Source organism: Caloenas nicobarica, chromosome 1, assembly GCF_036013445.1.
Source record: "Caloenas nicobarica isolate bCalNic1 chromosome 1, bCalNic1.hap1, whole genome shotgun sequence".
NCBI classification, from domain to species: Eukaryota; Metazoa; Chordata; class Aves; order Columbiformes; family Columbidae; genus Caloenas; species Caloenas nicobarica.
In genome coordinates this window covers 215,508,515-215,646,870 of record NC_088245.1, presented here as the reverse complement: position 1 = coordinate 215,646,870, position 138,356 = coordinate 215,508,515, and the positions used below count along the sequence as shown (strand labels likewise).

Sequence of the window (138,356 nt, the reverse complement as noted above, 5' to 3'; positions counted from 1 at the left end):
AAAAAACTCCCATTTTCAGGGACTGCTGAGAATAAGGAAAATTTAAATTGCCCCATCACACTTTCCATTACCCCCCAGAAAGCTGCCGGCAGCACAAACAGGTCACGCAGGGAGGAAAACCCAGAGAGGAAGGACGGCCCGGCCGCCGCCTTCACCACTGGGGACGTGGGGCCACCGCCGCCTCTGCCCCCAGGCCAGTCCCTTCCCGCTGGGGCTGCCGAGGGCCCCGTCCCTGTCCTTGTCACTGTCCCTCCTGGACCCTCTGGTTCAGGGTTGGCGCAGGCAGGAGCAGGGAGGGCGCGGGGCGGTGGGGCGGGTGGGGCGAGCGGCGGTGCCAACCATGAGCGAAACGACAACGCGCCGGGGCCGAGGCGGACTGTGGGGTTTCACAGCGGAAACACGGGTCACAAACAGCCTTGTTTTCATCCCGCGGCAGCGGCGGAAACGGCGGCGCTGAGAAGCGGCAGCACGACCCCGCTGCTCACAGCGAGGAGAGCGGCAGCTGCCCTGCACTGCACCCTGTCAGACAGCACTGCACCCTGTCAGACAGCACTGCACCACACTGTGCTGCACTGCACAGCACTGCACCGTCAGACAGCACTGCACCCTGTCAGACAGCACTGCACCACACTGTGCTGCACTGCACGGCACTGCATTGTCTCATACAGCACTGCACCACACTGTGCTGCACTGCACAGCACTGCACCGTCAGACAGCACTGCACCCTGTCAGACAGCACTGCACCACACTGTGCTGCACTGCACGGCACTGCATTGTCTCATACAGCACTGCACCACACTGTGCTGCACTGCACAGCACTGCACCGTCAGACAGCACTGCACCCTGTCAGACAGCACTGCACCACACTGTGCTGCACTGCACGGCACTGCATTGCCTCATACAGCACTGCACCACACTGTGCTGCACTGCACAGCACTGCATTGTGTCAGACAGCACTGCACCACACTGTGCTGCACTGCACGGCACTGCATTGTGTCATACGGCACTGCACCGTGCTGCACTGTGAGGTACTTAAAAGAGACCCATAAGAAAGATGGGGACAGACTTTTGAGCAGGGCCTGTTGTGACAGGACAAGGGATGATGGTTTAAACTAAAGGAGATTGAGGCTGGACATGAGGAGGAAATTGTTGCCCTGAGGGTGGTGAGAGCCTGTCCCAGGTTGGCCAGAGAGGTGGTGGCTGAACCATCCCTGGAGACATCCCAGGCCAGGCTGGATGGGGCTCTGAGCAACCTGAGCTGGTGCAGATGTCCCTGCTCATGGCAGGGGGGCACTGGGTCCCTTCAACCCAAACTATTCTGTGATTCTGTGATGGGACAGAAGGGACCAGCTGCCCCAGCCCATCCCGGCAGGGACACTCCTGCAGCCCCAGCCCAGGACGCTGCCCACGCAGCTCCCAGCCTGTGGAATGTACCTGGTGTCACCTTCACCTCTCCCAGGGGAGCCCCCAGCCCCACAAAGCCAGCGCCAAGGGCGGGAGGATGCTGCTGAGCGGCACAGAGCTCCTGCTGCCTCCCGCCCCGGAGAGGAAGAAGAGGGACCCTGCGGGGCTCACACCCCAGTTCCTGATGGGGACAGGGACTGGGATAGCAAAGTGACATTAATTGCAAATGCAACAGCTACAGTCCCCTGGGACCTTCCCAGCACCGGCCCTGCTCACGGAGCCGTCCCTTCCTTGGGGACAGTGCACCCTCCGTGCTGCACGCCGCTCCCAGCTGCCCCTCAAGTGCTTCTGGCTCCCCTATGCTGAACCCAAATACAAACTCTCCCAGCACCAACAGCTTACGCTGGGATATTCATAGGGGGTTGTGTGAGCGACTGCCACTGCCCCATGGGCTGCCAGCGCCTGGCTGCCGGTTCAGCGACGGTGCTGCCGAGGGGTCGGGCTGAAACCACGTGCGTTCACTGGCCGCGTTCGTGGTTCTTCCAGCAGCAGTTGAAGCCCAGCTCAGCGGTGCCGCCGCGGCAGCGCGGGCAGGACGGGGCGGGCAGCAGCGGCGGCACAGCCAGACCCGGCTCCACCGACGGGTCTGAAGCAGCCGGGCTGGCAGCCGAAACGGAGCCACTGGTGACGCCAGTGGCTGGGACAGGGGGAAATGTGTTTGCAAACAAGAAGTGAAACTGCTCCGCTCGGCTGCACCACGCGGCACCCTTGCCATGGCCAGGCCAGCTGCGGCAGGAGGGTCTGGCAGGGCGAGCAGTGGCCTGGGGCAGGGGTGGCCGTGGGGACAGCAGTGCCACGCTGCCATGGCCACGCAGCAGGGACCGGCCGCCAGCACAGAGCTGGATGCTCTTTGGCCCCAGTTCCCTTCTCCCTGAGCTCTCTCTGCTTCACCCCTTCCCCTCCTCCTCTCGGCCTGCTTGCTTTTTTCTTCCCTCCTGCAGAGCTTTATTTTCCTTTTTCTCACTATTTGCCGCCTCGCAACTGGAAACCGCCCATACTTCCCCATTACGAAGAAGTTCCCCAGCACCTTCCTGCCCTTGTAGAGAGGCCCTTGCAACACCAGCCCCGACCAGCGAGGCTTCTTTTGCAAGACCAATTCCCGTCACTCACACGCTGAAACTCTGGTAAACCCGGGGAGCTTTGCCCCCTCCGGCGCTGCTACAAAGCAGTTCCAGACACGGGGCCTGGGGAGGGCTCTGCTGGCCCTGGCCCCCAGTTCAAACTCGGCTGCGCAGAGCCCCTGGCCCCAGGTCCAGCCTTCCAGCCCCTCACATCTGTCCTGGAAATGGTCCCAGGTTTGGAGCCAAAGAACCTGAACCCCCCTGGGGGCCCTTGGTGGTTTCCTCAGACAAAGACAAGGGAAAGACAAGGCACCATGGGACCCGATTCATCCCCCTTGCCTATCTCCTCCCGCCACTGTCCGCTCCAGGGCTGGGAGTAGCAAAAGTGAACAAAAACCCCCTGAAACTGATAAGAACGGAGCCAGAACCCGGCCCCAAGATGCCATCACCCACAAGAGGAGATAATTTGCGTCCTCGCCTAAAATAGCCCTGCAGCCCCCCCAGGCAGCAGCCGCGGGTGCCGCAGGAGCAGGGCCGAGCCCAGCACCCCCGGGAAGCCCGAGTGCAGCCCCAGGAGCCTCAACAGCACCACGAGCCCCGGGAGACCCGGCCCGGAGGAGCCGTGTCCCCGTGGGAGCGATTCACAGCCACGTCGCACATCACGGGACGGAGCGACAAGGCAGACCTGCAGAAAGATGATAAGGGGGATGCAGAGCTTATCAAAGGATGCGGCGGGTGCCGCACGCCCCGCGGCGTGTCCAGCCCTCGGCCGCTTCGCTCAGACCCCCCCAGTGTGACAGCCACCCCGCAGCTGCCTTTGCGGAGGAGCTCGCCCGTCGGCCTCGCTCCCTGGGCGACAGCTCCATCTGCCGACACGCGGCCCCGCAGGAGCTGGGGTGAGGACACAGGAGCCCCGGTGGCACGGCTGGCCCAGAGGGGTCCCCTCCCCGCGGGGGGACATCAGCTTGGGGGGCAGGCAGCGCCCTCCATCTGCAGGGGCTGCCCACGAGGGCAGGGGGAGCTGTGCTGGGTGGTGGCACCGTGACAGGTGGTGGCACATTCAGCCAGGACATCAGAGCAGTGACCGTCCCTGCGCTGGGCACTGGGGAGGCCAAACCTTGAATCCTGGGGGCAGTTTTGGGCCCCTCACACCAAGAAAGGCCTTGAGGTGCTGGAGCGAGTTGAGAGAAGGGAACGGAGCTGGGGAAGGGGCTGGAGCACAAGTGTGATGGGAGCGGCTGAGGGAGCTGGGGGTTCAGCTGGAGAACAGGAGGCTGAAGGCAGACAGGGACACAAAGAAACGGCCTCAAGTTGCGCCAGGGGAGGCTGAGGTTGGATCTGGGGAACAATTTCTTCCCCAAAGGGCTGTGGGGCATTGGAACAGGCTGCCCAGGGCAGTGCTGGAGTCACCATCCCTGGAGGGGTTGGACAGACGGACATGAGGTTCTCAGGACATGGGGCAGTGCCAGGGCTGGGTTATGGTTGGACTCCATGAGCTTGAGGGGCTTTTCCAACCAAAATGACTCTGTGATTCTACCCCTGTGCCTCCCTGCCCCTCCAAGGACGTGCCATGGTTGACACACGCTCAGAGGGGACAGAGGTTCCTTTGCTGGGGGTTTGGGCACATGTGCCCCAGCGTGAGCCCTGCAGCACCGGGCAGAGGGTGACGAGGACAAGCTGCCACCTCGCCCACTGTGGCACACGGCCAGAGACATTGTGGCTTAACCACAGCCCCCAGCCCAGCACGGTGGCCTCACCAGGTCAGCTGGGGACCAGCCTGCACCCACGAAGCCCACGGGCTTGGTGTCACTGCTGCTGTCACCTAGGCGCTCCTGCATCTGCAGCATGGGTGGGCAGGTTTGCTGTGCCCCTTGTCCCACGCCCAAACAAGCCACCCCATCCCAGCAGAGCAGGAGGAGGCTGGAGGCAGGACAGCCCAGGGGACAGCACCAGCAACGCCGAACCCGTAGGCTTTGTGGGTACAGGCTGCTCCCCAGCAGAGCCCCAGCGAGGCCGCCATCCCACAGACATGTCACCGATGGGCTGTGGATGTGCAGACACATGGGATTCTGCTGGGAGGACAGGCTGAGAGAGTTGGGGTGTCCAGCGGGAGAAGAGAAGCTCTGGGGACACCTTAGTGCAGCCTTTCCAGACTGAAAAGGGGCCGAGAAGAAAGACGGGGACAGACTTTTGAGCAGGGCCTGTTGTGATAGGACAAGGGGTGATGGTTTTAAACTAAAGGAGGGAGATTCAGGCTGGACATGAGGAAGAAATTGTTGCCCTGAGGGTGGTGAGAGCCTGGCCCAGGCTGCCCAGAGAGGTGGTGGCTGAACCATCCCTGGAGACATCCCAGGCCAGGCTGGACGGGGCTCTGAGCAACCTGAGCTGGTGCAGATGTCCCTGCTCGTGGCAGGGGGGCACTGGGGGGGCTGGGAAGGGCCCTCCAACCCAAACCTTGGTGACTGTGACAGGCTCTGCCAGCCCTGCCAGCACCTCCCGTTTGCATCCCGCAGCTCCTTGGCAGCGGGTGACGCCCCAGCCCTGGGTGACGTGGCAGAGGAGGGTGACCTGCAGGTACAAGTGCTGCCAGGCGGCAGCGGGACACACCGGGTCACAACACCGCCTGCGGGACTTTGCTCACGGTGTTTCCTAATGTGATCTCGGGTGAAACCCCATGAGTTCCCAGCAGAGACACGGCTGCTCCGCTCCCTGACCCCATCCCCTGCTCCGCCGGATCGGGGACGTGTCACACCAGAGCTCTCTGCCCATCGCCATCGGGGCACGAGGCTCGGAGCTCAGCCCAGGGACCGGCCACTGAGCCCAGGGACCGGCCACTGGGCCCAGCTCAAAACTGCTGTCCAGATTAACGCTGCTGCTGACATGTCGCAATTAAAGTCCCAGGCAAATTAAACTCCCTGCAAAGGTGGAGGAACGCCCACGGACAGGCGCTCCCTGCGGAGATTGCTGCTTGGGAGTCGTCGTGTGAGCTGCAGCACCCAGGGGACGAGATGCAGGGGGTTGGAGGTCTCACGAAAGAACAAGACAAGCCAAAAAAATTGAAATAAATATGTGAAGCTGCAGAAGAGCTGCCAAGGAGGAACTGCTGAGCTCCTGTTATCCCTGTATCACCAGAGAGAACAGAGCGTGAGAGGAGGGGAACCCCAGGATCCCCAAAAGTCCCTTTCACAGGGCAGCTTGCAGCCAAACAACTGCGGGAAGCTTCTCTTGCAGGTCCCTGCAACCGGCCAGCGAGGGGACAGGCTGGGTGAATGGCAGGAAGGGGACAATAAACAGCCACGATGAGCAGTGAGCAGAGCCCAGCACTGCAGCCCCTGCCCTGTACACAGTGCCTTGGGGAGCTTGTTCCCGGCCTTAGCCATGTCCCGACCCTGGGACAGGTCACACACCTGGCACAGCTTCCCCCAAACATCTCTGCTGTGCACAGCGATCACAGTGATCCAGGGGAATATGGCCAGAGAGCCCTGGGGACCCTTCCCTGTTTAAAATGGTACTGGGGATTGTGAGGGCTGGCGATCAGTGAGATGCACAGAATCAGAGAATCGCTGGTGGTTTGGGTTGCAGGGCCCTCCCCAGCTCCCCCAGTGCCCCCCCTGCCATGAGCAGGGACATCTGCACCAGCTCAGGTTGCTCAGAGCCCCGTCCAGCCTGGCCTGGGATGTCTCCAGGGATGGTTCAGCCACCACCTCTCTGGGAACCTGGGCCAGGCTCTCACCACCCGCAGGGCAACAATTCCTTCCTCATGTCCGGCCTGAATCTCCCTCCTTTAGTTTAAAACCATCACCCCTTGTCCTGTCACAACAGGCCCTGCTCAAAAGTCTGTCCCCGTCTTTCTTCTCGGCCCCTTTTCAGTCCGGAAAGGCCGCACTAAGGTCTCCCCGGAGCTTCTCTTCTCCAGCTGAACAGCCCAGCTCTCCCAGCCTGTCCCACAGCAGAGCTGTTCCAGCCTCGGGTCATTTCTGGGGCTCCTCTGGCCCCTCTCCAGCAGCTCCATGTCCTCCCTGAGGAAAAAAGGGCAAAGAGGTCCCGGGAGCCCCGTGACCCAGGCACAGCCGAGTGCTCAGGGACTGACATGCCCCACAAGCAGATTTCACGTATGGAATTTCAAAGCCAAGCGTCTTGCCCTGCCCGCGGCTGTGCCGCTGCCCACGGCCCGGCACTCGCCACAAACCAGGACGGCACCAAAGCTGCAGCACCAGCACGGAAAAACCAATTTCAGCTCAGACACGGGCATCCCAGGGCATGGAGAAGGGATCGGGAGCCTGCCCGCTCATTTGGGGTATGTCAAACATCAGCTCTAAGTGAAAACCAGAAAGTAGGAAATTAAAAGATTCCTCCCCACTTTGTTTTGGTAAATCACGGATTTTGGTGATGATGTTTCCCAGTTTCCCCGGTGGTATTAACTCCTTTACCACCCGGTGACGGTTATTTCGTGAGCCAGCGACAGCCGAAGCCCCTCAGCACCCACCGAGCCCCCTCCCCAGCCCCAGCGCAGAGAAGAAAGGAAAGTGTCTGTACCTCGGGACTTACTGTGTGTTTCTTAGTCATTCTCCAGAGGATGCACGTCAGGAGCATGTGGCCCAGCGCCGACGTGATAAACACGATGAAGGCATTCTCGTGGATTGCTGAATCAACGAGACAACAGGTTTCCTGTTAAAACCGAGCACGAGGGGGACGCGGGGCAGGGAGGGCGCAAGGCTGAGGGCCCCAGCACCCAGGAGATTTTAATCTTAATTCGATGCTGTGCCTCTCGCATGAGCAGCAGTCTGGGGACCCAGGGTCTTCGCAGGGGACAGGTGCAGGGAAGGGGGTTTAATGACAAAGCTGCTCGTGCCAGTTGCCGGGAGATTTATCCCAGGGGTGCCAGAGGGTGTTCGTGTGCCCTGGCACCCGGTGTGGAGTCCCCATCGCCCCCACAGCCGTGAACCTCGGGCACCCGCCAGAGCAGCTCAGCGTCACCACTGTCACTCCAGGGACAGGGAAACTGAGGCACAGAGTGGGGCTTGCAGAGGGAGCCAGCCCAGGACCCAGGAAGGACCATCTTCTGGCCTCCTGCACTATCCACCTGCCAATTAGCCGTTGTCATTGGCCTCGTCACCAGCACCGAGCAACGCTAAGCCAGAGCAGCTCACAGAGCCCAACCGCACAAACCCCATGCAGCTCCAGGTGAGTTATTAATATTTTCAAAGAAATGCTTCTGTTTAGAAGAGTTTTCCAGCCTCTTCTCCAGGAACTGAACCACAGCTGAATTCCCAAGCAGCTGAATGTCAGAAATTGTCTTCCCCGCCTCCCCTCTCGATTCTGGGGGAAGGGAAACCAACATAATTCAAGTGAATTATCAAGGCTTTTTTGTATTTTTCTTCTGCACTTGGGATAAGCTTCATTCAGATCCCTTTGCAGCCTGTACATATACAGAAAGAGCCTGTCTGTATAGAGAGATGTTAAAGGCTACTGAATTATTGAATGTAAATAACTCCTGTTTTCCTTTGTGGTTTTTTTTCTCTTCATGACCTTCCCAAGATGTATTCCTATTTCCTCACCCTGCGGAACGGGCAGTTTGTGTGTAGGAGCAGTGGTTTAGTTTTGTAGGAGAGCTTGTGTTTTGCGAGTAGCCCCGGCGAAGGCAGCTGAGGAGGAGAAGCCGGGAGCAGTGCCCTGTGAGACGATTAACCCCAGCCCGTCCTCACCTCAGCCGCCAGCTGAGGGCTGGAACTTTCCCCACGGAGCCAGGATTAGTCTGTAATAAGGAGCTGAGGAAAGCGGGTGAGGCTCAGCTCCCGTGCGGCTCTCGCCCCGCCGCACCTCGGCCTGCCCCTTGCAGAGGTCCACGCGAGCCGGGCAGAGCCGTTCGTGTGACCATGACCCTCGGGGTATCCACACCCCAAACGAGCATCGGGATGTCTAAGGGCACGCTCCCACTTCGATGTCCCACGAGCAGGCTGCTCTGCGGTCCCCTGCTATGGCGGGGACAGCTGGGGACACCGGCAGAGGCAGGCAGGGTGGTGATGGGATGTGAAGGACAAGTGCCAGGAGGAGATGAGGAAGCTGAGCTGGACAGGAGCGTCCCCTGGACCACAGACCGTTGTCAGAGGGAGGTTCATGTGTGGCCAGCAGGCCCAGGGCAGTGACCGTCCTGTGCTGGGCACTGGGGAGGCCAAACCGCGAACCCTGGGGGCGGTTCTGGGCCCCTCACACCAAGAAAGGCCTTGAGGTGCTGGAGCGAGTTGAGAGAAGGGAACGGAGCTGGTGAGGGGCTGGAGCACAAGTGTGATGGGAGCGGCTGAGGGAGCTGGGGGTTCAGCTGAGAACAGGAGCTGAGGGGAGACCTTCTGATCTCTGACCTGCCTGAAAGGAGCTTGGAGCCAGGGGGGGTCGGGCTCTGCTCCCCAGGAACAAGCGCCAGGAGAAGAGGAAACGGCCTCGAGTTGCGCCAGGGGAGGCTGAGGTTGGATGTGGGGAACAATTTCTTCCCCAAAGGGCTGTGGGGCATTGGAACAGGCTGCCCAGGGCAGTGCTGGAGTCACCATCCCTGGAGGGGCTGGACAGACGGACATGAGGTTCTCAGGACATGGGGCAGTGCCAGGGGTGGGGAACGGTTGGATTCGATGGTCTGGAGGGTCTCTTCCAACCGAAACGATTCTGTGATTCTGTGTCCAGCCATCCCAGCTCACTGGGCTCCACTATGGACCAGCACAGGTCCCTGGACTCTGCTCATGACACCGCAGCTATGAAGCCACCAGCTGAAGCCCCGTGGAAGCCCGTGAGCACCGAATGCTCGTGTTCCAGCGACAGCCCCGGCCTGCACTGCCGCAGGCACGGCTCCTGAGCGAGGAGGAGGCAACGACCGCTGCACAGCGAGAGACAGAAGCATCTGGGAGTGGGACAACAAGCAGCGCGCACAGAGCCATCAGCTGTCTGACCACCCCGAAGGGCGCTGCGCTCATGCGCCTGTCGGCCGGTTTTCCCGAATATAAGCTGTTTTGGTGTGCGAGATGCAACGTCTCCAAACACCCATCACGGCAGGAGTCAGGACAGCGCCTGCTCTGCCCTGTGAATAGGAAACCCTGCCCTGATGGCAGCGGGGGCTGGAGGAGCCTCAGAGACCACCCGCCTGCTCATCTGCACTGGGGCTGGACCCCCAGCCCCACAGGCAGATCTGGGGGTCCCTGTGGCCATAACCCGCTTCCAGGCTGCTGCTCTAAGCAGCTACAGGGCTTCCTGACCCCCACCACATCTGCCTTCCGAGAGCTTGTTCTCCTCACCCATTGCAAGTAGAACGATACTCGCAGTATAAAGTCATAGAATCAGAGAATTTAGGTTGGAAAAGTCCCTCAAGCTCATGGAATCCAACCGTTCCTCCAGCCCCAGCACTGTCCCATGTCCTGAGAACCTCATGTCCGTCTGTCCAACCCCTCCAGGGATGGTGACTCCAGCACTGCCCTGGGCAGCCTGTTCCAATGCCCCACAGCCCTTTGGGGAAGAAATTGTTCCCCACATCCAACCTCAACCTCCCCTGGTGCAACTTGAGGCCGTTTCCTCTGGTCCTGGTGCTTGTTCCTGGGGAGCAGAGCCCGACCCCCCCTGGCTCCCAGCTCCTTTCAGGCAGTTCAGAGATCAGCTCCTGCTCTCCAGGCTGGACCCAGCTGCATCCCCACCTCCCACCTCACCTCCCTTGCTGCGAAGAGACAAACCCTCTCCTGCCACCCTGGCCTGTCTTTGCAAGACTGTACAACTACATCCTCGAGCGTGGTCCCACAACCAGACACAATGTCCATCATCTCCCTCCAGCTGAGTGCAGGGACAGGTGACACAAGAATTTCCTCTTGACGAGTTGCAGAATGGGGCTTTTTCCCTCTGCAACAGCACCACCTTGCTGGCTCCTGGATCTGAGTCCTCCCAAGACAGTCCCCAGAGCTTCCTCCAGATCTCAGGATTAAACCACGGCTGGATATCACCACCAGCACTTTTAATTCATCTCCGACGAGACCATGAGGGCAAAGGGCATGTCCCAGCCTACTCTGTGTCTGTATTTTGCACACGTTGATTTAACCTGAAAAATTTTCATTTTGTTTTCAGGCCAACACAGGAAATTCTACCCAGACAATTTTGTAGGAGGGTATGTAAATGCTACTGGAACAGAGCGCGGGCTGGAAGCCAGTGTGGAGCTAAAGCCAAAGCTCAGCAGTGGAGACAGAGCGGACGGTGGGGATGAGCGTACCTGCTTTTGCTGAGCTGCGGCGGGACACGTTAAACGTGGCCTTGGCATGCAAGTGGGAACCAAGCGCTAAAGCCTGATCTGAGGCTGGATATAAAAACTCAGCCTACAGCTTCAACCAGTTATCAGCAACCAAGAATTTTGTGAAAAACATGGGTAGTTGCACAATTTCTTCCCCAAAGGGCTGTGGGGCATTGGAACAGGCTGCCCAGGGCAGTGCTGGAGTCACCATCCCTGGAGGGGTTGGACAGACGGACATGAGGTTCTGAGGACATGGGGCAGTGCCGGGGTGGGGAACGGTTGGACTTGATCTTGAAGGGCTTTTCTAACCAAAATGATTCTATGATTCTAAGATTCTATGATTACAGACATAACTTCGCTACATAAATACTAATTTTAATAGAACTTCTTTAGTTTTGCTGGTTTTTTTCTCTCCAAACTGACTAATTCCAAAACACCACAGCAAGGCAGGGCTCTGCAAAGCCTCAACAGCCACCAGCAAGACCAAGGGCATGACAGCAAGCACAAAGCGTGAGAGGAGACACCTACCATAGTTTTCAGAAGAGGAGACGTAGGTGAGGACGAGGAGGGCGAAGTTCTCGAGCAGGCTGAGCAGCAGGTTGCAGTGGCAGAGGCGCAGGTAGCGCGGGTGGGAGCAGTGGCAGCTCTGGTAGTGGTTCCAGTAGGCGATGGCCACCAGGAAGCGGGGGGCGGAGTGGAGGCCGATGCAGAGACGCCAGACGTAGCGCTGGGGTGTCTCGCCCCCGATGGCCGCGCTGATGGAGGGGAGGTAGTTCGGGACCTGGAAGAGAGACAGCGGCTGGTGGGGGAGGAGTAGGGAGCATGTTGAGTTTCACAGCATCCCAGGCTGGATGGGTTTCAGGGACCCCTGTAGATCCCCAGCCCAGCCCTGCTCACGCAGGGTCACAGAGCAGGTCACACAGGGTGACCAGAGCAGATCACACAGGTCGGTCCAGGCGGGTTTGAATGTCTCAGAGAAGGAGACTCCACAGCCGCTCTGGGCAGCCTGGGCCAGGCTCTGGCACCTCCCAGCAAAGAAGTTTCTCCTCATGTTCACATGGACCCTCCTGTGTTCCAGTCTGTGCCCGTTGCCCCTCACCCTGGCGCTGGGCACCACTGAACAGAGTCTGCTCCATCCTCTGACACCCACCCTGAGATATTGATCCCATTGATCAGATCCCTCTCAGCTTCTCTCCTCCAGCTCAACAGCCCCAGCTCTCTCAGCCTTTCCTCGGCACAAAGATGCTCCAGACCCCTCAGCATCTTTGTGTCCCTCCCTGGACTCTCTCCAGTGATTCCTGGTCCTTCTTGAACTGGGGAGCCCAGAACTGGCCCCGGTTCTGCAGATGAGGCCTCACCAAGGCAGAGTGTTTATAGCCCTCTCAGATGCTAAAACTGATTTTTTTTCTGAATAAGTTTACTCCCATTTCAAAAGCCACAACAGGGCAGCAACCCTGGTTCATCCCTCAGGACCAGCCGGCCCCCCACGCTGTCCCCAGCCCTGAGGGGACAGTCCCCATGAACCGGGGTGCCCCGCTCAGGGTCCCCCTCAGGTTTCTTAGCTGTACATTTTTGACCTTTATTCCTTCCCTTTGCTCAGCCGTGGTCCCTCGCGTCTCCTCCGCCCCCCAGTTTGAGGACAGAGGAGGGAAGGCCGCAGGGGTTTGTTAGCCCAGCTCTAATGGAGAGAACCGCCAGCAACAGCAGGAAAACAACGTTCAGTGGAGAACATAAAAGCAGGAAAACCATCAATACAGCCCAGAATAAACTCCCATCCTCCAGAGTGTCACAGCTTGGGGACATCCTGAGCCAGCCACAATCACTACACAGCAGGTGATCCACTCTTTCCTGATCCCACTTGTTCTCCCCAGGGCCCACACAAAACCGTCCATCCCCAGATCGGCCGCTCTCTGCCAGAGGAACCAGCTCCTTTGTGGGCGCCTTGAACCCGCCACCTCCACACAACGTTCCATACGTCACAAGTCACACCAACCCCACGAACGCTGCAGGCTGGGGAAGAGCAGCTGGAAAAGGAGCTGGGGGTGCTGGTGCCAGCGACTGAACACGAGCCAGCGTGTGCCCAGGTGGCCAAGAGGCCACAGGATCCTGGCTGGGACCAGCACTGGTGTGGCCAGCAGGCCCAGGGCAGTGACCGGCCTGTGCTGGGAATGGGGAGGCCAAACCGCGAACCCTGGGGGCGGTTCTGGGCCCCTCACGCCAAGAAAGGCCTTGAGGTGCTGGAGCGAGTTGAGAGAAGGGAACGGAGCTGGTGAGGGGCTGGAGCACAAGTGTGATGGGAGCGGCTGAGGGAGCTGGGGGTTCAGCTGGAGAACAGGAGCTGAGGGGAGACCTTCTGATCTCTGACCTGCCTGAAAGGAGCTTGGAGCCAGGGGGGGTCGGGCTCTGCTCCCCAGGAACAAGCGCCAGGACCAGAGGAAACGGCCTCAAGTTGCGCCAGGGGAGGTTGAGGTTGGATCTGGGGAACAATTTCTTCCCCAAAGGGCTGTGGGGCATTGGAACAGGCTGCCCAGGGCAGTGCTGGAGTCACCATCCCTGAAGGGGTTGGACAGACGGACATGAGGTTCTCAGGACATGGGGCACTGCCAGGGGTGGGGGAACGGTTGGACTTGGTGATCTTGAGGGTCTCCTCCAACCCAAATGATTCTGTGATTCTACTTCTCACACAGGCAGAGGGTGCAGTAGGTCCCTCGCTGCCCTCCCCAGTCTGAACACAACCTCAGAGGTCCCTGTCTCACCTCTCCCCGCTCTCAGCCCATCGTCTCTTCCCGTGTGCAGCTGAAGACCCCTCATTTCTGCACCCCAGCAACAGGGGCTGTGTGACATCCCCGAGCACCCTTTCCGCCTGCCCCATACACCTGCGTCTCAACGAGGGGACAGAACTGCACGGTGGCTGTGCACATCACTTATCTCTCCAGAACAATCTGCCCCAGCACTTTATTGCTCTGTCACCCTGGCTCGTGCTCCCCGCTGCGGGATCCTGCCTTCAGCCCGTGTCACCCCACGGCGTACAGGCACGAGGAACAACATGGACCCCCCAAGCCCCTGGGGTCACCTCCTGCTGCGGGAGGACGCCCATCTGCTCCTGACCCCTCTTCCCAGCTTGTCCCCAGCGGCTTCTCCACACTCGTGCCCTGGGGAGGAACCCAATGTCAGCCCTTTTGGAAATCCGGGGGGTCCCTCTTAACCTGCACTCCCCGGGCACATGTTTGTGCCTCCTCTGAAGAACTCCAGCAGACACGAGGGGCAAAAATTCCTTTTCTAAAAGTTGGCTAACTCTTCCACAAGATAGTACATTTATCCACAGCCTCACCAGTTTTATTCCTTATCATGATTACAGACATCGGCCTGACCCGCCTGTACTTTCCTAGGTCCTTTTTAAAAAGCTGAAACCTCCATCCCCAGTCCCAAGACATCACAAGTACAATAAAATGAAGCAGCTTGTTCAAGATCCTGTAACAGCTCTGGTGGGAAAGCCCAAAAGAAGAGAGGAGCCCTGCCACCCCGCCGGCCGCCCCAGCCCCGCAGCCACAGCTTTGGGGAAGTTTTGCTGATGACAGTTGCTTACCCTGCAGTGCGTCGCCGTCGTCTCCTGGAAATGGAACAGCAGAGACCAGATCACGCAGAAGAGGAAACCAAAGAGCGGGCAGAACACAGTCCCGAGGGCCAGCGTGGTGAAACGGAGCCTGAACAGGATCCCGTCTCGGTCCAGGGGCAGCGGCACCTGTAACATCTTGGTGGACCTGAAAACAAACAAACAGTTTGACGGGGATTCTGTCGTCCTGCGAGGTCCAGCCCTGGGCAGGGATGCACATTCCAGCAGTGAGCAGGGGCAGAGCAGTGGCCTGCGGGCAGCGGGGCCGATCTGGCTGGAAAGGCACGTGAGCTCTTTTGAGTGGGACTCATCTATCCAGATCTTTCCCGAGCCGCGCTCAGAGCTGCTGCACAGGACACGCTGACAAACCCCGCAGGTGCTGGGGACTGTTCTGGGGCCATCACGCCAAGAAAGGCCTTGAGGGGCTGGAGCGAGTTGAGAGAAGGGAACGGAGCTGGGGAAGGGGCTGGAGCACAAGTGTGATGGGAGCGGCTGAGGGAGCTGGGGGTTCAGCTGGAGAACAGGAGCTGAGGGGAGACCTTCTGATCTCTGACCTGCCTGAAAGGAGCTTGGAGCCAGGGGGGGTCGGGCTCTGCTCCCCAGGAACAAGCGCCAGGACCAGAGGAAACGGCCTCAAGTTGCGCCAGGGGAGGTTGAGGTTGGATCTGGGGAACAATTTCTTCCCCAAAGGGCTGTGGGGCATTGGAACAGGCTGCCCAGGGAAGTGCTGGAGTCACCATCCCTGGAGGGGTTGGACAGACGGACATGAGGTTCTCAGGACATGGGGCAGTGCCAGGGGTGGGTTATGGTTGGACTCGATCCGGAGGGTCTTTTCCAACCAAAGTGATTCCATGCTGCCCGCTGGTGCTGTGACCTGTCCATGCATCCCCCGCCACCCAGGGCACTGTCCCCTCTCCGCTGGCCCCACCTCGATGACACCGCCGCCCCGCATCCAGCACCGCCCCTCTGCGCACTCAGCACCTTTACAAACAGGATTTTTTTACAGCACCTGGCTGCAGGATCAGGACCCTGCACACCCTTCACCCTGCACCACGATAACACCGTGACTCACCGGGTCGGCAAGTCAGGACAAGTGGTTTATCAAGCCCGGCAGCCGCCTCTGGGCTCCGCACCAGCTCAGCCCCAGCTCCCCGGCCGCACTCTCACCCTCTGCCCTGGCTGCTAATCCTTCACTTCCCTCCCCTCTCCCTTGGTCCCGACCCTTCCTGTCCCAGCAGGTGCCCCCGGCCTGGGGACTGGGGCCACCGAGCCACCCAAACGAGGGGCTGCGACGTTCTGCTCAGCTGGATGGGACCCACAGGGATCATCGGGTCCAGCTCCTGTCCCTGCTCTGAGCAAGCGTCCCGAGATCTCACCTCACACGCCACTTGGGCTGCCGGACAAATCCAATTTACAGACAATCCCTGGGAAGCCAGTGAGCTGTTTGGGCAGGTGTGTCCCCCCCCCACCACAGCGATGGGAGCCCCCCCGGGGCAGGGACCGTCTCCTCCCCAGCACCCAGGGGCTACAGAAAACACAGCTCAGCCCCCCTGGCTGTGCCGCTGCTTTTGGGGGTTTATTGGCAGGATGAGCACAAAGCCAAAGGGCAGATCCACGGTGGAGCGGGGGCAGCGGGACCCCCGGGCTGCCGTCCCCTGGGTGTCCCCAAGCCCGAGGAGACACCTGAGCGGCCGGACGGGGCTGGGGGTCCCTGGCACCCACACCTGCCTGGGGGCTCAGCTGGGGGCACACGCAGTGTCACGGGGCCATCCAGGGCATGGCCATCCCGTGGGGGACAGCCTCACGGTGCGGGGGACACGGTGTCCCCGCTGTCCCCAAAGAGGAGCCCCCAATTGGCCCCCGGCCCCCTCTCATGGGGGTCTTGCCCAAAGGGGGCAAATAAAAAATAAAATCTTTTATATCACGGGCTGAGCAGCCCCGAGTCCGCCCTGCCCCACAGACACCCCCAGGGATCCCACACAGCCCAGAGACCCTCCCCGGGGACCCCAAATCCCCCTGAGGCCCCCCGGGGACCACGAATCCCCCAGAGACACCCCCAGGGACCTCACAGTGCTGTGGCCCCCGGGTACCCCCCATCCCCTGGAGAGCCCCCACCTGCCCCGCTTTCCCCCCAGAGACATCACCCCCCCCGGGCACCCCACACTCCCCCGAGACACCCCCTCGGTGTGAGCACCCCCTTCCAGAGACCTCACAGCGCTGTGACCCCCCTCCCGGAGACGCCCCGGCCCTCCCAGCGCCCTGACCCGCCCAACCCGCGCCCCCGGCCCCGCACCGCTCAGCCCCCGCCGCGCTGCTCCATGGCCCGACCCGGCAGCGCCGCCGCGGCCCCGCCCCCGCCCGCCCCCTCCGGCCTCCGCGACACAGCGACGCGACGGGGACGCGACGGGGACGCGACGGGGACGCGACGGGGACGCGACGGGGACGCGACGGGGACGCGACGGGGCTCTGCCCGCCCCCCCGGGGGCGCCCCCTACCGGCCAAGCCCCCTCAGCGCCCGCGTCTGCTCGCGGTCCCTTTAAGACTCTCCGCCCCGCCCTCTGCGCCTCTCCACGCGAGCGCCTCGGATTGGACCGCTCTGGACAAGTCCCGCCCCCCCAACGCCCCGGATGTTGGGCGGTGCTGAGGCGCGGCGTTCTGGACCCTTCCGCAGCATTAGCTCCACCCCGACGCGCGTCGAACCAATCGTCGCTCAAGGCGCGGCGGACGTCAGGAAGCACTTCACCCAATCAGCGAGAAGCCCTCTCAGTCCCCTTAGGGGAAGGGGGGGGAGCTGCCTCGCTTTCAAAGCGCGGCAGCCAATGGGTGGCGGGCGCTGGGGCGGGGCCGGCCAATGGGGCGGGCGGCGGCGGGGCGCGGGGGCGGCTGGGAGGCGCGCGGAGCGGGCTGTGACGCAGCTTCCCGGCCCGTGAGGCGGCGGCACCGCGGGAGCGGCCTGGAGCGGCCCGGCCGCGCTGCCTGCCCCGGTGAGCACCGCGGGTGGCCCCGGCGCCGCCCCCCTGCCCCGCCGGGCCGGGCGCAACGCCCGCCTGCGCGGCCTTTGTTCCGTAGCGCGGCTCCGGGCGACCGGGCCGGCCTGAGGCAGCGGGCCCGGAGCGGGGGGGTGGGCGGGGGCGGGAGCGCTCGGAGGGGCCCGGAGCGGGAGGGAGGGCGGCGGGGAGGTGCGCGGGGCCCGCCTGTCCCTTGCGGGGTCCCCGCGGCTGCGGGAGGTGGCGGCTCCGGGGCCTCTGGGCTCTTTGGGTTTCCGGCTGTGGCGGCGGTGCCGGCGTGTGCGCGGGAGGCCGGCGAGGAGAGCCCGGAGAGCCGGTAACGCGGGGACAGCTGGGGGCTGCGGGTGCTTCCCCGGCACTGCGGCGAGTGGGGCTCGGGGGGGCGGTCCCTGGGGCCGGTGCTCCGGGGGGACCCTGGGGCTGGTCTCTCGGGGTTCCCTGGGGCAGGGGCTCCGGGAGGGTCCCTGGGATCGGGACTCTTGGGGGGACCCTGGAGCCAGGTCTCTTGAGGGGGTCCCTGGGATCAGGGCTTTTGGGAGGGTCCCTGGGATCAGGACTCTTGGGGAGGGTCCCCTGGGGCCAGGGCACTTGGGGGGTCCCTGGGGCCTGGCTCTGCGCCACGGTGGGTAGTCGAAAGGTCCACTTGCTCTTGGGGTGGTGATTTAAAGCTCTGTTAATGGGTTAGTCATGTTTGGATGTGGCTGGAGCTTTATGCGGTGTTGCTGTAAAACTGCAATTAAAACCCTTTCCTTCAGCAGCGAGGGGATGGGTCCCCATCCGCGGGAGCTGGTGGCCGGCAAGTAGCGGAGGGTCGTTGTATAAAAATCCCGACTTCTATTAATCTTGCTCCAGCTCTTCCAAAGTTCTTCGCTGCCTCTGCAGTCAGGCGCTCTGAGCGTGTTTTCCTGGGACAGCTCAGAGCACGTTTGATTAACACAGCACAGCCCTGTGCGAGCCCCTTGTCTGCATGCACTGTCCCCCCTCCCTGCCCCGGGTTCAAGGTGCTCGGATGTGTCGGTGGCATCAGCGACCGCATAAAGTCCCGGTTCTTCTGGTGAGGGTTCGCCCAACCTGCGCTGCTGAGGGGTGGTGGGTGTCACAGGAAAACAAGGAAGCTCCAAACCCCACGGGAGCGTGAAGCCTTTTAATAACCTGCTTGAGTTTTAGAAAATTCCACTCCAGGTTTCTTCTGAAATAGAATTTGGAATTTAACAATTCTTGGTGTCCTGACTGTGAAGAAGCATCAGCATAAATCGGGGGATGGTGGAAGAAGGGGGGCTTTGTGAACTGGAAATAGGGCTGAGAGGAACAAATAAGATTGAACAACCGAAAACTGTGTAGACACTTTATATCTGGTCTTCAGTGAGACTTGATTAGGGACCCAGTGAGATGATCGAAAATAACCTGTAGAAATAGAGAAATAATGAACATAGCTGAGGTGGGTGTGCAGAGGTCAAGGAGCGCACTCACATCAGGGTAAAATTTGTCTTAAAAGCATAGAACAAAGAGGTAGGATTTTTTTTAAGGCATCCTGGCAGGTGGTGGAGCGTAAGGGGGAGTGAATGGTGAAGTTTGCTGCATTGGGCGGTGGATGCTCTGGGAAGCCATGTAGGGTGGTGCCAGAGCACAGCAGGGGATTTTGGAGAAGAGGAGTTGGCTCTGCAGCTCATCCTGCTCTGCAAAGCCGGGCTCTGCAAAGCTGGGCTCTGCTGGGGCACAGTGGGTGATTTTGGGGAAGAGGAGTTGGCTCTGCGGCTCATCCCGCTCTGCAAAGCTGGGCTCTGCTGGGGCACAGCAGGTGATTTTGGGGAAAAGGAGTTGGCTCTGCGGCTCATCCCACTCTGCAAAGCTGAGCTCTGCAAAGCTGGGCTCTGCTGGGGCACAGCAGGTGATTTTGGGGAAGGGGGTGGCTCAGCAGCTCTTAATGTGCACAGGGGAGTCTGTCAGTGCTCGCAGGTGCAAACAAGTGGCTCTTAACACCACTAAACTGGGACTTGCTGCTTGTTTGAGTTGTTGAAGATTCCCGAAAACCTCTTTTTAGTTACTCTTCAATATGAAAGCGTCAGATGCTGGTTTGCATTTGGCCGTTGTGTTCCGGGGTGGCTGCAGAGGTGTGGGGGGTCACTGCGGCTGCTCAAAACCCAGATGAGGTTTGGGGAGATGGACATAAATTGTCGGAGAATGCTGCAAGTGGAGAATACTGGGTAGGAGTTTGTTGTTATCCTGGATGTTGAGCCTCCTGGAAAACCTAAACTGGGTTTAAAAAATGCTGAAATGCTGAAAGCGAGCGTGTCATTACACAGAACAGTGCTATCCGGACGCGATAGTGAGTAGTGCTTTGTAAATACAGTTTTCTAAATGTAGGAGTTCTGTGCTGCTGTGGATTAGCCAACAAGGATTTTTTTCCCCCCAATGATATTGGTGTTTTCACTGGTGGAGCTAACACGTGTTAGGCCCGATACAGAAAAATACTCCAAATTTCTCAGGCTGGAGTGTGGCTGAGGGTCTGTTTTGGTTTAGCTTGGGTGGTTTTGTTGAAAAGAAAAAAAAGCTCTAACATTGTGTTTGTACCTGGAGGAGGGATTGGAGTGAGGTTGTGTTGCTAAATGTATCTGTGAATAAAACAAAGGATGTTGTAAAGGTAAATTGGGCCCCTGCCTACATGGGGTAAATCTCCCTTGAACAAGTATTTTAAACCAAAAGCTTTGAGAAAGTCGGGAAAATCCCAGTGCAGCACATGAGTGATAAATGGGAAGCAGATGGGCAGCGTATTCTGGTAATTCTTGTGAGCGCGTTTCCACTTTGGGTCTTGTTTGAAGTGGTTGGCAAATAGTGTTTAACACAAAATCACAGAAAATCCTGCGGATCCCTGCACGTGTTCTCGGGGCATTCGGGGTCTGCCCCTTCTTGCCTTGAGGTGGCTGAGCAAAAATCAGTTTGTTGTTTGATGTGGATCAAAGGGAGTGGAAACACATGGGAAGTGCTGTCGGCGTTAGGTGTTCTCGAGGATTTTGTTGGGAACACGCGATCAGGGGAGCAGTTTGGTTTATTTGTTCGTTTCAGTCTGTAAGACATACGGAAAATCCAGCTGTAAAATTGGGGTGGAAGGAGCTCACTCGTGGCACTAAAGTGTTAGTGTTGTGGCTGTTCTCAGTTGTTCAGTGTCACCTAAACATGCTGTCATGCGCTTTGTGCCATGAGTACTCACATTAGATCACTTACATCAACAACAAGGAAGATGAAAATTTAGTTTTCAAGATAAACTTTTCTTTAAAGCTGATTTCTCTTTTTTCTTTTTTTCCCCAGGTTTAAGGGAGAAACCTACTAGAGCCTGAAGATGTTTAACAAATCCTTTGGCACTCCATTTGGAGGCAGCACCGGCTTTGGGACAACCTCGACTTTTGGACAAAGTGAGTGAACTGACCTTTCAGTCCTTCTGGATGTTTTATCCCAGTGTTGGACCGGAGGGTCAGGGGAACTGGGATGGAACTGGGCACCGCGAGGCTGTGGATTGGGTTCGGGAGCCCTGAGCTTCTCTCCTAACACAGGCGTTAATTTGGGGAGATACCAAAATTCCACGTACAGTTGTTGAAACACCCTTTTTTAAAAGGAAACTCCAGTGCTCAGGTGAAGCTCATCTTGCCAGGGCAGAGGGGGGTTCTTTCAGTTGGGACTGGATCTGTTGGGAAGACTTGGAAGGAAAAAGCAAAGCGTGGAATCTGAAGAGTGTCTTCTGGAGATGCACGTCATAAATACCACATTGAGGGGGGTTTTAGCCATTAAATCAGACTATAAGATGGTGTATATTCTGTTTATATTGCTCCTAAACCAAGGTATGAGAAGAGCAACTTCCAGGTGCCACAGGGGCCTTGCAGAGCTGTGTCTTTACACTCTGTAGAAATATGACTCAATTATCGTAGCCTGTTGCTTCAAGAGCTCTGGGCAACCATTAATTACATCTCTTTGCTTATCCCAGACACTGACATATAGGTAGTCCTGCACAAATGTCTTCTGGTTAGTTAAAAAGGTGGTGACGGTGTTTAGTTTCCAGTGCATGTGTTTAGAATGTGGTTTTGTCTAAGCGGTAATGCTGATTTTCAGATGCTGGCTTTGGCACGACGAGCGGAGGAGCGTTTGGGACGTCGGCCTTCGGGTCGAACAACAACACTGGAGGCCTCTTCGGGAGCACGCAGACAAAACCGGGTACATGCTGGGGTTGTGGTGCAGACCGTGATCCTGAAGGAAGGATGTTATTAAAAAAGAGGGGGGACAGGGCAGGGAAAAAGACCCCAAGCATCAACAAAAGCAACAAGAAAAAGCCAGCCAACCAACAAAAACAAACCCCAAACAACAAAAAACCCCCATCAACTGATGATTGCAAATAACGAGTAGTCTTTCTGTCTCCAGGAGGATTGTTTGGTTCCACCACGTTCAACCAGCCAGCCACCTCCTCCACCAGCACCAGCTTTGGGTTTGGCACGTCCACCGGCACGTCCAACAGCCTGTTTGGCACCACCAGCACGGGTGGCGGGCTCTTCTCGTCCCAGAGCAATGCCTTTGCGCAGAACAAGCCAGCCGGCTTTGGAAGTGAGTCCTGCTGCCCCAGCTCTCCTCAGCTTTGCTCATTTGCTTTGGTTGGGGAGCACAGGTCGCAGGATGGACCTGTGGGTCCGGTACAAGCGTCAATGTGGGGATTTGGTGGCTTTTGGGTTTGTTTTTCTCTCCTGAAGGATATCAAGACACTATTGTGGTTTGCAGTAGGCATGGGTGAGCCTGACACGCTACCAACTCTGTAGCTGTGATTCTAGTCATAAGTTTTAAAATAAGTTTAAAAAGGCGGTCAATTGGCATTTTCTATTCTTAAACGTCTTTTGGTGCTGCTTGATTTTAGCTTTTTATTCTGCTGTCGTAGGACAGTTATGGTTGGTTTTGCTTCTGGCACCAGAATGCTTGAAATGCCTTTTAAACTCTGCTGTAACTCTCCGAAGCAGAAGCAGCTGCTCGCAGACCTTTCTGAGAAATAAAAGGAACCTCATTGGTTCCCTTTCTATACGTGATTTCTTAGCACTGTCAGGAGCAGAATGAAACTGGTTATTCTGGTGCTTCCTGGGTGAGGAGTTGGGGGCTCCTGCAGCACAATATTGCGTTGACAGACTATTGGTTCCCATCTCTGCTGGAAATTTTTTTTCTAGTGGTGTTTTTTTTTCCATTTCCAAACTTTTTTGTAATTTGAATAAAATATTTGTGTTTGAGTGTTAACATTCAGGTTTGGTTTAGTGCTGATCTGTTTGTTTTGTTTTTTTTTTTTCCAGACTTTGGAACCAGTACCAGCAGCGGAGGTCTCTTTGGAACCACCAACACGACTTCCAATCCTTTCGGGAGCACGTCGGGCTCACTCTTTGGCCCAACCAGTTTTACCGCTGCTCCAACTGGCACCACTATCAAGTTTAACGTAAGTTCTAGTTTTCTTTCTTAAGCCTGGTTATTGTCGGAAGCTTTATGTTTTGCTGTTATTCGTGCAAAGTACTGTGGTGGTCACTGGGGTGAAAAAAAAATGGGTAGTTCATCTGTGAGTGCACAGTGTTCTGAAATGACCTGAAAACATCCGTCATGGGACTGTTTTAGTGGAAATAGGATGTTTAACTCCGAAGAAATAGACTTTTTAATTGTGAATTTGAGGCACTTCTCAAACGCTGGGGAGTCGTGCGCTCTCTAGACTGGGTTTGCAGCGGTGTTAAAGCTGGACAGGTAAACCAGCTCTTAAAACTGAGCCTTCTTGGGAAGGGGGAAGCACCGCAGAACTGGGGTGCTCAGCGCTAAATGCTGAGGGCAATAAGGGCTAAAGGCGCCTGGGAGTGGGTCAGAATAAACGGAGTTCTCTGGGAAGGCAGCGTGGCCGTGGAAACGCGAGCTGAGGGGTGGAGGCCGGTCCTGCGTGTTTCCTGGCCGAGTTCCCTTTAAGAACGGAGTGAGTAACGACGGGGGTTCCGCGGCAGTTGAGGATGGAGGGCGGCCTGGCCAGGAGGCCACCGCGGCCGTGGGGCAACTGCGGCGTCCCCAAACCCTTGCTCCGGCAAGTCTCAGCCCTCCGCGTTCCTAGACTGAGCCAATTTGACCAACCGAGACTCTCTGTTGGTTATTCCGGGGCACGGGCAGAGCTGTGATGAGCAGCTTGGGCAGTCCGAGCGCCATTGGTGTTTGCTTTCACAGTACAATTAAGAAAAAGGGGGATAATGAAATCCGTGCGTAGCTAGAGGACTTCTATCGCAAATTCAGGTAAACTGCCTTTAAAATGAAGCTGGGAAATGAATTGTGCTGCGTTGCTTTGAGTGTTCGTGGGGTAAATAGCACTGATTGCTGCTGAGCGTGCCTGGTCGTGCGGTGAGGCCACGGCTGTGCAGACAACAGGGCTCTGCCTCCAGTCCTGGGCTTGATTTGGGTTTAACAACATTGCCGCGAGAGCACTAACTGTCAACGGAAGCCTGTCTGGATTTTCAATTTGATACCGTCGCCTCTTCTCTTGCAGCCGCCAACTGGTACCGATACGATGGTGAAATCCGGAGTCAGCACCAGCATCAACACCAAGCACCAGTGTATTACTGCCATGAAGGAGTACGAAAGCAAATCTCTCGAGGTCAGTCCATGAGTGTTCAAACACGCTGGTCTTGTCTGGCTGCTTGTTAGCGTGTGTGCAGTAGAGCTTTTGGTGACTGGAATAAGTATCTTCTGTGCTCATTAAGATGAGCGCACCCTTGAATATCTACGTTCCTCACAGAAAAGAGAGCTGTCGTCTAGTAAAACGCTTAGTGCATCGCCATATTAATTGCGGTTGTTTTTAAATGCTTAACGCTGCAGTTTTTGAGCTGAAATTCCATCTTGCCGTATACCAGAAGGGCGAGAGGTGCTGTTGGGAGCAGCCCAACGTTGCAGAGATAACGGCAGAGCCTTAGACACAACTCAGCTGTTTGATATAAACTGCTGTTCCCAAACATTTAATCTGAAGCCTTTCCATTGGTGTTGACTTGTCTGATCCTTGAAGCAAATCTTTGAAAAGATCTGAAAAAGCCCCAAGGAGTAAAACCGAAGCCCAGACATAGCGTAGGTCCTATTTTTGGTGTCCTCCTGTTTACAAACGTAGGTGTTAGAGCTTTTCTTGCTCTCTTCATCCTGGAGCAGGCTGGAACGCTGTGTAAACGTGCTGGTGACACTGTCGGGACCTTATTGTGTGTAAAACATGTGAAGGGAACTGGGTTTTGCTTTCCCAGGAGCTCCGTTTAGAAGACTACCAGGCAAACAGAAAAGGGCCCTCGAATCCCGTGGGAGCAGGAGCAGCCACTGGCCTGTTTGGCTCTTCGACTGCCACGTCCAGCACGGCCACGGGACTCTTCGGCTCCTCTACCACTAACACGGGCTTTTCCTATGGACAGAATAAAACTGCTTTTGGAACCAGTAAGTACTGCCTGGCCCCTGCCGTCGTTGTGACCAGATAGGTGATGTTCCCTTAAGCTGTTTAAAATTCTGTGATTTAAAAAAGGTGAGCAAGTGCTGGGGTGAGCTCAGGATTTTACTAGTTGTGTTATCAACATTCCATAATGGGGTTCTTTGCCATAGAAACCTCTGAGTGACTCAACAGAGCGAGTAACAGAATTGGGAGTAAAAGCACCAGGATGTTGCTGATGGTTGGTAGGGTGATGGTGTCACTTGGTTCATGGTCAAGTCAAGGTTCTGCTTCCACTAATGAGCGAACATAAACCCCCTGGAAATGAGAGAGTTAATTGAGAGTAGCCCAACGAGGCTTTGCCAGGGGCTTTTCCCCACAGTAGATCAAGGGTAGGATGTGGATCCACTGTATGTTGTGCCATCCCGATTTTATACTGTCCATTTTGGTCAAAAACTAAAAGCCAGGTATGAAATAACTCGTTTACTGTCTGGTAGTTGCAGGTCAGTTGTGCTGAGCACTCTGTGTACCTTTCTGAACTCAGTGTAAAACAAATAATGCTGAAAAGTTCAAACACAAATTCTATTTTTATTAGTTTCTGCTGCAAACCTCAAAGTAGGTATTAGTGTTTGTGGCATTAGACTGTAAACAAGATCCAGATCCCAGGGTCTGTGGAAAGGGCAGCGGTGCTGTGCTGTGGGAAAGGCTGTGGTGCCTGGGGTTAGGACTGGCTCTGTCCGCAGGGACAGGCGCCGCTGGGCTCAGTCTCCGGCCTTGGTTTAGGCCTGTGTGGGCTGAGCCGAGCTGCGGTGCTGGAGATCAGCGTCTGGGGGCCAAGTTCCTCTGCACCCCAGGAACGTGTGGGTCACCAAACCCATGCGCTGCCCAGCCTGGGAGCTGCGGGGGCTTCTCGTGCGGTGAGTTCTGCAGAAAGCGCCTCGTTCTGCTGAGATAGCGACGGCAGCTGGGAGAAGGGGCGCAAGCTATTGTAGATATGTTACAATTTTACCACATGTAAACAGCTCTTTTCCTTGGAGGACGAAGAGGGAGAAGGTGTTTGAGGTTCTGAGGGCTGTGAGTTAGCAGTGGACTTGGCGGGGCTGGGTTAACAGTTGGACTCCATGATCTTGGGGGATTGGACTCCATGATCTTGGGGGATTGGACTAGATGATCTTTCGAGGTCCCTTCCAATCCCTAACATTCTGTGATTCTGTGATCTTACAGGTCTTTTCCAACCCAAACCATTTGATGATTCTGTGTTTCTGTAGCTGTGTGGGTTGTAGCACAAACCGGTGTGTAGGGCCTTGGCTCCCTCTTGCCCAGGGAGCTCTTCTCACATACTTGTGGTAGGAGGGTTGGAGAACAAACCGGCCATGGCAGAGCTGGTAAAACACAGGCCAGACACGAGGAGAAATTGTTGCCCCTGAGGGCGGTGAGAGCCTGGCCCAGGTTCCCAGAGAGGTGGTGGATGAACCATCCCTGGAGACATCCCAGGCTGCTCCGTTGAATTCAAACATCTTTGTTCCTGTTCGAATGTGCTGAGTGTGGGCACGTGGTGGGTCTGGATACGCGCTTGAGGGTTTTTAACCGATGTGTTGATGTTGTAGGTACGACTGGCTTCGGGACAGGAACGACGGGGGGGCTCTTCGGTCAGCAGTCTCAAACTACAAGTCTGTTCAACAAACCATTTGGTCAGGCCACGACGACGCAGAACACGGGCTTTTCTTTTGTCAATACCAGCACTCTGGGGCAGCCCAACACCAACACCATGGTAAGATGTGTTGTTTGAACCCCGAAAGGTTTGAACTGTGGTGCAGCTGCTCCAGGGAGAGGGAGGAGGCTGTGATGTAGGGCCTGAGATCTTCCTGAAATTATAGTATGGCTTTGGAAAACCAGGATGCGAAGCTCTGATCGCTGCTGTCTGTGCTTGCAACTTCACGCCAATCAAAGCGTTTCATTCCTGATAACTGGACAGCAAACCAACTTTGAACAAATAACGTTTCCCCTTCCCTCCTTTAGCAGTCTGCTCTCTCTATCGGTTCAAGCATTTCTGACCGTGGTCACACAGATAATTCCGTTGTTAACGTTCTCTGGGAATCCATTAACCATTCTGTGCTTTCCGGTGGCGCCTGCGCAGTGTTCCTGGGCTCTCTCTGTACAAAGATGCTGCAAAGCTGTGACCTGGTGCATAACTAGTGGCTTTGGTTCCGAATATTCTATATTCTGTTGAAGCATGTTGTGACTTCTCCCAGAAAACATGGTGAAATGTTTCCATCTCCCTCACTCAAAGTCATGACAAAATTCCAATATCCTTTTAAGCCTGGAGCGTAAATTCTTTGCTGTTTGTTGTTGTTTTGTTTGGTTTTCTATTTCCTTTTTGTAACTTATTTCTCAGAGAATGACTAAAGCTTCTGAAACGCTTTTTGCCCGTCGTCTTCTCCCAGCAAGGGGGTGATATTGTAGCATCATTTGATGACCTCTGTGCGTTAGCTCTGTTCTCAGCAGTGTTGGGAACACCGCATGGCAGCGATTTCTGACCACGGTTCCCGTTCGCAGGGTCTGTTCGGGGTCACCCAGCCCTCGCAGCCCGGAGGCCTGTTCGGAACAGCCGCCAATACCAACGCTGGCACTGGATTTGGCACCGGAACTGGGCTTTTTGGCCAGGCTAACACAGGATTTGGTGTTGGCGGTTCGGTACGTCTGTATCTTCATCATAAAAAAAAATAAAAGGAGTTTTTAAAAAAGGAAAACAAAAACCCACAAATGGCGTAGTCTTGTTCTTGAGTATTGACCTCCATGGAAATAGCGTTCTCTTAAGAGTGAAGATGCCAAAGATGCAGAATAGTGTGGGTTTGTGTGGGCTGAAGGATGCAATGTAAGCCTGTGGAATACAGCCAGTGCTGCAGAAATATGGTTTTTAACAAGTAGCGTCCTGACTGATAAAAAGAGAGACTGAACACCTCGCTGTTTGCGTAGTGCTAGGGATGCCTGGGCATAGTGTTGCAAATACTGACTTTTAAATTGTGATGATGACTTAACCGAAAATGAATTTTATTCTTGATATTCAGTCATTTTGCTTCTAAAGGGGCGCAAATACTTGTTTCCAGGAGGTGTTTGTCACGTGCGAGTGTGTGTCTCTCACAAATAAGCCCCAATCGCGGGCGTCCAGGCTGTGTGGTCTGTGCTCAGCCTCTGCTCTGCGTCCTTGCCTGCAGTCAGACACTAATGGGATTCTTCTAATATCGGTCCTGTCAGGTTTCCACATTTGTGTTTTCTCCCTTTCAGACCCTGTTTGGGAACAAACCGGCTGGATTTGGAACCACCACGACCAGCGCTCCCTCGTTTGGCACCACCACGGGCGGTGGGCTCTTCGGTAACGAACCCACCCTGACTTAGGGACCCATACAAACAAAAAAAGGGGGATTTTGGTCACTTAAAACTATACTGCGTATACCACACACCAGAGCATCGCATCCTAGCTGTTCTGAGTGTTAAAATTTCTGGGTGAGCAGCATTTCTGGTGCACGTTGCTGCAGGGAAACGCCTCGGGTGCTGTTTCGTACCTTTGCTCCCTGGCTCAAGCAGGTAGATAGTTTAGTGCTTGAGAGACGGTGGAACCTGTACTGGAAGAGTGTTGAAATCAAAGAATTCGTTCAACGTAGAGGCTTGTTGAGGCTGTAAATGTGCTGTGGTTGCAAGGAGTGCTGAGGGAAATGGGGTAAAAACCAGCGATATCTGTAGCTTGGTGGGATAAGGATACCTTGCACCGTAGCGAGGGTAACATGAAACAGTCCCGGTTTAACGGGGGGTTGACTCTGAGAGCAGCAAAACTACTGCGAAAAGTGAGTAGGAGCAGGTTTAGTTACTGATTTTTTTAAAAAAATCGTATTGGCAATTAAGTCTAAAATGCAATTAGCCTGCCAGAGTGAGATGGGAGCAGCTTGTCGGGCTCAGGCTGCTGGGGCAGCACAGCAAGTACAGGTTTGCTGGGCCCAGCCTCGGGCAAACTCTGATCACGCTGTTTGTGAAGCTGCTTCCGAGTCCCTTGTTGCGCTGTTCTTTCAGATCTTCACAGCTGATGTATTTATGGTGGTGATCAAGACTGATTTTAGGAAGTGTTTTCAGTTTGCCTGCATTACTTGCAGTGGTACAATTTACAGGAAACACCGAGTTTGGTTCTAAGGTGTCACTGATGTTGGTCTGTGACTGCAGCTCTCTAGTTTAATTCCATCTTCGTATATTAAGCAGCCAGAGGATGGTTTCACAGCCTTCAGTTTAAGAACTAATTTAATGTTAGATTTGGATTGGACTTAGTTACAATGAGAGATGTGTCTTTGAGCTGTGTGCTTGTACGAATCTGGGTTGTTACCTGCTTTGTCGGTAAGAATCAGAAGCATGTGTGTGGTATAAACAGTATAAAATGGGATTTGTTGCTTCCAGGCAGCTGAAGAAAGTGAATACATTTTATGTTGTTGCCAGATACAGCATCATCATGTCAGTTCTGGCTTTCAGTAAAACGCTGAAGTTTGTAACAAACTGAAAGGCTCAGGAAGACAAAACACTATTTTGCTGTACTGATGGTTTCAGTATTGTGTCTGCAACTCAAATATGTTTTTTACCATTGAAATCCCTTCTTGCCCCTTGTCAGTTTAACTCGCATTATTGGAAAGTGGAAATTTGGCCCTAACTGTGGCAGGGCTGTCTTTGAGCTGATGTTTTTAACTTCATGTCTAACAGTGTTAGATTAACGAGCTCCTGCTTCTGTCCTTGAAGGTTTTGGCGCCAACACTGCTGGAAACAGTTTGTTTGGAAACAAGCCTGCGACGGGGACGCTGGGAACCGGCCTTGGGACGGGCTTTGGAACAGGTAAAAGCTGAGCAGCATGTTTGTGTCAGGCCAAGCACAGGCCTCAACCTCAGCGGCAGCGGAGCCTTGGGCTTGCTTGCTGCCTCTGCAGTGAAGGCTGCAGGTGGTGGAGCCTGAGGCCATGAATCTCAGTCTCCGAACCAAGCAGAGCTCGTTAACATCATGCTAAATAACCTTTTAGAAACCGTAGGCAGCATTGCTTACAGTGGTGGTTAATGGCTCAGAAAACCGGTGGCATCCTCTGCGTTCGAAAGTTCTGGTCTGATCACACGAGTCCTGAGCATCTTTAGCATTCGTGGGCACGTTGAATGTTTCCTGCAGTTTAATAATTGATCTTTTAGTTGCCGTTGTGGGATAAATTGGCTTTAAGTTTGTCCCAGTGCTGTAGTAAATGGGGCATCTCTTGTGCCACAGCTCTGGGAGCAGGACAGACCTCACTGTTTGGGAACACCCAGTCTAAGCTCGGCGGGACGCTGGGAACAGGGGCGTTTGGAGCACCGGGCTTCAACACATCGACAGCTACGCTGGGCTTCGGAGCCCCTCAGCCTGCTGTGGGTGAGTGTGCGCTAGACCCGGTGTCGTCGCTGCTGCCTCCCCTGTGTCACGTGGGCCTGGACGTGGGAGCACGTCCCACCCAAGTGCTTCGGAGGGAAAAAAATACGTCAGTGTCTATTTGAGGCCAGTTCTGTTTGCAGTAGCAGTGCAGACCGTGTTAATGACTTTTAGTGCTAACTATATGTGTGCGGTTTTTTTAAGTAATTTGGAGTTGCTTAACATCACTAATAATTGCAGCTACATTAGAACTTTGTCTTCAATATTACTAATGTGTTTCCCATCACTGAATTCGGGGCAGCAACAGTAGGTGCTTACAGAAAAAACATAAGGGAAATATGGTGTTTGCTGTTCAGTAACTCCAGGCAGGAGAGCTGGAGGGGCTTAATTAGCAGGTGTGCTGGGCCACCAGTGAAATAAATGGTCTTTAGATTCAGGCACATTAAAATGTCCATTGCTTCCAGCAGCGTTCAATGTGTTTGGAGGATCTGAGCACTTGAAAGGAATGACAAACATAAGTGATGCTCAGGCTCCCCGAGACAGTGATTTCAGGAAAATGATGACACAAACGGCACATGATGCTGTGTGGGACGACGGGCCCGAGAAAGCTGGTGGATGTTCAGGGATCGGCTCGTCTAAGCCCAGCACAGTTCCAAAGTCACCTGTGGGGATGAGTGAGGAGCTCCTGGCAAAGCTGCCACACAAAAAGCACTGTGAGGAGGTGGAGACAGGCAGGGAGTCTGGGAAGGAGACAGGGACATTGTCCAGGCTTGCAGGGCTGGGTTTAGGAAAGCCAAAGCCCAACTGGAACTGAATCTGGGGGGCTCCTGTAAGTGTACAGGTGGCAGAGGAAAGAGTGGGGGCTCTGGCTCAGGTGAGGGTTGTGCTGCCATCCAGGTGGACCTGGGTGGGCTGGAGAAATGGGATGACGTCATTTGGTGTAGCTGAACTCTGCAGATAACTCAAATGTTCACCTCTGTGGGCAGTGCAGGGAAGGGTCTCGCTGGTTAACGTCTGCCCAGTTAAACCAGCTGGTGATTTGGGGAAGAACCAGTTGGCTCAGACTCTGCTCGTGGCTTCCTCGCTGGCTCTGGCAGTAGCTGTTGTTTCTCGGAGCGGTGTTGTTCTGCTATGGGAATGCATGGATTCAGTCTGGTCTCCCTGGGATTAGAGCTAAGCTGCTTTAGGTTGCTAAAACACTTCATTATGTGAACAGGTAGTATTTTATTGGGAATTAAAATTAGGTGATAAAAGACAGAAAGACAAAATTAAGAGGCCTTTGTTGTTGGGAGGACTTGACCTGTAAGTTTGATTGTAGTAGCAAGAATATAAAAACTTCACATCATAGATGTTTGGTGGTTTGGGTTGGTTTTTTGTTTGCTTATTCTCCTTGAAAGATGTTTCAGAAGCCAAATGTATTAGTTAAATACAGGTTTTGACAGGCCAGGCTTATTCTACGAATGTGTAGCTCTCTGTGCCCTCAGCTTTTCACAGATAAACTTATTGAACATGGTTGCAAATTCTAATGAAGGAAGAGAAGGTGATTTTTTTTTTTCCTTCAGAGTGGTGCAGAAATGATGACTGAAGAGCAGGGGAAAGAAATGCTGAAGTTGGTGTAGAAATGTGAATTCCTGTAAAGATAACCTCTGTTTGGAAGGATGTCTTTTCTACCTGCCTTGGTTCTATTAGTAAAACTGTTAAAACTACAAAATGATATTGTTTTTGTAGCGCTGACAGACCCGAACGCGTCAGCTGCCCAGCAAGCTGTGCTCCAGCAGCATCTCAACAGCTTGACGTACTCGCCCTTCGGAGACTCTCCGCTCTTCAGAAACCCCATGTCAGACCCAAAGAAGAAAGAAGAGGTAAGTGCACGTACAACTAGACTCATTTTGTGGGTAGAGTTTCAAATGACTTTGTCTTGTGCTCACTCCCTTCACTTAAGCACGCAGTGGGCAGCCGAGCAGGCTGCTGTCTGTGTACTCGTCCTGGTGCAGCGGCTTCTCATGCTCTCCAGGACACAAACTGCTTGTCCTCGGGATTCGTTCACTGCTCTTGGCTGCGGAGTTCTTGTGCACACGGCTGCTAACTGAGAATAAGGACGAGTAATTGCTTGTGCTTGGACTATTTTTAGTGCTTAGCTTGAGCTTTGCTTATGACATCTCTTATGACAGTCTCTGACAAACCAGCCCCGGTGGTTTATTTTAAAAGACAAATGAATGCTTTTCAGACTGTGTGTGCAGGGAGGTTCCAAACAGCTGCTGCCTCTGGGCGGATTCCAGGGGCTGAGGTGACTCCTGCCCAGCGCTGGGTCCCAGCATGTTACCACAGACATGGGCTCTGTCACAGGCTCATGGACCTGGTCCAGGCTCTGGCACCTCCCAGCAAAGAAGTTTCTCCTCATGTTCACATGGACCCTCCTGTGTTCCGGTCTGTGCCCGTTGCCCCTCACCCTGGCGTTGGGCACCACTGAACAGAGTCTGCTCCATCCTCTGACACCCACCCTGAGATACTGATCCCATTGATCAATCCCTCTCAGCTTCTCTCCTCCAGCTCAACAGCCCCAGCTCTCTCAGTCTCTCTCCATAAGGGAGGTGCTCTAGGCCCCTCAAGCTCATCGAGTCCAACCATTCCCCCAGCCCTGGCACTGCCCCATGTCCTGAGAACCTCATCTCCATCTGTCCAACCCCTCCAGGGATGGTGACTCCAGCACTGCCCTGGGCAGCCTGTTCCAATGCCCCACAGCCCTTTGGGGAAGAAATTGTTCCCCACATCCAACCTCAACCTCCCCTGGCGCAACTTGAGGCCGTTTCCTCTGGTCCTGGCGCTTGTTCCTGGGGAGCAGAGCCCGACCCCCCTGGCTCCAAGCTCCTTTCAGGCAGGTCAGAGATCAGAAGGTCTCCCCTCAGCTCCTGTTCTCCAGCTGAACCCCCAGCTCCCTCAGCCGCTCCCATCACACTGTGCTCTGTGGCTGATGAGGGTTGCAGTTCCCTGGTGAAAGCACGTGTGCTCACACTCTCTGGACTCAGCTGCACGTTTGTGCATCCCCAGAGTGTTAACGTGGCCCCTCTGCCCATCCGATAGCCCTGCCCAGGCCTTCCGCATCATGCTGCCCCACAGAGCAGGCGAGTCCAGCGTGCAGCTTGCATCAGACAGATGCAGCGCTCAGACATGCATTTTGTGGGTACCCTGTGCTCATGGATCCCTCAGCACCAGCACGAGCCCTCTGACAGCACCCAGGGCCGCCTGCACGTAGGCCAGGCCAGCCTGGAGCTTGCTGGCCTACCGTACACATGAGGTTTGGGGACTCTGCCTGTCCCTCACTGCCAGCAGCTGTCACCCGAGCGCATGGGCTGGAGAGCTGTGCTTGAGTGCCAGGGAATGTTGCGGAGACCTCGTGCTGGTTGAGCCAACAGTGTCTCTAGCAGCCAAGAGGGACCCGTGTCCTGTTGCATCCAGCACAGCACAGCCAGTCAGGCAAGGAGGGGATTGTCCCGCTCTGCTCTGCACTAGGGCGGCCTCACCTGGAGCATTCACTGTGTGCAGGGCTGGGGACACAGGAGAAAAAGGGTGTAAAGCTACTGGAGAGGGTGCAGAGGAGGGCCATGAAGTTGGTGAAGGGTTTGGAGGGGAAGCCGGATGAGGAGCGGCTGAAGTCCCTGGGTTTGTTCAGCTGGAGCAGAGGAGACTGAGGGCAGAGCTCATGGGGCTGCAGCTTCAGCAGGGGAGCAGGAGGGGCAGGGCTGAGCTCTTCTCTCTGTGACAGGGACAGAACCTGGGGAACGGCAGGAAGATGTGCCAGGGAGGGTCAGTTGGGCATGAGGAAAAGGTTCTTCACCCAGAGGTGCTGGACACTGGAACAGGCTCCCCAGGGAGGTGTCCCGGCCCCAACCTGACAGTGTTCAAGAAGAGACTGGACAACGTCCTCAGACACACGGGGTGACCTGTGGGGTGTCCTGTGCAGGGACAGGGGTTGGGCTCCATGATCCTGTGGGTCCTTCCAGCTCAGGACATTCTGTGGTTCTGGTGTCCCCAGTAGCCCCTGGGGCACACGCTGGTCCCGTCCAAGCCTGGAGCACAGACCATTGTTTCCATTACCTGTTGTCAACCAGCTTTTTGTCTCTCTTTTTGTTTATTACTTCCCCTGTTACTTATTCATTTGCTCACAATCCTCGAGTGGATATCCGAACAGCAGCATGTCCTCTCCCTGTCCACAAACCCTTACCGTAAATGGTATGAAAACACCGATTCTCCATCTTTTTGTTTCAGAGGCTGAAGCCAACCAACCCAGCGGCTCAGAAGGCCCTAACAACACCCACCCACTACAAATTGACTCCGCGCCCAGCAACCAGAGTGCGGCCAAAAGCTCTGCAGTCGGCTGGATCCGCTAAATCTCAGCTCTTCGATGGCCTCGATGACGATGAGCCATCCCTGTCCAACGGCGCCTTCATGCCAAAGTGAGTTCTTCTTTTTCCTCTTGGAGGGAGGAGGCAGCGCAAGAATCTTTTGATCGGGTTCAGTAAAGTGCCGCGTAGTGTCCTGAATTCTGTGACTGTTTTGTGACCCGCCTCAAATATTAGTAGCAATGACAGATTTTATGTGACATTTGAATGGAAATGTTTTCTGTAGAGGAGATTAAAATGTTCAGGTTAAACTGTGAAGGCCAAATAAGATGCAAAATGAGGTCATCCCAAGGTTGGGGCAAAGCTTCTCTGAAGTTAATTAGGAATTATTACAAGGAGAGCTTGTGTGGTGTGGTACGTCCTGCCTCTGGAGTGGAAGCGTCAGTAGGTTTGCTAACTCGCCCGTTCTGAAGGCGGATTTCGGACATTTTCACAGCGCAGTGCTGGCTCCATTTCAGATAGGCAGGTGTTTCTGTGAGAAATGAATAATGATGCTGTGGATCTGCCCTCATGAAGACTTTGGTTTCAACCTTCAAGAGCATCAGGGGCAGTCAAACTGAAAAGGAGGTTGGGAGGCTGTGGAGTTTAGTTAAAAAATTTGGAGGAAGATGCATCAGTCATTGAGAGTCTGTCTAAACGCAGGCTTTTTAAAAGCAGTTTGTAACTTTGGTGAACTTGGTTTGTCTTTAACGTAGCCTGAACCACCTGTTCACTTTCCAGGGAGAGAGCAGGGTGTGGAATTACCCAGTGTTTTAGTGAAAAACACCAAATGACCAGATGAAAAAAAAACACCAGATAATATCATGGGTGCTGAACTTGGGGTTTGAAGCTTTCAATTATTTGTGCTTTTTACGCTTACAGACCGAAGCCAGGAATGGAATTTCAAAACATAGCTCAGCTACTGCAGGGTATTACAGAAGGTTTCACATGTTTTGAGTGTGGGAACCGGTCTTATACAGCTGGTTCCTGGATCACAGGAATTAAGCATAAAATACGTATTTATGCAGTGAATATATCCACGTTTCTCTGTGTGGTGTTGTTTTTGTTTTGTTTTGTTTTTTCTTTCTAGGAAGAGCATCAAGAAATTGGTTCTGAAGAATCTCAACAGCAGCAATCTCTTCTCGCCTGTCAATCGTGACAATGAAGACCTGGCTTCTCCCTCGGAGTATCCGGAGAACGGCGACCGGTATGTTGACTCAGCAGGAAGGTGTTTATACTGAGAGAAACACAAACTGGTTCTGCTTGTCTCTACATTGTTGTTATTATTCAGAGATGTCTTTTTAGCTGTTTGTTGGAAGCGAGTTGACCTGTTGGGAGGTTAATTTCCTCTTAAATTAGCCCTGTGTGCTTCCCGTGCGGTCACACACAGATTCATTCCGTCAGGAATCGGGAGTTGGAGGGAATGACGTACCTTATGGGGGTGTCTCTCCTCATTCCTGAGGGTGAGAAGCTTGGGTGGCGATGGGCCCGAGGGGAGCAGCTTTCCTTCTGCCTGGGCCTCAGGAACGAGGATTGCAGGAAGCTCCACTGACCCAAATGTCTCTTAATAGTCATGTGTTTTCAACATGGTAAAATGAGGAATTTCCAAGGCTCTCTTTTCCCCACAAAAACCTGAACATCTACTTCCTCTCAAAATCTGCGACCATATTTCAGATATTTCAGGTGAACTTTGGAGTTTTCTTTTTTTTTTTTTGAGGCTGGAAAAATTCCTGACCAGCTCAACACTCTTTTATTTAAAGCTACTTGACATAAGAACTGCAGGTGGGAGCGGGAACCGTGCTTGTCTCAACCCCAAATTCACAGCTGTTGTGGGCTCTGTCCAGTTGACTCCCAGACCCCCATGGACAGGGATCCCCAGCCCCTCTGGGTCCCTGCTCCAGCGCTCAATGTCCTCAGCCATTCCTCTGGGTTAATGTGACTGTTTCTCCTCCTTCTGCTTGTCTATCTGTGGAGAGCCTGAATTTTGTCCTCAGTGCTGTGATTTGCAGCCCCTGCAAACCTTTTCTTCCAACCGGGCAACCCATTTCTCTCCAGCTCTGCTCACAGGGCACGTGCTTTAGTCCTCTGACCATCGTGTTACCCTCTGCTGGTCTGACCACCAGCTTTTTGGCAGTGGGAGCCCCAGGTTAGACGGAAAATGGCAGAGCCGGTGTGACAAAGGCAGAGTGAAGGGAATAACTGCTGATTCTGCAGTTTGCCGTGGTCCAGTTTGCTTTTTATATGGAAAAACACCAGAATTTTCGTGTTGACCCAAGTCCCTTAGGACTCAATTCCATGTTATTCTTCATTTCTTCAGGTTCTTTCTGTCGGTGCCTCCCGACGAAAACCACAGACAAGACGGCGAGCGAGAGGAGGAGGAGGATCACCACGAGGTGACGAGGTTTTACACCAACCCCATCGCCAAGCCCATCCCGCAGACCCCCGAGAACGCTGCGCACAAGCACCAGAACAGCGTGGACGACACCATCGTGGCTCTGAACATGCGGGCGGCCCTGCGCAATGGGCTGGAGGGCAGCAGCGAAGACGCCTCGTTCCACGACGATTCCCTCCAGGACGAGCGCGAAGAGGAGCCCGAGACCGTGCATCACCCGCATCCCGCAGGTCAGGCCGGGCAGGACACGCGCAGCTCCCGACAGCGCTTCGTGCACGCTCAAGAGTTCTCTTGGGCTGTTTTACACCCTCAGCTTTTTCTCTTTTCCTCCTTTTTTCCCTTCAGAATCCAAATCTTGCTTTTCAGTCTCTTATCTAGTGCAGATATTTCTTTTGCTGAGCTGATGAGCGGTTAAATTTCCTCACTCAATTTTGAATTAGATTGAGGTAGTGGGATGTGCGAGAGGGAGAAGGACCCGGTCTGTAATGGTTCTGCAGCAGCAGGCTGAGTTATCTCCTTCAGGAGTGATATCTCGGAGGTAGAAGTGTAACACTCGGTAGTTATCAGCGCCCAAACTGTGTTGTAGTTTGCCAGGAAGGGGGTGGACCACAGGGCATGGTTGTGTCTCTACAGACCCATTGTGCACCTGTTTCCAGTGCTCCCAATTCCAGTCTCAAGGTTTAGTGAAACTGAAAAAGATCTAGAAGTGTGAAAATATCGGAAGAGCTCTTGAGTAACTTTCCCTTAAGTGAGACTCTGTAGCTGGTGAAGAGATGGGGCTGTGGTAGGTTGGTTGTTTTTGACTCAAGTCATCTGGAGAAGGTGAAGAGGAAAAGATCAGTTCAGCCTTTCAGGGAATATCTGGCATCTAATGAAACGAGCAAGTGACATGTTCAAGAGAAACATGTTCAGGAGCCCCAGCGGCAAGAAGTTGTAGATGCAGAAAGCTTTTGTGGATTTTAAATATCACTGGACAAATTAAGAGATGAAAAAGCACTGGAGGCTGTTACATGTAAAAGATGCTGTGTCTTGGTGAGCAGGTGCCCAAGCCCCCAGGTTATTACAGCAGGAGAGTGTTTCTGGCAGGTGTTGCTGGATGTGTTTGCGTTTCCCTTTCACCTCCTCATCTGCTGCTCTGGGACAGGCCTCTGGAGAGCCTGGCATAACCATTGTCCTGAGCGTGTGATGATGGCTGTGGAAATCAGGTGTTTCAATTTCTCTGCTTGCACTGTCGCGCTGATTCTCAGTTTGTTTGGGCCGTCTGGTTTTAGGCTCGCAAAAGAATTGGAATGAAACTTGTGAAATGCTGAAGTTGGGAACTTGCTGTCAGCCCTGTTCTCAATGGTGTTTGTGTTGCAGGGATCGTTCTGACGAGAGCTGGTTATTACACCATCCCGTCCATGGAGGAGCTGGCTCGATTCACCAACGACAGAAACGAATGTATCGTGACAGACTTCACCATCGGCCGCAAAGGTGAGCACAGGCAGCTTTTCCACTTGCTTACAGTTGAACCAGCCACTTCAAATCACAGAATCGCAGGGGGGTTTGTGTTGAAGAGCCCTTCCCAGCCCCCTCAGTGCCCCCCCTGCCATGAGCAGGGACATCTGCACCAGCTCACGTTGCTCAGAGCCCCATCCAGCCTGGCCTGGGATGTCTCCAGGGATGGGGCATCTCCTTTTAAACTGGAACGTCGTCTGCGTCCCGTGCCCTCAGCAGGGTTATAAACAGAGCCCTGCTGTTGTGAGCGACTTGAATCAAAGGCTCGGGATCTTCACGCTGGCAGCACCAACCAGCTGTATTGTGGGATGACTTGAGAAGCTCGAATATGAAAAGAACAAAAGCACCTATAGCTTTTAAGACACTTGCTGTCCCTAAATGTAACAGCTGTAAAATCCAGACTTGCTGGAGCATTGGTGCCAAACTTATTGTCACTTCTATCCCAGTTGCTACCTGCACTGGAGCTGACTGAGCTATAGTGAGTCTTTAGCCCAAACTCTATTCTTTACTGCTTTTATTTTTTAAAAAATTAAATGTCACGGCGTATACCATTTTTTTAAAATGCTTTTCCTAAACATGCTGTAAAGCCGAGGGTACACTACATATTTGTGTTGGCAATATGAATAGCCTAGCGATAACGAAAAGCTTCCTGTGCAAAAGAACAGGCTATTAAAAAAATTGCTAACACATTGTCAGTGTTTTCACACGAGGAAGGAGTTGTCACTTGTCCCTTGTTCTGGAGACGGGACAAAGCTTGTGGTAAGGTGGGGAAAGCAGGAGTGTAGCAGGAACGTGAGTTCTCTGGCATGTGATTTCTTTCATGGACGAACTGTGATGTTTTGGTTTGTGTTGCAGGTTACGGATCAATTTACTTTGAAGGAGAAGTAAATCTGACTAACTTAAATCTGGACGAGATCGTTCATATCCGTAGAAAAGAAGTTATTGTTTACCCTGATGATGAAAGAAAACCGCCTATTGGTGAAGGTTTAAACAGGTAATTTTGCAATCTGCGGGGACAGTGGCTGGTAAGGATGGGTTTTATAAAAGGGGCAGTGTGCTGGGTTTGCAGGCAGCTACCAAGAAACGTAAATGTGAGGTGTGCACTCAGGTTGCAGTGTTGTACAGTTACTAGATACGTGCAAGTTCCTGAGCAAGAAAATGCGGTTTAAAAGCTGGTTTGAGCCCCCACGTTCAATTCGCAGCTCTGTGTGCATCCTGAGTAGCCTTGCCTCAGACCCCGTGGTCTCTTACGCTTCTGTGTTTAACAGGCGAGCTGAAGTGACCTTAGACGGAGTGTGGCCTACAGATAAAACCTCTCGCTGCCTGATCAAGAGCCCTGACCGGCTGGCAGAGATGAACTACGAGGGCAGGCTGGAGTCTGTCTCTCGCAAGCAGGGTGCTCGATTCAAGGAATACCGCCCCGAGACCGGCTCCTGGGTGTTTAAGGTAAAGGTTTTGTTCTGGTCGTGAACTGACTTACAAGAGTATTGGGAGTAAAATCTGAGAGCTTGTAATTCAAAAACTTGGCTAAACTTCTGTCTCAGGCTAAACTGTCCTCACCAAATTGATGAAACCTTCTTTGAAAGGCTGGAGACATGCATACAGCAGGTGGTTTTGCTCTGGAAAAAGCTGCGTGTTTTCCAGGTGTCACCACTGCTGGTGGACAGCGCTGGCAGCTCCTTGTCCAGGCCTTTCCGAAATGGATGCCTGCAATCTCTGCCTGCAATCTCTGCCCGGTTCTAACGGGTTTTCCCTTCTTGTGGTGCAGGTGGCACACTTCTCCAAGTATGGCTTGCAGGATTCAGACGAGGAGGAGGAAGAGCATCCTTTAAAAGTGGACGCCAAGAAGTTAAAAACTGCGCCCGTGGCTCCCCCAGGGCTCATGCCGCCCCAGCAGATGGCCCTGGACGGCAAACCAACGCCGCCGGCTCAGGTAGAAGGAGGACAGTGACTAAGAGGGGATTTAAACCCAAATGTGAAGAGTAGCTGGTGCCTGGGTGGGGGCTGGTGAAGTAACCGGTGGCCTGGAAAAGACCAAAACCCATGGCGAGCTTGCAGAAGCTGCCTGGCTCCTGTGACTCTTGAGGAGAGCTTGCATGTTCTTTAAGGCACTTGACACTTGGTACTGAAGGGGTGTGGGGGTGGGAAGGCTTCAAACCCTTGTTTCTTTTGCAAATTTGAGTTTGGCGTGTTTGCACCACTTAAGAAAACTTGGTTTCGTGAATATTGAACATACGTTATATAACTATAATTACAACGCCGTGTGCTGCCTGCCTTGAGAACATTGTGTGTTAATTTGACTTGACCATCGTTTAGTATGTGAGCCTGTAAGCTTTATATTTGAAGAATGTACTCTATTTTTATTAAAAATCCTTTTTTGAGGCTTGTTACATGCTGGATCTGTAAGTGTGTTTGAGCAGGATGTGACTGATTTCAAAGCATCGTTAGAACATCCTCAGCAGTACCTGTCTTGCACAGGGAGGGGAGCAGTTTATCCAGCTTATTGGTAACCCCTTCATGTCTAATGGCAATTTCCTTTAAAAATCTGGGTTTGTGGGTTTAAAAGTTTAGTCCACTTGTATTTTCAAGATGTAATTAGTGTGGATATTGTCCAGCTAAATGAGAAGCTGCTGCAGCCTGTTTGGAAGGCGTCCGGCCTCTGCTGGGGTAGAATATCCTCTGTGCCAGCTGCTCACAGTAAATGTTTGTGAAGTACCAACATCTTCTCGAAGTGACTTATCGTAAGTCAGAAAGCAAGTGCAGAACAGACTTTATTTTTTTCCAGTTTTATTTCTGCATCTCTGAAGGCAAAGCAGGAAAAGCAGTATAAGAGGCAGGACTGTCAAATAGGTCCAACGCTTTTTTCTTTTGGTGTATTTTTGTTTGGGGTTTGGTAGGGTTTGCTTGTTTTTATTTTTGTACGAGTTCTAGTCCTTCAAAAACTGGGAGACATTCCAGCAGCACTTCTTCATTGGCTGTTGGCTTTGGGTGACAGAGCCCTTCCAGACATGGGTCTGTCCGTAGTGTCAGGAGGCGTGACAAATCACACTTGGCGCTTGTGCAAAAGAACAATTTACTTTTGTGGTAGGAAAACATGAAGTCAACTGGGAATTGCTTTTAATAGTCTGTGATTTAGTTATAACTTCTAGAAACACGAGTCACCATCCCTGGAGGGGTTGAACAGACGTGGAGATGAGGTTCTCAGGGACGTGGCTTAGAGCTGGGCTTGTCAGTGTTGGGGTAATGGTTGGACTCCATGATTTTAAAGGTCTTTTCCAACCAAAGTGATTCTCAAATTCCGTGATCTCTGCTGTCCTGGGTCTCAACACAGGTTGCAGCAGCCCCGACCAAAGCTCTGGTGCATCCGTTCCCCTCGGTGCCTTTCAGTTTTCCTTCATTTTCCTTCTTGTTCGGATTAACGGGACCAAAGCTGATGTTTTGGGCAGCCACCTTGGGAATACGTGTGATTTATTCAGGCCTGTCTTACAGATTCTAATGTATTTAGCAAAAACTTGTCTGGGTTCATTAACCTCCTTGACTTGCATACCATTACCGAAGGCTTTGGTTTCTGGAAATAGGAAAAATATTTAATTTCGTTTCCCAGCCTCTAAGAAACAACATAGCATGGCTTAAAAATTTGCTGAACTCTTGGTGTGTAAAACATCTGAAAATCATGTTCTGTAGGAAGCATTTAGGATCTAGGCTTCTTGGGTTTGTTTTTTTTTTTCCTTCCCTAACTTGAATATTAATGAATTTATTAATGTTTCAGGGTCCATAGGAAATAGTTACACCAGGGACGTGGCTGCATTAAAGCGCAATGAAGGGAGTAGCGAAACCTTTGCGCTTGTAACTATATTTTACTTGTAAATCTGTTCCCGTGCTGCAGGCGCATGCAGACCCCGCTGGCCGAGGCTCCTCCTGGGTCTGCCCTCGAGTTCTGTATTTACAGACCCTGGTATAGTTTTCTCTGCCTCATCCGATAACCTGCATCGTGTTTCTTGGCTGATTCTAATGAGCCGAGAAGCAACCGTTTGAACACGCTCTTCAACTCCTTCACGTGATTTTCCGCGGTCCGTACGCTGTGGCCCCCGCACACTGAGGGGGCTGCACAGGTGACTCTGCCCTGGGACGCTCGTACCTGAGCCACGGGGTGGTTAAACCGAGCTAAACCAGCGCCCTGAGCCCGGGGCTGGGCTTGGAGCCCATCGAACCCCCCTCCAAGGCTGTTCAGCTGCCGTGGCACAGGCTGATCAATTACTCCTGGATCATCACTGCACTTGGCATGTGGGCACGAGAGGTGGGGACAGTGTCAGAGCCGAATCCCCATGGCTGCTCCGTGTTGGTGCTGCCCAAACGTTTTCTGGCCCCACTTGAGCCAAAGCGTTGTCTTAAGCGCTTGGAGGCGTGTAGAGGTCAGCAGAGAGGTCGTGCCATGTCATTGCCTTCAGGAAAATCATTACATTAATTCTTCCTCCTGCCTGGAACTAGAGGTAGAGATGAGACATGTAGCTGCAGATTGGAAGGGAACTGCTGTGTTTAACTGCTGATGTGCTAGTGATTAGTAGAAGATCATTGGGAAAAAAACCACAAGTTTTCAGTCCTGATGAGTTGTGTCCTGGATGAAAATTAGGGAAGAAAAAAAAAATCAACACATGCACACACAGACTCTGTGACCCAGCCTTACGCTGTCTTGAAGGGGCTCATGTCCACTTACAGCTTCTGTTAAGTTCTTTGTGGAATATGAACTGGGTGTTTTTAATTTGTACGACATCACAGCTGGGGAAGCAAAGCAGATATTAGTGACTCTGCTCCTGAGGCCCCAGTGACAGTGCACACTGACCTGGAGGATCGCTGCTCAGACTGGCTGCTCAGGCACCTGCAGTGTCCCAGCTCGGACGCAGGTGCAGGAAATTCGCCTTTGATGGCATCTGGAGGGAGAAGGGGGGAAGGCGGGATGCACACAACTCTATTTCCGTTGGTCACCTGAGAAGTGGAGACCTGAAGAATAGTCTCGCAAACTGAATGGCAGAATGTGGTCACCTACAGGAGGACATCACGAAACTGTGACTGCTCCTTCGCTGTGCCTTGTGCTCTTGCCTTACACCTCTGAAGAGAACAGGAATAGGTTGTGTATATCCATCCTTAAGCTTAATGTGGAGTCTTGACACAAGCAAGGGAGCGCTCTGCCTCGTTTGCAGGTGATTGCTGAAACCGTTCAATACTCTTTGTGCGAACGTTGCGATCTGTGGTTGTCTGACAGTCTGTGTGTCCGCAGAGCCCGGAGGTGGAGCAGCTGGGCCGGGTGGTAGAACTGGACAGCGACATGGCAGACGTCACCCAGGAGCCGCCCCGCGAGGCTCCGCCGGAGGACGGCGCGGCGGAGGAGCCCGAGGCCGTGCCTGCGTCCACCCACATCGCGTCCAGCCTCGGCGTCAACCCCCATGTCCTGCAGGTGAGCGCTGGGCCGGTTCCCCTCTGAACACCAGGAGTGGGTGATATCTCTCACTAAGTCCTCTGTTTGCCTTCCCAAGCGTATTTATATACCAACTTGTAATAAACAATACCTCACGCCTATAGTGAAACGAAGAAATAATCTGAACAGCAGAGTCAATTCTATTGTTCAGCCATTCTTCATTTTATCAGCGCTGGGGAGCTCTGGGATCATCCTCCGTCAGTGCTCCAAAGACCGGATGCTCTTGTATTGCTTATATTCACATAATTATTACATATGCATTACAATTTTTGGAAATTTTAACATACAATACATCTATACTAAGAAATAATTGATGATGTTAGTTATAATTGTTTAGTTTCTTACTTACAATACATCTGTTAATTACTAATCAAACATAAGCTAAGCACTCTGCTTCCAAACAGTGTTATTTCTTAATCTTCTCCCTCTTGCCATGCAGAAGGATCTAAAACTTGAAAAATATCCCCTCATTTTGCAGGTGGTCAGAAAGCGTTGATCATGGCAATTGGTTAATGATGGGTATGTCACTTGTAACCTAATCACAGTATACATTAATTTACCAGCTTCTCTTCAATAGCATGATTAAAACTTGCACATTAGGCTTCTAATTTTCTGTGGCAAACCTTTATAGATATGAAAAGCTTAATGCGGAAATGGAAATCACCTTCGTATCCCAAAACCAGGGTGTGCATACAAATGAGCACACACAAACAAGATACTGTTTATTACAGAGTTGCACAAGCCTGGATGCTGGAATAAACCAGCATGCCAGCAAGAAAAGTAAAAGGCATTGTATACAAAATACAAAATCTTATCACTGTGTTTACACCCTAAAGAACCAATTGGTTACACATTTGCATATTGCATTACATAATCATTTTAGTGTATAATGAGCAATGTTCGGCTAAAGGCCATTTTATCCAACAGCCTCGATGTGTTAAAGCTGGACCCAGCAGTTGTGCAGCTTCCAAATGTCGGAAGCTGCAAGGGCAGCTGTGTCTGTAGTTTGTGATCAGGTGGTTTGCGAGTCACTCTTTGTTACATGAGCAGGCCAACCTAAAGCTGAAAGGGTTTACATATCTTGAGGTTAGTGATTGCAGACAGGATTCATTCTTTTCAGTGATGACAGCAACCTGAAGGCTAAAATTCAGATTTCTGAATTCTGCAGCATGGGCAATATGATCAGATAAACTAATCCTTAGCCAGGACTGCCTCAGGACCAGCTTGCGGGAACAAGGTAGAGGAGTCACTGGTCTGGGTTTGGGGTCTGCCTTTATTTTGTGAAGGGGATGCACCTGGAACATTTGTGTTTTTAATTTGTAAGGAAAAAAACAGTGGAGTCACTAAAGCTGAAAAACAAGTAGATAGAGTTAATCTAAGAAAATATTATTTTAGAACTCTACACCCCTCCTAACAAGAACTGTGGCCCCGATTTAACTAGTAGTTTGCAAAAGTTCATCATGAACTGACCACCTTGCTTTTGGTTCTCCTGAATGGTGAACTTCACTGGTGCTTGAAATACTTGTGGCATGAGCGTGTTCAGGCACGTGCAACAGCCTTTCCTTGGCGGGAGAGGAGCCCATGAGATCAGCTCGCTGCTGTGTGAGTGGTTACTAATTCACAGGCTCGATTTATCCCATTTTTAGATTATGAAGGCTTCCCTGCTTGCCGATGACGATGACCTAGACCTGATCCTGGATCCTTACCCTGCGAAGCCACCTGTGAAAATAGACACTTCGCAGGAGATCTGCTCTCCGAGGCTCCCCATCTCAAAACCACAGGGACAGAAGAGATACTCAGGTATTGTGAGAAACCACATACTGCCTGAAACAAGAGTTGAATTCTGATTTTAACGGGCAAAATCGGACCCCTGGCTGAACATACGGCACAGCAGTGTGTGCTGGGGCGGGACAGCTCTGGCCAGCAGCCGGACGCCCACCCGGCCGCTCCTTCACTCCCCCTCCTCAACAGGACAGGGGGAGAACACTGGGTGAAAAATGGGTTGAGATAAAAGCAGGGAGATTGTTTTGCTTGGGACAGTAACTGGTAAACAGACTTGAGTAAAATTAATGCATTGCCAGTTAAAATAGGTCTGAGTAGGGAGAAAGACAAATGAAAACAGCAGTTTCCTACCCTGCCCCTCCTTTCCCAGGTTCAACTTCACTGCGTTCCTGACTCTTCCACCTCCTCCCCACCCCGGCAGGGCTGGGGAACAGGGGTTGTGGTCAGTCCAGAGCCGTTCCTCTCTCGCTCTGTCCTCACCCCTTTTCCTGCTCCAACACAAGTCCTGTCCCCTGGCAGCGGAGGGGACACCTCCTGCCCTCCTCCTGCCCTCACCTTGCTGCTCCCTCTCCTGGGTTCACTCTTTTTCCTTCCTGCCCATGTGGCATTTTCTGCCCTTTTTAAGCTCTTGCGGAGGTACCACCAGCTTTGCAGGTTGATTCCGAGGTGCCACCACTCCCCCAGTGTGCTCAGCTGTCACCTGCAGTGGCTCTGTTGGGGACACCAGGTGTGTGCAGCATGGGGCAACCGCTGCCTCTTCTCACAGGGACCACCCTGCAGCCCCTGCTACCAAATCCTGGACATTTGCACCCAGTACACACATCAGCTGCTCTTGGGTAACAACTGTGGAGCTGCTTCCTGAATTCAATGGGCAGACCCGAGATCATAGAATCATTTTAGTTGGAAAAGCCCCTCAAGGTCAAGTCCAACCGTTCCCCAGCCCTGGCACTGCCCCGTGTCCCTGAGAACCTCATGTCCGTCTGTCCAACCCCTCCAGGGATGGTGACTCCAGCACTGCCCTGGGCAGCCTGTTCCAATGCCCCACAGCCCTTTGGGGAAGAAATTGTTCCCCAGATCCAACCTCAACCTCCCCTGGTGCAACTTGAGGCCGTTTCCTCTGGTCCTGGCGCTTGTTCCTGGGGAGCAGAGCCCGACCCCCCCTGGCTCCAAGCTCCTTTCAGGCAGGTCAGAGATCAGAAGGTCTCCCCTCAGCTCCTGTTCCCCAGCTGAACCCCCAGCTCCCTCAGCCGCTCCCCACATTTTAGGGGTGAGACTGTCTATGTCCTGTTCTTGGTGCGACACCACGTGCTTTAGTTTGGACAATGCAAATCAGACTGCGCACAGTGGGTTCTGCAGTTCTCAGTAATGCAGGAAATCTTGCTTAGCTACACTTTATCATCACAAACCACAAACGTGGCAAATGTTTTCACTGGCTGCTCAAGAACTACTGAAACACCTTTAAAATACCAGAAACGTGCTGCTGAGAAGCGAGTACCCCATTCACTTGACTGTTCTTCCTCCTAGCTGGCGGGCTGCTGCAATCCAAATTTGCCAACATAATCCTCCAGCCGCCGAGCGCCGCAGCGCAGGACCCCAAGGGAGCCAGGACGTCGAGCAGCCCCCTGTGCGCCCCCCTTTGGCCGGCAACTTCTCCGCTGGCGCCCACGTTCCCCGTGCGCCCATCGGTCCCCGAGGTGCCCATGAAGACGGTGGGTGTCCGCAGGCAGCAGGCGCTGGTGCCTCGGGACAGGTCCATCGCCTACGGCAAAGGGAAGCTCCTGATGGACATGGCGCTCTTCATGGGCCGCTCCTTCCGCGTTGGCTGGGGACCCAACTGGACGCTTGTCAACTCTGGAGATCGGTTGAGCAGATCATGCGAAACGGAAGATCCTCAGTGCGAGCCTGTGGAATACGGATTCCTGCCAACTCCTGTCGCTCCAAAATCGTGAGTAGTCGCTTCCTTCAGGATGATTCTCACATACGCTCTCTTCACATTTGAAAGAATCCTCGTTGTAGCTCAATACCTCTTTCAAATTCAGCTGAATATTCCTTTTGATATGCAGAAGTGGTGCAAGATCATGTTAGCCATGGAGATTTCCTTCAGATTACTACTTTACAGCAATCTGTATCTCAACGGGAATATTGTAGTAAGAGTAGTTATTTATTTAACAAGTAAATAGCACAGTCATCCAGGTGAAGGTTAAAGAGGGAAAGTTCAAAATTGTTGTCCAGGAAACTTCTAATGTGCTGATTCTCCGTGGGAATATCTGCAGCACCTTAGAAGTTTCTTGGTTAGCTTCAGAATTCCTAGCTGCCTTCGATTCTGCCTGTATGGAAAGTAGTGCACAGACCTTTCCTGGGCTGTTAACTCCATACCTACACTGGACTGGAATGTAGCTGGATGTTCTACCACTTAAACCTTCCACAAAGCTCATGAGGTGGTTGTTCTCCAGCATATCTGATTAGTGGGCAGAGTGAGGTGTGCTCAGAAAACACGCTGGGGTATGGCTAGCTGTGCTAAGAGCCTTTGGAGGGCTGGAAGGACATGGTTCAATGAGGTTTATTTGCCAAAGTCTGGTTCTGGATTCCAGACTGTGTCAGTAGGTTCTTTGTACCGAGCTGTTGGCCTCGGATCATCCGTCTTACTCTTTTTATGTTAAAACGAAGCTGCAACAATTCATGACAATTCACGACATCTCTGCCTGGTTTCCTCTTCCTTTTCCCTCCAGCCTCTCAGAATCGTGTTTCAAGGTTCACGTGGAGAAGCTGAGTGTGGAGCAGCGGCCAGCGGACAGAGAGCAGCAGCTGTACCTCATCCCGCTGGAGATCAAGCTGCAGCACAGCACGGTGCACATGGACCAGCACTGTCCCCTCCTGGCGCCCAACCCGGGGGTGGCCGCCATCCACGACTACGCTGACTGGGTGCGGAAGGCAGCCGAGGATCCTGCCCTGGCGGAAAGTGAGTGTGGGGGGGTGCTTTTCACCGTGCCGACGGTGCGTCTGGAAAACTGTCTGGTTTGGATTAACTTCAGGTTGCATCGGGGCAGTGAAATGTGAATGAAACAGAAAAATCGGCCGTAGCTCAGCATTCTTTGACTCATAAACGTGGTTGATTGTGTTTGGGGAGCTAGGCGACTTCTTGTAACAGTAGGATATCCTTGAAGATATCCTGTAAGGTTATGCTTACAATCTACACGAGTCCTCTCTAAAAGTGCCTTGATGTGTTTTTACACCTGATGACAACACACAAGCATGGGATGAAAAATTCTCCATCATCCTAAGGGCTCAGTGCTTCTCCTGCTGCACATGGGCTTTTTCCTCATGTGGCAATGACCATTGACAGTGGTGGATTGACACTGACATATTCCCAAGTAGCAAGTGATAGGACAAGAGGAAATGGCCTCAAGTTGCACCAGGGGAGGTTTAGATTGGATATTAAGAAAAAATTCTTCATGAAAGGGGTTGTTGGGCACAGGAACAGGCTGCCCAGGGCAGTGGTGGAGTCACCGTCCCTGGAGGGGTTTGAAAGGCATTTAGATGAGGTTCTCAGGGATGTGGCTTCGTGCTAGGGTTGGGTTATGTTTAGACTTGATGGTCCTGAGGGTCTCTTCCAACAGAAATGATTCTGTGATTTCTATGAAATGTTCTTTGGTGTGTTTTTACTCCTGATGAGTAAATAACTGTGTCCTGACAGCGGTTGTGAAGCACTGGCTGCTGACGTGGACCCTCTGCGAAGCCATCTGGGGGAACCTGAAGGAGCTGGAGGCCAGTTTGGAGGAGCCCAGCGAGTACATTCTGGCGCTGGAGCGCAGGAGAGCCTTCTCGCGCTGGCTGTCGGACACGGCTGCCCGCCGCATCGACGAGGAGGTGTCCCTGTCGCGCCACGGCAGCCCCATCGAGGCCGTGTTCAGCTGCCTGACGGGGAGGAGGATCGGTGAAGCCTGCAGGCTGGCGCAGCTGTCGGGTGAGAGACCGAAACCTCGCAGCTGTTTGCAGGGAGGAGGAAGGGAGACACAAAAAGAGAATTTCAGCTTTGAGAGCTGGTAGTGACTGGGCGCTCAGTTGTCCCATGTCAGCTTGTGCACGTGCCGCTTGGGTACCTGGTTACATTAATCCTCGGTGACTTGTCCGCTCTCCCGCAGTTAAGAAGTGATGCTGTATTGCATTTAGAACTTTTTTTTTGCATAGCACCTCCTTTGAAAGGCTTCCTTAGTTAGTTATTTTTAATAGAGCTTCTGTTAAGCACTTTACATTTCTTTCAAAAACATATACTTTCAGAGCCTCATGGCTAGTTTCATCTTGGTCTTTTATGTCAGCTCAAATCTTAGAACTTTTCCCTTCATTTCCCTCGTTTGGGGGGAGTCTGTCCTTCCCATTCCTTTGTCTTTTCCCCCTATCCCGGGTTTCTGGTGAGGGCCTGCAGCACAAGTGTGATGGGAGCAGCTGAGGGAGCTGGGGGTTCAGCCTGGAGAACAGGAGCTGAGGGGAGACCTTCTGATCTCTGACCTGCCTGAAAGGAGCTTGGAGCCAGGGGGGTCGGGCTCTGCTCCCCAGGAACAAGCGCCAGGACCAGAGGAAACGGCCTCAAGTTGCGCCAGGGGAGGTTGAGGTTGGATGTGGGGAACAATTTCTTCCCCAAAGGGCTGTGGGGCATTGGAACAGGCTGCCCAGGGCAGTGCTGGAGTCACCATCCCTGGAGGGGTTGGACAGACGGACATGAGGTTCTCAGGGACATGGGGCAGTGCCAGGGCTGGGTTATGGTTGGACTCCATGATCTTGGGGGGCTTTTCCAACCAAAATGACTCTCTGATCCTATGAAATTGTGCACAAGTCCAACAGTGCAGCTCCTGGCTGCTCAGCGGGTCGCTGTGCCCTGGGCAGGCTGTCTCTGAGCTGCTGCTGTCCCGTTCAGGTGACCACCGGCTGGCGCTGCTCCTGTCGCAGCTGGCGGGCAGCCAGCCCCTGCGGGACCTGCTCACCATGCAGCTGGTGGACTGGCACCGGCTGCAGGCCGACTGCTTCATCCAGGAGGACAGGCTGCGTGTCTTCGCCCTGCTGGCTGGGAAACCCGTGAGTTCTGCTGCTCGGCTCCTTTCTCATTGACTCAGCAGCAGTTTGTTTAGGCTGTGACACTCAGCCACAGCAGGAGAGGGGAACAAGCTGTTGAGTGTGAGCTGGCGATGTGCGCTGGCAGCCCAGACACCACCCGTGTCCTGGGCTGCATCCCCAGCAGTGTGAGCAGCAGGTTTGGGGGGATTCTGCCCCTCTGCCCCGCTCTGTGAGCCCCCCCTGCAGTGCTGGGCCAGCTCTGGGTCCTCAGCACAGGACACACATGGAGCTGCTGGAGAGGGGCCAGAGGAGCCCCAGAAATGACCCGAGGCTGGAACAGCTCTGCTGGGAGGACAGGCTGAGAGAGCTGGGCTGTTCAGCTGGAGAAGAGAAGCTCTGGGGAGACCTTAGTGCGGCCTCTCCGGACTTGAAAAGGGCTGATGAGAAAGATGGGGACAGACTTTTGAGCAGGGCCTGTTGTGACAGGACAAGGGGTGATGGTTTTAAACTAAAGGAGGGAGATTCAGGCCAGACATGAGAAAGGAATTTTTGCCCTGAGGGTGGTGAGAGCCTGTCCCAGGTTGGCCAGAGAGGTGGTGGCTGAACCATCCCTGGAGACATCCCAGGCCAGGCTGGACGGGGCTCTGAGCAACCTGAGCTGGTGCAGATGTCCCTGCTCATGGCAGGGGGGCCCTGGGGGGCTGGGAAGGGCCCTTCAGCACAAACTGTCTGTGATTCTATGAACTTTTATTTCCCAGTGTAACCTCATGCTGCTGCGCACCTGATGTGTACCTGCTGTTGTGTGATGTTTGACCCAGTGATCTGTTTCTTTAGGTGTGGCAGTTGTCGGAGAGAACGAGCATCAACGTGTGCTCGCTGCTGGACTGGAAGCGCTGCGTTGCCGTCCACCTCTGGTACCTGCTGCCTCCCACAGCTTCCATTTCCAAGGCTCTGGCCATGTACGAGTCGGCATTTCAGGTGGGTGTGTGTCCAGTAAAAGGAGATTTTAGGCAGTACCATTGACTGTCTGGTGCTGATCTGAGACTGCGAGCAGACAAGTATTGCTGCGGAGCTGCTGAGGATGGAATCACATCTGGGTTTGCTGTTTCAGTTGCCATTTCCACAGCTTTTGAGATGTTTTTGCAGCCAATTGCTTTGGGAATGTTCCTTCCCCCACTGTAGTGATAACAAAGTGCCGGGGTTGAACCCCTTGGGAGCTGTAGTTGCTGGAGAAGCTGAGAAGCTGCTCCGGCAGTGATCTGTTTGAAGCATATCTCCCAGCGATTGTTTCCAGGTGCTCAGAACAGCGAAGTGTGGAAGCCGTCCTGCAGACAGCTGTCCTACCCACAGCGCGGCCGCATGCGTTATGCAAAGCCTGTGTGCTGTAGAGCTCTCAGCCACTGTGTGCAGAAGGACAAAGGGTTCTGGTGAAAATAAGCGTTTCATCGTTTAACTAAAGGTAGTTGAGCCCTTGATTTTCATGCCTAAAGAGAGCTCAAGCACAGCATCAAGTCGGTGTGTGCTTAATGCTGCAGGAGTGTCCGGTGTTAAATTTGTACGTACTTAAACGTGTTCATGGCTTCAAACACCGAGCTTTAGTTTGAGCATGGTTTGAACTTCAGGTAATGCTGCTGGGTTAGAACGTGGGGCTGGTCTTGCTGCAGCCTGATGATGGAGGAAAAGTGGACACAGCTCGTTTCCAGAACTCCATGGTGGAGTAACTGGGAACTGGCAGGATGTGGAATGTGCTTCAGACCCAGTGCTGGTGTTCCTGCCAGCACAATGTCGGGGATTTCGGGTACCCGGGCTGGTGAGGTGCTGTGAGACAGACCCACTGTGTCTTGTTCCATCGAGTCATACATGGTTTTCCAGCCATAAAAACATTCAGGAATGGTTTTTTTCCTGTGTGAGAGCTGCTTGTACCTCCCCACAGTGGCTTTTGAGAGCTCAGCATGACATGAAATTAAACCTGCCAAAGCAGCTTGGGTTTAGGTTTTTCTTTTTAGCGTTGTGTAGGTGCTGTGTGAGTTTTAATGGCAGGTGCAGCTCCTGCTCCAAAGCAGAAAGTGTTTTGGGGAGCCTGCTGAGCTGCTGGAGTTCCGAGTGCGGTTTGGTTCCAGAGTACTGTACTTACTGTTAAAACTATTGTCTTTTTAGAACACACCAGAGTGTGAAAAATACGCCTGCTGTCCCCTGCCTCCCTACCTGGAGGATTCTGGTTGCGTCATTGAAGAAGATGATAACGCAGGAAGGCCCCTGAGAGACGTCTGCTTCCATTTGTTGAAGCTCTACAGTGACAGGTGAATGGGCAAATAGTTAAAAAACAATGTAGAAGAGTCATCATCAGTTGGTGACTTGTTGAATTCCCAGTCTGGGGGTATGAAATCAGCCTCAGTGTTTACCAAACCACTTAGAGTAGTGAAAAATCTGCCTCGCGTGTGCACCCTGGGAGAGTGTGACACTGTCATGCTGGGGATGCTGCAGGTGAGGAAAGTAAAGCTTTGGAGCGTGATTGTATTGGGGGTTTTAAGTGTTTTCTGGGTCTGAAGAGCGCAGTAATCTTGCTTCACCATAGCTGCCTGTGAGATTGAGGCACTGAGAACTCTGTGGGAGGAGAACACCCAGAACAGGTGGGGACAGGCTGATGCAGGCTTGAAGGAGGAGCAAAAGGATTTTGACAGTTGCTACTATTTTTTTTTTTTTTTTAAAAGTGGCCCCAAAACTCTCACAAACCACATATGTGTAATTGGAGGTGGGAGAAGGGCAAGAACTAAGCACCGGTTTCTGTTTTTATGAGGCCACAACTAGCTGTTTGTTACAACTGTTGTTTTCCACGCAGGCACTATGACCTGGAGCAGCTGCTGGACCCCCGAAGCGTGACGTGCGACCCCCTGGACCATCGCCTGAGCTGGCACCTCTGGGAGGTGCTCAGGGCGCTCAACTACACCCACCTGGGCAGGCAGGGCCAGGGGGTGCTCAACGCTAGCTACGCCGCCCAGCTGGAGAGCCGCGGTCTCTGGGAGTGGGCTGTGTTCGTCCTGCTGCACGAGCCCGACGCACAGTGAGTCCAACAACTGAGTTATTGTATTTTTCCTTGAAAATAATGTGTTCTCTGTTTCTAGACTTCCTCTGTATGCTGTCATTACATAGAATCATAGAATCATTTCAGTTGGCAGAGACCCTCAGGATCATCGAGTCCAACCATAACCCAACTCCAGCACTAACCCGTGTCCCTGAGAACCTTGTCCAGAACCACAGAATGTCCTGAGCTGGAAGGACCCACAGGATCATGGAGCCCAACCCCTGTCCCTGCACAGGACACCCCACAGGTCACCCCGTGGGTCTGAGGACGTTGTCCAGTCTCTTCTTGAACACTGTCAGGTTGGGGCCGGGACACCTCCCTGGGGAGCCTGTTCCAGTGCCCAGCACCTCTGGGTGAAGAACCTTTTCCTCATGTCCAACTGACCCTCCCTGGCACATCTTCCTGCTGTTCCCCAGGTTCTGTCCCTGGGTGGGCACTTTTAAACCCCTCCAGGGATAGTGATTCCAGCATGTCCCTGGGCAGCCTGTTCCCTGGCATGTCACCAGGGCTTCTCTCACATTAAACTGGAACAGCACAGCTGGAGAACTTTATGCCACTTCTAAGAGCTGTGTGTGACAGAATTACAGAGCGACATGAATAATTCTGCGGAGTTAAATGTCTTGGTAGATGTTAAATCGTGCTGCGTTGCACTGACTGACTCCTGAACGCCGCTATAGGGAATTGTTGCCCTGAGGGTGGTGAGAGCCTGGCCCAGGTTGGCCAGAGAGGTGGTGGCTGAACCATCCCTGGAGACATCCCAGGCCAGGCTGGACGGGGCTCTGAGCAACCTGAGCTGGTGCAGATGTCCCTGCTCATGGCAGGGGTGGGAATAGATGAGCTTTGAAGGTCCCTCAGCCCAAACCCATCTGTGATTCCATGATCTCATAGTCATTTTGACATCCTGTGGCTACACGTTCTCTGGCTCAGCACATTTACTGTGTTCCAGAACTCATCCAGAAAACATCATTAATGCAAAATATCGTAACTGTTCCCCTTGTGGCTGAGCAGAAGTCAATGTGTTAGAAAGGAAAGTGTGGGAATCACCAAAATGCAGGTTTTGCTTTTGTTTGGAAATACACCCTAAACAGAAAATTGTCTTAGACTTGTAGAAAATGCATCTTTAGCGGGAGGTGTCTCTTGCTGTTTATGTTCACAGCGACCATTACCACGTCGCTATAGAATATTTTTTCCAACCGATACCCTCAAAGAGAGCATGCGCGTTACTTTTAGGGCCTGGATCACACTTTAATGTTTCCAACCAAAACACTAGCAATGACTTTCCTTAGCGGCTGGCCTGTACTGAAGGAATTCAGCTGATTTTAGAACTTTTCACAATATCCTGCGGTCAGAGTGTTGGGGGCCCGGCAGGGTTGGCGTTTGCCTTCTGTGACGCCTGTGTCTCTGCTCTCAGCTGCTCGGATCACAGAATCATAGGATGTCAGGGGTTGGAAGGGACCTCGAAAGCTCATCCAGCCCAATCCCCCCGCCGGAGCAGGAACACCCAGATGAGGTTACACAGGAAGGTGTCCAGGCGGGTTGGAATGTCTGCAGAGAAGGAGACTCCACAACCTCCCTGGGCAGCCTGGGCCAGGCTCTGGCACCCTCACTGGGAAGAAGTTTCTTCTCATATTTAAGTGGAACCTCCTGTGTTCCAGTTTGCACCCATTGCCCCTTGTCTTATCACTGGTTGTCACCGAGAAGAGCCTGGCTCCATCCTCCTGACACTGCCCCTTTCCATATTGATCCCCATGAATGAGTCACCCCTCAGTCTCCTCTTCTCCAGCTCAAGAGCCCCAGCTCCTCAGCCTTTCCTTGGCAGGGAGATGCTCCACTCCCTTCAGCATCTTCGTGGCTGCGCTGGACTTGGAGAGATCAGAAGGGTTCCTGGGGGCAATAACGCCCTGTCCTCTCTTTCCCCAGCACACGGGAGAAGTCGGTGCGCGAGCTCCTGCACCGGCACTGCCAGCTTGCCGAGACCCCCGAGTCCTGGGCCAAGGAGACCTTCCTGACGCAGCGGCTCTGCGTCCCACACGAGTGGATCCACCAGGCCAAGGCCGTCCGAGCACGCGTGGAGGGTGACAGGCACAGAGAAGCGCTGTTCCTGTTCAAGGCCGGGCACTGGAACCAGTGCCACAAGCTGGTGGTCCGGCACTTGGCCTCGGGTGAGTCCGCTCTCCTCGTTTTTCTCCTTCTCTTTTGACAGCAAACGGAGCAGGAACAGAGGCCGTGGGGTGGTCAGTAATCCGAAGGGGTAGTGTTGCTCCAAAACAGGGTTCTTTACCCAGTGTGTGTACAAAAGAACCAGATTTAGCGCACAGAGATACTGTGTTCATTACAGAGTTGCACAAGCCTGGACGCTGGACTAAACCAGCATGCCAGCAAGAATGGTGACAGCCATTATATACAAAATCTTATCACTGCATTCACACCCTAAACAGCCAGTTGGTTACACATTTGCATATTGTATTATATAATCATTTTAGTGTATAATGAGCAACGTTCGGCTAAAGGCCATTTTATCCGACAGCCTCGACGTGTTAAAGCCAGACCCAGCAATTGTGCGGCTTCCAAATGTCTGAAGCTGCAAGGGCAGCTGTGTCTGTAGTTCATGATCAGGTGTTTTGCAAGTCACTCTTGTCTTTGTTATATGAGCAGACTGACCTAAAACTGGAAGGATTTATGTATTTTGGGGTCAGCAGTTGCAGACAGGGTTCGTGTTCTCCAGTGATGACAGCAGCAGGGCTGTGTTTCTGGCACCGGGGTCTGTACAGAGCGGCTGCCTGGTTCAGAACAGCTCTGGTTCACACCTGCTGCGATGACCCTGCACTGCAAACATGAGAAGGGCAGCAAGGAACCTTCTGCCCGTGCCCGAGGGGAACGGGGCAGCAGGAACGTTCCGGGAGCCCTGATCCTGCAGCTTTGATTTAATTTTGCACAGACAACTCTCCATAAGGGCTGTTCAGTACAGTCCGGTGGAACCAGCTCTGGAAAATCCACCACGACGTGCTCTGTTCCCCATCTCTGCTGTCCTGGCTGTATTCAGTGTTCTCTTCCATCCACTTGCATGCACTAAAGCCCAGAAACCTCTGCCCTGGGCTCCCTTCCCCATAAGAAGTGTATTATTGAGCTGACAGCGCGTCACTGAGACTGTATTTGTTCATAAATATCTCATCAGCAGTTACATTTTTCCTGTACAATGCTTATCCTCAAGTTAAAGTGGCCTAAGTCTGGAGTGCACACAGCAATAATACAGATTTTAAGACCTATGCACAGCAGAACTTGTGTTCTTGCATTGTTAGCAGTGTGGGAAGGCACCATACTCTACATTTTTCACCCTATTCCTGCATCAGTGCTCTGTAAACTGGCAGAAGATTATTTTTATCAGCGTTTCTTATTTTCCAGAGGCAGGGGGGCTGTTGACCTTCCCGTGGTTTTTGTTTGGATTTCTCTCTGTAAAATTGAAGTGCAGGCAGGGAGGAGGCAGCACGTTCCCGTTGGGTTGCTTCGTTACGTTAATAAGCGGCATGTTTAGTTTCCTGTATTTCTGATGAGAGCTTGAGCTGGTGCTAATGAGTCTCCTATAAACTGACTACAGACGTCTTAATTAGGGGATTTTTAAGATCTGTAGCAGCAGATTACAGTGGAAATACTGGACAAATATAAAAATGAATGTTGTTCTGAAGAAGAATTGACCACAGCTGCTTCCCCCAGCATCAATCACAGAATCATTGAGAGCATCCATCACAGAGTCTACTAACATGCTCGTTCTCTTCAGATGCGATTATTAATGAAAACTACAAGTACCTGAAGGGGTTTCTGGAGGACCTGGCCCCCCCGGAGCGCAGTGCCCTCATCCAGGACTGGGACACGGCGGGGCTGGTCTACCTGGATTACATCCGTGTCATTGAGATGCTCGACAGGATTCAACAGGTAAGGGATTCAAACTTAAGTGTCGTGTTGTTTTTTTTCATACAGTTTGGAAGCTGATCCAGAGACTTGCTTTTAGAATAACTTTTTCCTCGCTGTTTGGCGGTAACGTTAGCATTCCCCTTCTGCAGACACAAACTGAATGTGCCGCATCTCTGAAAATACAGAGAGGTTTGGGAGATGGTGACAAAGCGAGATGTGGGCTCTGCCCTGTGAACACGGAGCGTGACAGTGAGAGGAGTGAGGAGAAGGAGCAAAAATAACAGCAGGGGGTCTGCACGTCAGTCCTGTGTCAGACCCGCTGGTTCAGTCCCAGAGCTCCCAGTTCCCCCACGGCGCTGTTCACACAGGTTTTGGCGTCAATTGTCCTGGACAGACCAGCTTGTGGTGCAGGCGGGTGCCCCGCAGGCACCGCTGAGACCGACTCTGCTGTTTTGCTTCCAGCTGGATTCTTCCCCCTACGAGCTGGAGCGGTTACACACCAAAGTGACGTCGCTGTGCAACCGGATAGAGCAGATCCAGTGCCACAGCGCCAAGGACCGCCTGGCACAGTCAGGTACGGGGACGTCTGTGTCCGTCAGCCCGCGGGGACAGTGGGTTTTGCAGCCAGCCCAGCATACAGGCTATCACTACGGCTGCAACAGTCTGTCTGTCCCTCTGTGTGCGCCACAGGCTGTGGCGGAGTGGGGAGCCATGCTGTGCTCTGGCTGTGACCGTCCGGCAGCTCTTGGTTGTCATTTCAGGCGGTTTTTGCTGCCTGGTTGATGTGACATCCAGTGTCTGGTGTGACAGCTGCCTCTTGATCAGCAGTAAGGTGTCACAGTGCCACGGAGAGCAAGAGAACACTCGGGGAAAATAGTCTGATCCGAGGAGTAAAGCCAAAGGGAACGGAGCTGGGGAAGGGGCTGGAGCACAAGTGTGATGGGAGCGGCTGAGGGAGCTGGGGGTTCAGCTGGAGAACAGGAGCTGAGGGGAGACCTTCTGATCTCTGACCTGCCTGAAAGGAGCTTGGAGCCAGGGGGGGTCGGGCTCTGCTCCCCAGGAACAAGCGCCAGGACCAGAGGAAACGGCCTCAAGTTGCGCCAGGGGAGGTTGAGGTTGGATGTGGGGAACAATTTCTTCCCCAAAGGGCTGTGGGGCATTGGAACAGGCTGCCCAGGGCAGTGCTGGAGTCACCATCCCTGGAGGGGTTGGACAGACGGACATGAGGTTCTCAGGACATGGGGCAGTGCCAGGGCTGGGGGAACGGTTGGACTCGGTCTTAAAGGTCTTTTCCAACCAAAAGGGTTCTGTGATCCTATAAATGTTGATCATACTCATGGAGGGCTCTTTGTGGAGAGAGGGAGTCACTGCTGGAGCTGCTCACACCAGGGCCTGGTTCTACCAGCCCAGCCTAAGGCCGTTCCCCCTAAATCCCCCCTCGAGTCGCGGTTCCCCCGTTGCAGCGCGAGCTCAGTGCCGTGGTTCCCGCACCGACCCTCCTCTCCCTCCTCTCTCTGCAGACATGGCCAAGCGCGTGGCCAACCTGCTGCGGGCGGTGCTGAGCCTGCAGCCTCCCCCGGAGCCCGGCCCCCCGGCCTCGCCAGACCCCCAAAGCGTCCCCCTGCGCCTGCTGGCCCCACACGTGGGCCGCCTGCCCATGCCCGAGGACTACGTGCTGGAGGAGCTGCGCGGGCTCACCCAGTCCTACCTGCGCGAGCTGGCGGTCACCCACTGAGCAGGGCCCCCACGGACAGACGTTTGTTGCCCCCTCCCCTCGCTCGGAGCGCGAACCGCCGCTCCGGCCGGGCGGGTTTTGCCACCTGGGTGCGAAGCGGCTTTGGTGGGATCGTTGTCACCTGAGCCCGGCGGGACCCGCCCGGCGCCCTCGGCCTCCCTGACGTTTTCCTCGAGCCAATAAAGCGCCTCTTGCCGAACGTGTGTGCAGGTGAGGTCGTCCCTGGGGGGCGTTGGGGGCTGGAGCTCCTGCCGGCGCCCTCGGTCACAGCGCAGAGGACGGTGCAGTGAGTTCTGGGACATTTTCAGTGAGCAGATTGCCTCTTCACTGCGACTGTGCTTGGTCAAACCTTTGGCACCCGCATGGAGCACGAATGAGCTTTAACTGGGGGGTCATGTGGCGAGTTTGCTCTGCGGGTGGCGGGTGGGAGAAGAAACCAAGTTCAGAAGTGTCTTTTTCCACGTTCTCCTGTGAAGTTGGAGACCTGTGGACATGTTGATTCTCCCGTTTCTCCATCTCCAAAAGCAAAGCGAGCTCGTTTCCCACCTCGGGAGGAGGGGAGGGGATGCCTCTGCGTGTGCCTTACGGCCAGCGCTGCCCGGGGACCGACACCGCGGATGCTCCAGAGCGCGGCAGCACCGGGGAGGCTGGACCTCGGCTCCCGGCCCTCCCGCTGCTGCTCTGCATTGGCTCCTTGAAGGTCTTTATGCATGAGGATTATGTAAAGGTTTTTATTAAAACAAAAAAAATATAAATAAATGATCTAGATTATTTTCCTGTCTTTTTGAAAACAATAAATAAAATGTTTATAGTATTCCCATGGTTGCCTTTGCTTTTTAAGATTTTGGTTGCATGTGCATGTGTCCCTTGGCTTGTCCCACCCCGGGCGGCCTGGGCTGGGGAGCCGGGTCTGCCGAGGGATGGACGGGAAAAGGGATCCCAGTTCTGTCAGCGCTGACAGGCGAGGGAAGAGGGACGGGGACATGGGCACAAAGGACATGGGAAAGGGACCTGCGGGGTTCAGCCTGGAGAACAGGAGCTGAGGGGAGACCTGAACTGCCTGAAAGGAGCTTGGAGCCAGGGGGGGTCGGGCTCTGCTCCCCAGGAACAAGCGCCAGGACCAGAGGAAACGGCCTCAAGTTGCGCCAGGGGAGGTTGAGGTTGGATGTGGGGAACAATTTCTTCCCCAAAGGGCTGTGGGGCATTGGAACAGGCTGCCCAGGGCAGTGCTGGAGTCACCATCCCTGGAGGGGTTGGACAGACGGACATGAGGTTCTCAGGACATGGGGCAGTGCCAGGGGTGGGTTATGGTTGGACTCCATGATCTTGAGGGGCTTTTCCAACCACCATCCTCCCCAATCTGGGTGTCACTTCTGCAGTCGGGGCTGGGGAACCCGCTCTCCAGTGCCAGCTCTCGGGTGCAGAACCCTGTGACAAGCTGTTGCGGTTTGTGTCCCCTCACCCAGGCAGTGCAGCTCTCCTGCTGCGCCGGCATCGCCGCACAGTGAACATGACACCGGCCGTTTGGCGCAGGGAGCCGGGTCGCTTCAGCTTCGCCTCCTTCCATTATCGTAATTGCGTCTCTGCAAACCTGGCTGCTGCCCGGGCAGAGGAGCAGAGCGGCCGGGATGTCGGGCTGGGGATGAATAATTCACCGCCTGGAAACCAAACCTCCAGCCTTAAAACCTGCTCGGCATCTGCTGCTGGGGAGCAGTGCCAGGGGGCGGCTGGGGGAGCTGGTGGCCGCCCCATGGCTGGAGATGGGGAGATGCCCCCACACCCCGGGGCAGCGACCTCCCTGCCACTTGCTGCCGTGTCCCCCGGGTCACGTCCCTTAACCTCCTGGGGTTTTGTTCTCACCGATGGGAATAACCTTCCTCGGCCTCTCGCTGAGCCTGGAGCAGCGGGAGCTCACGCTGGGCAGGGCAGGGTGGTCCCTTCGCCCCGGGGGTTCCGCGTCCCCCTCGGCTCCTCTCACTGCCCCGGCCCACGCTTGGCTGCGACCTGCTGCGGTCGAGGACCCGTCACCCTTTCAGCCCTGGGGTTTCCTTCTCCAGCTTGCTTTGGGCCAGGATTCTGCGAAGCAACCCCCCTGCCCCGTCCTCCCTGCAGCCCCCCAGGCCAGAGGTGCCTCAGGCAGCAGAAGCTCCAGACGATGTGGAGAGGAGCAACCTTGTCCCTGCCCCACCTCACCGTCCTTGTCACCGCAGTCCCGGCCCCGAGCAATGGGAGCGATGGTTCGGGGTGCTGGGGGGCACAACCTCCCTGAGCACGGGCAGCGAACAGGCAGCGCGGCACTGCCGGGGGGGCTCAGCACCCAGCCCCAGCCCAAAGGGGCTCAGCTGCACCCAAACCTGCTCCCAGCCCCGGCCAGGTCCCCTCGGGGGTCCCTGTGGCCACAGGGCTCCCTGCAGCGGGACCGTCGCTCCCTGGGGGGGCCGTGCCCCCCCGCCCTGTCCCAGCCCTGACGTCACCCCGGCGCTCGCAGGCAGCGCGTCCCCCCGTGTCCCCCGGGACTGCGCGGGGATGGAGCCTGGAGCTCGCCCGCTGCTCGCCCTCTGCCTCGCCAGCTGCCTCCTGGCCCCGGGTAAGCGGCGGGGGAGGCGGCAAGGGGCTCTGACCCCCACCTGGTGCAGGGAGAGGGTCCCCCGGCCACCGCCAGCAGCAGCATCCCCAGCAGGGACAGGGCTGGGGGGACTGGGGCTGGTGGGGAGGAGGGACGGGGGTGCCGGGGTGCTCCCCCAGCCCGCTCAGCTGCCAGCGGGTCCCTGCGGCCGCGTCCTGGGGGTCCCCTGGGGGGACCGGCCGCCCCCCGGCGCTCGCAGCCGCAGCTCTGGGTCCCGCAGGCTGCCGGGCGGCGCAGGGCAGGTTCGCGTACAAGCTGCTCCACGACCTCTTCACCAACTACTCCAGCGCCCTGCGCCCCGTGGAGGACACGGACCGGGCGCTCAACGTCACCCTCCAGGTCACCCTCTCCCAGATCATCGACATGGTGAGCGGCGAAGCGGGGCCGTCCCTGTCACACTCCTGGTCATCCCGTAGCCCCAGAGGGTCCTGCTGGACCAAGAGCTGATGCTCAACCCTCAACACCAGCCCAGAGCCCTCAAAACCAGCCCAGCTGCCCCCGAGTCAGCTCAGACCACCTGAAGACAGCTCAGACTCCCCCAAAACCAGAACACATGCCCCCCAAGTGAGCTCAGACCACCTGAAGACAGCTCAGACCCCCCCAAAACCAGCACGTGTCCCCCGCTAGATGAGCTCGGACCACCTGAAACCAGCTCAGACCTCTCCAATCCCCCAAAACCAGCTCAGACCTCTCCAAGGCAGCTCAGCCCCTCGGGACACGCGAGAGGCCGCTGGGCTGGGTCTCTGGGGGTCGGCACCGGGGTCTGTCCCCCCATGCCCACCTCCCCGCTCGGCAGGACGAGAGGAACCAGGTGCTCACCTCGTACCTGTGGGTGCGCCAGGCCTGGCTGGACGCCCACCTCACCTGGGACAAGGACGCCTACGACGGCATCGACAGCATCCGCATCCCCAGCAGCTACGTCTGGCGGCCGGACATCATCCTCTACAACAAGTGGGTTGGGCTCGTACCCCCCAAAATGCTGCTCCCAGAGCTGGGGGGCTCAGGCTGGGGCGGGGGGGCGTTGCCAACGTTGGGGCTGTGCAGCTGCACAGGGGGTGGGAGCAGGGGGGTGCTGGTGTGGGGGTGCAGAGCGGTGGTCACCCCCACTGGGTGGCAAGGGGAGGGCAGGGGGGGTGGCAGCAGCCAAGTGTGCCCGGCACCCACCTGCCAGCTGGGACATTGTCACTCCTCGGGGGCCGGGTGACATGGGGAGGGGACACTACGCTGGGCCCTGGCCCTGCAGACCCTGCCCCATGTGATAGGACCAGAGGAAACGGCCTCAAGTTGCGCCAGGGGAGGTTGAGGTTGGATATGGGGAACAATTTCTTCCCCAAAGGGCTGTGGGGCATTGGAACAGGCTGCCCAGGGCAGTGCTGGAGTCGCCATCCCTGGAGGGGTTGGACAGACGGACATGAGGTTCTCAGGACATGGGGCAGTGCCAGGGCTGGGGAACGGTTGGACTCGATGAGCTTGAGGGGCTTTTCCAACCAAAATGATTCTATGTGGGACTCGGGGCCATCCCGGATCCACGGCCATCCCTCTCCCAGCGCCGACGACCGTTTCGGTGGCTCAATGGAGACCAACGTGGTGCTGCGCTCCGACGGGCACATCATGTGGGACTCGCCTGCCATCACCAAGAGCTCCTGCAAGGTGGACGTCTCCTACTTCCCCTTCGACGGGCAGCAGTGCCGCCTCACCTTCGGCTCCTGGACCTACAACGGGAACCAGATCGACCTCCGCAACCGGCTGGACACCGGGGACCTGACGGACTTCGTGGAGAACGTGGAGTGGGAGGTGCTGGGCATGCCAGCCACGAGGAACGTCATCACCTACGGCTGCTGCTCCGAGCCCTACCCCGACGTCACCTACACCTTGCTCCTCCGCCGCCGCGCATCCTTCTACATCTTCAACCTGCTCCTGCCCTGCATCATGGTCTCCTTCCTGGCACCCCTCGGCTTCTACCTGCCGGCCGACTCTGGGGAGAAGGTCTCGCTGGGGGTGACGGTGCTGCTGGCCCTCACCGTCTTCCAGCTGCTGGTGGCAGAGAGCATGCCGCCCTCGGAGAGCGTCCCGCTCATCGGTGAGCCCCGACGGCACCCCGGGCGCTCCCAGGGCACCGGGTGGTGGGCAGCACCCGCAGCGGGGGCTACAGCGCGGGGACGGGGGTGCGGGGTCTCTATCCTCCGCCGCGGCGTCAACACCCATTGCCCACGCAGGGAAGTACTATATCGCCACCATGACCATGATCACGGCTTCCACCGCGCTGACCATCTTTATAATGAACGTCCACCACTGCGGCCCCGGGGCCCGGCCCGTGCCCCCCTGGGCCAGGCGGCTCATCCTCCACCACATGGCCCGGCTCTGCTGCGTCTACGAGGTGGGCGAGAGCTGCAAGAGCCCCCGGCGGGCGCCGGGCAGGCGGGAGGGCAGGGGGGACGCCGGCGTGTCGGGGGAGAGCCCTGGGGAGGGGGAGGTGGGCGCCGAGCCGGGGGGCTGCCCCCGCGGCCGCTGCCTGTGCCATCACGACGGGCTGCTGAGGAACGTCGGCTACATCGCCAGCTGCTTCCGGCGTCACCGGGCCTCCCAGCGCCGGAACGGCGAGTGGAAGAAGGTGGCCAAGGTGATGGACCGATTCTTCATGTGGGTCTTCTTCCTCATGGTCTTCCTCATGAGCGTGCTGGTCCTGGGCAAAGCTGCCTGATGGCCCCGCAGACCCACCACCCCCTGCACCCCTGCCCACGAACCCCGGGGGGCAGCAGGGGCGGTGGGCGCCCTGTGAGGGTGGCTGGTCCCGAACGCCCCCTGGTCCCCCATGGAGCTGCAGCGTGGGGGCTCCACCAGCGATGGGAAAGAGGAACCCAACGGCGGGACCCCCACCCTGGCTGGGGCTGAAGGGTCACGACCTCCCCGGGCGGCTGCGCCAAGGCGTGCGCCCACATCCCTCCACTGCAGCCTGCGCCCGAGAAATCCAGCAAACTGGAAATAAACCCTGGGGAGTGTGTCCTCCCTCTGCGGCCTGGGGGTGTCCCAGGATCTCACTGCCCCGGGGAGGGGCTGCGGCACCAGAACCAGTGCCGTGGGCCGGGGGTGTGCATGGGGTGGGCAGCAAAGAGGCGTGGGACCCTCGGGGACCCTTCTCTCCATGGGGCCATGCCCGCTCCTCACAGCCCCATCTGGAGCTCTGCAGGGGGGTAAGAGAGGAGTAAGAGAGGCAGAGCCTTTCCCTGGGGGGATGTGGATGTATATATAGATATAAAGACTTATATCGACACACATATACATGTGGAAGCCACTGGCTGGCAGGGCCCTGTTCACTGAGCCATCCCAGTCCCCCAGTTATCATAGAATCATTGAATCATTTTGGTTGGAAAAGCCCCTCAAGATCATGGAGTCCAACCGTTCCCCAGCCCTGGCAGTGCCCCATGTCCTGAGAACCTCCTGTCCGTCTGTCCAACCCCTCCAGGGATGGTGACTCCAGCACTGCCCTGGGCAGCCTGTTCCAATGCCCCACAGCCCTTTGGGGAAGAAATTGTTCCCCACATCCAACCTCAACCTCCCCTGGCGCAACTTGAGGCCGTTTCCTCTGGTCCTGGCGCTTGTTCCTGGGGAGCAGAGCCCGACCCCCCCTGGCTCCAAGCTCCTTTCAGGCAGGTCAGAGATCAGAAGGTCTCCCCTCAGCTCCTGTTCTCCAGCTGAACCCCCAGCTCCCTCAGCCGCTCCCATCACACTTGTGCTCCAGCCCCTCACCAGCTCCGTTCCCTTCTCCCAACTCGCTCCAGCACCTCAAGGCCTTTCTTGAGCCCCGAGGTGATTTTCGTGCTCCTGGTGCCGCCATTTTGTGCACTGAGGTGATTTTGGTGCCCCTGGCGCCGCCATTTTGTGCACTGAGCTGATCCCGCCACCCCTGGCGCTGCTATTTTGAGCCCTGAGCTGAGGGGCCCAGAACCGCCCCCAGGGTTCGCGGTTTGGCCTCCCCATTCCCAGCACAGGACGGTCACTGCCCTGGGCCTGCTGGCCACACCAGTGCTGGTCCCAGCCAGGTGTATGAAGATATCAGTGTAGCTCAAGGGTCTCTTCCATCACCCCAAAACCACACATGAAACCCTGCAGCACCCTGAGCTGCAGCCACCACTCCAGGTGTTGCCGGGCACCTCCCGTCCCCTCCTGCGTCCCCACCTGTCTGCCAACCTGCCCGCCCAGGGGCCGGGTCCACTGCAGCCCCCCGAGATGCTGCTCCAGCGCCTGGCAGCCCCAGGGAGCGTCCTGAGGGAGGGGGCACCCCGACCCCATCCCCCCCGGACACTGGCTGGGGAGAGGATGTGTGTGGGAGGGATGAAGGGATCTGGCCCTCGACAGCTCCATGACAAACACGTGGAGCTCCCTGGGGCAGGGGTTGTGGGGCCCGGCGGGAGCCTTGGAGCTGCTGCCCCCCCGGCCAGGGCAGGTCGGTCCCAGGGTCCATCGGTGGCCGCACAGCCCAGCCCGTGACAGCCACAGTCCCAGGAGATCCCAGCCCCTCAGGGACCCCTGCCCAGCCCCAGGGGAGGGGGGCCCTGCTCTGTCCTCGGGGTGTGGTGGGACCCCCCCCAGACGAGCCCCCCTGGTCCCTCTGGCTGCCGCAGCTCCGCTCCCGCTCCTCACGCCACGGTGACTTCAGGTGGTGGCAGGTCCCTCGGGGGGGTCACCACTGGGACAAGACCCGGCGCACGAGCGGAGCGCAAACCTGGGGTGGGTGTATCCAGCGTTTTGGGGCTGGGCACCTCCAGCGCTGTTTGGGGACAGGACTGAGGATGTGCTGGGGCTGGTGGTGGGGAAGGGCCTGTTGAGCCACGCGGGGCCCTGGGCTGTCTCTGCTCAGGGAGGGAGGAACCAGCTCAATGTTGGGGCAGAGACAGGACCGGACTCATGAGGACGGAGGCACCTCTGGGCTCCAGCTCATCCAGCCCTCTGAGCTGGTGGCTCAGGACACTGTCCAGCTGGTTTTGAGTATCTCCAGGGATGGAGACTCCACCACTTCTCTGGGCAACCTGTGCCAAGGCTTGGGCAGCCTCACACTGAAAAGTGTTTCCTGACGTAACAGAATCACAGAATGGTTAGGCTTGGAATGGGCCTCTGGAGATCATCTAGTCCAACCCACCCCATGTTCACGGGACCCTCCTGTGTTCCACTTTGTGCCCATGGCCCTGGGCAGCACTGGGAAGAGCCTGGCCCTGTCCTGGCCCCGTCCTGGCCCGCTCCCTGCAGCGATTGCTGGACATGGCTGATCCCCCTGAGCCGGCTCTTCTCCAGGCTGAACACCCCAGCTCTCCCAGTTGAGGATCCCCCCCCTCAGCCTGCTGGCCACGCTCCTCCTGATGCAGCCCAGGACACCTTTGCTCACGGCCAACTTGGTGCCCACCAGGACCTTCTCTGCTGAGCTGCTTTCCAGCCGGGTGGCCCCAGCCTGGGCTGGTGCCTGGGCTGGTTCCTCCCCAGGGCACGAATCTGCACTCGTTGGACTTCGTGAGGTTCCTGTCAGCCCATTTCTCCAGCCCACCCAGGTCCCCAGACGCCAGCACATCCACTGGAGCACCAGCATACTCACCCCCACCAATTTTGTGGATGCCAGCCCGTCCTGCTGAGTTTGGGCACTGAGGGGGTCAGACCCCGAGCTGTGGGGTGGCTGGGTGGAGCACAGCACCGCAGTCAGAGAAAACATTTAATTTTTTTTTAACAAGTCAGATGGGAGGGGGGTGTCCTAGGAGGGCTCCCAGCCCCACGCCCCCGGCCGCTCAGTAGTAGTGGAACCCGTTGCTCTTCTGGGGCCAGCGCTGCCACCACGGGGGCTTGCAGAAGCTGATGCGGGGGCGCCGGCAGCGGCGTCTCCACCAGGCCCTCAGCCAGCCCCACAGCCGGGCGCAGCCCTCCCGCAGGTACCGTCCTGCCCTGCGCAGCCCCGGGGCCACCCGGCCACGCGTCCCGGCCGTGGGCACCCACCACCGGGGCCTGGGCTCCGCCGCGGGGCTGCTGCCCCGCGCCACGGGGCTGCTCCATTTGAGCCCCACCGAGATGTGACTGTTCATCTCCATGGAGCTGCTCCTGCCTGGGCCTGTGTCGTTGCTTTTTTGTGGTTCCACGGAGCTCCTCCTCTTCTCTTCCATGAGGCTTCTCCCGCCCAGCACCACAGGGTGGCTCCTGCCTGACTCCATGGGGCTTCTCCTGTCCAGCTCCATGGAGTTGCTTCTGTCTGGACCTGCGTCCTTGTCTTTGTCTTTGTCACCATCCACAGCATCGTCCATGTCCGCGTCCACCCACGGCAGCTCCTCTCCAAGGTGCTCGGGATACTCTCTGGCCCCCGGCAGCCCCAGCTGGACTTGCTCATCCACCCTGGCAGCGGGGATGGAGGGGTCCCCGGGGGGGGTCCCGCTGCAGGAACCCACCACGCCGTGCCACTGGGCCAGCTCTGCCCGCAGCTGCTCGCGGCGCCGCTCGGTCACGGCCTGGAAGGCCCGGACAGTGTGGACAAGCTCCAGGACGAGCTTCCCCTTGGCTGTGGCCATGCCTGGGGGGCTGCGGGGGGGCAGCTCCACATTCGCAGGGCTTTGCGCTCTGCTCCTGACGTCTCTGGGGCTCTGTGTCCTGTCCCTGCTGTCCCCAGGGCTCTGCACTCTGCCTCTGCTGTCCCTGGGGCTCTGTGCCCTGTCCCTGCTGTCCCTGGGGCTCTGTGCCCTGTCCCTGGGGCTCTGTGCCCTGTCCCTGCTGTCCCTGGGGCTCTGTGCTCTGTCCCTGGGGCTCTGTGCCCTGTCCCTGCTGTCCCTGGGGCTCTGTGCCCTGTCCCTGGGGCTCTGTGCTCTGTCCCTGCTGTCCCTGGGGCTCTGTGCCCTGTCCCTGGGGCTCTGTGCTCTGTCCCTGCTGTCCCTGGGGCTCTGTGCCCTGTCCCTGTGGCTCTGTGCCTTGTCCCTGCTGTCCCTGGGGCTCTGTGCCCTGTCCCTGGGGCTCTGTGCCCTGTCCCTGGGGCTCTGTGCCCTGTCCCTGCTGTCCCTGGGGACTTGATCTTGCTTTGTCCCCCCTGGCAGCCCCAGTGGGGTGTCTTGGCCAAGAGCTGGTCCTGGCTCACCCACTGGCCCCTCCACAGCCTTGGGGGACCAGGGGGGTCCCAGTTGTTCAAGCGCCGCCGGCTCCGCCATCGCGCCAGGATAGGGCTCCAGGAAGGAGCAGAGGGAGCCCAGGGAAGAGGAGCTGCTCCCCGACAGGGAGCCCAGGGAGTCCATGGAGGCCAGCGGCGCCCGCGGGGACAGGCGCTCCCTGCACGACACCTCCACTCTCGCCCTGCAGAGGAGGAGAAGGAAGAGACCCCACTGCGCCCCGGCCCCTCCGGCGGGACCCACAGCAGCACCTCCTCCTTAGGGTACTGGGCAGGGGCTGAGGGTCTGCAGCAGGACCTGGGGGTCTCCCCAAGCACTCACCACATCTCCAGGGTTGAAGTGGGCTTCTCCACTCTGTCTGCTTGCAAAGCAGCTGCTGAGGGAGCAGACGGAGTGAGCGGCCGCAGCCCCGGGTCAGGGGGTGTTGCTCATTTGTGGGGCGCTCAGTGCCGCGGCCACTCACTGCTCTGCTCCTCCGGCTGGGCTCTTGCCAGGCTTGTCTGATGCTTCGACTTCTTCCACCATCTCTGCAGGAAACCCAGGAGCTGGGTGAGATGGGAGCAGCTCCCAGCCCCACACGGCACATCACCCCATGGTGCAGTGCAGTTCACACATTCATGGAATCACAGGATGGTTGGAGGGCCCTTCCCAGCCCCCCAGTGCCCCCCTGCCATGAGCAGGGACATCTGCACCAGCTCAGGTTGCTCAGAGCCCCGTCCAGCCTGGCCTGGGATGTCTCCAGGGATGGTTCAGCCACCACCTCTCTGGGAACCTGGGACAGGCTCTCACCACCCTCAGGGCAACAATTTCTTCCTCATGTCCGGCCTGAATCTCCCTCCTTTAGTTTAAAACCATCACCCCTTGTCCTGTCACAACAGGCCCTGCTCAAAAGTCTGTCCCCATCTTTCTTCTCGGCCCCTTTTCAGTCCAGAAAGGCCGCAATAAGGTCTCCACGGAGCTTCTCTTCTCCAGCTGAACAGCCCAGCTCTCTCAGCCTGTCCCACAGCAGAGCTGTTCCAGCCTCGGGTCATTTCTGGGGCTCCTCTGGCCCCTCTCCAGCAGCTCCATGTGTGTCCTGTGCTGAGGACCCAGAGCTGGCCCAGCACTGCAGGGGGGGCTCACAGAGCGGAGCAGAGGGGCAGAATCCCCTCCCTCCACCTGCTGCTCACGCTGCTGGGGATGCAGCCCAGGACACGGGTGGATTTCTGGGCTGCCAGCGCACGTTGCGGCTCATGTCCCATCTTTCACCCCCAGCACCCCCAAGTCCTTCTCCTGGGGGCTGCTCCCCATCCCTCCATCCCCAGCCCGGACTGATGCCGGGGGTTGCCCTGACCCAGGTGCAGGACCTTGCACTTGGCCTTGTTGAACCCCATGAGTTTCTCATGGCCCCACTTCTGCAGCTTGTCCAGGTCCCTCTGTTCAGTGTTCGGTGCGGTGCAGCGATCACCCACCTGGAGCGGCTTGGCCCGCAGCATCTTGGAGACCAGCTAGAGCTGCGGAGTGAGCATCAGGAGCGGGAGCAGCCCAGCTGGGCTGGGGAGGTCAAAGTGCCCCATGGCACAGATTGCGATGTGGATCCCCAGCGACCTCCTCCGTTCCCCAGTGACGGGACTGGTGTGCCCCTTTGTGACACCGTGGGGCAGGCAGAGCCCCACTTTGTGACACCCAGTGTCCTCCCCTGGCCAGTGCAGTGTCACAGATGGTGGGGGAGACCCCCCACCTCAGGATCCCTCTCCCCCCCGCCATGATGGACGTGCAGGGGCACCCTCCACCTGAAATGTTAAAAAATTCAATGTTTTCTCTGCTGCCAGCGCCCTGCACTATAAGGCTCACCAGTTTGGACAACCTGAAATTATATGAGGTAATCATAAAGCTGATGAAACTGCAGAGAAAGTGTGGAGTGGTAATGGGTGCCCTGATTCCACAAAACCCAAATGGGAGCAGATACTACTATAGCAAATGCTGAAAGATATGCAATTGGACCTAAAATGTAAAATTAGGCTAATCAAATAGTGAAACAATGTGTGATATATTGTAAAAATAATCCTAAAATGGGGTTAAAGCCTCCACCTGGAGAGGTAAAAAGAGGGAATACTCTCGGAGAATATTGGCAAATTGATTTTTCTGGATTACTGAAGTGTAATTGTTATATCTTGGTATTAGTAGATACTTTTGCTGGGTGGCCTGAAGCTTTCCCATGCCAGACCAACAAAGTTCAGGGAAGTAGCAAAGAAAATATTGAATGCAATCACACCAAGGTTTGGGGTTCCAGGCAGGATCTCGTCAGATCGAGGCCCACATTTTACAGCGGAAGTAAAAGCGGGAAAACCTGGTCAAATGCACATTTTGGGGAGCCAAATGTTCACTGAATATATGTTGTCCTTGGAAAAAACTTTCTCACCATTACGCAGGTATATCCAGGAGACAGCAGCTGTGCCATGGGATGTACTTGTACATCTTTGGACCTGGAAGGACGAACCTTTGAAAGAGCGCTGGAAAGGACCCTGTGCGGTATCGTTCAGCTGTGAAACTTAAGGGAGTCGATTCCTGGATCCACTACACTAGAATAAAGGAAAGTACAGAGACTGGGTGGAAATCAGAAGAGATCACTCCTTAAATGCAAAAACATAAGACAACTTCAGGAACTGCACTGTTTCAATTATTTCCCCTTCTCCTCCATAGTTACTCCACAGTGATGTATATAACAAGTGTTCTCCTGATCCTCAGCGTGATGTCAGGAGGAGAGATCCCCGTGCACCCAGCGCTGCAATAAACCCGTGTCGGCTTTCTGAACTGTCACTGCATTTGGAGAGTTTCCTTGGTTACAATTTTGGTAACAGGATCGTGAATTTTTTTTTTAAATGCGTAACGAAACGGTCATTATAAACCCCTCGTCACTGCCGGGGGGGGGTGGTTTCCGGGGGAATCGTGGGGAGGGACGGGAGGAGGAAGCGGGTCCCCGCGTGGTCCGGGACCCTCCAGGGTGCCCGTACTGGTCCCAGCACAGTGGGGACCGGGTCCCCTGTCCCCTCCCCGAGGGCAGGGCCGTGTGTTGGGCACTTGTGCTGTTCGGAGCACCAGTACCCGACCCACCGCCCGGACCCAGCTGATCCCGGAGCACAGACCCCCCATCCTGAGACCTCCTGGGGACCCGAACCTGCACCCCAGTGACACCGCAGCGCCCCGACTGCCCCCCGCGCGTCCCGCCGTGTGCCGGTGCCCCCGGTGCCGGGACTCCCTGCCAGGGGCCCCGCGGGGCCAGGGCTGCGGGGCAGGGCCAGGGGCCACCAGGCCACAGCGGTGCTCCCCGGTGCCCGCCCCCCCGAGCCGAGCGGAGCGGGGCGGGGCGGGGCGGAGCGGCAGGACTCCAGCTCCCGTGCTGCAGCGGCGGCGGGCGGCCCTCCCGGGCTGACGCTGCCGGCGGCTCCCGGCGCCGCCTTTGTCCGTGCCGGGCTGGCGGCGCGGCCCCGGCGCAGGTAGGGGCGGCGGGCGGCGGGCCCGCGGCACGGGGATGGGCGCTGCCCCCCCGCGGGGTCCCGGCGCTCCCCGGCCGCGGGCATCCCCCGCCGGGCGGCCCCGGGAGGGGACCCCGGCCCCGACGGCCTCTCCCGTGCTCTCCCCTCCGCCGGCCGCCCCCCAGCCCTGCCGGCCCCCCCCGGACTCCCCTTAGGGCCCGGCTCCCCCCGGCGCTCCGGCCTTTCCCCGCCTCGCCCCGTGGCCCCCGTGCAACGCGGACACGCTGCTCCGTGGCCCACCCGCCCGGGCCCCCCTGGATCCGGCCCTGGCGGCACCGGCTACCCCCTTGTGGGATAGGGGAGCAAGATCTGGGTAGTCGGCAGCTTCCAAAACTTCCTGTCTCTTTCTGGGCTTTACTGGACGGGTTGGTGCGTGGTGCTCTTTGGTGGGTCCTTTTCCCAGTAGCTGTGCAGGCTCGGGGTGCAGGGAAGGCAGCTGTGGGCAGGTGAGTGAACACGTGCCCCTGATCTCTTATTGAAAATGTTGTGCTTGCAGGGACCATCTGTCCTCGCTGCTCCCATGCAGTTGGTGACGGGCCAGGCATCTCCTGTGGAATCCGGAGCATCCCGCCTCCCTCTTCCCGGATCAATACCTGCACGGGCTCCATCTCCCGCCGAGAGCAGCGACGCGCCGGGCTCCAGGCTGCTGCGGCAAGGTGGGGTCAGGCACGGCCCCGGCCCGTCGGACTGGCCGAGTTGCGGGTCCGGTTGGTGCGGGGCGGTGCGGGAGAGCAGTGGTTTGAGACCCGGTGCGGTGCAGGGTGCTCCCGTTCCTGCCCGCTGAGCCGCAGCACGGGCAGGGGCAGGCAGGAGCGTGCCTGCTGCCAGGCCTCGGGCCAGGCCTTGTGTCACGGTGCTGTGCCCGGGCCTGGGGGGTGATCTGGCCTGTGGCATGGGTGGGGGACAGGGTGCAGTCCCGGCTGCTCTGGTGTGGGTCACTTATCTGGCAGGAGCAGGGGAAACCTGCCTCTAAGCCTGCCAGCCCTGCCCCTCTCCTGGCACAGCCAGGGGCTTGTCCCCCAACCCAGGGACCTGCTAAGCAAGTCCCCAGTGCTGCAGTAACCGTGCTGTGCTGCCTGGCTGTGCCAACACCGCCCCTCTCTCCTTGTCCTTCCCTTCACAGGATGCTCCGAGCTCTCTCGATGTTTCCCTCGGGGTGCTGGAGCCCCCAGTGCCAGCGGGGCCCTTCCCGGCAGCAGCCGGATTTCGGCAGAAGTGTTTAGCAAACATGCGTTGGGGTGTGCTTGAGCCGGGTGTGCTTCTTGCTGCAGATGTCGGTGACGTTTGAGGACGTGGCCCTCTACTTCTCCCCCGAGGAGTGGGCAAAGCTGTCGGGCTGGCAGCGGCAGCTCTACCGGGAGGTGATGCTGGAGAACTACCAGATGGTCGCCTCGCTGGGTGAGGACTCTCTCTGGTGATGTTGGGCTGGGGTTGAGCTGGAATTCACCTCTTTAAGTGAGCTGTAGCCATTGAAAGGGACAATCCAGCTGTCACTGTTGCTGCCTGAGCGCTGACATAGCAGTTGCGACTGCAGGTCTTACCCTGCCAGGCAGCCTCCTGTGGAGAGTGTTCCTGGGAGAGAGAATGGGGTGGGATGGGATGGGATGGGATGGGATGGGACAGGCCATTTCAATTGGAAGAGGCTTACAACGACCATCTAGTCCAACTGCCTGACCACTTCAGAGCTGAGCGCAAATTGCAGCATGTTGTAAAGGGCGTTGTCCAAATGCTTCTCAAACAGGGACAGGCTTGGGGCATTGACCGCCTCTCCAGGAAGCCTGTTCCAGGGTTTGACCACCCTCTCGGTACAGAAATGCTTCCTCATGTCCAGTCTAAACCTCGCTGGTGCAGCTTTGAGCTGTTCCCAGGGGTCCTGTCTGCAGGAGAGTGGCCGAGGTGACGAGGGCGAGGCGAGAGGGGCTGCAGGTGCAGGGACGGGGGGGCTGAAGCCGCAGCCTGGCAGGGGCAGGAGAGAGGAGCGGGGTGGGGGGGATGCTGGGGCTGTGGGTGCGGGGGCCGGTGCTGCTGTCCCGGCAGTGCGGGAGAGGGGGCTTCTGTCTGTGCCCCGGACAGGCTGGGCCACCGACAAACCAGAGATCATCTGCAAGATGGAGCGAGAAGAGACACCGTGTGTGCCGGAGCTCCCTGGTGAGCAGCAGAGGCACCAGAGCCCTGTGCCAGGTGGGTACCTGGAGACTGTTTTGGGAGGGGTGTTTGAGGGTCTCCGTCCCCTTTCCCCAGCTGCTCTGTGCACCTGGAAGATTCGTGGGTGGGTGACATGCCTGTGCTGCTACCCATGTGGAGGGGTCCCACATGCCCATCCTGTCCCCAGCACTGACCCTGATCTCTCCTCCCCAGCAGCTTTCGGCCCTTCGATGCAGAGGGAGGCCGAGGTGGTCCCGGTGGAGCTGCCAGCACCCACCACCCTGCTCCCAGGGATGCAGCGTGGGGACTCTGTCTGTGACCAGCCAGGTGGGAGCCGGGGGATCCAGTTGGGGTGCCCCCTCATCCACCATCTCACAGACCCCCAGCCTCTGGAGCAGATCCCCGCAAAGTGCCCCGAGTGCAACAAGAGCTTCCAGAGCCAGTCTGCGCTGGATGTCCACGTGCGGAGCCACATGCGTGACCGTCCCTTCCACTGCACTGACTGCGGCAAGAGCTACGTCTACAAGCAGAGCCTGCTGAAGCACCGGTGTGTGCACAGCGGAGAGAAGCCCTTTGCCTGTGGCCACTGCAGCAAGACCTTCAGACGGAAGACAACCCTTATCATCCACCAGCGTGTCCACACCGGGGAGAAGCCGTTTGCCTGCACCAAGTGCGGCAAGAGCTTCAGGCACAGGGCAACCCTCATCATCCACGAGACCATCCACACCGGGGAGCGTCCTTTCACCTGTACCGACTGTGGCAAGAGCTTCAGTCACAAGAATCACCTTGTGAGCCACCAACATGTGCACACCAGGGAGAAGCCCTTCATATGCACCGACTGCGGCAAGAGCCTCAGCTGCAAGAAACGGCTGCTGAGCCACCAGCGTGTGCACAGCGGGGAGAAGCCTTTTGCCTGCACTGACTGCGGGAGGACCTTCACGGAGAAGAAGACTCTAATCGGCCACCAGCGCATCCACACTGGGGAGAAGCCCTTCACCTGCACTGTCTGCGGCAAGAGCTTCAGGGAGAAGACAAACCTCATCACCCACCAGCGCGTCCACACCGGGGAGAAGCCGTTCACCTGCATGGATTGCGGCAAGAGCTTTGCCCACAGGCCGAACCTGCTGAGCCACCAGCGTGTGCACAGTGGTGAGAAGCCCTTTGCCTGCAGCCACTGTGGGAAGAGCTTCAGGCAGAAGAACCAGCTGGTGAGCCATGAGCGTATCCACAGCGGGGAGAAGCCCTTTGGCTGCACCGACTGTGGCAAGAGCTTTGTCCATAGGCAGCACCTGCTGAGGCACCAGCGCATCCACAGCGGGGAGAAGCCCTTCACCTGCACCGAGTGCAGCAAGAGCTTCAGTCACAATCATCACCTTGTGAGCCACCGGCGTGTGCACGCCAGGGTGAAGCCCTTCACCTGCGCTGACTGAAGCAAAACCCTCAGTGAGGAGACCCTCGTCATCCACAGGCGCATCCACACTGGGGAGACACCCTACATGTATGGCAAGTGTAGCAAGACCCGCAGCTATGAGCAGCACCTGCAGAGCCAGCAGTGGGTGCACCGGAGTCCACTGGTGGTGCTGGTGGGTGGATGGCAGGAGAGGGGCGTCCATCCCAATTGAGGGTGGGCCGGCAGAGGCCAAGCCCTTCCAGTGCGGTGTCTGCGAGAAGCGGTTTTGGAAGGAGAGGCTCATGCTGGCTCACCAGCGCACCCACGGCACCCCCAGCCTGCAGCCGCCTCCGCAGCCCAGCACCCCTGAATCTGCTGCTGAGGGGCCCGTGGGGCTCTGGGGGCTGCTGTGTGGGTGGCTGTGGGGGGGTGTCCTGGTTTGGTTTGGGACAGAGTAAATTTTCTTTCTAGTAGCTGGTTTAGTGCTGTGTTTTGGATTGAGGATGAGAATAATATTGCTAATACATGGACGTTTTGGTTGTTGCTGGGCAGTCAAGGGCTTTTCAGCTTCTGGTGCCCTGTGAGCTGGGAGGGGACACAGCCACGACAGCTGCCCCAAAATGGCCAAAGGGCTATTCCATATGGTGTCACACTCAGTATAGAAACTGAGAGGAGTTTGCTGGGGGCACCACAGCTTGGGAACAGCCTGGGCATCAGTCAGCGTGTGGTGAGCAATTGTGTTGTGTATCGCTTGTTTTGTATGTTCTTACATCATCATTGTCATTATTCCTTTCCTCTTCTATCCTATTATCGGTCTTTATCTCAACTTACAAGTTTTACACACATCACTGGAGGAACCCAATTTAAATTTTATGTTAATCACTTAGCTTAAATGAATACATTTTTAATAGCATGAATCACTTAGAATTATTTTATATTTCTGTTTCTCTAAGTGATCTGAACACCGCTCTGTGACAAGCAGGACCCTAAATCACTGCTCTGTGACAAATTGGCGTAGTTGGCAGGATGGCAGGTGACCGCTGATTACGGAGACATGGGGTGAATCCAAGACCCAGATTCTCAGAAAAATGGGCTTGTGATAATTGGCTTGATTGGAAAGCTGGGGCCTCTCCAGCATATTCATGGTGAGTCTGCCTAAGTGTCAGTGACCAAATAATGTGGAATGGAAATGAAACAATTGGCTTTTGGAGTCTAGGGACTTTCTTAAATTTAGTTGCTGACCCAGCCAATTAATGCCATTCTATCACCAGCTAAGTAGCTTCTTGGGCTGGCAGAGGAGATGTTTTGGTATGAGGTGAACCATCCATGATGCCCATAAGATCTCTTGATGAGCTCCCTACAGCTGTGACAGAAGCTGCCTGCACACAAGCCATGCATCAAAGAGGAGCCACCAATATCCTGATACCTACGGCAATTGATTATGAAATGCAGAACGCCATCTACTTGCAAAACAGGATGAAATTTGAAGAGAACAGACCACAATGAGTGATTAGGCTGCAGTGGCCCTGCATCCCAGTCCCTGCCTGGGCCGACTTAGTGCACAACACTGTACATCATGCCTGTGAAATGTGATTGGACGATTTGGTAGCCAGAAAATTGGACCCAAAACCCACTCATTGAGTAAGACCAACAAAGCAAACACTCCCCAGGGATGATGGGCATGTATGCACCTTGTTAAACAATTGTTTTTGCAACTTCTGGCAGGGAGGAAGAGAGTAGTGCTGTGGAGGCAGGATGGTATCTCCTTCGCTCTTTGCAAAACAAAGGCACCAGCCTTTGAGATAAAGGCATCACCTGTGCTTGCACAAAAGCGGAGTCCTACAGTGGTCATGAGTCACCAGGGGGAATCACAAATCAACCCTAGACGATCAACCAGCTTACTTCTGGGACCATTGACTCATTTCTGGAACAATGTCCTTAATCAGCATGAGGAGCGAGCAGAGGGAGGAGGTTAGCCACCCTCTCCTATCTTGCATACAAATGAACTAAAGTATTTAAAACTTCCCACTTGGGACACTCGATGCGTTGTGTTGTGCCTCCACCCTACAGAACTACAGAGAGTGGTGAGGGATTGACCTTTGGAGTGGTGAAATCTTACTCATCTTCTGATAGCTATCTCTCTTTTTCTCTCTCTGCTTCTAACTTTATTCTGGGCACATAAGGGTAACAGAATTGTGAATTTTGTTGCTGGAGTCTTGTTAAGTCTTGTGGTATAGTTACAAGCTTTTGCCAAGTCACTATTTGCTGTAATTCCTCTGAGTTCTAAGTACATTCGTGATTTAATTGAACCTCTCGAGTAACTGTCGTTTAGTCTCAATTACCACACAGAGTATTTAAGAGTTACCCTTGCCCTCGCCCCACTGAGTGTGATGGAACATTTAAGTTGGTGTCAGAAATGGGATACTCTGTGAGAAGCAGTAAAGAGGTTTCCTATAAGGGAATATCAGCCAGAGTGCTGAGGAAAAGAGAACTGATTTGCAGATGAAACCTTAATCTCCAGCAGGAGGTCGTGGCAACCCAGGACCTTGACTGCTCCCCAATGCTGAAGTTACTAAAAGATTGTAAAGCTTGCCCAACCCCAAAAGTATTCGGCTGGGCCTCAGGACATTGGTTGTCCCCAGCCATTGTAGCAGAACATATAAGAGACTTGGCAAAAGAAAACATGTTTAAGCTCAGAAAGGGGAAGGCAGTGGTTTGTGGTGTTTTGGGAGCTGCATTAATAGCTGCCCAGAAAGACAAACTGAGCAGGAGGAAAGTAAATCTCTGCAAGAGTTGATTAAATCACTGCAGACAGAATTGGAAGCAGAATGGTTGAAGCAGTAACAAGCTGCGAAATCGTTAGCTGATGAGAGACAAATCCCAGAAAGTTTGCAGGGCAGCCTGTGGGATGGTTTTGCAAGGGAAGAGGATGAAAGCCAGCCGGGAAAGGAAAACACCCCCACGGCCCCTGTACCTCGGCTGTTCCCACAGCCCCTAGAGAGGAATTTACCAGCCCTCCTGAAGAGAAGCTACCAAATTAATGGATACTGTCATTAAGCTGCAAAGGATGTACCCATCATTAATTAATAGACATTAACTACTACATTAACTACCTGCCAAACGAAGGGATATTTTTCAAGTCTTAGATTCTCTTGCATGACAAGCTGGAGACAGAAGATTAAGCGATACATTGTTTAGCAGCAGAGTGCTTAGTTTATATTTAACTAATAATTAATAGATGTATTGTAAGTAAGAAATTAAACAATTATTACTAACGTCATCAGTTATTTCTTAGTATAGATGTATGTCAAAATTTTCAAAAATTATAATGCATATGTAATAATTATGTAAATATAAGCAATGCAAGAGCATCAAGTCACTGGAGCGCTTATGGAGGATGATCCCCAGTGTTGATAAAATAAAAGAATACCGCTTAACAGTATGATTGACTCTGCTGTTAAGTTTATTTCTTTGTTTCACTCCAAAGTCATGAAACTTCTTTCTTAGACCAACACTAGTAAGTGAGCTGGGGGATGGCCAGGGGGTATATTTTAGATGGCTCACTGAAAACTAGCAGGGGGATCTGCTGGTAACTTTTCCTCTTGGCCCTTTCGAAACCCCAGTCACTTTCCTGGTAGACACAGGAGCCCAAATACCTGCTTTAAATTCCAAAATCGCAGACCAGACTGAGACTGTCCCAAACAAAAAACGGATGTGGGTTACCGATGTGTTTGGATAGTCCAAGCCCCAGCCCACGGCTCGAGTAAAGTGTTGGCTGCCTGGAGACATCACCCCCACTGAGACCACTGCGATACTGGGAACTCCTGCAAATATTCTGGGCTTGGATTTATTGACAGGGAAAGCCTGCATGGATTTGGCAGGTGGGGAATCGAAGTTCGGGTCTCCGGCAGTACTGATAAGGCTTTTGCAAACTGCTGCTGCCCTTTCCCCGTCCAAAACCACAAACGTGAAACTGTGTTCCCTGGGGCTGCAAGCGAGAGAAAGGATTACTCTGGTTATAAGGGAAGTGCAGGAACAGGGGGTAATAATGCAAACACTCTCTTTATAATTCTCCAGTGTGGCCAGTTCACAAGTCAAATGGAAAACGCAGACTAACGGTCGAGTATCGGCATTTAAATGCAGGCACTAGTCCCTTGTCAGCAGCTGTGCCTAACATAGCCAAACTGATCTCCACGGCACAGGAACAGCCCCGTCAAATTTTAGCCACCAGTGATGTAAAGGATATGTTTTTTATGGCACCTATACAGGAAAGGGATCGAAATAAATTTGCGTGCATATGGCATGGTATTCAATATACCTTCACGTGTCTTCCCCAAGGGTCTACGTGTACACTTACCTTGGCGCATCTCAGTCTGGCCCAGGCATTAGGAGAGATCATCTCCAAGGAGGGAGTTAAACTGCACCAATACATCAATGATACATTGGTGGGCAGATCTGACGCCAATGCAGAGCCCAAACCCAAACAAAAATAATCACCCACCTGGAAGATGTGGGATTTCAGATTCCTGCAGAAAAGGTACAACTCCCCTATCCCGAGGTAAAGTTTTTAGGTATATGGTGGAGAGGAGAGGCAGTGTGCCTTTCCCCCGAAGCTATGACCTCTTTAGAATGGATAAAGATACCAGACAACAAAAAGGAGCTGCAACATGCCCTAGGCCTACTGGTATTCTGGAGGAAGGACATTCCGGATTTCTGTATCACAGCTCATCCCCTGCGCGATTTAACATGTGAGAGAGCTACCGAGGACCAGACACCTAAGAAATAATTGATGATGTTAGTTATAATCGTTCAGTTTCTTACCTACAATACATCTATTAATTATTAGTTAAATATAAACTAAGCACTCTGCTTCTAAACAATGTATCACTTAGTCTTCTGTCTCCCTCTTGTCGTGCAGAAGGATCTAAAACTCAAAAAATATCCCCTTGTTTTGCAGGTGGTCAGAAAGCATTGATCATGTCATTGGTTAATGATGGGTAGGTATTTTGGAACTTAATCACAGTACACATTAATTTGGTAGGTTCTCTTCATTACAAATACAAACTAGGAGTATTACTACATATATAAATACTCCACAAATAATAAAAGAAACTATCCACAGCATACAATCTTCACAATCTGTACTCCGAGTTTATCCCACTCTCTCCAAAACTTACAATGAACACAAAACAATTCAGGCACAAAGCTCAGATCGGTATAACACTCAGCACTACAACTAGGACATTTTACAGCATAGCTGGGTTCACAACACCCACACTTCTCACAGGATAAAGCCACAGCAGCTTCTACTGTGTCTTTAGGCATTAAAGTGCATAACCAAACCCAAGGTGTATCTAAGAATTAAACAAAACTACAGTATGCTTTACAGCTATATACAGAGCTGGCTTTGTACCACAACAAAGTAATCGAATAACTAATACCTGAAGTTTTCCACACAAACAAATCCATAGAATACCAACCCCATCAGATTCCAGAAGTCCAAGTAACCAAAGTGTACCTTTAAGGTTCTAGCAACCCAGTATATGCTATCTTGTGTAAGAATTCTGTATCACGACTTATGGATAGCCCAACACCAAATGACCCATCCCAAAGTTTGGAAAAGGATGCCTTCTTACCAGAGGTCCTTGTGAAGAGAAACTGCTAAATTATTGTATACTGTGATTAAGTTACAAAGGAAGTACCCATCATTACTCAGTAGGCGTGATAAATGCTTTCTAACTACCTGCCGAACAAGGAGACATTTTTCAAATTATAGATCCTCCTGCAGGACAAGCTAGAGACAGAAGATTAAGTAATATATTGTTTAGAAGCAGAGTGCTTAGGTTATGTTTGACTAGAAATTAACAGATGTATTGTAAGTAAGAAACTAATCAATTACTTATGTAAGTGAGCACTAATTGCACTTGCGTGAAGAGCTGCCAACGTGGAGAGTTCAATCAGCGCACACATGAAAAGACCCCCAGAAACCCCCCCAAAAGAGACTGCGGTACCTGTAAAAAGACGCTAGATGACAGGAAATACTGTGAAATAACTAACTTCATACTAACTAATGATTATGCGATTACTTCTAAGTATAGATGTATTGTATGTTTAAAATTAAATTAAAGTTCCCCCAAATTGTAATGAATATGCAATAATTATGTGAATATAAGCAACGCAAGAGCATCCACTCTTTGGAACACTTATGGTGGATGATCCCCAGTGTTCCCCAGCGCTCTTAGTTGAAGAGAAGCTGCCAAATTAAGGTAGATCATGTCAGACAGATTTTAGGCTGCGCAGCCGTGACTTAGTACAGTAACTAAGCAGGTAGCTTTTGGATTACAGACCCTGTGTCCTATCTGGAAAAAGAGCCCAATCAAAGCTCGGTATTGGGGACAAGCTCAAAGAAGTACTGAGGCAAAAAGCCACCTGGATCCATGGTCATGGCCATCCACCACAGTACAGCTGAATTTCAAAGTTTTCTCTTACCGCGACTAATGGCTTTGGAAAATCCAATGTTAATTAAAAAATCTAACTTGGCAAGTAGAGGCCTTGTACAGACCTGCTCAAAAAGGATTTCAGATTATTAATAAAAAGGTCCAAGCTAATGCTAAAATGACTTTACAAAATAGGCTGGCATTAGACTTTGCATGAGTTAAGGAAAAAGGGGCCTATGGATATCTTAAATTAGATGAAGAGCACTGCTGTATCCACATCCCAAACATCACTGCTGATCTCCAAGAACAACGAGACACGATGAGAAAGGTGGCAGAAGGCAGCAAAGGAATTACAGATAGAGCAGAAAGGAATTGGCTCAAGAAGATCCTTCAAGGTTTGGGTGGATGGTCTCTAAAAGGATGATTAGCCAGGGCACTAGAAGGAATTGTCCTTGTAGTCATGATGGTAATTATTATGGGACTCTATGGAGGTTGTGTAAAGAAAACTCTTCAGACAGATATATAGCAGCAGAAAGAAAAGATCTGAGTACTTCCAGTGGGAGAATTGATGCCAAAGGCTTGAATAACCTTGTTAAAGCAGGACTGCATTTTTCGGTACCAGCAGTATATGTACATCCTGTGCACGACTCTAATTTTGCAATAGTTTAGTAGATGCGTTGGATTTCTTGGAGTCAGGCAGGGCTTATCAGAAATGGTATGAATATTCGCTGTTGTAATGTAGAGAAAAAGCGTGTTTCTGATCCTTGGCGCGATGTTAAGGAGACAGATCCCCCGTGCACCCAGCCTGTCGGCTTTCTGGCCCGTCACTGCGTTCGAGAGTTTTCTGGGGTCCTGGTTGGGTCACAGCCCGGCTGCCCCCGAGCGGAGCGGAGCGGCAACTCCAGCTCCCGGGCTGCAGCACCGGCGGGGGGGCCCCGCGGGGCCAGGGCTGCGGGGCAGGGCCAGGGGCCACCAGGCCACAGCGGTGCTCCCCGGTGCCCGCCCCCCCGAGCCGAGCGGAGCGGGGCGGGGCGGGGCGGAGCGGCAGGACTCCAGCTCCCGTGCTGCAGCGGCGGCGGGCGGCCCTCCCGGGCTGACGCTGCCGGCGGCTCCCGGCGCCGCCTTTGTCCGTGCCGGGCTGGCGGCGCGGCCCCGGCGCAGGTAGGGGCGGCGGGCGGCGGGCCCGCGGCACGGGGATGGGCGCTGCCCCCCCGCGGGGTCCCGGCGCTCCCCGGCCGCGGGCATCCCCCGCCGGGCGGCCCCGGGAGGGGACCCCGGCCCCGACGGCCTCTCCCGTGCTCTCCCCTCCGCCGGCCGCCCCCCAGCCCTGCCGGCCCCCCCCGGACTCCCCTTAGGGCCCGGCTCCCCCCGGCGCTCCGGCCTTTCCCCGCCTCGCCCCGTGGCCCCCGTGCAACGCGGACACGCTGCTCCGTGGCCCACCCGCCCGGGCCCCCCTGGATCCGGCCCTGGCGGCACCGGCGCTGGGAAGGGCTGGGCTGGGGCCGGGCCGGCTGCTCAGAGCCCCGGGACACCCCTGCACATCTGCCTGCTGCCGCTGGGGGGCAGTGCAGGAAGGTTTGGGTAGTCGGCAGCTTCCAAAACTCTTCGTGCCTCTTTCTCGGCCTTTCCTGGAGCTGGAAGGGTTGTTGCGTGACGCTCTTTGGTGGGTCCTTTTCCCAGTAGCTGTGCAGGCTCGGGGTGCAGGGAAGGCAGCTGTGGGCAGTGGAGTGAACTTGTGCCCCTGATTTCTTAATGAAAATGTTGTGCTTGCAGGGACCATCTGTCCTCACTGTGCTGGTGACGGGCCAGGCATCTCCTGTGGAATCCGGAGCATCCCGCCTCCCTCTTCCCGGATCAATACCTGCACGGGCTCCATCTCCCGCCGAGAGCAGCGACGCGCCGGGCTCCAGGCTGCTGCGGCAAGGTGGGGTCAGGCACGGCCCCGGCCCGTCGGACTGGCCGAGTTGCGGGTCCGGTTGGTGCGGGGCGGTGCGGGAGAGCAGTGGTTTGAGACCCGGTGCGGTGCAGGGTGCTCCCGTTCCTGCCCGCTGAGCCGCAGCACGGGCAGGGGCAGGCAGGAGCGTGCCTGCTGCCAGGCCTCGGGCCAGGCCTTGTGTCACGGTGCTGTGCCCGGGCCTGGGGGGTGATCTGGCCTGTGGCATGGGTGGGGACAGGGTGCAGTCCCGGCTGCTCTGGTGTGGGTCTGTAATCTGGCATGAGCAGGGAGAACCTGCCTCTAAGCCTGCCAGCCCTGCCCCTCTCCTGGCACAGCCGCTGGAGTGTCCCCAACCCAGGGACCAGCTGAGTGAGCCCCTGTGCCACGGTGGCCCTGCTGTGCTGTTTGGCTGTGCCAACACCGCCCCTCTGCCCTCGCCATTCCCTTGCACAGGATGCTCTGAGTTCTCCCAGCGCTGCCCTTGGGATGCCGGAGTCCTCAGTGCCAGTGGGGCCCTGCCCGGCAGCAGCAGGATTTCAGCAGAGGTGTTTAGCAAACGTGCGGTGGGGCGTGCTGAGCCGGGTGTGCTTCTTGCTGCAGATGTTGGTGATGTTTGAAGATGTGGCCCTCTACTTCTCCCCCGAGGAGTGGGCAAAGCTGTCGGGCTGGCAGCGGCAGCTCTACCAGGAGGTGATGCTGGAGAACTACCAGACGGTCGCCTCGCTGGGTGAGGACACTCTCTGGTGATGTTGGGCTGGGGTCGAGCTGGAATTCACCTGAGCTGGAGCCCTTGACAATGAAAACCTAGCTGTCACTGTCGCTTCCCAAACACTGACCTAGTGCTTGCAATTGCAAGTTTTACCCTGCCAGGCAGCCTCCCACAGAGAGTGGTCCTGGGAGAGAATAGAGTGGGATGGGATGGAATAGCATATTTAATTGGAAGGTATCTACAATGCTCATCTAGTACAACTGTGTGACACTTCAGGGCTGACCACAAGTGGCTGCAAGTTGTGAAGGGTTTTGTCCAAACGTCTCTCAAACAGGAACAGGCTTGGGGCATCAACCACCTCTCCAGGAAGCCTGTTCCAGGGTTTGACCACCCTCTTGGTACAGTAATGCTTCCTCATGCCCAGTCTAAACCTCTCTGATGCAGCTTTTACCCATTCCCAGGCGTCCTGTCCACAGGAGAGTGGCCGAGGTGGCGCGGGCGAGGCGAGAGGGGCTGCGGGTGCAGGGACGGGGGGGCTGAAGCCGCAGCCTGGCAGGGGCAGGAGAGAGGAGCGGGGTGGGGGGGATGCTGGGGCTGTGGGTGCGGGGGCCGGTGCTGCTGTCCCGGCAGTGCGGGAGAGGGGGCTTCTGTCTGTGCCCTGGACAGGCTGGGCCACCGACAAACCAGAGATCATCTGCAAGATAGAGCAGGAAGAGACACCGTGTGTGCCAGAGCGCCCCAGGATGCGGCGAAGGCACTGGATTCCTGTGCGAGGCAGGTACCAGGGGGCCCTTGAGGAGCCAGGGCTTTCAGGGGCACCATCCCCTTGTTTCAAGTGCTCCATGGACCAACCTGGTGGGTTGCCTGTTCTGCTCCCCATGGGGAGGGTCCAACATGCCCGTCCTGTCCCTGGCAGTGACCCCGGCCTTTGGTCCCCAGCAGTCATCGTCCCCAGGACACAGAGGGAGACGAAGGGGGTCCCCGAGGGGCTGCCGGCACCCACTGTGCTGCTCCCAGGGATGCACAACCCACACGGGAGGTAGTGGGGGCACTCGGCCTGTGGCCTGCTGTGCGGGAGCCGGGGCACCCGGCTGGGATAACCTTACCTCCCCCACCTCCCAGAACCCCGGTCATTGGAGAAGAGCCCCCCCACATGCCCTGACTGCAACAAGAGCTTCAAGAGCCGGGCAGTGCTGGATGGCCACATGCGGAGCCACACGCGCGAGCGGCCCTTCAGCTGCACCGACTGCGGCAAGAGCTTCATCCACAGGCAGCACCTGTGTAGGCACCGGCACACGCACAGCAGTGAGAAGCCCTACGCCTGCAGCCAATGTGGTCGATGCTTCAGGGAGAAAAACAACCTGGTGAGCCACCAACGCATCCACACCAGGGAGAAGCTCTTTCCCTGCACTGATTGCGGCAAGAGCTTCATCCACAGGCCAAACCTGCTGAGGCACCAGCGCATCCACACCGGGGAGCGTCCCTTTACCTGCACCAATTGCGGCAAGAGCTTCAGGGAGAAGAACCACCTGATCATCCACCAGCGCATCCACACCGGGGAACGTCCCTTCACCTGCACCCACTGCCCCAAGACCTTCAAGGAGAAGAGGACCCTCATCATCCACGAGCGCATCCACACCGGGGAGAAGCCCTACAAGTGCAGCGAGTGCGGCAAGACCTGCAGACAGAAGCACCAGCTGAACAGCCACCAGCGGGTGCACCGGGGTCCATGGGTGGTGCGGGTGGGTGGCCAGGGTGAGAGGGGGGGTCCGTCCCCAGCAGGGGGGCAGGCAGAGGCCAAGCCCTTCCAGTGCGGTGTCTGCGAGAAGCGGTTTTGGAAGGAGAGGCTCATGCTGGCTCACCAGCGCACCCACGGCACCCCCAGCCTGCAGCCGCCTCCGCAGCCCAGCACCCCCTGAATCTGCTGCTGAGGGGCCCGTGGGCACCGGGGGCTGCTGTGGGGGTGGCTGTGGGGGGATGTCCTGGGTTTGTTTGGGGCAGAATTAATATTCTTCCGAGTAGCTGGTTTAGTGCTGTGTTTTGGATCGAGAATGAGAATAAAGTTGCTAATACACGGATGTTTTAGTTGTTGCTGAGTAGTCAAGGGCTTTTCAGCTTCTGGTGCCCTGTGAGCTGGGAGGGGTGATAAGAGGAACAAATATCTTTTAGAAACCCCTAGGCATAAGGTAGCAAGACTAAGCCTAATGTAGCAATGTAGCAAGACTAGGCATAACGTAACAGAAACCTAAGAGAAAAACAGTAACTCTATAGAGACTGGACATGAGGCAGAGCAGGATGTCCTTGGCTCGCAAGGTGGGGAAGTGGAATGTTCCACTAAATGGGGAAAGAGATACATGACTTCTGAGTAGCAGCACAAAATGACAATATGCATGTTCAAGAAATTAGGTCAAGAACCCGACAGTGGAGGGCACCAGACTGTGAAGACGGGGCGGGGGGCGACACACACCAGTAGAAACCCTCGATGAAAACTCTCGAATACCAAAGACAGACTTCTGGCAAAGGGTGGGGTTATGTAAATAATTTGTGTTTAATGCGTTAACTACGCGGTAGAAACAAATGAATATCCAGTAGGTATATGTTATAAATACCAAGAAGTGCAAATCATGTGCGCACTCGGTTAGAAGAGCAACCCTCTGAGCATCCAGCACGCCGTAATAAAAGTGCTGCCTTTTAACACTTTCAAAACAGTGTTAAGGAATCCTTTTGCCGACTTTTCGGTATCGGGGGCACAGCCAGGACAGCTGCCCCAAAGTGGCCAAGGGGCTATTCCTTACCATCTGATGTCATGCTCAGTGTAGAACCTGGGGGCAGTGGGCCTGGGGCACCGTGGCTCAGGGACGGGCTGGGCATCGGTCGGCGGGTGGTGAGTGAGTGTGTTGTGCATTGCTTGTTTTCTATATTCTGACATCATCATCGTTGTCATTATTCCTTTCCTCTCCTACTAAACTGTCTTTATCTCAACCCACAACTTTTACACAGATCACTGGCTAAGCCCAATCCAAGTTTTATGTTTATAATTTAGCTTAAGCATGTATTAAATAGAATGAATCACTTAGAATTACAAGGCTGTGTGAATTTTAGTATATTGTCTGCATCATGTTACTTTATAGCTATATTTGCTGAAATCTTAAACTGTGTCTTGTGAAGTTCCGCTCATTTTCACCAAACTTGTGTCTTCTGGAGTGTGCTGGGTTGGCCGAGATAGGGTTAATTTCTACACTGCCTGGAGACATGAGTTATTCGATACCACATAAGGTCTTGCTCATTTAAATAGGAGGAGGAGTGAGGCGACCTCTCTGTCTCTTGCTGGGCTGGAGCAGCTGGATGTTCCGGTTTGATTCCCTCTGGAGCACGCGGTTTGGTGCGTTTGGATTTTGACCACACGGTTTGGTGTGATGCCTTTGTATTTCGGCTGCGAGTCCCGGACTGGGGACGGGGGACGGGTGGTTCTAGTGCGAGCTGTGGTTGAGATGCCCCTGTCCCTTCGGGGAGTGGGGGCGCTGCCGTGGTCAGTGCTGCCGCAGGGTGGGACCCCCGCGTGGATCCATCGGGTTGTGGCGTGTGCCCATCGCTTGCATAGGTTCTTTCGTTATTGTTGTTGTTACTGCTTGTCCGATTGTTGTTTTTTTGTTTTGGTCGTCTTTTTTTTTTTTTTTTTCAGGGTGGTAGTGGGGGGTGGTTTTGTTCTGTTCAACTGTTCTGATCCCAACCCACCAGCTTTGCCTGTGTTTGATGATTCTCTTCCCCACCCCACTGGGGTGGGGGAGAGCTGAGCGAGCAGGGTGGGGTTTCAGCTGCTGGCTGGGAGGCGCTGGGTCTAAATCACAATACTGAGCAAAGCAAAGCAGCTACAAACCATCAGCACCACCTACACGATAAGTCCTGTCTTGTAAAGCAGAATAAGATCCACTTGAGCCATATAACATCTTCAAGGCCAGCATAAAGTGACTACAGACTATCAACAACGTCAGCAGCAAAACAAGAGAAGGGCCTGTCTGGAGAACCCCAAGCAGCAGGATTTCAGCAGAGGTGTTTAGCAAACGTGCGGTGGGGCGTGCTGAGCCGGGTTGCTTCTTGCTGCAGATGTCGGTGACGTTTGAGGACGTGGCCCTCTACTTCTCCCCCGAGGAGTGGGCAAAGCTGTCGGGCTGGCAGCGGCAGCTCTACCGGGAGGTGATGCTGGAGAACTACCAGATGGTCGCCTCGCTGGGTGAGGACTCTCTCTGGTGATGTTGGGCTGGGGTTGAGCTGGAATTCACCTCTTTAACTGAGCTGGAGTTCTTGAATGGGAAAATCCAGCTGTCACTGTTGCTGCTGGAGCGGTTGTGACTGCTGGTCTTACCCTGCCAGGCAGCCTCCTGTGGAGAGTGTTCCTGGGAGACAGAATGGGATGGGATGGGATGGGATGGGATGGGATGCAATTTCAGTTGGAAGAGTCCTACAATGCTCCTCTAGTCAAACTGTGTGACCACTTCAGAACTGACCACAAATTGCAGTGTGTTGTTATGGGTGTTGTCCAAACGTCTCTCAAACAGGGACAGGCTTGGGGCATCGACCACCTCTCCAGGCAGCCTGTTCCAGGGTTTGACCACCCTCTCAGTACAGAAATTCTTCCTCACTTCCAGTCTAAACCTCCCTGGCACAGCTTTGAGCTGTTCCCAGGGGTCCCATCTGCAGGAGAGTGGCCGAGGTGACGAGGGCGAGGCGAGAGGGGCTGCAGGTGCAGGGACGGGGGGGCTGAAGCCGCAGCCTGGCAGGGGCAGGAGAGAGGAGCGGGGTGGGGGGGATGCTGGGGCTGTGGGTGCGGGGGCCGGTGCTGCTGTCCCGGCAGTGCGGGAGAGGGGGCTTCTGTCTGTGCCCCGGACAGGCTGGGCCAAGGTCAAGCCAGAGATCATCTGCAAGATAGAGCAGGAAGAGACACCGTGTGTGCCAGAGCCCCCTCGGGAGCGGCAGAGACACCAGAGCCCTGTGCCAGGTGGGTACTGGGGGACAGTGGAGGCATGGGAGGTTCAAGCAGCACTTTCTCTTGCCCCAGATACTCCGTGTACCAGGCAGTTGGGGGGGCTGGTGGGTTGCCTGAGCTGCTCCCCATGGGCCGGGACCCCACGTGCCCGTCCTGTCCCTGGCAGTGACCCCGGCCTCTCCTCCCCAGCAGCCGTTGGCCCCAGGACCCAGAGGGAGGCCAATGGTGTTCCCGAGGGTGGGAGCCAGTTCAGGCGCCCTCGTCTCCACCACCTCCCCCCACTCCCCACGTGCCCCAAGTGCAACAAAAGCTTCAAGAGCCAGACAGCGCTGGATGTCCACGTGCAGAGCCACGTGCGTGAGCGCCCCTTCCACTGCACTGACTGCGGCAAGAGCTTCACAGGGAAGGAGAACCTGCTGAAGCACCAGCGTGTGCACACTGGCGAGAAGCCCTACGTCTGCAGCCACTGTGGCAAGTGCTTCAGGCAGGGGAGCCACCTGAAGAGGCACCAGCGCGTCCACACCGGTGAGAAGCCCTTCACCTGCACCCACTGTGGCAAGAGTTTCTGCCAGAACAGCGTTCTGATCATCCACCAGCGCCTCCACACCGGGGAGAAGCCCTTCACCTGCACCGACTGCGGCAAGAGCTTCACCCGTAAGAATCACCTGGTGAGCCACAGGCGTGAGCACACCGGGGAGAAGCCCTTCGTCTGCAGCCACTGCGGCAAGAGCTTCAGGGAGAAGAAACTGCAGGTCACCCACGAGCGCCTTCACACCGGGGAGCGTCCCTTCACCTGCACCCACTGCCCCAAGGCCTTCAGGGACAAGAGGACCCTCACCGTCCACGAGCGCATCCACACTGGGGAGAAGCCCTACAAGTGCAGCGAGTGCGGGAAGACCTTCCGGCAGAAGCACCAGCAGAACAGCCACCAGCAGCGGGTGCACCGGGGTCGGATGGCTGTGTGAGTGGGCGACCAGCGGAAGAGGGAGGAGCCAAAATGAAGAACTGGTCCCAGCGTGGTCCAGGACCCTCCAGGCTGGCTCTACTGCTGTCCCTAATCCAGGGTTCTTTACCCGGTGTGCATGCAAATGAGCCACATTGTGCACACAGAGGTGAGATATTTATCTTATTACAGAGTTGTACTGATACTGAAAAGGGAGCAATAAAACTCTTTAATACTGTTCTGAGAGTGCTAAAAAGCAGGCATTCTTTATTGGGGTGTGCTGGGCACTCGGATCCTTCTTCTAATCTAGCACGCCTATCGCTTAAACTTCCTGGTATTTATTACACATACTCGTTACATATTCATTAGTTTCTCCCGCTTAGCTTATGCTTTAAACATAGGATTTTTCCATAGTTACACCTCTTACCAGAAGTCCATTTTTGGTATTCAGGGATCTTCAAAGGGGGTCTCTGGTGGTCTTCTTTGTCTGGTGCCCCTGAAGTTGTAGATGGCCAGTCCTTGTCCGCATTCTTGAGTATGTGCATTGTTATCTTGTTGCACCCCAAAAGTCATGTGGTTCTGCTTTATCTTTTTAACAGATGCTAAGAACCTGTTTGCTTAGGTTGTACTATGTCTAGTTTCTGTATGTCTGTTGTTCCTTAAAGATTAACGGCTTCCTGCTTCAGTGCTTCTGCCACTGCAAGTCTGGATGCTAGATGAAACTAGCATGCCAGCAATACAAAAAATCAATCATTTATACAAAAATTTATTACTATACACACGCCCTCAGTGCAGGCCAGTAGGGCTGACTGGTTACAGTGTTTGCATGCAAGTTATCTAGCACTGTTCTTACTGTGCGTGTTCGGTGAGTAGGGGTCTTTCCCTGGAGGTGAGTAGCCTTTGATGAGGAGCTGTGGTTTTGGATTAAAATGAGGTTATAACGAGCAAAGCTTACTTTAGGTTAAGCACATCCGGGAAATTTGGCAATAATCACCAGATGCTCAATCAGCTAGCCATGGTTGACTTCTCAGTTCAGGGACAGGTTTTACTCTACAACTGAAAGTTAATTGCTGCTAGACGTCTCGCCTATGATTAGCCTAATGTTAACTTTCCAGTAGGGCTCATGATCAGGTCTTTCGGCCTGTCCAGCCAGAGAGCAGGTCCCAGCATAGTCCGGGACCCTCCGGGTTCCCCATACAGGTCCCGGCACGGCGGGGACCTGGTCCCCTGTCCCCAGCCTGAAGACAGGACTGTGCACGGAGCTCTTCTGCTGCTCGGAAGACACATTCCCGTCCGCGCCGCACGGCCGCCAGCTGCCCCTGGTGCACAGACACCACCTTCAGCCATGACACCCCCTGTGGACCTCGACCCAGAACCCCAGTGACACCTCAGCAGCCTGCCCGCCCCCCCGGGCACGTCCCACACGTGCCTCAGCGCCCGAACGTGTGCCCAGGACTCCATGCCCGGCAGGTCTTGCGCCCCCTTCCCTTCCTTCCCTTCCCGCGCTGGGTTCTCTCCCGGGGTCCCCCCGCCGCCCGCAGGGCCCCCTCGTTCCGGTGCCGCCCGCCGCAAACGCCCCCGGCCTGCTGGGGCCCGGCAGCGGCGGCTGCAGCACCGGCGGGGGGGCCCCGCGGGGCCAGGGCTGCGGGGCAGGGCCAGGGGCCACCAGGCCACAGCGGTGCTCCCCGGTGCCCGCCCCCCCGAGCCGAGCGGAGCGGGGCGGGGCGGGGCGGAGCGGCAGGACTCCAGCTCCCGTGCTGCAGCGGCGGCGGGCGGCCCTCCCGGGCTGACGCTGCCGGCGGCTCCCGGCGCCGCCTTTGTCCGTGCCGGGCTGGCGGCGCGGCCCCGGCGCAGGTAGGGGCGGCGGGCGGCGGGCCCGCGGCACGGGGATGGGCGCTGCCCCCCCGCGGGGTCCCGGCGCTCCCCGGCCGCGGGCATCCCCCGCCGGGCGGCCCCGGGAGGGGACCCCGGCCCCGACGGCCTCTCCCGTGCTCTCCCCTCCGCCGGCCGCCCCCCAGCCCTGCCGGCCCCCCCCGGACTCCCCTTAGGGCCCGGCTCCCCCCGGCGCTCCGGCCTTTCCCCGCCTCGCCCCGTGGCCCCCGTGCAACGCGGACACGCTGCTCCGTGGCCCACCCGCCCGGGCCCCCCTGGATCCGGCCCTGGCGGCACCGGCGCTGGGAAGGGCTGGGCTGGGGCCGGGCCGGCTGCTCAGAGCCCCGGGACACCCCTGCACATCTGCCTGCTGCCGCTGGGGGGCAGGGGAGGAAGGTTCGGCCACTCGGGGGCCTCCAAAACCCTTTCTTTTTCGTGGCTCTTTCTCGCCTTTACCGCAAGCTGGCTGGGTCGGTGGGCGCTGCTCTTTGGTGGGTCCTTTTCCCAGTAGCTGTGCAGGCTCGGGGTGCAGGGAAGGCAGCTGTGGGCAGGTGAGTGAACTTGTGCCCCTGATTTCTTATTGAAAATGTTGTGCTTGCAGGGACCATCTGTCCTGGCTGTGCTGGTGACGGGCCAGGCATCTCCTGTGGAATCCGGAGCATCCCGCCTCCCTCTTCCCGGATCAATACCTGCACGGGCTCCATCTCCCGCCGAGAGCAGCGACGCGCCGGGCTCCAGGCTGCTGCGGCAAGGTGGGGTCAGGCACGGCCCCGGCCCGTCGGACTGGCCGAGTTGCGGGTCCGGTTGGTGCGGGGCGGTGCGGGAGAGCAGTGGTTTGAGACCCGGGGCGGTGCAGGGTGCTCCCGTTCCTGCCCGCTGAGCCGCAGCACGGGCAGGGGCAGGCAGGAGCGTGCCTGCTGCCAGGCCTCGGGCCAGGCCTTGTGTCACGGTGCTGTGCCCGGCCCTGGGGGGTGATCCTGCGTGCAGCGTGGGTGTGGGACAGGTGGAGTCCCCGCTGCTCTGGCGTGGGTCCATAATCTGGCACGAGCAGGGGAAACCTGCCTCTAAGCCTGGCAGCCCCGGCCCTCTCCAGGCACAGCCAGTAGGGTGACCCCCAACCCAGGGACCTGCTGAACCAGTCCCACTGTGCTGTGGTGACCCAGCTGTGCTGCCTGGCTGTGCCAGCATGGCCCCTCTGCCCTCACCTTTCCCTTGCAGGGGATGCTCCAGCTGCTCCTCCGTTGGGAGGCCAGTGCCTTGCCAGTCAGCTTCTTATGGAGAGTGGTCCTGGGAGAGAAAGTAGCCCATTTCAGTTGGAAGGGACTACAATGCCTATCTAGTCCAACTGCCCGACCACTTCAGGGCTGACCACAAGTTGCAATGTGTTTTTCAGGGCGTTGCCCAAATGCCTGTCAAATAGGGACAGGCTTGGGGCATCAACCACCTCTCCAGAAAGCCTGTTCCAGGGTTTGACCACCCTCTCGGTACAGAAATGCTTCCTCACGTCCAGTCTAAACCTCCCTGGTGCAGCTTTGAGCTGTTCCCAGGGGTCCCGTCTGCAGGAGAGTGGCCGAGGTGACGAGGGCGAGGCGAGAGGGGCTGCAGGTGCAGGGACGGGGGGGCTGAAGCCGCAGCCTGGCAGGGGCAGGAGAGAGGAGCGGGGTGGGGGGGATGCTGGGGCTGTGGGTGCGGGGCCCGGTGCTGCTGTCCCGGCAGTGCGGGAGAGGGGGCTTCTGTCTGTGCCCCAGACAGGCTGGGCCACCAACAAACCAGAGATCATCTGCAAGATGGAGCGAGAAGAGACACCATGTGTGCCAGAGCCCCCTCGGGAGCAGCAGAGGCACCAGACCCCTGTGCCAGGTGAGTACCGGGGGTCTGGCAGGGGTGTGAGGGGCTCAAGATGCACCGTCCCATTACCCCAGGTACTCTGTGCACCTGGAAGGGTGGGTCTGATGGGGTGCCCTTGCTGCTCCCCATGGGGAGGCGTCCCACATGCCCATGCTGTCTGTGGCAGTGACCCCGGTCTCTCCTCCCCAGCAGCTGTCCGCCCCAGCATGCAGAGGGAGGCCAAGGGGGTCCCCGAGGAGCTGCCGACACCCACCACTCTGCTCCCGGAGATGCCAAACCCAGGTGGGAGGCTTCAGGGGAGCTTGGCCTGCGGCCAGCCAGGCGGAAGCCAGTTGGGTCAACCTCACCTCCCAGACCCATTGGAGAAGAATCCCCCCACACTCCTGAACTCCGACAAGAGCCAGACAGCACTGGATGTCTACATACGGAGCCATATGTGTGAGCGTTCCTTCTACTGCACTGACTGCGGCAAGAGTTACATCTACAAGCAAAACCTGCTGAAGCACCGGTGTATGCACACTGGGGAGGAGCCCTTCTCCTTCACCGACTGTGGCAAGAGCTTTGTCCAAAGGGAGCACCTGCAGAGTCGCCAGCGCATTGAAACCGGGGAGAAGCCCTTCGCGTGCAGCGAATGCGGGAAGAGCTTCAGGGAGAAGAAGACCCTCATCATCCACCAGCGTATCCACACTGGGGAGCGTCCCTTCACCTGCACGGACTGCGGCAAGAGCTTTGTCCAGAGGCAGCACCTGATGAGTCACCAGCGCATCCACACTGGGGAGCAGCCCTTCATGTGCACCGAGTGCGGCAAGAGCTTCAGCCACAGGCACAGCCTGCTGAGGCACCAGCGCACCCACACTGGGGAGAAGCCCTTTGCCTGCACCGATTGTGGCAAGAGATTCAGGGCAAAGAGGACCCTCATCATCCACCAGCGCATCCACACCGAGGAGAAGCCCTTCTTCACTGACTGCGGCAAGAGCTTTGTCCAGAGGCCGCACCTGCTGAGTGACCAGCGCATCCAAACCGGGGAGAAGCCCTTCACCTGCAGCGAGTGTGGCAAGAGCTTCAGGGAGAAGAAGAGCCTCATTATCCATGAGCGCATCCACACTGGGGAAAAGCCTTTCACCTGCACCAACTGTGGCAAGAGCTTCAGGGAGAAGAAGAAACTCACCGTCCACCAGCGCATCCACACCGGGGAGAAGCCCTTCACCTGCACCGACTGTGGCAAGAGCTTTGTCCAGAGGCAGCACCTGCTGATGCACCAGCGCATCCACACTGGGAAGAAGCCCTTCACCTGCACCGAGTGCAGCAAGAGCTTCAACTACAGGCACAGCCTGCTGAGTCACCAGCGGACTCACACTGGGAAGAAGCCCTTCACCTGCACTGACTGTGGCAAGAGCTTCAACTACAGGCACAGCCTGCTGAGGCACCAGCACATCCACACCGGGAAGATCCCCTTCATGTGCACGGAGTGCGGCAAGAGCTTCAACTACAGGCACAGCCTGCTGAGGCACCAGCGCATTCACACTGGGGAGAAGCCCTTTACCTGCAATGACTGTGGCAAGAGCTTCAGGGAGAAGAAGAACCTCACCGTCCACAAGCGCATCCACACTGGGGAGAAGCCCTTCACCTGCTCTGACTGTGGCAAGAACTTCAGGGACAGGGGGGCCCTCATCATCCACCAGCGCATCCACACCGGGGAGAAGCCCTTCGCCTGCACCACCTGCCACAAGAGCTTCGTGGAGAAGAAGAAACTCATCATACACCAGCGCATCCACACCGGGGAGAAGCCTTTTGCCTGCACCGAATGTGGCAAGAGCTTTGTCCAGATGCAGCACCTGCTGAGTCACCAGCGCATCCACACCGGGGAGGAGCCCTACAAGTGCAAGGAGTGCGACAAGACCTTCAGGTATAAGCAGCACCTGAAGAAACACCAGTGGGTGCACGAAGGTCCGGTGGTGGAGCCGGATGGTGGCTGGCAGGAGTGGGGGGGTCCGTCCCCAGCAGGGGGGCAGGCAGAGGCCAAGCCCTTCCAGTGCGGTGTCTGCGAGAAGCGTTTTTTAAAGGAGAAGATTATGCTGGCTCACCAGCGCACCCACAGCACCCCCAGCCTGCAGCCGCCTCCGCAGCCCAGCACCCCCTGAATCTGGTGCTGAGGGGCCAGTGGGCACCAGGGGCTGCTGTGGAGTTGCTGTGGGGGGATGTCCTGGTTTTGGCTCGGATAGAGTTAATTTTCTTCCTAGTAGCTGGTTTAGTGCTGTGTTTTGGATCGAGAATGAGAATAAAGTTGCTAATACATGGATGTTTTAGTTGTTGCTGAGCAGTCAGGGACTTTTCAGCTTCTGGTGCCCTGCCAGCTGGGAGGGGACACAGCCAGGACAGCTGCCCCAAAGTGGCCAAAGGGCTATTCCTTACCGTCTGACATCACACCCAGTGTAGAAACAGGGAGGGTGTTGGCCTGGAGCACTGTGGCTCAGGGATGGGCTGAGGATCAGTCAGTGGGTGGTGAGCAATTGTGTTGTGCATTGCTTGTTTTGTATATTCTTACATTATCATTATTCTAATTATTTCTTTCCCCTTCTACTAAACTCTATCTCAACCCACGAGTTTTACACACATCACTGGGTGAGCCCAATTTAAGTTTTTTGTCATTTAGCTTAAAGAAATACGTTTTAAATAGAATGAATCACTTAGTGGTATAAGATTATGTGATCTTTAGTATGCTGTCCACTTTGCATTAGTTAGTAGCTAAATTTGCTGAAATCTTAAACTGTGTGTTGTAAAGTTCCGCTTATATTCAACGAACTTCTGTGTACTTGAGGAAAACAAAGCAGCTACAAACCATCAACACGCACAAAGGGAAGAAAGGCCTCACACCTGTGGGCAGAGAGCTCAGAGACCTTGGCTCTCAGAAAACAGTAATTAAGAACATTAACTCTGTCCTGGAGTGCTATCTTCTTGTTCTGAAACAAAATTCAAACAATGACCATGCCAGCTATGGAAAAGAAAGGTTTCTAACTGCATGAAGAAAATTAACTCACATTCAAACCAGCACCCCAAGTGATATAAAGAATTGGGTTTGCACATATAATCTTTGGCCGTAAACTCATATAATCCTGTTAGGGTCTGGTCCAGGAAGCCTTGAGCTGGAGAGATTCATTAATTAAACCCAGAGTGTGACTAAGACACAAATGAGGTCAAATGCCACTTAATTAAGGAACTTGGTTAAACACTTGTGTAAACACATTATCTGTGTGTTACGGTAAGAAAATAGCAATAGGACAGGGAGAAGGAGATGGGAAAGGAGAAAACATAGGGAGCAGTGGGGATAGATTTGCAAGAACTTACCACTATGGTTCAATCCAGCGGCGTTTTCTCTCTAGTAGGTGGGACGGTGCGTCTCAGGAAGGCAGCTCGTTCGTCACTCACAAAATGACCACCCCTCACGTCCCTGAGAGGTACACACCTAATACCTGTCAGTGGTGGGGGTCTCCGGATCATGCCCACCCTATGGCATGGTCATAGGGTCTTTAACAAGGCAATTTGGGGATATTCTGGGATGTTGTTTCCTAGGCATGTACTGCCCAATCCACATTTCTGTGTATGCTCTCAGTCCCGGCATGCTGGTCCTATGTAGACAGGAGCAAACAAACTTTGAGACATTTAAATTAAGATGTGGTCCCTGACACCACCCCATCGCTCAAAGGTTGTTGCTTCTTTGTCCATTGTGTCAGGAAAGTAGTGAAAACAGGTAAGAATGGAAAAGAGTGGAATTTTATACAATCTGTGTAACTGTGGTTTCAGGCTTAGCCTGTTAGAATGCATGGACATGTTTAACATCACCCTGAGCAAAGTGAAGTGCCTATTAATTGCAAATTCGAAACAGTGTTGTCACAGAGGCACCCCAAAATAAGTTTAGGCGGACAACAAGGTCCAAAACAAACTTTATTCTGGCCAGAAAAGTACTGCTGATAAACTGATTAGAAATGGGGTTTATACAATTAGTTAGCACTCCGATAACATAAGATACAGGTTCGGATATTAGGTTAGGACATTATTTGGGGTGCAGCGAAATAAGAATAATGAGGATCCACAGTGTGCATACACGCACTCACAAGAAAACAAAACCAGAGCCCTCTCCGCCCCGTTTTGCTCATAAGAGAGAAACACTAGCCTATTGCGGCCAGGACTTACGCTTGCCTGCTAGGCAAGGAATTTACGCTCGTCTGTCCCAGATGAGGAATTTACACTCACCTACCAGGCGAGGACTTATTAAAGCATATATTCAGTACCTTATCACTCACCCATACGCAGAGGTGAGGCGCTCCCCATCCCGGGAGGTTACCTTAGACGGCTTCTCCGTCTAAGGGGAGGGACTCCGGCAGCACGGCAGACCCGCAGCTCCCAGGAGACCACACAAAGGGGGTCTCCGGCAGGAACCCCATTTATGGTCTGTTCAGATCTGGCTGTGGGCATTCCAGAAGCTTCTTGGCTTCTTGCACCCCCCTCCCGAGTGTGGGCATTCGAGAAGCTTCTCGGCTTCTCTGGGCTGTGGGCGCTCTCGGCCCCTCCTCTGCTGACGACCCTGCCCACCGACTCTGGCCTCCACAAAGAGCCATTAGCTGCCCCATTGAAGGCCCCAGGTCTGAGAGGGGGATGTGCAACTGCCACACCAGTTCTCAGGGCGTGGGGGGGGGAAGTGCAACTGCCAACACAAGTGTGTTGAATTAAGTATATAAAACACGGGTTTAAACAGTGGAGAAATAACAATAGTGCAGCAACAGATAACATATAGAAAAGAATACATATAAGCCATGGAGCACCTGGAAACCACGAAAAGGGGTTGAATACCGAGTCATTCCAGGTTTGGATGTGAACATGGGCTAGCTTCTGCATTCCCGCTGTAATTTGCTTAACGACTTGGCCATTATCTTCAATTTTTAGATTAGAATTAGAATGCCCTCCCATTCTTCAGCTAACAGGTAATAGAGAACCATGCAGTGTTGAAAGATTGCTGTCCACATCTGCATGGCTTGATCTGCTAACAGGTCAAGAGTACAGGTATTGTTGGTAATAATTTCTAAGACAACTTCTAATCGGGTGATGCGATGTTAATTGTAAATAGGTTCTTGAGCACTGCTAACCAATTAATTTGGGTTCCAGGTGGCAGGCCCATAAGGTTCAGTGGTCCATTGGGGGGTCCATTCCTCTTTTCCCCACTTTTGGCCAGTGCCACTCGTTAGAGCGGTATCAAACTTATTAATGGATCTCTTATTTCATGTTAGATCATCACAGAGCTGGACACTCAGATCGTTATCATTAGCTCCAGGGAGTAGGAGAAACAAGGGACAGATTACTCCGACATAACAACCCGGTCCAAGTTGCTGCTAACGAATTGTATGCATATTGACCACAAATCTATTAATGACCTTTTAAGGCTTGGGTACCATTCTCAAACAGACCTGTGGGCATTAACGGGTTCTGCAGGTAAGTTGAGTTGGTGTAAGAGTCGGTCTGAAGAACAGTATTTGCCTGAACATCGCCATCAGGGACTTGGAGAACAGATGCCCTGATAGAAAGAATTGGACAATGACTTGGAGAGAGGCCTGAGGAAAAGAATTGTGTTGTGCAGGTCTCTCCGACTCGAGGGCTACAGGTAACAATAGCTGCTGTGTGGATTTCACCTGCTGACTCAGCCAAACTTGCCCCGACCTCCTAAAAGGAATTGTGTTGTACGGGTCTCTCTGACCTGGGGACAATAGCTGCTGTCCAGAAGATGGATTTTCACCTGCTGCTTGAGCCAGACTTGCCCCCCACCTCCTCCCTGTAACAAAGGCCAACGAAGAAGGGCATGCACAAAGGCTTGCCGAAGGTCTTGAGGTCACCCAATGGACCAGTAAGAGACCCCTGAACGTGAGGTGGCGCAGGCACAGACGGGTTCTGACAAGCAAAGCGAGGACTCTTTGGGCCTGCGCAGTTAAGCCTGGATTGCGCAACAAAGGCAGAGATTGGCCTCAATCTATGGGAGTGGGGAGGGGTGAAGAAGCACAAAAGACGATTCCCGACTGGACATCGAGATCTCCCCACCAAAGGATCCCGGATCATGACGGAAGACCAGCAGGACTCTTCTCACGGGACCTGAGACCAGAGGGATGCCTTTGGGACTCATGGTGGTAGCTATAATCCTCTTTCTCCCTTTTCTTTTCTTTCCTTTTCTCTACTCTCTCTATCGTGTGCTGCTTTACGGGCAAATTAATAAAGTAACACTGTTTGATTGAATTATAACCTCTTGGCATTTTGGTTGCCTTAATTTTGCACTTCAAGATCAAGGTAAACAAACAATCACGAGTCCATCACCGAATGGACCATGACAGTTGGCCCTTCCTAATGGAGTGGATTATGGTATGGTCCGAGTTTGGGGAAAATCTGTGGCTTTGCAAAGCCAGGCACCAGTCTCGGATTTCCATTTACCTTTGATGCTAAATCTTGTATTTCCACCCATAAATTGCTGTCTGCTTAATTGAGGAGCAATAAGAGGGGAATCGTCTCGGGTGTCCAGTTGCATTTACCCATTTCTCCCTGTGGAGTACTAGGGAATTAGTGTTGGTTTCAAACATTTTACAATACCCTAAATTTCCTTTGGGCATTTTTGATGATCTTACGTCAACTTCAGAACAATGAACAGGTATACATCCATCAATAATGCAATGATCTTCGTATGTAAAATCCAGCCGCATTTACGAACTCCCAGCAAAACACCAGTACAGGTTAGGGCTGGAGCTGCTGGAAAGCAGCACTGCAGAGAAGGGCTTGGGAGTTCTGGTTGACAACAGGTTGGCCATGAGTCAACAATGTGACCTGGTGGCCAAGAAGGCAAATGGTACCTGAAGGTCTGTACCATCCCACCAGATGGGATTAGGGATGAGTTAGCTCTGAACATGACGCACGCCCTGTCTCACCAGGTGAGATCAGGTGCGAGTTAACTCTGGGTATTTCTGTGCGGTAATGCAAAGTGAATGACAGACGATCTCTCCAGAGGTCCAATTCAGTTATGAATTTACTAAAAGTACTTGGTGGAATACAAATTACAGTGATTAGTGACTTGGCAAAAGTATATTATTACAAAATTTAACAAGACTTCAGCAGCAGAACTTACAATGATATTACCTTTATATGTTCAAGAAGAAGGAAAAGACAGAGAGACAAAGAAAACTAAGATATCAGAGAAAGAGAGAGAAAGATATCACTGCTCCATGGGTTGCTTGGTCCTGCAATGTCCTCTGGAGGGGGTGGACATGCTGAAGATTTCAGTACACACCACCACCTCATGTCACATGTGAGGTCATTCATTTACATGTGAGATAGGAGAAGGCAGTTCGTCTCCTCCTTCTGTTTGCTCTTCATGCTAATTAGGAAGACTTTTCTGGAAATGGGTCTGGGGTCTTCAAACTAGGCGAAATTTCACAGTACTGACTGGAAGTGAGTTGTTTTGCCTATCAGTGGTAGCTGTGTCCAGTTCTGGGCTCCACAGTTTAAGAAGGACAAGGAATTACCAGAGGGAGTCCAGCGGAGGGCTACGAAACTGATTAGGGTCCAGAACATCTTTCTTACGAGGAGAGACTGAGAGAGCTGGAGCTGTTCAGCCTGGAGAAGAGAAGGCTGAGAGGGGATCTCATCGATGTATACAAATATCTCAAAGGTGGATGTCAAGAGGACGGGATCAGACTCCTTTCAGTGGTGCCCAATGATAGGATCATAGAATCATAGAACGTTGTAGAATGTCCTGAGCTTGAAGGGACCCACAAGGATCATGGAGTCCATCTCCTGTCCCTGCACAGGACAACCCCACAGTTCACACCGTGTGTCTGAGGACGTTGTCCAGTCTCTCCTTAAACACTGTCAGGCTGGGGAGCTTGTTCCAGTGCTCCAGCACCCTGTGGTTGAAGAACCTTTTTCTATTGCCCAACCTGACCCTCCCCTCGCACATCTTCCTGCCATTCCCTCGGGTTCTGTCATTGGTCACTAAGGAGAAAAGTTCAGCACCTGCCCTTCCTCCTCCCCTTGTGAGGAAGCTGTAGACCACAATGATGAGGCCCTAAGATGGATCCCTGTGAAACCCCACTAGTGACTGGTTGCCATCCAAACATAACCACATTTACTAGAACCCTTTGAGCCTGGCCCGTCAGCCAACTGATGAGGGGCAATGGGTACAGACTGAAGCACAGGAGGTTCCACCTGAATATCAGGAAAAACTTCATTACTTTGAGGGCGACAAAGCCCTGGAACAGGCTGCCCAGAGAGGTTGTGGAGTCTCCTTCTCTGGAGACATTCAAAACTCGCATGGACACATTTCTGTGCAATTTACTCTAGGTATACTTGGTTTAGCAGGTGGATTGGACTAGATGATCTCCAGAGGTCCTTTCCAACCCCAACCGTTCAGTGATTATGTGATGCTGTGAAAAACCCAAACCCCTTTTGTCTCAGGGTCCTTCCCCTTAAGAGGCACCCAGTCCAGACTGTTTCTTTGTTGTACCTTTCATTTTTTTTTAATCTTTTGATTAAATTATTTCTTGTTTTATCTTTAGATTCAATTATTTTTTTAAGCGCAGGCATATGAGACTATGCTAAAGGAAACCTAGGGTCAAGATCATTTCTTTAACACCACCCAGGTCCCCAGAGACCAGCACACCCACTGTGGTACCAGCCAGAGCTGCCCCCCGACTGAGAGCCCAGGGAGTCCACGGAGGCCAGAGGGGCCCATGGGGACAGGTGTCCCCTGCATGACACCTCCACTCTTGCCCTGTGCAGGAGGAGAAGGAAGAGACCCCTTTGCGCCCCGGCCCCTCCGGCGGGACCCGCCGGCAGCACCCCCTCCTCGGCCGGCGGGCAGGGCTGCCCAGCGCGGACAGGGGCAGGGCAGGGGCTGAGGGGCTGCGGCAGGACCTGGGGGTCTCCCCCACACTCACCACATCTCCAGGGTCAAAGTGGGTTTCTCCACTCCTCCCGCTGCTTGGGGAAGCTACCGAGGGAGCTGATGGAGTGACGGCCGGCAGCCCCCGGCACAGCCCCGGCTGGTCAGTGCCATCTTGGGAGAGCGGTGGGTGCTTGTCCTGTCCACCCACGAGCAGAACTCTGCTGCGTTCTCCTCCCTCCTGCAGAACAAATGGGAATGGATATGGTGTATTAACAGCCAAAGGCACCTCTGAGCAAGCTGTGTGGGGAGGAACTGCATGAAAGGAAATGATGATGTCTTGTCATAGAGGACTCTCTGCTGAGAGGCACCGAGGCACCTGTTTGTCAGCCCAGCAGGGAATTATGTGACGTTTGCTGCCTTCCAGGTGCTGAGGTCGGGGATGTCGCTGAGAAGATGCCACAACTTCTTAGAAACGTGGCCCATTATCCATTATTGCTCTTTTATGCGGGTGCAGATGTCTTGGCAAGGTGGAACCTGGGCAAAACCAAGCAAGGCTGTGAAACTCTAGGGGTGCAGTTCAAAGGGATGGGTGTTCAAATTATCCGTTCCTCTGTTTTTCCCAGTCAGAGGAAAGGGTGCAGGCAGGAGCAGACACATTATGTGAATCAACACTTGGCCGCCTGGCTGGTGCTGCCACTGGGGTTGTGGCTTTCACCATGATGGGACACACAGTGATGACTCTGACCTCCGAGGGGGAGATGGGACACGGCCGACTAGAAAAGGCGAAGGAATGTTGTGAGGAATAACTATCACGTATCTTCACAAAACTGCGATCATGATTCACACCGTCAATTGGGTGGTTGCTAATTGGTTTAATTATCAACGGCATTAACTTTGTTAAAGACCTGGCTTTCTGGCTGTTGGCTGAGACCGCTGCAGTCCCTGCCCTGATCCATTGTCACCAGAACTCATCTCACCTGCCCAGGAGCCGGGCCCAGCACCTGCGCACAAGGAGCCACACGAACCAAATGGTCCTGGTGGGAAAAAGGGCACGTGGTGGTGGGAAAGTGAGAGCGTGTGCTCTTGGCTGTGGTGTAACAGAGAATGACGAGCAGTGCAGACATAGGAACGTGCTTGATGCAGAAGCCAGGCGGGAGAAACTGATGAATGTGTGAACAGCTACCAGGGGCTGTGGGAAGGGCTATGGAAACACGCAGATGGGAAAGGTTGTACCCTCCGAGTACCTCGACCAATGCGGAAGGGAGGAGGGATCACTTGTGGCCCTGGAATAGGGAAAATACAGGGTCTGCATCCCACCATGGAGAGAGAACCCATAGGGACACTGTAAGAGTCGGTCCAAAGAACAGTATTTGCCTCAACATCACCATCACGAACTTGGAGAGATACCAAGAAACAAATGCCCTGAGAGAAAGAGCTGCATGGTACGGGAAGTGTCCAATACCTAGGACTACAAGTAAGAACCGAGATGAGGCTCTATAACTGCAGTCCAGAAGATGGATTTCACCTGCTCCCTCAGCCAAACTTGCCCCCACCTCCTCCCTGTTACTAAGGCCAATGAAGAGGAGCTTGCGCAGAGGCTCGCAGAGGGTCTTGAGGTCACCCAGCGGACAAGAGAGGGAGGAAGTCAGAGACCCCTGAACGTGAGGCGGCGCAGGCGCAGACAAGTTCTGGCAAGTGAACCGGGGACTTTTTGGGCCTGCGCAGTTAAGCCTGGATTGCGAAACAAAGGCGGAGATTGGACTCAATCCATGGGAGAGAGGAGGGGTGAAGGGCTGTTGCTCAGCATAAAAGGCGGTTCCTAACCGAACCCTGTTGAGATCTCCCCAGCAAAGGATCACGGATCACGACGGAGGACCGGCAGGATGCTGTTTGGGACCTGGGACCATAGGGATGCCTTTGGACCCGTGGTGGTAGCTATAATCCTCTTTCCTCCTTTTTTCTTTCCTTTTTCTGTACTTTCTCTATCGCGTGTGGCTTTATGGGCAAAATAATAAAGTTACACCGTTTAATTGAATTATAACCCCTTGGCGTTTTGGTCACTTTAATTTTGCACTTCGAGATCAAAGTAAACGAACCATCACGAGTCCACCGAATGGACCGTGATAGACACCTATGGACCCTCCCTTTACTGGAATAACGTTTCTTTTGTCTCTTACTCCTCTGTCCACTCTTGGAACATTCACCACTAGCGAAGCGGGTTTCCGCACCGATGCCACCAGCGACCCGGGCTGCGCCCTCCCCCGCGCGTCCCGCCGTGTGCCGGTGCCCCCGGTGCCGGGACTCCCTGCCAGGGGCCCCGCGGGGCCAGGGCTGCGGGGCAGGGCCAGGGGCCACCAGGCCACAGCGGTGCTCCCCGGTGCCCGCCCCCCCGAGCCGAGCGGAGCGGGGCGGGGCGGGGCGGAGCGGCAGGACTCCAGCTCCCGTGCTGCAGCGGCGGCGGGCGGCCCTCCCGGGCTGACGCTGCCGGCGGCTCCCGGCGCCGCCTTTGTCCGTGCCGGGCTGGCGGCGCGGCCCCGGCGCAGGTAGGGGCGGCGGGCGGCGGGCCCGCGGCACGGGGATGGGCGCTGCCCCCCCGCGGGGTCCCGGCGCTCCCCGGCCGCGGGCATCCCCCGCCGGGCGGCCCCGGGAGGGGACCCCGGCCCCGACGGCCTCTCCCGTGCTCTCCCCTCCGCCGGCCGCCCCCCAGCCCTGCCGGCCCCCCCCGGACTCCCCTTAGGGCCCGGCTCCCCCCGGCGCTCCGGCCTTTCCCCGCCTCGCCCCGTGGCCCCCGTGCAACGCGGACACGCTGCTCCGTGGCCCACCCGCCCGGGCCCCCCTGGATCCGGCCCTGGCGGCACCGGCGCTGGGAAGGGCTGGGCTGGGGCCGGGCCGGCTGCTCAGAGCCCCGGGACACCCCTGCACATCTGCCTGCTGCCGCTGGGGGGCAGGGGAGGAAGGTTCGGCCACTCGGGAGCCTCCAAACCCTTTCTTTTTCGTGGCTCTTTCTCGCCTTTACCGCAAGCTGGCTGGGTCGGTGGGCAACACTCTCTGAGTGCAGGGAAGGCAGCTGTGGGCAGGTGAGTGAACTTGTGCCCCTGATCTCTTATTGAAAATGTTGTGCTTGCAGGAACCATCTGTCCTCACTGTGCTGGTGACGGGCCAGGCATCTCCTGCGGAATCCGGAGCATCCCGCCTCCCTCTTCCCGGATCAATACCTGCACGGGCTCCATCTCCCGCCGAGAGCAGCGACGCGCCGGGCTCCAGGCTGCTGCGGCAAGGTGGGGTCAGGCACGGCCCCGGCCCGTCGGACTGGCCGAGTTGCGGGTCCGGTTGGTGCGGGGCGGTGCGGGAGAGCAGTGGTTTGAGACCCGGTGCGGTGCAGGGTGCTCCCGTTCCTGCCCGCTGAGCCGCAGCACGGGCAGGGGCAGGCAGGAGCGTGCCTGCTGCCAGGCCTCGGGCCAGGCCTTGTGTCACGGTGCTGTGCCCGGGCCTGGGGGGTGATCTGGCCTGTGGCATGGGTGGGGGACAGGGTGCAGTCCGGGCTGCTCTGGTGTGGGTCTGTAATCTGGCAGGAGCAGGGGAAACCTGCCTCTAGGCCTGCCAGCCCTGCCCCTCTCTGGGCACAGCTGGTGGGGTGTGCCCCTGCCCAGGGACCTGCTGAGAGAGCCTCCAGTGCTGCAGTAACTATGCTGTGCTGCCTGGCTGTGCCAACACCGCCCCTCTGTCCTTGTCCTTCCCTTGCACAGGATGCTCTGAGATCTCCCGTCGCTGCCCACCAGATGCCAGAGCCCCCAGTGCCAGCAGGGCCCTGCCCGGCAGCAGCAGGATTTTAGCAGAGGTGTTCAGCAAACGTGCGGTGGGGCGTGCTGAGCCGGGTTGCTTCTCGCTGCAGATGTCGGTGACGTTTGAGGACGTGGCCCTCTACTTCTCCCCCGAGGAGTGGGCAAAGCTGTCGGGCTGGCAGCGGCAGCTCTACCGGGAGGTGATGCTGGAGAACTACCAGACGGTCGCCTTGCTGGGTGAGGACACTCTCCTGAACCGCTGAGCTAGGATCAAGACAGAATTCACCCTTTTAACTGAGCTGGAGCCCTTGAAAAGGAAAATCCAGCTCTTCCCTTTTTTGCCTGAGTGCTGACATAGCGGTTGCAACTGCAGGTTTTACCCTGCCAGGCAGCCTCCTGTGGAGAGTGTTCCTGGGAGAGAGAATGGGGTGGGATGGAATAGCCCATTTGAGTTGGAAGGGACTTAGAAAGCTCATCTAGTCCAACTGCGCAACCACTTCAGGGCTGACCACAAGGTGCAGTGTGTTGTTATGGGCGTTGTCCAAACGCCTCTCAAACAGAGACGGGCTTGGGGCATCAACCACTTGTCCAGGACACCGGTTCCAGGTTTGACCACCCTCTCGGTACTGAAATGCTTCCTCATGTCCAGTCTAAACCTCGCTGGTGCAGCTTGGAGCTGTTCCCAGGGGTCCTGTCCACAGGAGAGTGGCCGAGGTGACGAGGGCGAGGCGAGAGGGGCTGCAGGTGCAGGGACGGGGGGGCTGAAGCCGCAGCCTGGCAGGGGCAGGAGAGAGGAGCGGGGTGGGGGGGATGCTGGGGCTGTGGGTGCGGGGGCCGGTGCTGCTGTCCCGGCAGTGCGGGAGAGGGGGCTTCTGTCTGTGCCCCGGACAGGCTGGGCCACCGACAAACCAGAGATCATCTGCAAGATAGAGCAGGAAGAGACACCGTGTGTGCCAGAGCCCCCTGGGGAGCGGCAGAGGCACCAGAACCCTGTGCCAGGTGGGTACCCGCAGTCAGGGGGCTTCAAGGTTGCACCGTCTTCTTGCCCCGGGTGATCCATGCACCTGGAAGGGTGCCGGGCTGGCAGGGTGCCCTTGATGCTCCACATGAGGAGGGGTCCAACACGCCCATGCTGTCCGTGGCAGTGACCCCGGTTTCTCCGCCCCTGCAGCTGTTGGCCCTGGGACACAGAGGGAGACCAAGGGGGCCAGGAGCTTTGTCCAGAGGCAGCACCTGCTGAGTCACCAGCACATTCACACTGGGGAGAAGCTCTTCACCTGCACGGACTGTGGCAAGAGCTTCATGGCAAAGCACACCCTCATCACCCACCAATACATCCACACCGGGGAGAAGCCCTTCACCTGCACTGACTGCGGCAAGAGCTTCAGGGAAAAGAGGAAACTCATCACCCACCTGCGCATCCATGCTGGAGAGAAGCCCTTCACCTGCACTGGGTGCAGTAAGAGCTTCAGGGCAAAGAAGACGCTCATCATCCACCAGCGCATCCACACAGGGGAGAAGCCCTTCGCCTGCACTGAGTGCGGTAAAAGCTTCAGCCACAAGAACAGCCTGCTGAGGCACCAACGCATCCATGCTGGGGAGAAGCCCTTCACCTGCACCGAGTGCAGTAAGAGCTTCAGCCAGAGGGACAGCCTGGTGAGTCACCAGCACATCCATGCTGGGGGGAAGCCCTTCACTTGCCCTGAGTGCAGTAAGAGCTTCAGCCAGAGGAACAGTCTGCTGAGTCACCAGCGCATCCACACCGGGGAGAAGCCCTTCACCTGCAACGACTGTGGTAGGACCTTCAGGGCAAAGAGGAAGCTCATCATCCACCAGCGCATCCACACAGAGGAGAAGCCCTTCACCTGCAACGACTGCGGCAAGAGCTTCTGCGAAAAGTGGTACCTCATCATCCACCAGCGCCTTCACACAGGGGAGAAGCCCTTTACCTGCACTGAGTGCAGTAAGAGCTTCAGCCACAAGAACAGCCTGCTGAGGCACCAGCGCATCCATGCTGGGGAGAAGCCCTTCACCTGCACCGAGTGCGGTAAGAGCTTCAGCCAGAGGGACAGCCTGCTGAGTCACCAGCGCATGCACACTGGGGAGAAGCCCTTCACCTGCACAGAGTGTGGCAAGAGCTTCAGGGCAAAGAGGAAGCTCATCATCCACCAGCGCATCCACACAAGGGAGAAGCCCTTCACCTGCAACGACTGTGGCAAGAGCTTCTGGGAAAAGTGGAACCTCATTATCCACCAGCGCATCCACACCGGGGAGAAGCCCTTCGCCTGCACCGAGTGTGGTAAGAGCTTCAGCCAGAGGAGCAGCCTGCTTGGGCACCAGCGCATCCACACCGGGGAGAAGCCCTTCACCTGCACCGAGTGCAGTAAGAGCTTCAGCCAGAGGAACAGTCTGCTGAGTCACCAGCACATCCATGCTGGAGGGAAGCCCTTCACTTGCACTGAGTGCAGTAAGAGCTTTAGGCACAAGAACAGCCTGCTGAGGCACCAGCGCATCCACGCTGGGGAGAAGCCCTTCACCTGCACCGAGTGCGGTAAGAGCTTCAGCCGGAGGAACAGTCTGCTGAGTCACCAGCACATCCACACCGGGGAGAAGCCCTTCACTTGCCCTGAGTGCGGTAAGAGCTTCAGGCTAAAGAAGACCCTCATAATCCACCAGCGCATGCACGCAGGGAGAAGCCCTTCACCTGGAATGACTGTGGCAAGAGCTTCTGAGAAAAGAGCAAGCTCATCATCCACCAGCGCCTTCACACCGGGGAGAAGCCCTACAAGTGCTGCGAGTGCGGCAAGACCTTCAGGCAGAAGCGGCACCTGAACAGAGACCAGCAATTGCACCAGGACCCAGGGCTTGTGCTGGAGGGTGGCCAGCAGAAGAGAGAGGGTCCAGCCCCAGCAGGGGGGCAGGCAGAGGCCAAGCCCTTCCAGTGCGGTGTCTGCGAGAAGCGGTTTTGGAAGGAGAGGCTCATGCTGGCTCACCAGCGCACCCACGGCACCCCCAGCCTGCAGCCGCCTCCGCAGCCCAGCACCCCCTGAATCTGCTGCTGAGGGGCCCGTGGGCACCGGGGGCTGCTGTGGGGTGGCTGTGGGGGGATGTCCTGGTTTTGTTTGGGACAGAGTTAATATTATTCTAAGTAGCTGGTTTAGTGCTGTGTTTTGGATTGAGAATGAGAAGAATGTTTCTAATATACGGATGTTTTGTTTGATGCTGAGCAGTCAAGGACTTTTCGAATGAATCACTTAGAAGTATAAGACTGTGATTTTTAGTATACTGTCTAATTTGCATTAGTTAGTAGCTAAATTTGCTGAAATCTCTAACTGTGTGTTGTAAAGTTCTGCTCATATTCAACAACCTCGCACCTACTTGAGGAAAACAAAGCAGCTACAAAACATCAACGTTCACAAAAGGCTGAAAGGCCCAGAGGCCACTGCAACACGGCAGGATGGAAAAAGACTGAACTGATGACACTCCCAAACAGAACTCCCCAAAACGGAGCAGAACCAGCATGGGTCTCTGTCCCTGTCTGTCCCAGCTCTGCCCCAACTCCATCCTGACTCTGTCACCAGCCGTCAGATCGCAACTCTCCAAATATGAAGCATGATGCTAATGGCATGGAATATCCTTATTGATTGGTCTGGATGTCCACTGTATGAGAATATAGCGGAAGAATGGCGAAGAGGTTGGTTAAATGTAAATACGCTCAAGTGACTTGCAGCTGTCTGTAGAAAAAGCACATACATCACACTAATTGTTTTGCTGACCTTGTGTGTTTGATGAGTAGAACCTCTGTAGTAGAACCTCACATAGGCCTGTGAGAAACTTTAGACAACTTATCACTATGTCTGAGTTCCTGCTTTGTTGTGAGAAAGAGCAGGAGGCTGCATCTGCCTGAAACCTTGAAATACAGGCGAGCTCAGCAGGCCCAGTGATCTTCTCCAGGGCTGAACTTACCAGCAGCTGCGTCCCCGCTTGTGTCACCTCTGCCTGGGAGCTCAGGTGCGACTTCAGAGATCCCTTGGTAGAGAGGTAACTAAAATAAAACTTGCTCTTTGCAAATGCATTTGTGGCCTCTGGCTCTTCCTGCGAGGTGCCTGCACTTGTGCACACACCACACAGAGCTTCTTGATGGATAATGCAACGATACGTCATCAGAGGTATGTCACAGTTACTTTTTTGCATTTTCTCCTTCATTAGTCCAACCAAGGCTGTTTTTTCTCCATATATTGCAGGTATGCCATCAGTAGTTAGCCCCAGCAGCTTTTCCCGGGGTAATTTATGTTTACTTATGGACTTCACCACATCAAATATGTCCTTCCCGGTTGTCTTCCCATGAATGGCAATTACATCCAAGAGCTCCTTGGTGACAGACAAATCTGCCTTGACACCTCTTATAAAAATGGATAGATGCACTGTACCTGCGTTGTCTGTGCTTTCATCAACAGCTGATGAAAAAGCCAGATCACTGCACGCCTCTTCGGACAGCTGTGTTGTCAGATTTCCTGCTAGTTCCTTAATGCGGTTTGTGATGGTGTTTCTTGACAAACTGACATTTTCAAAAGTGTGTATTTGATCGGGGCACCCCTGCTCACACATCTTTAGCATGCACTGCTTCAAAAATGCACCCTCTGAAAAGCACTTGGAAGCTCAAGCAATTTCTTCAGCCACAATAAAACTAGCTTTCATTGCTACATCATTTTTGGCTACAGCTCTGGTCATCATATTCTGCTGCGATTGCAGTCTGCCTGGTAATTCTTGCACCTGTTGTTGTTGAAGGCTAAATTTAGCATATTTCGTTCTGTGTTTGGTCTCAGAATGCTGACATGCATTGTACTCCTTTATCACCAACACTGTCTCGTAACGCGAAAGACATACTGTTTTTTTCTCCTTGAAACACAAACATGTATTTGCTTTCCCATCTATCATTAAATTGCCTTCCTTCTGCATCAGTCTTTCTCTTACTGGACATTTTGGGATTCAAATTGTTCTACCAAAGATGGTATGGTGCGCCACCTAAGTAAAAGACCAAGATGTCCTCTAGGACCAGGTTGAATAATACTCAGGCTGTTTCACACAGGCTCAGCTTTCCTTCAAACCTCCTTCCCCATACGGCAGAGATGGCCATATCCATGGAAGACAATGTAGAATTCATGAATGGGACCCTGGCTGCTGGTTACAAAATATCTTTTTACAGGTACTTTTTAAAAATAAGATGTAATTGCTAACGTTCATCTATCTGGCTAATTCATTTAAAAATTAAATGTTTGCCCAGTTGAGAGTACCAATAGTTTTCGAGGCAGTATCCTCCTCCATAGCCAGGGTCTTGGCTGCACCCTCAGAGACTGTTGCGATTGAGATGGACAAAAGACATAGACCAAGTTCTTCTGTACAAACAGTAGTCTCCATTTATTGCCACAAACACCTTTTTATATAGTCTTTACCAGCTCAAGTGTCTTTTTGCTATTAGTTACAAGTTGCAGTAGTAACATCTCATTGGCTAATTTTGCTATCATCAGTGTTACTCTTTTACTCCCTTCTCTCTCATGGGTACACCTTAATATCTCCGGATACTCCTTTACTCCCATCTTTCTCACGGGTAGGCCTTAATAATCTTCAAGGCTGATCTCTGTTCCCGTGCCCTCTGTCAGGGAATGCACGGACCCACCATAGTTCCCCACAATTCCCCCTTTTTGTTTTTGTGCTAAAAAATTGCCTTCATTGTCCGCTGCAGGGCCCTTTGCAGCAGAAAAATCATGCATGGCAACATTAGTAACACAACCACAGCAATCATCAAGACAATCAGTCCCATTTTCACTACTGATAACAACCGCCCTGAAAGCCCTCAACCACTAAAGCAATTTATTGCATATACCATCAAAATCTTCACACCCGTGTCCTTGAGCTAGTAACAAAAAGTCTGTTGCGGCTCTATTCTGCAGTGCAGCATGTCTTACAGAATCTACATCTAGCAAAAGCCCACTTAAAGCCTTAGAAGTTCTGTTAGTTTGCTTAGCTAGCCAGCATCCTAATTTTTCTAAACTATTTAAAGCTTTAGCTGTGCCAACACCAGGTACAAGAGATCCTAAACCCCTTAATCCCGATCCCCAAAGATCTACATTATCATCACATTTTTACTTATGTGTCTGCAAAAAGCGTTTTTCCCGTGTTGCTCTTCTGTGATCTACTATCATAGATACATTGAGCATTAAGAGAGTTAATTGTCCCAAACTACACAGTCATCCAACAGCATTAGAAGGAATTCCTGGCCAGGCTTTATCTCCGCAGATCAAGAATACACCATACGGGAGTTTTCGGGGTCGCTGTCCCACATCATTAACGACACCCCTTGGATTCTTCTGCGAGGCATTACACCATTGAGTTTCATTTCTATAGTCAGCAAGGGTAGCATTAACATTTTGCAGTTTTATCCATTCATGCTCTTGTATATTGTTCTGACACTGTTCATGAACCAGCTGGATACAAGCGTCCCTGGGCATAGATCCCAGCAATTCCAGTTCCTGTGCTTCAATATCTGCTTCCGGGAGGCAATTAATCCCAAGTGCTATGTTGGTATTATTACAGTTCGCTGCAATGCCTCTGCACCAACTGCTATTTTGAAACAATCATGTGATGCTGCTGTAGTCATCAAGGGGGATGCCAAGCAAGCATGTTTGGAATGGATTTTCCGGAGATGCCATAGGTAGGCATATGGAGTCCTGGCCAGTCGTGTTGGCTAAAGTAATCCATGCGTTAGTCTTTGTCTGTGCAGGCATCCAAAACGCAGCAGCTGCAGCAATCATCATCAGGAAGATAACACAGGTTTCACATTTCATGCCGGCAACCATTGCAGCCCTTGATCTGTAAAGACACAAGCATAGCCTCTCTCCCAGGTTATCAATTGATGTGGCCCTTCCCATTGACCATTAACTAGTAATTTGACCATAACTAATTCTGATTTAGCATGTTTTTGGGTCACACTTGCAAAGTGTTTCATCACAGGATGAATTTGGGCTGCATCGCTTAGGTATAAGTGACTCATCACATACAATGCTTTTGACAATTGGTTTTGTGGTGTTTCCCCTACTTTTCCCCCTTTTTGTTTTTTCAAAAGAAAAAAAAAATTCAGAATCAGATGCGTGCGTTGGACCTTGACTACGTACTCAGAACCACAAATCAAATTTAGAGGTTCCTCCTTAAAAAGCTCTAAGTAATGTAAAGCTGCGCCAAGTTCTACTAATTGGGTTGAACTTTCAGTATTTTTTTACAGAATGATGCCAATTGTTATCTTCACGCCAGACCACTACAGCTTTATGAGACTTCTCTGAACCATCAACAGAAACTGTGCAAGCATGTGGGATCAAACCAAATACAAGCATGGTCTGTGACCTGATATCAAAGACTTGCAGGTTCTGCAGGAATTTTCATTTAGGCATGCCAAAAGCTATACTGTTAAGAAAATCAGCTAGTGCAATTTACAAGGACATAGATTGCAAATTAAAAAAAATCAAAATTAGATTTCACAAATGGTACATATGTGACAAAAGGATCATGGCCTATTAAGACTTACATTCATTCCCTGCATTTCTTGATCGGAGTACCAATCAGTATATCCGTCTGTTGGCATTCTCGTCATACTATCTCACAATAGCCACAGGTCGTTTCTGTGCTGTAGCTCTAAATAGACAAATCTGCAAGTCCAATCGAATGCAGTCAGCCTGTAAGGTTGTAATCAATTTATTCATCAGAGTCTCTAACTCCATTTTGGCTGTCATATTTATTGGATGTTGTTTTCCCTTACCGGATCAAAGTCCTGTTTCAGTTCTATCAAAGTAGTGTTGGCTTTACCGATACTTTGGCTGCCAATACCAATGGAAATACAGCATTTGAAATTTTCTTGGAGAGTTCTCACTTGAAGCAAGCAGATCTGCACCATCCAAGCAGCTTCTTGTAGGGCGTACAACTAAACAGAATTCTCAGAAAACGTTATTTGAGCTTACAATTTACTTAACAAATCTTGACCTAAGAGAGGTATAGGGCTTTCTGGCAAATACAAGAATTCAGTTATTAAAACTTTATTCCAAGTCTGGCATTCCATTGGTTTCAAAAATGGCCTGCTTCCCTCCCTCCCTTTCTTCCTTTTTCTTTCTCATGACCTCAAAAACTAGCATGGTGAATTTACTAAGAAGTCTCTTACAACTAGTTACCACAGAATAAGTCTATTAAAAATTTTTTTTTGCTTTAATTCCCCAGCTTTGTTAGAACTATGGATGCACTGGCGATGCCTTTAAATTTCACCCTCGGACTCCTTCATGCAGTATTACAGTTCTCTAGCAGTAACAGTGCTGGGGAGGTGGGCGGGGGAGAATAAAGCCTCCCTCTCGCCCCCATCTGAGATGGCAAGATCTCCAGCCCAGCACAAAAACAAATCAGTCCAAACTCCACATCAAACCAGCCTGACTCCACTCCACTCCCAAATCAGCACCAGTCTGACCCAGAGAAGCACCCAGCACCCTGACCCCCCCAAAGCTGACCGGTGTGAAAAGACCGACTTCAGCAAGGAGGCAAAATGATGAGCTCTTTCCCCAGATGTGCCGGAACCTAAGAAACAAGACAGAAGCAAAAAGAAGCAGCACTGACAACCCCTGATTCAGAGCCGAGAAGCAACGCAGTGCCACAACAAGGATGGATGACAACACTCCAGGAAAAAAAGACAGAGCGGGGGGAAATAAAGCCCCCCTTTCTCCGCTTAGCAGTGGGCAACCATGTTTTTCCTTTATTTTTTTTAATTTTTTTTTTTTCTCTTCTTGCTGCAGTTTAGACACAGCCAAGGCCACACAGGTGGCATAGTCGCTGGTGCTAAGGAGGAGTTGCTGGACTGCTGGGTTACAATGAGCTGAGTTTATCTTGCAGCTTGACACAGGCCTGAAATTTCTGTTCAAGCTGTACAGCACAGGCCTGGGATATTTTGCTTTTTTGTTTTCCCATTTCATTCCAAACATAATACACTTTATATGCAATTCCAATTAGCTCAACAGTCGTTACATTCCTTAGCTCCATTTACCTTTTACAATTCACAGATGTCAAAACCCAGCATATTAAATATCAATCCATTATTCCATTTTCCTAGATCCAAATCAGTTCATATTGTAGCAACTTTTAAATACAACCTCATACAATACCAAGTTCACATCCATCATAGCATTTAGGTTGTTTTTTGTTGCTGTTGGGTTTGTTTGTTTGTTTGTTTTGTTTTCAATGTGAATCAGAGTTTAACAATTTAAATTCTTTTCTGGTCTCAAAATTATTAGATAACAATAAGAGGAAATTAACTTACAGTACCGTACTTCATTCCATTTTTTCCAAAGTTCTGCAGAACAACATTAGTTGCAATACAGCACTAAACCCTGGAATTCCACATTCAAGCCACATTCAAGTACAATATAGTTTCAAGTTTTCTTTTATCAGAATATTTCCCCAAAAAGTTACTCTAATGTGTAAGGATGTGTAAGTGTGCATCCTAAGGGGGAGCAAGGTGGTACTTTAGTACTGGAACCAGTTCCCATTTTGTAAGTGTCTCCCCAAACAAAATTCTTTTGGTACCAAATATATATATATGCAAACTAAAATACTGAGCTCAGACATGAAAACCAAATACCAAGTTCAAATACGCAGGTGGATCACAGTTACACTTATTCAAGACAATATCTCGATTTTTGCATTGCACCTTTGAATTGCTTACTGCTCAGCCAGGTAGAGGTGCCGCTGGGTCTCCCTGACAAAACAGGTCAGTGCGCGCTGGAGCCCAATCGGCACCCGCCTCCCCACTGCCCTAGCAGGCTGGACTGGGCAAGGCTTTAATTACTGTCTCATCTGGCGTGCTGCAACTGTTATCCCAAAACCAGGATTCTTTACTTGGCGTGCATACAAAAGAGCCAAATTTAGTGCACCAAGATGAGACACAGCCTATCACAGAGTTGCGCAAATCTGAATGCTGGAATAAAGCTAGCATGCTAGAAAGAAAAGTAACAGCTATTACACACAAAAATTTATCATCACATTCACACAGTAAAGAACTAAATTACTCACGGTCTTCTGTATTATCATAAAATGCACATTTTGAGTCCATGGATTCTCATGATTTAATAGTCTGCAAACTCACCCTACCACACAAGAGACAAAGACCTACTAAAAGTGCAACATGCTTAAACAGAGACCCACAAAGAAAACAGGCTAACAAGGTGTCTATCTATGATTGCTGTGTTATACTTGAAGACACTTAAAGGTTCCATTCTCCAGCCAGTTTTCCCAATAATTTAACTTATACAGCAGCCACCACTGCCTTCGATATTTCACAAGATCCTCTTTCCTCATATTTCTGAGTGCTTTCCTATGTTCTAAAACACCTCCCAATACCTATTTCTTAGGAACATGACCCAAACCAGTCATTTCCGACCCCATCTCGTAAGTAAAAAGCCATGAGAAGGAGGGGGGAGGCGGGAAACACAGAGCTGCTTGCAGCGCAAGTGGGAGAAGTGGGGAGAGGGTTTTACAGCGCACTCACACAGTCAATACCACAAAGAAATAACTGTAACAACCACCAGTAAAACAATTAACTCACATTCCTGACAAGCTGCTTGATTTTCAGAGAGGCAATACACAGAAGCACGTAATATGTACCGTAAAACTTGCAGATAACACGTTGACAGCAAACATTAGCATTCTCTACTGCTAATTTCAGCATTAGTGCTTCCTTAGCTTCTAAGTTTTCAACCTACTTATTGATGGCCTCCTGAAGACGGTCAATAAACTGCATGTGATTCTCACTGGGACCCTGATTAACAGTCGTAAATGATTTGGCTGCTTTGTCGGTTTCAGGCACCTTTATCATAGCTTGATATGCAAGGTCTGCTGACTGCCTCAGGATTTCAGAAACTAATCATGCCCATAATTGTGGTGGGCCAATTAGTGTCTCTTCCAAGAGTTGCAGGATACCCGCCCCTTTCAACGAATCCCCATTGTTCCGTCCTAAATGATCTATAGCTGTTACACTGCATAGGTTTAATTTTGCTTGAGTCTTTAGTGGTTTTTACCTGATCTCAGGGCAACACGTACATACGCTCCTTTTCCTTTTAACTTTTCAAGAGAATGCTGCGGGCCCTCATCCTTATCCAAATCATCAGATAACACAGACTTGAGCGGTGTTGATGAATCATTAGTAACAGGGGGGTTTGGAACAGTACACATTTTCGTGCTTGGTTTTTTTTTTTCTTCCAAAGCTAGTCCAGGAAAGCCACCCTCCTCCGCTGTCTCTGCCTGTTCCCGTTGCTCTTTTAATCCTCTCAAAGTCTCTAGCAACTAGTGACATGTTGTTAACAGTTCACTTGTTTCTTTGGATCTTTGGGTAGTGCTTTGCCCCATAGTAACATCCTTCGTAAAGTCATTCCAGAAGGCTAATATAATTCTTTAGAAGCAATTTCCATGTAGATAATATAATACCCTCTTCTTTAGATAAGTTCCCTCCCACGTTCCTGGTAGCTCATCTACTCTTGGCATGGTGTCTTTTCAAGGATCCGGATACTTGGCAGCTCCCCTCTGCTGCTCTATCAGCTGCACCAGGTTCCATCTCCCCAGCTCGTCATCAGCTGTCACAGCTTCGCCGCTGTCTCTTCTTCATGCAGGATCACGTCGGGGTCACCAAGAGTCATTGAAAAGATGACAGTAATGTTCAATTTGAACATACCATTTTCACACAGAGCCTGTTTTGCCACCTTATCAGGGGGTGCTGTCCCAGTTAACACAGATTTTATTACCTTAACAGGACCTCTGAGCGCTACTGGTTGGTTGTGTATGGTGCACTTGGCTTCTTGCAGGGCTAGGCTGACCAGAAACAACCCCTTTTCCCAGATGGAATACCTTGTCTTGGCATCTTTGAAGCTGTGGGAGTAAAACCCAATAGGCTGAGTGGGTCCTTCCTGCCCCTTTTGCCAGCAGTGTATCAATAAACCTGATTGGGCAAATGCCCATTCGATTTGGTTTGGGTCAGAAGGGTGGACTGGGCCAAGAGCTTGGTGGTTTGCAGCTGTCACTCCATTCCGTGGACTCATAATGGTTCATTTACCTTGATCTCAAAGCACAAAATTAAGGTGACCAAAATGCCAAGGGGTTATAATTCAATCAAATAGTGTAACTTGATTATTTCGCCCATAAAGCGGCACGCGGTAGAGAAAGTGGAGAAAAAAAGGAAAGGGAGGAAAGAGGATTATAGCTACCACCACGGGTCCAAAGGCATCCCTACGGTCCCAGGTCCCGAACAGCATCCTGCCGGTCCTCCGTCGTGATTCGTGATCCTTTGCTGGGGAGATCTCAGCAGGGTCCGGTTAGGAACCGCCTTTTATGCTTAGCAACAACACCTCACCCCTCCTCTCTCCCATGGATTGGGTCCAATCTCCACCTTTGTTTCGCAATCCAGGCTTAACTGCGCAGGCCCAAAAAGTCCCCGCTTCGATTGCTGAAACTTGTCTGCGCCGCCTCACGTTCAGGGGTCTCTTCAAGACCCTCTGCGAGCCTCTGCGCAAGCTTCTCTTCATTGGCCTCAGTAACAGGGAGGAGGTGGGGGCAAGTTTGGCTGAGGCAGCAGGTGAAATCCATCTTCTGGACTGCAGCTATACAGCCTTATCCCACTTGTTACCTGTAGTCCCAGGTCGGAGAGTCCTTGTACCACGCGGCTCTTTCTCTCAGGCCGTTTGTTTATTGGTATCTCTCCAAGTCCCTGATGGTGATATTGAGGCAAATACTGTTCTTCAGACTGACTCGTGCAGGGACTTTCTGCTGAGGGGCACCGAAGCACCTGTTTGTCAGCCCAAGAGGGAATTATGTGACGTTTGCTGCCTTCCACATGCTGAGTCCTGGGATGTCGCTGAGAAGACGCCACAACTTCTTAGGAACATGGCCCAATATCCACTAATGCTCTTTCATGTTGGCACAAATGTCACAACAAGGTGGAACCTGGGCAAAACCAAGCAAGGCTGTGAAACTCCAGGGGTGCAGTTCAAAGGGATGGGTGTTCAAATTATCCGTTCCTCTGTTTTTCCCAGTCAGAGGAAAGGGTGCAGGCAGGAGCAGACACATTATGTGAATCAACACTTGGCCGCCTGGCTGGTGCTGCCACCGGGGTTGTGGCTTTCACGATGATGGGACACACAGTGATGACTCTGACCTCCGAGGGGGAGATGGGACACGGCCGACTAGAAAAGGCGAAGGAATGTTTGCCAACAGCAACCCTGCCTGACCCCCCGTATGTCCCGCCGTGTGTCGTTGCCCCCCAGTCCCAGGACTCCATTTACTGGCAGACCTTGTGCCCCCCACCTCCTGGTGGGACCGGGCTACCGCTCTTACCCCTGGACTCTGCACTCCACAATATCCATCCTGGAGACTGGGTCCTTGTTAAAGAGTAGAAAGAAGCACCACTGGTGGCAAAGTGGCGAGGACAACATCAGAAAAGCAGGTGAAGAAATTGGTAAAAAGCGGTATAAATCTCCAGAATGCCCATCTGTGAGAGCTCCGAACCTCACCTGATGAAGTATCCCATTATCTGTGGCTACAAATTGAACAAATCCCATTGCTGTCTACAAACAGATAATAATGGGGAGGTGGTAAAACAAATTACTAGAGAAACGAGGAAACTTGCCCACGTACCAGACTGAACTTAAAAAAGGTGGGATCAGGGCATGTTTTCAAGGAGGACCGTGGATATTATTTTCTGTGCTGTAATGGCCTTAATGTTCTTACCTTATACTGTGCTTTATCAAACTTGTGCAGCATGGAGTTGACAGAATGCAAGTTATTGCTCTATCAGAAACAACACCAAATGAACAGAATGATGCCTCTGAAGAAAGTTCTGATAGTGGAGTTTTGTAAAGACAATAATTAGAAAAATACAAGGGGGCAATTGCAAGGAATAACTATTAAGTCTTCACAAAACTGCGATCACGATTCACACTGTCAGTTGGGTGGTTGCTAATTGGTTTAACTATCAACGGCATTAACTTTGTTAAAGATCTGGCTTTCTGGCTGTTGGCTGAGACCGCTGCAGTCCCTGCCCTGATCCATTGTCACCAGAACTCATCTCACCTGCCCAGGAGCCGGGCCCAGCACCTGCGCACAAGGAGCCACACGAACCAAATGGTCCTGGTGGGAAAAAGGGCACGTGGTGGTGGGAAAGCGAGAGCGTGTGCTCTTGGCTGTGGTGTAACAGAGAATGACGAGCAGTGCAGACATAGGAACGTGCCTGATGCAGAAGCCAGGCGGGAGAAACTGATGAATGTGTGAACAGCTACCAGGGGCTGTGGGAAGGGCTATGGAAACACGCAGATGGGAAAGGTTGTACCCTCCGAGTACCCGAACCAATTGGGAAAGGAGGAGGGATCACTTGTGGCCCTGGAATAGGGAAAATAGAGGAGGCTGCACCCCCCGGTGGAGAGAGAACCCAGAGGGACACCTATGGACCCTCCCTTTATTGGAATAACGTTTCTTTTGTCTCTTACTCCTCTGTCCACTCTTGGAACAGTCACCTCTAGCGAAGCGGGTTTCCGCACCGATGCCACCAGCGACCCGGGCTGCGCCCTCCCCCGCGCGTCCCGCCGTGTGCCGGTGCCCCCGGTGCCGGGACTCCCTGCCAGGGGCCCCGCGGGGCCAGGGCTGCGGGGCAGGGCCAGGGGCCACCAGGCCACAGCGGTGCTCCCCGGTGCCCGCCCCCCCGAGCCGAGCGGAGCGGGGCGGGGCGGGGCGGAGCGGCAGGACTCCAGCTCCCGTGCTGCAGCGGCGGCGGGCGGCCCTCCCGGGCTGACGCTGCCGGCGGCTCCCGGCGCCGCCTTTGTCCGTGCCGGGCTGGCGGCGCGGCCCCGGCGCAGGTAGGGGCGGCGGGCGGCGGGCCCGCGGCACGGGGATGGGCGCTGCCCCCCCGCGGGGTCCCGGCGCTCCCCGGCCGCGGGCATCCCCCGCCGGGCGGCCCCGGGAGGGGACCCCGGCCCCGACGGCCTCTCCCGTGCTCTCCCCTCCGCCGGCCGCCCCCCAGCCCTGCCGGCCCCCCCCGGACTCCCCTTAGGGCCCGGCTCCCCCCGGCGCTCCGGCCTTTCCCCGCCTCGCCCCGTGGCCCCCGTGCAACGCGGACACGCTGCTCCGTGGCCCACCCGCCCGGGCCCCCCTGGATCCGGCCCTGGCGGCACCGGCGCTGGGAAGGGCTGGGCTGGGGCCGGGCCGGCTGCTCAGAGCCCCGGGACACCCCTGCACATCTGCCTGCTGCCGCTGGGGGGCAGGGGAGGAAGGTTCGGCCACTCGGGAGCCTCCAAACCCTTTCTTTTTCGTGGCTCTTTCTCGCCTTTACCGCAAGCTGGCTGGGTCGGTGGGCGCTGCTCTTTGGTGGGTCCTTTTCCCAGTAGCTGTGCAGGCTCGGGGTGCAGGGAAGGCAGCTGTGGGCAGGTGAGTGAACATGTGCCCCTGATCTCTTAATGAAATTGTTGTGCTTGCAGGGACCATCTGTCCTCACTGTGCTGGTGACGGGCCAGGCATCTCCTGCGGAATCCGGAGCATCCCGCCTCCCTCTTCCCGGATCAATACCTGCACGGGCTCCATCTCCCGCCGAGAGCAGCGACGCGCCGGGCTCCAGGCTGCTGCGGCAAGGTGGGGTCAGGCACGGCCCCGGCCCGTCGGACTGGCCGAGTTGCGGGTCCGGTTGGTGCGGGGCGGTGCGGGAGAGCAGTGGTTTGAGACCCGGTGCGGTGCAGGGTGCTCCCGTTCCTGCCCGCTGAGCCGCAGCACGGGCAGGGGCAGGCAGGAGCGTGCCTGCTGCCAGGCCTCGGGCCAGGCCTTGTGTCACGGTGCTGTGCCCGGGCCTGGGGGGTGATCTGGCCTGTGGCATGGGTGGGGACAGGGTGCAGTCCCTGCTGCTCTAGCATAGGTCCTTACCTGGCATGAGCAGGGGAAACCTGCTTCTAAGCCTACCAGCTCTGCCCATCTGGCACAGCAGTAGAGTGTCCCTCACCCAGGCACCTGCTTATGGAGCCCCCTGTACCACAGTGGCCCTGCTGTGCTGCCTGGCTGTGCCACCGCCCCTCTGCCCTCGCCCTTCCCTTGCACAGGATGTTCCCAGCTCTCCTGGCGCTGCCCTCGGGATGCCAGAGTCCCTGGTGCCAGTGGGTCCCTGCCCGGCAGCAGCAGGATTTCAGCAGAGGTGTTTAGCACACGTGCGGTGGGGTGTGCTGAGCCGGGTTGCTTCTTGCTGCAGATGTCGGTGACGTTTGAGGACGTGGCCCTCTACTTCTCCCCCGAGGAGTGGGCAAAGCTGTCGGGCTGGCAGCGGCAGCTCTACCGGGAGGTGATGCTGGAGAACTACCAGATGGTCGCCTTGCTGGGTGAGGACACTCTCTGTGGATGTTGGGCTGGGGTCAAGCCAGAATTTGGACCTTTAACTGAACTGGAGCTCTTTAAAAGGAAAATCCAGCTGTCACCATTGCTGCCTGAACACTGACGTAGCGGTTGCAGTTGCAGATTTTACTCTGCCAGGCAGTCTGGCAGGGGCAGGAGAGAGGAGCGGGGTGGGGGGGATGCTGGGGCTGTGGGTGCGGGGGCCGGTGCTGCTGTCCCGGCAGTGCGGGAGAGGGGGCTTCTGTCTGTGCCCCGGACAGGCTGGGCCACTGACAAGCCAGAGATCATCTGCAAGATGGAGCAGGAAGAGACACCATGTGTGCCAGATTCCCCTGGGGAGCAGCAGAGGTACCAGACCCCAGTGCCAGGTGGGTACCAAGGGTCTGGCAGAGGTGTGTGGGGTTCAAGTGGCACCATCCCCTTTTCTGAGGTGGTCCATGCACCAGGAAGGGTGGGGGGCTGGTGGGGTGCCCATGGTGCTCCCCATGTGGAGGGGTCCAACATGCCCATCCTGTCCCTGGCAGTGACCCCTGTCTCTCCTCCTTAGCAGCTATTGGCCCCGGGACACAGAGAGAGACCGAGCGGGTCCCCGAGGAGCTGCCAACACCCACAGCCCTGCTCCCAACGATGCCCAACCCAGGTGGGAGGCGGCAGGGGGGCTTGTCCTGTGACCAACCAGGGAGAAATGGGGGCCAGTTGGGGCATCCATGCCTCCCCCCACTCCTGGACACCCAGTCATTGGATAAGATCCCCCCCACATGCCCCGAGTGCAACAAGAGCTTCAAGAGCCAGTCGGCGCTGGATGTCCACATGCGGAGCCACATGCGTGACCGTCCCTTCCACTGCACTGTCTGCGACAAGAGCTACATCTACAAGCAGAACCTGCTGACTCACCAGTGTGTGCACAGCGGAGAGAAGCCCTTTGCCTGCAACAACTGTGGCAAGAGCTTTGTCTGCAGGCCGAGTCTGCTGAGGCACCAGCGTGTCCACACTGGGGAGAAGCCCTTCACCTGCACAGACTGCGGCAAGAGCTTCAGCTTCAAGAATGTCCTGGTGAACCATCAGCGCATCCACACTGCGGAGAAGCCCTTCACCTGCACCGACTGTGGCAAGAGCTTCAGGGAGAAGACGAACCTCACCAGCCACCAGCGCATCCACACGGGGGAACGTCCTTTTGCCTGCACCGACTGCGGCAAGAGCTTTACCCAGAGGCAGCACCTGCTGAATCACCAGCGCATCCACACTGGGGAGAAGCCCTTCACCTGCTCGGACTGTGGCAAGAGCTTCAGGGAGAAGAGGAAACTTGTCATCCACCAGCGCATCCACACGGGGGAACGTCCCTTTGCCTGCACCGACTGCAGCAAGAGCTTTACCCAGAGGCAGCAACTGCTGAGGCACCAGCTCATCCACACTGGGGAGAAGATGTTCGCCTGCAGCGAGTGTGGGAAGAGCTTCAGGGATAAGAAGGAGCTCATCATCCACGAGCGCATCCACACTGGGGAGAAGCCCTTCACCTGCACCGACTGTGGCAAGAGCTTTGTCAGCAGGCCAAACCTGCTGAAGCACCAGCGTGTCCACACCAGGGAGAAGCCCTTTGCCTGCACTGACTGCGGCAAGAGCTTCAGTCACAGAGTGACCCTCACCATCCATGAGCGCATCCATACCAGGGAGATGCCCTTCACCTGCACCCAGTGCCCCAAGGCCTTCAGCGACAAGAGGTACCTCACCATCCACGAGCGCATCCACACTGGGGAGAAGCCCTACAAGTGTGACGAGTGTGGCAAGACCTTCAGGCAGAAGCACCACCTGAAGACCCACCAGCGGGTGCATAATGGCCCAGGGGTGGTGCCAGAGGACAACCAGTGGGAAAAAGGGAGTCTGTCCCTGGTTGGGGGGCAGGCAGAGGCCAAGCCCTTCCAGTGCGGTGTCTGTGAGAAGCGGTTTTGGAAGGAGAGGCTCATGCTGGCTCACCAGCACACCCACGGCACCCCCAGCCTGCAGCCACCTCCGCAGCCCAGCACCCTCTGAATCTGCTCCTGAAGCGCCCATGGTGTGCTAGGGGCTGTTATGATGGTGGCTGTGGGGGTATGTCCTGGTTTTGGCTGGGATAGAGTTAATATTCTTCCTACTAACTGGTATGGTGCTGTTTTGTATTGAGGATGACAATCATGTTGCTAATATACGGATGTTTTGTTTGATGCTGAGCAGTCAAGGACTTTTCAGGTTCTGGTGCCCTGCCAGCTGGGAGGGGGCACAGCCAGGACAGCTGCCCCAAAGTGGCCAAAGGGCTATTCCTTACTATGTGACGTCATGGTCAGTATAGAAACTGGGGGAAGTTTGCTGGGGGCACCACGGCTCAGGGACGGGCTGGGCATCGGTCAGCAAGTGGTGAGCAATAGTGTTGTGTATCACTTACTTTGTATGTTCTTACATCATCATTGTCATTATTCTTTTCATCTTCTGTACTATTAAACTGTCTTCATCTCAACTCACAAGTTTTACACACATCACTGGATGAGCCCAATTTAAGTTTTGTGTTAATCATTTAGCTTAAATAAGTAAGTATTTAATAGCATGAATCACTTAGAATTATAAGATTGTTTTATTTTTAGTATACTATCTGCTTCACATTCCTTAGTAGCTAAATTTGCTGACATCTTAAACTGTGTGTTGTAAAGCTCTGCTTATATGCAACAGACTTGTGTCTACTTGAGCAAAACAAAGCAGCTACAAACCATCAACACCACCTGCATGATACGGTCTGTTTTGCACATTACAGAACAAAACGGGATCCACTTGAGCCAAATAACAGCTTCAAGGCTGGCACGAAGTTGCTACGGACTATCAACAACGTCTGCAGCAAAAGAATATAAGGGTCTGCCTGAAGACAGTGAAAGGATCCAATGAGAATCAAGAAGAACCCAGACTGAAATATTAGTATTGGATGGGATCATCACATGAGAGGCAGGTATAACTATACATACTGTGAGAGTATAATTACCCGGGGACTTGTATGCTGGGCTCGGCAGCTCTGCGCAGGCACCCAGCTCGAGCCAACCCTGCTGCTGGACCACTCCATTCAACTGTTTATTTTTACAAGCTTTGATGCCTGAGAGGTTGCTTCAAGAGACCTGGGATCCAGACTTTAGAGCGACCTGGAGGTAAGCAGGTTGAGATGCAGGATGAAACGTGGATGTGGCAGTACGCTAAGATCGGTCCTGTGAGAAATTGCAAGAGTCGGCGAGCATGAGAACAAGCAGTGGGACTGTATGCTATGTGATAGAAAAAAGGAAGGAACACATACATCAAGGACAGAAGAATAGTGTGTGATAGATTAAAAACCATTTCTGGCAGTAACTTTGGTGGGAACACAAAATATAACACTTATGTAATGGCTAACTAAGCAAATCAGCAAGTGCTTGAGTAAGCACCATAGCAAGTATAAATGAAAGCCTGAGTTTGTAATAAATGTCTCTCCATGCCCCTTACTGAGTGTCCGTGCCTCATTCGCTACACTTGGAAGTCCTAGCCAAGCAATATAAAGAATCAGGTGAGCACACAGAATCCTCTGGCCATAAACTCAAATAATCCCTTACCTGTTTTCCCTTTACCCTCTACGTGTTTCTTAGACATGCACAGTTTATCATGTCTGGGACTAAGTTTGGATCCAGCAGTACCTGGACTCCTCGCTCAGGAGTTTAGAGAGCAAGGGGTTCCATTCTGAACCTCCTGACTCAACAGGAGGGCCTCCCTCTACCCTTTCACATTTTCTGTCCCTCTATAAATCACTCTAAAACAACCCTCACCCAATTCTCCTTGGCATATTTCCCCCATGCAGGAAGTACTAGAGTCAACCTGGCCATCAAACTCTATTGAGTTGCACTTTAAGTGATGTGATCACTGCTCTGTGGCAAGCAGGACCCCGAATCACTGTTCTGTGACAAGCTGGTTGTGGGGGACTATGGTGGGTCCGTGGATTCCGTGACGGAGGACATGGGAACAGAGATCAGCCTTGAAGATATTAAGGCCTACCCGTGAGAAAGATGGGAGTAAAGGAGTATCCAGAAATACTAAGGTGTACCCATGAGAGAGGAGTAGAAGAGTAACACTGATGACAGCAAAATAAGCCATTGAGATGTTACTGCTGTAACTTGTAACCAATAGTGAAGAGACACGTTAATTGGTAAAACTGTATAAAAATGCACTTGTGGCAATATATGGTATCTACTACTTTCATCCCGGAAGAACTTGGTCTATGTCGTTTGTCCGTCTCAACGGTGACAATTGGCAAGTCGGCAGGATGGCAGGTGATATCACTGAATACAGAGGCATGGGGTGAGTCCGAGTTCCAAATTCTTAGAAAATGAGCTCGTGATAACTGGCACAACTGGGAAGATGTGGAAGAACAGCTAAAAGTGGCCAGGGGCCATATAAAGGATAGAAAGGAAAAAGGAATGATTTGCAAAATGTTAGGCACCTGCCTAGAAGCCACTTGTCAGGAGAGGAAAACCCTAAATAGAGAAAAATGAGATCTGAGAGAGCAAATAGAAGGTAAGAAAGCTCCTGAGTGATTACTGTCCTTGAAAACTGAGCAGCTGCAGAAATGTTACAGGAAGAAAAAGATAAAACCCAGTGTCAAAGGTTTGATTGCAGGGTGACAATAAACTGTGGCAGAGGTATTGTTAACCCCCTCTCCTCCCCCTCTCCCCCCGTAGGTCCTCCCCGCTCCCTTTTTCCCACTAAGGACAGGTGATTGGAAAGGAAAGAAGGACCGGGAGAAGAGAGTTGGCACTAATGCTACTAATAAAATAGAGAAAATAATACAAAATATACAAAACCAATCTTGAAAGTCCTGGCCACTGCTCCAGCAGATGTGGGGCCGGCACTCAAAGTGCTGGACTGGACTCTGCAGCCAACCGGAGCTGGATTCAGTCTGTCACTGGGCCTCAGTTTGCAGGGACAACTTGCAAGGTCCTCTCCTAATGTCGGCCATAAGGAAAAGGGATGAGATCCTTGTGATCTCCCACTTTTATATGAAGTATGACGTGAGTGGGATGGAATACTTTAGTTGGTCAATTTTTGGTCACCTGTTTCAGTTCACTGCTCTCGCGGGACATGCCTCCATCCTTATCAAGGACCTTGCATTCCATTGCTATGTCTACCAAAACATGTATCTAACTTTCAGAAAAGTGCAGTTAGTAAGAAGACTTTAGCTGACAGGGAAATTCGCTAAAAGAGAAACTTGTTTTTAGCAAAACCAGGACACCCAGAAATTGGAGGAAAAGATGGAAATTATTTTTACGTGGGCTACTTTTGCCCCTGATATACTACAGATGTGGAAACTAATTGTGTCCCCTGAAGAATGGGATGGAAATATACGGGGTGACCCTCAAGACAGTGAACCGCAGGACGATCATTCTTTATCTGTCTCAGACCTTTCTGAATATGAAGTCAGACCTATCATTAGGACGGTCTCGAGTACCTCAGGGTGGTGCTGCGTGGTACCGTTGACAAATCACTCCCTGGGATCTGGTGCAATTGGCAAATTTACAAGAAAAATATGGCAGAGAGAAGAGCTCAGCCCTGCCCCTCCTGCTCCCCTGCTGGAGCTGCAGCCCCATGAGCTCTGCCCTCAGTCTCCTCTGCTCCAGCTGAACAAACCCAGGGACTTCAGCTGCTCCTCATATGGCTTCCCCTCCAAACCCTTCACCAACTTCATGGCCTCCTCTGCATCTTTTCCAGTAGCTTTATCTCCTTTTATCCTGTGTCCCCAGCCCTGCACACAGTGAATGCTCCAGGTGAGGCCGCCCCAGCACAGAGCAGAGCGGGACAATCGCCTTCCTGCCCGGCTGCTGATGCTGTGCTGGATGCACCCAGCACATGGTTGACTCTATTGGCTGCCAGGACACACTGTTGGCTCTTGTTCAACTTGCTGTTGACCAGAGTTCAGTACCTCCCAGGATAATCTTCTCCATCATTTTGCCAGGCACATAAGTGAGACTGACAGGCCTGTAGTTACTGGGGTCATCCCTGTTGCCCTTCTTGAAGATTGGGAGGTTTGCCAGCTTCCAGTCAACTGGGAACTCTTCACATTCCCAAGAGTGTTGAAAAATCATGGAGAGAGGTCTCTCTGTGACATCAGCCAGCTCTTTAAGTATCCTCAGATGAATCCCTTAAGGCCTCATCTCACTTTAACAGTAAATCCCGCACAATTTTGGGTTTGGCTGAGAGTTTATCATTCTCAGTCATGGTTCTGTAGACCAGGGCTCTGAGCTACCTCTTTGCTACTGACATGGAGAACCAAAAATGGGTAACAGCCTGAGGACCTTACCAGCCTAAGGAGTTTTCTAGTGACATCTCTTGCCCTGGCCCCAGGGAGGCAGCAGACTTTACTGTGGGTTGGGTCTGGTTGGCATGTCGGACCCTCTGTTCCTCTCAGAAAGGGGGAACTACCCTGCTTTTGGTCTTAACGTGAGTGGTTTTGATGCAGGGGGTAGGTTGCCTAGACAACCTTTCCATTCCAGAAGGGCCTTTGTCCGCATCACCAATTGTCTGCCCCTCCAATTCCAGGGCCTCATACCTCTTTGTGTACGGGCACCTGAGAAGGCAGGGCAGGCTGCTGCCCTGAGCAGTAACCTGCTTCCGTTCTCCCCCATGTCCTGGATCTCTTCCTTCTGCCTGGTGGCCTGAGGGTATGGGGTCCTTTGTTTCTTGTGCCATGGTGGGCTTCTGTACCTGTCTCAGGGGTGGTAGAGTGCAATTCCACCAGTCAATCTCCTTCTCTGATTCGCTGATACTCCTCAGCCTGGACACCTTCTCCCGAAGCCGTCACCAGTGTCATGAGGAGTAATTTAAGGTTCTGCTTGCTGCAGAACAATGTTTAGATTTCTTAAAGAGAAGCACAACCTTAAAGAGTTCGGTGGTGGGTTCATTCTATTATTTAGTGCATGGGGGAGATATACCAAGCCGAATACTGCTTACCTTCTCTACAGGTGCCTGTATCCGTTCACAAAGGAAACTTTCAGGAATCTTCCTTCCCTGATAACCGTTCGGTCCAGGGGTTGTGTCTTGGAGCTCCAGAGACAAACTTTCAGGCAAGGCTTATATCCATCGTGATGCAAACATTCGGAATTCTTCCCCTGATAACCATACACTCCAGAGCCTGTACTTAGAGCTCTGAAGGCAAACTTTCAGGGAAGACCCGTAACTGCATGCAAAGCAGACTTTCAGGAAACAAAATTCTCAGGAAAAAGAATTTAATGGAGTAAAATAGCTGAAAAGCTGGCTCAAGCTGGGTACCTGCACAGAGGTCTGCCCAAGGACAGAAAACTACAAACATTTGTATCTTTACAGACCATTCACACCAAGATCCAATCCAATAGCAAAATTTCACCACCAGGTCCTTTGTTCCCCATTGGCCCCTTTTTCCCTGACTCCACATGGGCCTCTGTTTTGTTCAGTTGTAGACATTGGTTTTGGTCCATATCCTTGAAAGTGCCGTTTTGTCTGGACAAATCCTTTCTTCTTGGCAAAGTGCAAAATAGGCCTTGCTTTGCAGATGTCTGTGATGTCTCTGCATTAGCCTTGGATCGTTGTTTTCCCAGTCAGTTCCATTTTTCCCAGCCAAATGCAAGCTAGACTTTATCTTGCAGGCGTTTAATGTAGTCTGCAGTTGCTTTTGATAAATACGAGCTTAAAACTCTAGCAAATCTAGTCTACTAAGTAACATGAATCAAAGAGTATATTAAAAATCATATAACCTTATATCTCTAAATAATCCATTGCATTTGGTGTGCATCTACTTAAGCTAAGTGATTAATATTGAACTTGGATTTGGCTCATCCACTGACCTCTGAGTAGTAAAACCATTGCCATACAGCTCACTTATTTAGCAGGGAGAGCTCAAAGTGGGCTCATCTAGGCTGTTGTATTTGTAGAATGAAGTGGTTGACTCGTAGTCAAATTGCATAGAGTAGGAAAAGTCTGCACGAGACTCCCTGCGCCCACAAGCCACCAGCATTCAGTTGCCGTTCTGCTTCCTGTGGGTCTCCTGGAAGGAGTTCTTAGCCTGGCTGCACCTCAGGCCCTTCCCTCCTCTGGAGCCTGGACTAAACTGCTGCTGGTTTGGCTGGGGTGGGGTTGAGTGCATCCACCACACACCAGGCATTCATCTTTTCCTCCAATTTTGGTTTTTATCTTTTTTTTTTTTTTTCCTGTAATTGTTTCTGCAGCTGCTCAGTTTCCAAGGACAATAATCACTCAGTAGCTTTCCTACCTTCTATTTGCTCCCTCAGATCTCGTTTTTCTCTATTTAGGGTTTTCCTCTCCTGACAAGTAGCTTCTAGGAAGGTGACCAATATTTTGCAAATAATTGCTTTTCCCTTTCCATCCTTTATACAGCCCCTCGCTATTTTTAGCTGTTCTTCCAATTGTGCCGGTTATCACAAGCTCATTCTTCTAAGAATTTGGCACTCGGACTCACCCCATGGCTCTGAAGTCAGTGATATCACCTGCCATCCTGCTGACTACGCCAATTTGTCACAGAACAGTGATTCAGGTCCTGCTTCTCACAGAGTAGTGTTTAGATCACTTAAAGAAAACAAAGCAACACAGTTCAATCACAACATTCACTCTAGTACTTCCTGCATAGGGGAAAATATGCCAAGAAGAATCAGGTGAGAGTTGTTTTAGAGTGATTTATAGAGGGACAGGAGACGTGAAAAGGCAGAGGGAGGCCCTTCCGCTGAGTCGGAAGGTTCAGAATGGACCCCTTGCTCTCTGAACTCCTTCTCAGAGAGGAGTCCAGGTGCTGCTGGATCCAAACTTAGACCCAGACTTGATCAACTGTCTAAGAGACACAGAGGGTAAGGGTTTATTTGAGTTAATGGCCAAAGGAGTATATGTCCACATCTGATTCTTTGTATCACTTGGCTGGGATCTCCAAGTGTTATCATTCTGCATCTCAACTTGCTTACCTCCCCTCCAGGGGCCTGGTGTCAGGTCACTCCAAAGTCTGGATCCCAGGTCTCTTGAAGCAACCTCTCAGGCATCAAAGCTCGTAAAAATACGCAATTGAATGGAGTGGTCCAGCAGCAGGGTCGGCTCGAGCTGGGTGCCTTCACAGAGCTGCCGAGCCCAGCATACGAGTCCCACATGGACTATTTACCTGTCCCTCACACGATGATCCAGTTCAATAGATATATTTCTCCCTAGGGTTTTCTTCATATTGGATCCTTTCACTGTCTTCAGACCGGCCCTTATCTTCTATTGCTGCAGACATTGTTGATAGTCCATAGCCATTTCGTACTGGCCTTGAAGACGTTATTTGGCTCAAGTGGATCCTGGTTTGCTCTATAAGGTACAAAACAGGCCTTATATAACATGCAGGTCCTGTTGATGGCCGTATCATGCAGGTGGTGTTGATGGTTTGTAGCTGCTTCATTTTGCTCAAGTAGACACAAGTTGGGTGAATATGACCGGATCTTTAACCACACAGTTAAGATGTCAGCAAATTTAGCTACAAGGTAACACGAGGCAGACAGTACACTGAAATTCACACAACATTATACATCTAATTGCTTCATTCTATTTAAAACTTTTTATTTTTAGGCTAAATGATCAACATAAAACTTAAACTGGGCTCATCCAGTGACATGTGTAAAACTCGCGGGTTGAGATAAAGACATTTTAATAGGATAGAAGAGGAAAGGAATAATGACAATGATGATGATGTAAGAATATACAAAAAAGTGATGCACAACACAATTTCTCACCACTTGCTGACCGATGCCCAGTGCATCCCTGAGATGCGGTGCCCCAGGCCAAGTCCCCCCAGTTTCTGTACTGGGCATGACACCATATGGTAAGGAATAGCCCTTTGGCCACTTTGGGGCAGCTGTCCTGGCTGTGCCCCCTCCCAGCTGGCAGGGCATGACAAGCTGAAAAGTCCTTGACTGCTCAGCAACAACTAAAACATCCATGTATTAGAAACATTATTCTCATCCTCAATACAAAACAGAACTATACCAGCTACTAGGAAGAAAATTAACTCTATCCCAAACCAAACCAGGACATGCCCCCACAGCCACCCCCACAGAAGCCCCCAGAGCCCCATAGGCCTCTCAGCAGCAGATTCAGGGGGAGATGGGCTGCACAGGTGGCTGCAGGCTGGGGGTGTCATGGGTGTGCTGGTGAGCCAGCATGAGCCTCTCCTTCCAAAACCGCTTCTCGCAGACACCGCACTGGAAGGGCTTGGCCTCCGCCTCTGTCGCCGCTGGGGAAGAACCCTTCTTCTTCTTCTGGCCACCCTCTGGCACAACCCCTGGTCTCTGGTGCACCCTCTCGTGTCTCTTCAGGTGGTACTTCTGTCTGCAGGTCTTGCCGCACTCGCTGCACTTGTAGGGCTCCTCCCCGGTGTGGATGCGCTGGGGGACGGTGAGGTACCCCTTGGCCCTGAAAGCCTTGGGGCAGCGGGTGCAGGCAAAGGGCTTCTCTCCAGCATGGATGCTCTGGTGCCTCAGCAGGTTCTCCCTGTAGTTGAAGCTCTAGCTGCACTTAGGGCATACAAATGGCTTCTCTCCAGTGTGAACGTACTGGTGGATGATGAGGCTCTTCTTCTGCCTGAAGCTCTTGCTGCAGATGGTGCAAGTGAAGGGCTTCTCCTCGCTGTGGATGCGCTGGTGCGTCTGCAGGTTCGACCTCTGAGTGAAGCTCTTGCCGCAGTCAGTGCAGTGGAAGGGACGCTCACACATGTTGCTCTGCACGTGGACATCCAGCGCTGTCTGGCTCTTGAAGATCTTGTCGCATCTTGTGGGGGTGCCCTAACTGGCCTCCCTGGCTCCTGCCTGGCTGGTCGCAGGCAGAGCTCTCCCGCTGCCTCCTGCCCGGGTTTGGCATCCCCGGGAGCAGGGCGATGGGTGTCAGCAGATCCATGGGGACCCCCTCAGCCTCCCTCTGAGTCCTGGGGCTGATGGCTGCAGGGGAGGAAAGACCAGGTTCACTGCTGGGGACAGGAAGGGCATGTGAGAATCCTCCCCATGGGCGACATCACAGGCACCCTGGCAGCCCCACATTCTTCCTGGTGCATTGAGCGCCTGGGGCAAGAAGACATTGAAACCTGAACACTCCACCAGCCTCACGACCCTGCAATACCCACCTGGCACAGGGGTCTGGTGCCTCTGCTGCTGCCCAGGGGGCTCCGGCACACACGGTGTCTCTTCCTGCTCTATCTTGCAGATGATCTCTGGTTTGTCGGTGTCCCAGCCTGTCCGGGGCACAGACAGAAGCCCCCTCTCCCGCACTGCCGGGACAGCAGCACCGGCCCCCGCACCCACAGCCCCAGCATCCCCCCCACCCCGCTCCTCTCTCCTGCCCCTGCCAGGCTGCGGCTTCAGCCCCCCCGTCCCTGCACCTGCAGCCCCTCTCGCCTCGCCCTCGTCACCTCGGCCACTCTCCTGCAGATGGGACCCCTGGGAACAGCTCAAAGCTGTGCCAGGGAGGTTTAGACTGGAAGTGAGGAAGCATTTCTGTACCAAGAGGGTGGTCAAACCCTGGAACAGGCTGCCTGGAGAGGCGATTGATGCCCCAAGCCTGTCCTTGTTTGACAGGCGTATGGACAACGCCTTTCACAACACCCTGTAATTTGTGGTCAGCCCTGAAGTGGTCGGGCAGTTGGACTAGATGGACGTAGTAGGTCACTTCCAAATGAAATAGGATATTCCATCCCACCCCATTTTCTCTCCCAGGAACACTCTCCACAGGAGGCTGCCTGGAAGGTAAGACCCGCAGTCATAACCACTATGTCAGCGCTTGGGCAGCAATGATGACAGCTGGATTTTCCCTTTCAAGGGCTCCAGCTCAGCTAAAGATGTGAATTCTGGCTTGACCCCAGCCCAACATCACCAGAGAGAGTCCTCACCCAGCGAGGCGACCGTCTGGTAGTTCTCCAGCATCACCTCCCGGTAGAGCTGCCGCTGCCAGCCCGACAGCTTTGCCCACTCCTCGGGGGAGAAGTAGAGGGCCACGTCCTCAAACGTCACCGACATCTGCAGCAAGAAGCACACCTGGCTCAGCACACCCCACTGCCCGTTTTCCAACCATGTTTTCCAAAATCCCGCCACTGCCGGGCAGGGTCCCGTTGGAACTGGAGGCTCTGGCATCCCGAGGGCAGCACCAGGAGAGCTCGGAGCATCCTGTGCAAGGGAAGGACGAGGGCAGAGGGGCGGTGGCACAGCCAGGTGGCACAGCAGGGTCACTGAGGCATGGGGGGCTCACTCAGCAGGTCCCTGAACTGGGGACACTCCAGCAGCTGTGCCAGGAGAGGGACAGAGCTAGGAGGTTAGAGGCAGGTTTCCCTTGCTCATGCCAGATTATGGACCCAGGCCAGAGCAGTGTGGACTGCACCCTGTCCCCCACCCATGCCACAGGCCAGATCACCCCCCAGGCCCGGGCACAGCACCGTGACACAAGGCCTGGCCCGAGGCCTGGCAGCAGGCACGCTCCTGCCTGCCCCTGCCCGTGCTGCGGCTCAGCGGGCAGGAACGGGAGCACCCTGCACCGCACCAGGTCTCAAACCACTGCTCTCCCGCACCGCCCCGCACCAACCGGACCCGCAACTCGGCCAGTCCGACGGGCCGGGGCCGTGCCTGACCCCACCTTGCCGCAGCAGCCTGGAGCCCGGCGCGTCGCTGCTCTCGGCGGGAGATGGAGCCCGTGCAGGTATTGATCCGGGAAGAGGGAGGCGGGATGCTCCGGATTCCACAGGAGATGCCTGGCCCGTCACCAGCACAGTGAGGACAGATGGTCCCTGCAAGTACAACATTTTCCTTAAGAAATCAGGGGCACAAGTTCACTCACCTGCCCACAGCTGCCTTCCCTGCACCCCGAGCCTGCACAGCTACTGGGAAAAGGACCCACCAAAGAGCGTCACGCAACAACCCTTCCAGCTCCAGGAAAGGCCGAGAAAGAGGCACGAAGAGTTTTGGAAGCTGCCGACTACCCAAACCTTCCTCCCCTGCCCCCCAGCGGCAGCAGGCAGATGTGCAGGGGTGTCCCGGGGCTCTGAGCAGCCGGCCCGGCCCCAGCCCAGCCCTTCCCAGCGCCGGTGCCGCCAGGGCCGGATCCAGGGGGGCCCGGGCGGGTGGGCCACGGAGCAGCGTGTCCGCGTTGCACGGGGGCCACGGGGCGAGGCGGGGAAAGGCCGGGTGGGTGTTCAAATTATCTGTTCCTCTTTTTTCCTAGTCAGAGGAAAGGGTGCAGGCAGGAGCAGGCACATTATGGGAATCAACACTTGGCTATTTGGCTGGTGCTGCCACCGGGGTTGTGGCTTTCACGATGACTCTGACCTCTGAGGGGGAGATGAGACACAATCAACCAGAAAAGGCAAAGGAATGTTTGCCAACAGCAACCCTGCCTGACCCCCCGTATGTCCCACTGTGTCTCGGTGCCCCCCAGTCCCAGGACTCCATTTACTGGCAGACCTTGTGCCCCCCCGTCCTGGTGGGACCGGGCTACCGCTCTTACCCCTGGACTCTGCACTCCACAATATCCATCCTGGAGACTGGGTCCTTGTTAAAGAGTAGAAAGAAGCACCACTGGTGGCAAAGTGGCGAGGACAACATCAGAAAAACAGGTGAAGAAATTGGTAAAAAGTGGTATAAATCTCCAGAATGCCCATCTGTGAGAGCTCCGAACCTCACCTGATGAAGTATCCCATTATCTGTGGCTACAAATTGAACAAATCCCATTGCTGTCTACAAACAGATAATAATGGGGAGGTGGTAAAACAAATCACTAGAGAAACGAGGAGACTTGCCCACGTACCAGACTGAACTTAAAAAAGGTGGGATCAGGGCATGTTTTCAAGGAGGACCGTGGATATTATTTTCTGTGCTGTAATGGCCTTAATGTTCTTACCTTATACTGTGCTTTATCAAACTTGTGCAGCATGGAGTTGACAGAATGCAAGTTATTGCTCTATCAGAAACAACACCAAATGAACAGAATGATGCCTCTGAAGAAAGTTCTGATAGTGAAGTTTTGAAAAGACAATAATTAGAAAAATACAAAAGGGGCAATTGCAAGGAATAACTATTAAGTCTTCACAAAACTGCGATCATGATTCACACCGTCAGTTGGGTGGTTGCTA

At 54.3% G+C, this 138,356-nt stretch overlaps 7 protein-coding genes across 12 annotated transcripts in view; 5 read left to right on the top strand and 2 right to left on the bottom strand.

The window, feature by feature from the left end:
- PGAP2 (post-GPI attachment to proteins 2) overlaps positions 1-16,966 on the bottom strand; it is a 20,785-nt gene extending 3,819 nt beyond the window's left edge. The window contains exons 1-4 of one of the 6 annotated variants that reach the window (XM_065627044.1): positions 16,888-16,966; positions 14,366-14,540; positions 11,308-11,560; positions 7,062-7,168 (exon numbers count right to left, since the gene is read on the bottom strand). In XM_065627044.1, the coding sequence (XP_065483116.1) occupies positions 7,062-7,168; positions 11,308-11,560; positions 14,366-14,530 (525 nt within the window). In that variant the 5' untranslated portion in view covers positions 14,531-14,540; positions 16,888-16,966. Of the gene's footprint in view, positions 1-7,061; positions 7,169-11,307; positions 11,561-14,365; positions 14,541-14,946; positions 14,970-15,768; positions 15,821-16,685; positions 16,743-16,887 lie in introns of those variants that run through there. The other 5 variants (XM_065627043.1, XM_065627048.1, XM_065627046.1 and 2 more) reach the window with 5 other exon arrangements.
- Positions 16,967-17,259: 293 nt separating this feature from the next.
- On the top strand, positions 17,260-60,329 carry NUP98 (nucleoporin 98 and 96 precursor). The gene is made up of 33 exons (XM_065627042.1): positions 17,260-17,376; positions 20,707-20,810; positions 21,502-21,603; positions 21,808-21,987; positions 22,713-22,852; positions 23,927-24,034; positions 24,666-24,849; positions 26,446-26,609; positions 27,395-27,532; positions 28,124-28,211; positions 29,612-29,704; positions 30,119-30,259; positions 31,985-32,118; positions 34,523-34,710; positions 35,726-35,842; positions 36,953-37,257; positions 38,387-38,500; positions 39,380-39,518; positions 39,793-39,970; positions 40,293-40,457; positions 43,800-43,976; positions 45,644-45,797; positions 47,304-47,724; positions 48,509-48,738; positions 49,474-49,743; positions 50,692-50,849; positions 51,663-51,806; positions 52,986-53,128; positions 53,668-53,889; positions 55,831-56,072; positions 57,686-57,840; positions 58,282-58,393; positions 59,340-60,329. The coding sequence occupies exons 2-33, from the start codon at positions 20,738-20,740 to the stop codon at positions 59,552-59,554; spliced, it is 5,394 nt and encodes a 1,797-aa protein (XP_065483114.1). The 5' UTR covers positions 17,260-17,376; positions 20,707-20,737; the 3' UTR covers positions 59,555-60,329.
- A 1,751-nt stretch (positions 60,330-62,080) lies between these two features.
- CHRNA10 (cholinergic receptor nicotinic alpha 10 subunit) lies at positions 62,081-64,881 on the top strand. Its single transcript, XM_065658275.1, has 5 exons — positions 62,081-62,141; positions 62,401-62,546; positions 62,977-63,131; positions 63,728-64,260; positions 64,397-64,881. The coding sequence occupies exons 1-5, from the start codon at positions 62,081-62,083 to the stop codon at positions 64,879-64,881; spliced, it is 1,380 nt and encodes a 459-aa protein (XP_065514347.1).
- Positions 64,882-72,660: 7,779 nt separating this feature from the next.
- LOC135995532 (uncharacterized) lies at positions 72,661-97,382 on the top strand. The gene is given in 14 exon segments (XM_065646952.1): positions 72,661-73,132; positions 73,316-73,475; positions 73,943-74,217; positions 74,893-75,000; positions 75,181-76,579; positions 83,659-83,952; positions 84,601-84,715; positions 85,328-85,454; positions 90,325-90,432; positions 90,610-91,381; positions 92,905-93,631; positions 93,837-93,987; positions 94,988-95,095; positions 95,273-97,382. Coding segments are annotated over 12 exon segments (5,988 nt in total). The 5' UTR covers positions 72,661-73,132; positions 73,316-73,475; positions 73,943-74,090; the 3' UTR covers positions 97,225-97,382.
- An 8,449-nt stretch (positions 97,383-105,831) lies between these two features.
- On the top strand, positions 105,832-127,083 carry LOC135988960 (zinc finger protein 585B-like). Its single transcript, XM_065635375.1, is given in 8 exon segments — positions 105,832-105,925; positions 107,122-107,272; positions 107,741-108,013; positions 108,668-108,775; positions 108,948-110,465; positions 110,468-110,591; positions 124,990-125,001; positions 125,176-127,083. Coding segments are annotated over 8 exon segments (3,297 nt in total). The 5' UTR covers positions 105,832-105,877; the 3' UTR covers positions 126,239-127,083.
- On the top strand, positions 122,578-127,686 carry LOC135988946 (zinc finger protein 562-like). Its single transcript, XM_065635350.1, has 4 exons — positions 122,578-123,205; positions 123,316-123,466; positions 124,071-124,197; positions 126,990-127,686. Exons 3-4 carry the CDS (start codon positions 124,071-124,073, stop codon positions 127,115-127,117), a joined length of 255 nt encoding a protein of 84 aa, XP_065491422.1. The 5' UTR covers positions 122,578-123,205; positions 123,316-123,466; the 3' UTR covers positions 127,118-127,686.
- Positions 127,687-134,343: 6,657 nt separating this feature from the next.
- LOC135995461 (gastrula zinc finger protein XlCGF8.2DB-like) lies at positions 134,344-137,403 on the bottom strand. The gene is given in 6 exon segments (XM_065646823.1): positions 134,344-135,016; positions 135,060-135,183; positions 135,366-135,473; positions 136,128-136,254; positions 136,865-137,015; positions 137,126-137,403. Coding segments are annotated over 4 exon segments (1,032 nt in total). The 5' UTR covers positions 136,865-137,015; positions 137,126-137,403.
- Between the last annotated feature and the right edge of the window lie 953 nt (positions 137,404-138,356).

Coding starts and splice junctions, on each gene's coding strand:
- CHRNA10 (XM_065658275.1), top strand. CDS start 62,081: ATGGAGCCTGGAGCTCGCCCGCTGCTCGCCCTCTGCCTCGCCAGCTGC. Junction 62,547..62,976: donor TCTCCCAGATCATCGACATG/GTGAGCGGCGAA, acceptor CCCGCTCGGCAG/GACGAGAGGAACCAGGTGCT. Junction 64,261..64,396: donor GGAGAGCGTCCCGCTCATCG/GTGAGCCCCGAC, acceptor TTGCCCACGCAG/GGAAGTACTATATCGCCACC.
- NUP98 (XM_065627042.1), top strand. CDS start 20,738: ATGTTTAACAAATCCTTTGGCACTCCATTTGGAGGCAGCACCGGCTTT. Junction 20,811..21,501: donor AACCTCGACTTTTGGACAAA/GTGAGTGAACTG, acceptor GCTGATTTTCAG/ATGCTGGCTTTGGCACGACG. Junction 27,533..28,123: donor GATTTGGTGTTGGCGGTTCG/GTACGTCTGTAT, acceptor TCTCCCTTTCAG/ACCCTGTTTGGGAACAAACC.
- LOC135988946 (XM_065635350.1), top strand. CDS start 124,071: ATGTCGGTGACGTTTGAGGACGTGGCCCTCTACTTCTCCCCCGAGGAG. Junction 124,198..126,989: donor CCAGATGGTCGCCTTGCTGG/GTGAGGACACTC, acceptor TGCACATTACAG/AACAAAACGGGATCCACTTG.